This window comes from Balaenoptera borealis (genome assembly GCF_965194805.1).
Source record: "Balaenoptera borealis genome assembly, chromosome: 8".
Taxonomy (NCBI): Eukaryota; Metazoa; Chordata; class Mammalia; order Artiodactyla; family Balaenopteridae; genus Balaenoptera; species Balaenoptera borealis.
This window is the reverse complement of record NC_138865.1, coordinates 110,295,198-110,404,617: the sequence shown is the minus strand read 5'-3', so window position 1 is coordinate 110,404,617 and position 109,420 is coordinate 110,295,198. Positions and strand designations below refer to the sequence as shown.

The 109,420-nt window shown below is 39.5% G+C and overlaps 5 protein-coding genes and 1 pseudogene across 9 annotated transcripts; 2 read left to right on the top strand and 4 right to left on the bottom strand.

Moving 5' to 3' along the window:
• The first annotated feature begins 7,259 nt into the window (after positions 1-7,259).
• On the top strand, positions 7,260-98,563 carry LOC309633940 (olfactory receptor 1L3-like). The gene is given in 8 exon segments (XM_082403358.1): positions 7,260-10,231; positions 10,632-10,683; positions 20,647-20,716; positions 89,938-90,019; positions 93,133-93,205; positions 94,927-95,129; positions 95,132-95,395; positions 95,398-98,563. Coding segments are annotated over 3 exon segments (927 nt in total). The 5' UTR covers positions 7,260-10,231; positions 10,632-10,683; positions 20,647-20,716; positions 89,938-90,019; positions 93,133-93,205; positions 94,927-94,930; the 3' UTR covers positions 95,862-98,563.
• On the bottom strand, positions 25,985-26,620 carry LOC309633949 (large ribosomal subunit protein eL34 pseudogene; annotated as a pseudogene). The gene has a single exon. The product of its transcript is annotated as a large ribosomal subunit protein eL34 pseudogene (transcript).
• LOC309633939 (olfactory receptor 1J2-like) lies at positions 27,865-35,111 on the top strand. The gene is given in 2 exon segments (XM_082403357.1): positions 27,865-32,067; positions 32,069-35,111. Coding segments are annotated over 2 exon segments (936 nt in total). The 5' UTR covers positions 27,865-31,339; the 3' UTR covers positions 32,277-35,111.
• LOC309633935 (olfactory receptor 1J4-like) lies at positions 38,475-52,889 on the bottom strand (the record flags this gene model as incomplete). Of its 2 annotated transcripts, XR_014247778.1 has the most annotated exons (2): positions 38,475-43,644; positions 51,397-52,889. XR_014247778.1 is itself a non-coding variant. In XM_082403352.1 (1 exon), the coding sequence occupies one exon, from the start codon at positions 52,887-52,889 to the stop codon at positions 51,909-51,911; it is 981 nt and encodes a 326-aa protein (XP_082259478.1). In that variant the 3' UTR covers positions 48,811-51,908. The 2 variants fall into 2 exon arrangements, 1 of the variants encoding a protein (XP_082259478.1); XM_082403352.1 differs by lacking the exon at positions 38,475-43,644 and having other exon boundaries at positions 48,811-52,889.
• Positions 65,915-72,577, bottom strand: LOC309633933 (olfactory receptor 1J4-like). Its single transcript, XM_082403346.1, is given in 2 exon segments — positions 65,915-66,641; positions 66,644-72,577. Coding segments are annotated over 2 exon segments (1,032 nt in total). The 5' UTR covers positions 66,957-72,577; the 3' UTR covers positions 65,915-65,922.
• LOC309633937 (olfactory receptor 1J4-like) lies at positions 74,260-89,930 on the bottom strand. Of its 3 annotated transcripts, XM_082403355.1 has the most exons (3): positions 84,080-89,930; positions 83,633-83,758; positions 74,260-77,117 (listed from the first exon to the last, which is right to left on the bottom strand). In XM_082403355.1, the coding sequence occupies exon 3, from the start codon at positions 77,099-77,101 to the stop codon at positions 76,160-76,162; it is 942 nt and encodes a 313-aa protein (XP_082259481.1). In that variant the 5' UTR covers positions 77,102-77,117; positions 83,633-83,758; positions 84,080-89,930; the 3' UTR covers positions 74,260-76,159. The 3 variants fall into 3 exon arrangements, with proteins under 3 accessions (XP_082259481.1, XP_082259480.1, XP_082259482.1); XM_082403354.1 differs by having other exon boundaries at positions 83,633-89,930; XM_082403356.1 differs by having other exon boundaries at positions 74,260-77,114; positions 83,633-89,930.
• Positions 98,564-109,420: the final 10,857 nt, after the last annotated feature.

Below are 109,420 nucleotides of genomic sequence, written 5' to 3'. Positions count from 1 at the left end.
CCGTTCACTCTGTACTCTTTCTATCCTACATTTCCATTCTCTCATTCCCACCACTTTGTATTCTTTCTTTGTTTTCCCTTCCCATTTATTCTTTTCTCCACTGTGTCTTCATTTCTATGTCTCTGCTCACAGTGTTCCATTCAATCATCTCTTCATGGAAACCACACAATTAATTATTTTTAGAAATATGGAATGTCCGGAATGAAAGTTTAGAAGAAACTCCCATTTGAGAGTAAATTCTGCTTTCCAATAATTATTTTCTGAATTTTTGTCACATACATGCAGCTTATAATCAACATACACACATATGCACACACATGCACACACACATACACACACAGGCACACACAGAGTTATATCACATTCACTTCATTCAGAGTGCCAGCTGTTCTCTAAGTAAAATAGAGGGCAGTTTCGGTATCAGCTAGAAGAGTTTTTATGTGTTACACCCTGCTGTGATTTTGTTATCAACTAGAAATCTCTTCATGACCTCAGCCCATCCTTGACCTCACCTAAGGCTGAGATGGGACCTGCTCCAAATAAGTTCCACTAGCCCCTTTGCTTATATTTGTTGCATCACTTATCATGCTGCTTTTCATCCAATGTTGATCTTCCTTTCTTTCCATACTGTGGTTTCTTCATGGCAGAGTCTTTGTGTAGTTTGTCTTAATGTCCCATTATAGAAAAGAAATATTTGTAGAACAGATAAATTAATCAATAAGTGGATGATAAATAAACGATCTTCTGGATCATGTGATTACCTTCTGCCCTTGATCTAGCCAAAATTATTTCCTGGGAACCATAGGCAGATTCAGGTATTCAGACAAATTTTTTAAAACCTAACCCTTCTCTTCTCTCTCCTCTCATATATTTCCAGAGGTACAGATTACAGTTGCCCATCACTATTCAAAGTAACAATTGTGCTTTGTGAGAAAAATAGTCTTTGCAGTTGCTTTTATAAATTATCAAAAATCTCCAGTGTGACTGATTTGTAGTAATTAGATCTACATTTTCTTCCCTGCTCCATACTCCACCGCCTTTCCTGCTTTTCTTTTGATGGTCCTTGTGTCTCTTTTTCTCTTCCAATCCTCATTATTCTCTCTGGGTCCTTCGTCTATATTATTAATCCTCCCTATATACTCTGCTTCACTATGTACTTCATTTTTTACCGGAACTATAGCACGGATCCTTCAGCCCTTTATTGTAGCAGTGAGGTCAGCAAGGTTTGGAGATATGGATTTATGAATAATCAGTATTAAGTTGGTCAGTGAGGCTCTAGAACTAAATAGGTTTTTCAGGTTTGCTCTTGGGGACCTTGCAAGGTGAAGGAGAAGGGAGAAGAAGAGAAAAACTGTAGATAGAAAAGAGCTAACCACTGAGAGAAGGACGAAGAAATTCATAATTTTGCAGCATTAAGGAGATTAGAAAAAAAAAATGTCAAGAATGTGGGGGCTTCCCTGGTGGCGTAGTGGTTGAGAATCCGCCTGCCGATGCAGGGGACACGGGTTCGAGCCCTGGTCTGGGAGGATCCCACATGCCGCGGAGCAACTAGGCCCGTGAGCCACAGTTACTGAGCCTGCGCTTCTGGAACCTGTGCTCCGCAACAAGAGAGGCCGCGATAATGAGAGGCCCGCGCACCGCGATGAAGAGTGGCCCCCACTTGCCACAACTAGAGAAAGCCCTCGCACAGAGGCAAAGACCCAACACAGCCATAAAAAAAAAATTAATTAATTAATTAATTAAAAAAAAAAAAAAAGAATGTGGGAGATAGTGGTTAATAATGCCGTCATTAGAGAAGGAAAATTAAGAAGGGTTGAGAGAAACAGTCATAACAATGTCCAAGGCTCTGTGTTAGAATTCTAGCTCTGCCATTGGCTAGCTGCGCAGTATTAAAGCAAGTTTCTTAATTTCTCTGTGCCTCAGTTTCCTCATCTGTAAAATGAGAATAAAATAGTATCTAATAAAATACAGGTTTAATAAAATAACGCATGCAGAGTGCTCTGTACTGTGTTTGGCATATAGCAAGGGCTCCAAAAATATTACTTATTACTACTACTATTGCTACAACTACCAACATTGTTACATACCATTGCATATGGTGAAGACTGTTCGTTGATAACCTTGGAAGCAAAAATTTGAATTGATTATTTTATAAGTAAACTATATTTAATTATACGAAGTGTATGAAGTGGAGCAAATAGTTGATAGAGTATAAGATATGAATTATATTTTTTAAAACACTAATTGGCATTTTATTGTATTCTTCTAACAACATTGCAAAAGTAGTTTCTAAGTCCATTCTGTGGAGGAATCTGAGGCTCAGACAAGTCAAGACACTTGCCCATGTAAAAGAGTTAGTAACTTGGAGCACAGAAATATAAACTTATGTCAGTTTGGATCCATACTCTGTAGCAGACGTAAGTAGACAACCCAAAGACACATCACAGAGAATGGATAAATACATTGTGGTGTATCCACACAAAAGGCTATTATATAGCAATGAAAAATAAATGAACAACAGCTATCACCAATAATATCAGTGAATCTAAGTAATATAATATTGAGGCACAAAATCAGGTCACCACAAATTACTTAAAATTTGTTACCCTTTTATAAATTTCGTGTCATCTCCAACTTAATATTCTTCTTGGAATACCAATAGCAGATACATATCAAATATAAATATATATTAACAAAGGAAAGAGAATGATTACCCTGAGATTCAGAAGGTTGGTTATCTTAGGCAAGGAGTGACGGGGAGAGGTGATGGAGAATGTTCATAGAAGTAGATATGAATTATAATCAAAGTTCTAGTTTCTGTGTTGAACAGTAAGTTAATTGTTGTTTCTAATCATATTCAAAGCCAAGGGAGCAAGCAAGAAGGTGATGCTCAGACCAACGAAGAAAATGTAGCATAAGCCAAGGATTATGATTAATCCAGTCCTGGGCTCCTGAGGCTGGAGGAATACAGGCAATTATGAATCCTCCACCTTTGTCTTTTACAGTCTTGCTGAAGATTTCTCCCTCCTATTCCAGAATCCTGTCTAAAATATTTTTCTGGCTCTAGATCTCTAGAATCAGCCCCCAAAGAAAGAGCTTCATCAGAAACTCACTATAGAACTTACTAGAGTGAGAAAGAGAAATAGGAACGGTAATTGGAAACATGGGCTATACCTGAGATTAGGGAAAAACAATTTAGGGAAACTTCTTGGCTCATTGGTTTCTTGTAGGTCTGACGGTTATAGTGCACATGTATTGTGACATCTTTCTTTTTTTCCATAAGGTTTTGGAAAATTGTTTTTTTTTTTTAAACATCTTTATTGGAGTATAATTGCTTTACAATGGTGTGTTAGTTTCTGCTTTATAACGAAGTGAATCAGTTATACATATACATATGTTCCCATATCTCTTCCCTCTTGCATCTCCCTCCCTCCCACCATCCCTACCCCACCCCTCTAGGTGGTCACAACCACTGAGCTGATCTCCCTGTGCTATGCGGTTGCTTCCCACTAGCTATCTATTTTACATTTGGTAGTGTATATATGTCCATGCCACTCTCTCCCCCTGTCACATCTTACCCCTCCCCCTCCCCATATCCTCAAGTCCATTCTCTAGTAGGTCTGTGTCTTTATTCCCATCTTGCCACTAGGTTCTTCATGACCTTTTTTTTCCCCCTTAGATTCCATATATATGTGTTAGCATATGGTATTTGTTTTTCTCTTTCTGACTTACTTGAGTATGTATGACAGACTCTAACTCCATCCACCTCACTACAAATACCTCCATTTCATTTCTTTTTATGGCTGAGTAATATTCCATTGTATATATGTGCCACATCTTCTTTATCCATTCATCCGATGATGGACACTTAGGTTGCTTCCATGTCCTGGCTATTGTAAATAGAGCTGCAATGAACATTTTGATACATGACTCTTTTTGAATTATGGTTTTCTCAGGGTATATGCCCAGTAGTGCAATTGCTGGGTCGTATGGTAGTTCTATTTTTAGTTTTTGAAGGAACCTCCCTACTGTTCTCCATAGTGGCTGTATCAACTTACATTCCCACCAAAAGTGCAAGAGGGTTCCATTTTCTCCACACCCTCTCCAGCATTTATTGTTTCTAGATTTTTTGATGATGGCCATTCTGACCGGTGTGAGATGATATTTCATTGTAGTTTTGATGTGCATTTTTCTAATGATTAATGATGTTGAGCATTCTTTCATGTGTCTGTTGGCAATCAGTATATCTTCTTTGGAGAAATGTCTATTTAGGTCTTCTGCCCATTTTTGGATTGGGTTGTTTGTTTTTTTGTTATTGAGCTGCATGAGCTGCTTGTAAATCTTGGAGATTAATCCTTTGTCAGTTGCTTCATTTGCAAATATTTTCTCCCATTCTGAGGGTTGTCTTTTCGTCTTGTTTATGGTTTCCTTTGCTGTGCAAAAGCTTTTAAGTTTCATTAGGTCCCATTTATTTATTTTGGTTTTTATTTCCATTTCTCTAGGAGCTGGGTCAAAAAGGATCTTGCTGTGATTTATGTCATAGAGTGTTCTGCCTATGTTTTCCTCTAAGAGTTTGATAGTGTCTGGCCTTACACTTAGGTCTTTAATCCATTTTGAGTTTATTTTTGTGTATGGTGTCAGGGAGTGTTCTAATTTCATACTTTTACATGTACCTGTCCAGTTTTCCCAGCACCACTTATTGAAGAGGCTGTCTTTTCTCCACTGTATATGCTCGTCTCCTTTATCAAAGATAAGGTGACCATATGTGCATGGGTTTATCTCTGGGCTTTCTATCCTGTTCCATTGATCTATGTTTCTGTTTTTGTGCCAGTACCAAACTGTCTTGATTACCGTAGCTTTGTAATATAGTCTGAAGTCAGGGAGCCTGATTCCTCCAGCTCCATTTTTCGTTTTCAAGATTGTTTTGGCTATTCGGGGTCTTTTGTGTTTCCATACAAATTGTGAAATTTTTTGTTCTAGTTCTGTGAAAAATGCCAGTGGTAGTTTGATAGGGATTGCATTGAATCTGTAGATTGCTTTGGGTAGTAGAGTCATTTTCACAATGTTGATTCTTCCAATCCAAGAACATGGTATGTCTCTCCATCTATTTGTATCATCTTTAATTTCTTTCATCGGTGTCTTATAATTTTCTGCATACAGGTCTTTTGTCTCCTTAGGTAGGTTTATTCCTAGATATTTTATTCTTTTTGTTGCAGTGGTAAACAGGAGTGTTTTCTTAATTTCACTTTCAGATTTTTCATTTTTAGTGTATAGGAATGCAAGAGATTTCTGGGCATTAATTTTGTATCCTGTTACTTTACCAAATTCATTGATTAGCTCTAGTAGTTTTCTGGTAGCATCTTTAGGATTCTCTATGTATAGTATCATGTCACCTGCAAACAGTGACAGCTTTACTTCTTCTTTTCTGATTTGGATTCCTGTTATTTCTTTTTCTTCTCTGACTGCTGTGGCTGAAACTTCCAAAACTATGTTGAATAATAGTGGTGAGAGTGGGCAACCTTGTCTTGTTCCTGATCTTAGTGGAAACGGTTTCAATTTTTCACCATTGAGGACGATGTTGGCTGTGTGTTTGTCATATATGGCCTTTATTATGTTGAGGAAAGTTCCCTCTATGTCTACTTTCTGCAGGGCTTTTATCATAAATGGGTGTTGAATTTTGTCGAAAGCTTTCTCTGCATCTATTGAGATCATCATATGGTTTTTCTCCTTCAGTTTGTTAATATGATGTATCACGTTGATTGATTTGCGTATATTGAAGAATCCTTGCATTCCTGGAATAAACCCCACTTGATCATGCTGTATGATCCTTTTAATGTGCTGTTGGATTCTGTTTGCTAGTATTTTGTTGAGGATTTTTGCATCTATGTTCCTCAGTGATATTGGCCTGTAGTTTTCTTTCTTTGTGACATCTTTGTCTGGTTTTGGTATCAGGGTGATGGTGGCCTCGTAGAATGAGTTGGGGAGTGTTCCTCCCTCTGCGATATTTTGGAAGAGTTTGAGAAGGATAGGTGTTAGCTCTTCTCTAAATGTCTGATAGAATTTGCCTGTGAAGCCATCTGTCCTGGGCTTTTGTTTGTTGGAAGATTTTTAATCATAGTTTCAATTTCAGTGCTTGTGATTGGTCTGTTCATATTTTCTATTTCTTCCTGGTTCAGTCTCGGCAGGTTGTGCATTTCTAAGAATCTGTCCATTTCTTCCAGGTTGTCCATTTTATTGGCATAGAGTTGCTTGTAGTAATCTCTCATGATCGTTTGTATTTCTGCAGTGTCAGTGGTTACTTCTTTTTCATTTCTAATTCTATTGATTTGAGTCTTCTCCCTTTTTCTCTTGATGAGTCTGGCTAATGGTTTATCAATTTTGTTTATCTTCTCAAAGAACCAGCTTTTAGTTTTATTGATCCTTGCTATTGTCTCCTTCATTTCTTTTTCATTTATTTCAGATCTGATCTTTATGATTTCTTTCCTTCTGCTAGCTTTGGGGGTTTTTTGTTCTTCTTTCTCTAATTGCTTTAGGTGCAAGGTTAGGTTGTTTATTAGAGATGTTTCCTGTTTCTTGCTGTAGGCTTGTATTGCTATAAACTTCCCTCTTAGAACTGATTTTGCTGCATCCCATAGGTTTTGGGTCATCGTGTCTCCATTGTCATTTGTTTCTAGGTATTTTTTGATTTCCCCATTGATTTCTTCAGTGATCACTTCTTTATTAAGTAGTGTATTGTGTAGCCTCCATGTGTTTGTATTTTTTACAGACTTTTTCCAGTAATTGACATCTAGTCTCATAGCGTTGTGGTCGGAAAAGATACTTGATACGATTTCAATTTTCTTAAATTTACCAAGGCTTGATTTGTGACCCAAGATATGATCTATCCTGGAGAATGTTCCATGAACACTTGAGAAAAATGTGTATTCTGTTGTTTTGGGGTGGAATGTCCTATAAATATCAATTAAGTCCATCTTGTTTAATGTATCATTTAAAGCTTGTGTTTCCTTATTTATTTTCATTTTGGATGATCTGTCCGTTGGTGAAAGTGGGGGGTTAAAGTCTCCTACTATGATTGTGTTACTGTCGATTTCCCCTTTTATGGCTGTTAGTATTTGCCTTATGTATTGAGGTGCTCCTATGTTGGATGCATAAATATTTACAATTGTTATACCTTCCTCTTGGATCAATCCCTTGATCATTATATAGTGTCCTTCTTTGTCTCTTGTAATATTCTTTATTTTAAAGTCTATTTTGTCTTATATGAGAATTGCTACTCCAACTTTCTTTTGATTTCCATTTGCATGGAATATCTTTTTCCATCCCCTCACTTTCAGTCTGTATGTGTCTCTAGGTCTGAAGTGGGTCTCTTGTAGCATATATATGGGTCTTGTTTTTGTATCCATTCAGCCAGTCTGTGTCTTTTGGTGGGAGCATTTAATCCATTTACATTTAAGGTAATTATCGATATGTATGTTCCTATTACCATTTTCTTAATTGTTTTGGGTTTGTTATTGTAGGTGTTTTCCTTCTCTTGTGTTTCTTGCCTAGAGAAGTTCCTTTAGCATTTGTTGTAAAGCTGGTTTGGTGGTGCTGAACTCTCTCAGCTTTTGCTTCTCTGTAAAGGTTTTAATTTCTCCATCAAATCTGAATGAGATCCTTGCTGGGTAGAGTAATCTTGGTTGTAGGTTTTTCTCCTTCATCACTTTAAGTATATCCTGCCCCTCCCTTCTGGCTTGCAGAGTTTCTGCTGAAAGATCAGCTGTTAACCTTATGGGGATTCCCTTGTGTGTTATTTGTTGTTTTTCCCTTGCTGCTTTTAATATGTTTTCTTTATATTTAATTTTTGATAGTTTGATTAATATGTGTCTTGGCGTGTTTCTCCTTGGATTTATCCTGTATGGGACTCTCTGTGCTTCCAGGACTTGGTTAACTATTTCCTTTCCCATATTAGGGAAGTTTTCAACTATAATCTCTTCAAATATTTTCTCAGTCCCTTTCTTTTCCTCTTCTTCTTCTGGGACCCCTATAATTCGAATGTTGGTGCATTTAATGTTGTCCCAGAGGTCTCTGAGACTGTCCTCAGTTCTTTTCATTCTTTTTTCTTTATTCTGTTCCGCAGCAGTGAATTCCACCATTCTGTCTTCCAGGTCACTTATCCGTTCTTCTGCCTCAGTTATTCTGCTATTGATACCGTCTAGAGTATTTTTAATTTCATTTATTGTGTTTTTCATCGTTGCTTGGTTCCTCTTTAGTTCTTCTACATCCTTGTTAAATGTTTCTTGCATTTTGTCTATTCTATTTCCAAGATTTGGATCATCTTTACTATCATTATTCTGAATTATTTTTCAGGTAGACTGCCTATTTCCTCTTCATTTGTTAGGTCTGGTGTGTTTTGACCCTGCTCCTTCACCTGCTGTTTGGTTTTTTGTCTTCTCATTTTGCTTATCTTACTGTGTTTGGGGTCTCCTTTTCACAGGCTGCAGGTTCATAGTTCCCGTTGTTTTTGGTATCTGTCCCCAGTGGCTAAGGTTGGTTCAGTGGGTTGTGTAGGCTTCCTGGTGGAGGGGACTAGTGCCTGTGTTCTGGTGGATGAGGTTGGATCTTGTCTTTCTGGTGGGCACGTCCACGTCTGGTGGTGTGTTTTGGGGTGTCTGTGGCCTTATTATGATTTTAGGCAGCCTCTCTGCTAATGGATGGGGCTGTGTTCCTGTCTTGCTAGTTGTTTGGCATACGGTGTCCAGCACTGTAGCTTGCTGGTCGTTGAGTGAAGCTGGGTCTTGATGTTGAGATGGAGATCTCTGAGAGATTTTCGCTGTTTGGTATTACGTGGAACTGGGAGGTCTCTTGTGGACTAGTGTCCTGAAGTTGGCTCTCCCACCTCAGAGGCACAGCCCTGATGCCTGGCCGGAGCACCAAGTGCCTTTCATCCACACGGCTCAGAATAAAAGGGAGAAAAAATAGAAAGAAAGAAAGAAAGAGGATAAAATAAAATAAAGCTATTATAATAAAAAATAAGAAAAAAATTATTAAGAAAAAATTTATTAAGAAAAAAACTTTTTAAAAATTTTTTATAATAAATTTATCAATTTTGTATAATAAAAAATAAGAAAAAATTATTAAGAAAAAATTTATTAAGAAAAAAATTTTAATTTTTTAAAATAAAAAATATTAGAAAACTTATTAAGAAAAAAATATTTTGAATTTTTAAAAATAGACAATAAGGAAAAAATTATTAAGAAAACACTTATTAAGAAAAACAATTTTTTTAAGTAAAACAAACAAACAAACAAAAAAAAACGGACGGACCGAACCCTAGGACAAATGGTGAAAGCAAAGCTATACAGACAAAATCTCACCCAGAAGCATACACATATACACTCACAAAAAAAGGAAAAGGGGAAAAATTAATATATCCTGATCCCAAAGTCCACCTCCTGAATTTGGGATGGTTCGTTGTCTATTCAGGTATTCAACAGATGCAGGCACATCAAGTTGTTTGTGGAGTTTTAATCCGCTGCTTCTGAGGCTGCTGGGAGAAATTTCCCTTTCTCTTCTTTGCTCGCACAGCTCCCAGGGTTCAGCTTTGGATTTGGACCGGCCTCTGCTTGTAGGTCACCTGAGGGCGTCTGTTCCCCGCCCAGACAGGACGGGGTTAAAGGAGCAGCTGCTTCGGGGGCTCTGGCTCACTCAGGCCGCGGGGAGGGAGCGGTACGGAGGAGGCGGGGCGAGCCTGCGGCGGCAGAGGCCGGCGTGACGTTGTACCAGCCCGAGGCGCGCTGTGCGTTCTCCCGGGGAAGTTGTCGCGGGATCACGGGAGCCTGGTCGTGGCTGGCTGCACTGGCTCCCGGGGTGGGGGGGCGGTGTGGAGAGTGACCTATGCTCGCACACAGGCTTCTGGGTGGAGGCCGCAGCAGTCTTAGCGTCTCATGCCCGTCTCTGGGGTCCGCGTTGATTGCCGCGGCTCGCGCCCGCCTCTGGAGCTTGTTTAGGCGGCGCTTTGAATCCCCTCTCCTTGCGCGCCGCGAAACAAAGAGGCAAGAAAAAGTCTCTTGCCTCTTCGGCAGCTGCAGACTTATTCCGGGACTCCCTCCCGGCTAGCTGTGGTGCGCTAACCCCTTCAGGCTGTATTCACGCCGCCAACCCCAGTCCTCTCCTCTTCGGACCGAAGCCCGAGCCTCAGCTCCCAGCCCCCGCCCGCCCCGGCGGGTGAGCAGACAAGCCTCTCAGGCCGGTGAGTGCTGCTTGGCGCCAAGCCTCTGTGCGGGAATCTCTCCGCTTGGCCCTCCGCACCCCTGCGGCTGTGCTCTCCTCCGCGGCTCCGAAGCTTCCCCCCTCCGCCACCCGCAGTCTCCGCCCACGAAGGGCCTTCCTAGTGTGTGGAAACCTTTCCTCCTTCACAGTTCCCTCCCACTGGTGCAAGGCCCGTCCCTATTCTTTTGCCTCTGTTATTTTTGTTTTCTTTTGCCCTACCCAAGTACGTGGGGAGTTTCTTGCCTTTTGGGAGGTCTGACGTCTTCTGCCAGCGTTCAGTGGGTGTTCTGTAGGAGCAGTTCCACGTGTAGATGTATTTCTAATGTATCTGTGGGAAGGAAGGTGATCTCCGCGTCTTACTCTTCCGCCATCTTGCCTAGACACCGCGGAAAATTGTTTTGAAGCTAAATCTCTGGTTCTCCCCGTTCTAAGGTAAATGTGACCTAATTTTGGATTCTCCATGGTATAATGACTTGAATGTCCTGATGCTGAGTGTTATTGACTTAACTGTGGTGGATGTTATTTTGAGCTAGAAAGGTGTGCTTAACCTTATGAAAGAATAAAGAAAATATAAGAGGGGCTTCCCTGGTGGCGCAGTGGTTAAGAATCTGCCTGCCAATGCAGGGGACACGGGTTTGAGCCCTGGTCTGGGAAGATCCCACATGCCGCGGAGCAACTAGGCCCGTGAGCCACAACTACTGAGCCTGCGCGTCTGGAGCCTGTGCTCTGCCACGATAGTGAGAGGCCCGCGCACCGCGATGAAGAGTGGCCCCCGCTTGCCGCAACTGGAGAAAGCCCTCGCACAGAAACGAAGACCCAACACAGCCAAAAATAAACATAAATAAATAAATAAATTTATAAAAAAAAAAAAAGAAAATATAAGAAAATGCTCTTATATTTCAGTAGTTATCCTTACCTTTACTGTTTATGTTTTTTTTTTTTTGAAGTAGAAAAGAATAGCTTTGTTGCTTTGCCAGGCAAAGGGGGACACAGTAGGCTCCTGCCCTCGAGAAAAAAAGTGTTTATGTTTTTAATAGGAAATTTTCATAATGTAGATATAGAGACCAAGACAACGAAACACATATACATAATAGTCAACTTTAACAAAACTTAACATTTGCCCTTTTTGTTTCAATTCTTATTTTGGAAAAATAAACTGCTACTGATACAATTAAAATCCAAACTACTTCTCTATCCTATTCTTTATCCTTCCTCCTTCCCCAAAGAAGGTACCCACTGTCCTAAATAAAGTAGTCATAATATATATTATATCTGCTTTACAAAAATAATACAGTATTTTCATGTCTTAAAATTTCATATCTGTCATACTTTTCTAACATCCTGAACTGGCAGTTTTCAGTTAACATGATATCTTGAAGACTTAAGCTTATTGATGCATGGGGTTCTGCTTTCAAATACTGTGTAATATGAGTATATCACAAGTTAAAATATGTGTATATAGTTATGGTACAATATTTAAGTGAATAATCCATCCTCATTCACCAAGAATGCCATCTCAATTCTAAAAATTGTGAGTTTGCTTTGGGGCTGTCATTTTCTGTATTCCACAGGTCCATTTAGCCACATGTTAGGCCACAATGTGAGTCTCAAAAAGCTTCAGAGAACTAATCTCATAGAGATTTAATTATTTGGCTACAATGTTATTACATTAGAAATCAATAATGAAAAGATAGTTTAAGAAAACAAGTTTGGAAACGAAAATGCATCTAAAAACATTATTTAAGGCCTTAATGAACATTTGAGGAGGGTCCAGGTGCAATTCCCGCGAGTGCATGGAGAACAGTTTGAGAAGGCTGTATTTCCAGAATTTGTTGGAATAAGATGTATGGGTTTTTCCTTGGGCTAACTGGATCCAAGGAGGGTGCATGAGCTGTGTCATCTTGAAAGGCATCCCACCCAAGAAGGCTTCTTGTTAAGGTGAGGCAATCTTAGAAGATGAAGTCTAGAGGGGTACAGTCAGATGCCAGTCCTGAAGGAGGGATCTAAAAGATCAGCCAGTGTCTGAATTAGTCTTGTCTGGGAATCTGGGAAGAATGCAGCAATCATAACCTGTGGGTGCTCTCTAGTAGGCTCATGTGTTGCTCCGAGAGAAAGATTCTGTATTTGCAATCTGTACCAATGGCACCACTCAATGAGACCTTACCTTTCCTTTCCTTTTTTCTTTGACACTGCAATAGCCAGAGACAACTTAGAGGTAGGATGGATAACATGCTGCAGTAATGAAGTCAGCCACATCCCTCCTTCCCTAATACAGGTTTCTGAATAAGAGTATTCGTCTTGGGAAAGGAAGAAAAATTTAAATTACTTGAGATGTAAAGTTTTGATATTCATTTGAATTGGGGTTTTTAGTACTTAATACAGATTTTTCAAAAGCAGTGATATGAAAAAAGTTGCTTCCTGCTTTGCTTCCACAAGGTTCAGTTTCTTCCAAAATCACTGTTTTAGCAGGGGATTTTTCTCCTTAAATCTTCACTACCTTTTGAGGTAGATACCATTATATTACTATTTGACAGATGAGAAAACATAACTTGTCTAATATCACATAGCTAATAAGTGGCAGAAATGGAGTTACATTCCATGTAAGTCTGACTCCAAAAGCTTTGCTATTAACTTAAAGGCCTATTGCCCTTTAATAGAAAACCTGTTTCATTTATTTAACAAATATTTAATATCTACTCACTAACTGCCAGGCTCTATGCTAGGTATAAAGGTACATACGTGTGTATGGATATATACATCTGTGTGTGTATACATGTAAACATACATATTCAAGTGTCCTAACAGTCTACTTTGGGAGACAGGTAAAAACAGCAGTTACAAAGTGAATTGAAGAGTGAAAAGTTGTCTAGTGATAAACTGTGCAGGGATTCAATGAAAACTTGAAACGGAAATGAAACTTGACTGAGCCCTCAAGATGAGTAGCCTTTCACCAATTAGCTTGTGGGGTTGAATTTGGGCCCTGAGGTGATGAGATGACATTCCATGGAAGAGAGAATTGCCTACGTCAAAACGTTTTTATTTTTGGATAGTTTAAAGGGATATAAAATTTGGGTTCAGTATTCTCTCTCAGTGCTTAGAAGATATTTTCTTATTTTCTAGAGTCTTTTGTTGCTGAGAAATCGTCTGTCAGAGAGCCTAATTATCTTCCCTTTGTTGGTAATCTTTCCTTTCTCTCTGGTTGATTTTAATCTTTTCTCTGTATTTGCTGTTTGTCAGCTTCCCTAACATAGTGTCTATGAATGGATTTTTAAAAATTTGCCTTGTTTGGGAGTTAGTGTGATTCTTCAATCTAAGGATTCATTTCTTTCATTTAGTCTGGAAAATTCTCTAGTTTATCTCTCCAATATTGCCTTTCCTCTGTTTTCTCAATATTCTTCTTCTTGGACTTACTGGATGTGTACTGGATCTCCTCATTTTTTTCTTCCACAAGTCCTAACTATTCTTTGCACATCTTGGTCACTTTGTACTGTCTTCAGGGTATTTTTCTCAGAACTAGTTTCTCTCTTCAGCCACTGTCCAACCCATCCATTGAGTTTTTAATTTGAATGTCAATATTTTAATTTTCTAGTCATTATTTTTAGGTCTTTTCCAAATTTGTCATATTTTATTTTATTTTATTTTTTATTTATTTGTTTTTTGTTAATGTGTCTTTTTAAAGTACTATGTACAATGTTTATCCTTTCTTTTTTTTGGAATTTTGAATTTTATTTTATTTATTTTTTTATACAGCAGGTTCTTATTAATCATCCATTTTATACACATCAGTGTATACATGTCAATCCCAATCGCCCAATTCATCACACCCCCACCCCCTGGGTCTTTCCCCCCTTGGTGTCCATACGTTTGCTCTCTACATCTGTGTCTCAATTTCTGCCCTGCAAACCGGTTCATCTGTACCATTTTTCTAGGTTCCACATATATGCGTTAATATACGATATTTGTTTTTCTCTTTCTGACAACTTCACTCTGTATGACAGTCTCTAGATCCATCCACGTCTCTACAAATGACCCAATTTCGTTCCCTTTTATGGCTGAGTAATATTCCATTGTATATATGTACCACATCTTCTTTATCCATTCATCTGTCAATGGGCATTTAGGTTGCTACCATGACCTGGCTATTGTAAATAGTGCTGCAATGAACATTGGGGTGCATGTGTCTTTTTGAATTATGGTTTTCTCTGGGTATATGCCCAGTAGTGGGATTGCTGGGTCATATGGTAATTCTATTTTTAGTCTTTTAAGGAACCTCCATACTGTTCTCCATAGTGGCTGTATCAATTTACAGTCCCACCAACAGTGCAAGAGGGTTCCCTTTTCTCCACACCCTCTCCAGCATTTGTTGTTTGTAGATTTCCTGATGATGCCCATTCTAACTGGTGTGAGGTGATACCTCATTGTAGTTTTGATTTGCATTTCTCTAATAATCAGTGATGTTGAGCAGCTTTTCACGTGCTTCTGGCCGTCTGTATGTCTTCTTTGGAGAAATGTCTATTTAGGTCTCTGCCCATTTTTGGATCGGGGTTTTTTTTTTTTTTAATATTGAGCTGCATGAGCTGTTTATATATTTTGGAGATTAATCCTTTGTCCACTGATTCATTTGCAAATATTTTCTCCCATTCTGAGGGTTGTCTTTTCGTCTTGTTTATGGTTTCCTTTGCTGTGCAAAAGCTTTGAAGTTTCATTAGGTCCCATTTGTTTATTTTTGTTTTTATTTACATTACTCTAAGAGGTGGGTCAAAAAAGATCTTGCTGTGATTTATGTCAAAGAGTGTTCTTCCTATGTTTTCCTCTAAGAGTTTTATAGTGTCTGGTCTTACATTTAGGTCTCTAATCCATTTTGAGTTTATTTTTGTGTATGGTGTTAGGGAGTGTTCTAATTTCATTCTTTTACATGTAGCTGTCCAGTTTTCCCAGCACCACTTAATGAAGAGACTGTCTTTTCTCCATTGTATATCCTTGCCTCCTTTGTCATAGATTAGTTGACCGTAGGTGTGTGGGCTTATCTCTGGGGTTTCTATCTTGTTCCATTGATCTATATTTCTGTTTTTGTGCCAGTACCATATTGTCTTGATTACTGTAGCTTTGTAGTATGGTCTGAAGTCAGGGAGTCTGATTCTTCCAGATCTGTTATTTCCCTCAAGACTGCTTTGGCTATTCGGGGTCTTCTGTGTCTCCATACAAATTTTAAGACTTTTTGTTCTAGTTCCATAAAAAATCCCATTGGTAATTTGATAGGGATTGTATTGAATCTGCAGATTGCTTTGGGTAGTAGAGTCATTTTCACAATATTGATTCTTCCAATCCAAGAACATGGTATATCTCTCCATCTGTTGGTATCATCTTTAATTTCTTTCATCAGCATCTTATAGTTTTCTGCATACAGGACTTTTGTCTCCCTAGGTAGGTTTATTCCTAGGTATTTTATTCTTTTTGTTGCAATGGTAAATGGGAGAGTTTCCTTAATTTCTCTTTCAGATTTTTCATCATTAGTGTATAGGAATGCAAGAGATTTCTGTGCATTAATTTTGTATCCTGCAACTTTACCAAATTCATTGATTAGCTCTAGTAGTTTTCTGGTGGCATCTTTAGGATTCTCTATGTATGGTATCATGCCATCTGCAAACAGTGAAAGTTTTACTTCTTCTTTTCCAATTTGTATTCCTTTTATTTCTTTTTCTTCTCTGATTGCTGTGGCTAAGACTTCCAAAACTCTGTTGAATCATAGTGGTGAGAGTGGACATCCTTGTCTTGTTTCTGATCTTACAGGAAATGCTTTCAGTTTTTCACCATTGAGAATGATGTTTGCTGTGGATTTGTTGTATATGGCCTTTATTATGTTGAGGTAGGTTCCCTCTATGCCCACTTTCTGGAGAGTTTTTATCATAAATCAGTGCTCAATTTTGTCAAAAGCTTTTTCTGCATCTATTGAGATGATCATATGGTGTTTATTCTTCAATTTGTTAATATGGTGTATCACATTGATTGATTTGCATATATTGAAGAATCCTTGCATCCCTGGCATAACTCCCACTTGATCATGGTGTATGATCCTTTTAATATGCTGTTGGATTCTGTTTACTAGTATTTTGTTGAGGATTTTTGCGTCTATGTTCATCAATCATATTGGTTTATAACTTTCTTTTTTTGTAGTACCTTTGTCTGGTTTTAGTATCAGGGTGATGGTTGTCTCATAGAATGAGTTTGGGAGTGTTCCTTCCTCTGCAATTTTTTGGAAGAGTTTGAGAAGGATGGGTGTTAGCTCTTCCTTAAATGTTTGATATAATTCACCTGTGAATCCATCTGGTCCTGGGCTTTTGTTTGTTGGAAGATTTTTAATCACAGTTTCAATTTCATTACTTGTGATTGGTCTGTTCATATTTTCTATTTCTTCCTGGTTCAGTCTTGGAAGGTTATACCTTTCTAAGAATTTGTCCATTTTTTCCAGGTTGTCCATTTTATTGGCATAGAGTTGCTTGTAGTAGTCTCTTAGGATGCTTTGTATTTCTGCGGTGTCTGTTGTAACTTCTCCTTTTTCATTTCTAATTTTATTGATTTGAGTCCTCTCCCTCTTTTTCTTGATGGCTCTGGCTAACGGTTTATCACTTTTGTTTTTCTTCTCAAAGAACCAGCTTTTAGTTTTATTGATCTTTGGTATTGTTTTCTTTGTTTCTATTTCATTTATTTCTGATCTGATCTTTATGATTTCTTTCCTTCTGCTAACTTTGGGCTTTGTTTGTTCTTCTTTCTCTAGTTCCTTTAGGTGTAAGGTTAGATTGTTTATTTGCGATTTTTCTTGTTTCTTGAGGTAGGCTTGTATAGCTATAAACTTCCCTCTTAGAAATGCTTTTGCTGCATTCCATAGGTTTTGGATCATCATGTTTTCATTGTCCTTTGTCTCTAGGTATTTTTTGATTTCCTGTTTGATTTCTTCAGTGATCTCTTGGTTATTTAGTAACGTATTGTTTAGCCTCCATGTGTTTGTGTTTTTTACGTCTTTTTCCCTGTAATTGATTTCTAATCTCATAGCATGGTGGTCAGAAAATATGCTTGATATGATTTCAATTTTCTTAAATTTACTGAGGCTTTATTTGTGACCCAAGATGTGATCTATACTGGAGAATGTTCCATGCCCACTTGAGAAGAAAGTGTAATCTGCTGTTTTTGGATGGAATGTCCCATAAATATCAATTAAATCTATCTGGTCTATTATGTCATTTAAAGCTTGTGTTTCCTTATTAATTTTCTGTTTGGATGATCTGTCCATTGGTGTAAGTGAGGTGTTAAAGTCCCCCACTTTTACTGTGTTATTGTCGATTTCCTCTTTTATAGGTGTTAGCAGTTGCCTTATGTATTGAGGTGCTCCTATGTTGGGTGCATATATATTTATAATTGTTATATCTTCTTCTTGGATTGATCCCTTGATCATTATGTAGTGTCCTTCCTTGTCTCTTGTAACATTCTTTATTTTAAAGTCTATTTTATCTGATATGAGTATTGCTACTCCAGCTTTCTTTTGATTTCCATTTGCATGGAATATCTTTTTCCATCCTCTCACTTTCAGTCTGTATGTGTCCCTAGGTCTGAAGTGGGTCTCTTGTAGCAGCATATAGATGGATCTTGTTTTTGTATCCATTCAGCAAGCCTGTGTCTTTTGGTTGGAGCATTTAATCCTTTCACGTTTAAGGTAATTATCGATATGTTTGTTCCTATTACCATTTTCTTAATTGTTTTGGATTTGTTTTTGTAGGTCCTTTTTTTGTGCTGTGTTTCCCACTTAGAGAAGTTCCTTTAGCATTTGTTGTAGAGCTGGTTTGGTGGTGCCGAATTCTCTTAGCTTTTGCTTGTCTGTAACGCTTTTGATTTCTCCACTGAATCTGAATGAGATCCTTGCCGGGTAGAGTAATCTTGGTTGTAGGTTCTTCCGTTTCATCACTTTAAGTATATCATGCCACTCCCTTCTGGCTTGTAGAGTTTCTGCTGAGAAATCAGCTGTTAACCTTATGGGAGTTCCCTTGTGTATTATTTGTCATTTTTCCCTTGCTGCTTTCAATAATTTTTCTTTGTCTTTAATTTTTGCCAATTTGATTACTATGTGTCTTGGCGTGTTTCTCCTTGGGTTTATCCTGTACAAGACTCTCTATGCTACGTGGACTTGGGTGGCTATTTCCTTTCCCATGTTAGGGAAATTTTCGACTATAATCTCTTCAAATATTTTCTTGGGTCCTTTCTCTCTCTCTTCTCCTTCTGGGACCCCTATAATGTGAATGTTGTTGTGTTTAATGTTGTCCCAGAGGTCTCTTAGGCTGTCTTCATTTCTTTTCATTCTTTTTTCTTTTCTGTTCCACAGCAGTGAATTCCACCATTCTGTCTTCCAGGTCACTTCTCCGTTCTTCTGCCTCAGTTATTCTGCTATTGATTCCTTCTAGTGTAGCTTTCATTTCAGTTATCATATTGTTCATCTCTGTTTGTTTGTTCTTTAATTCTTCTAGGTCTCTGTTAAACATTTCTTGCATCTTCTCGATCTTTGCCTCCATTCTTTTTCCAAGGTCCTGGATCATCTTCACTATCATTATTTTGAATTCTTTTTCTGGAAGTTTGCCTATCTCCACTTAATTTAGTTGTTTTTCTGGGGTTTTATCTTGTTCCTTCATTTGGTACGTAGCCCTCTGCTTTCATCTTGTCTATCTTTCTGTGAATGTGTTTTTTGTTCCACAGGCTGCAGGAATGTAGTTCTTGCTTCTGCTGTCTTCTTGCTTCTGTAGTTCTTCTTGCTTCTGCTGTCTTCCCTCTGATGGATGAGGCTATCTTTATATTTTATTTTTATAATATCTTGTTTCTTATAGTCTTTATTTACTCTTTTAGATGCAAAGTATTTTAAACATAACATAATTCCTAACAGATTTGTTAATTTATGATGTTTAGAGGGAGATAATCCTATTATTTGTTGATTGCTGATTGTCTTCATAATGAATTTTTTTTGTGTTTTTGTAATTTTGAATTGTGAGCTCATCTTTTTGGTTGGTTTTTATTTGTGGGATTCCTGTACAGTGTGACATCTGCAATTCCTTGAGGAGAAGTTTTGTGTTTGCTTCTATAATATACCCCAAAGCTTTTACCAGTCTGAGAATGATTTTTATGTTAGTCTGTCAGTTTGCAGGTTTTAGGATCATTTGTGTTTTGTACATCAACTTTATCCATTTCATGTGCTATACAGACCCATAATGCAGTCCCATGGAAGACATTTTCACCTCCATGTATTGCAGGTTGAGAGATATGAGTTTTCTTTAAACTATAGCCAGTGGTGTGTATATTCAGTCACTGAAAGTTTAATCTTTTGAATGTTCTGAATTTAGGCCTAAGCACCCATGTCCTATTCCCCATGGCAGGTTAATACTTTAGCCTCTGGCCTCCAAAGACTGGTACTATGCCACCTTCCCCCTACCTGTTACCACTACCATCTACATCATCATAGATAGTTTAGATATTAGTTTTTCATAATTCCACTTTGATTATCAACCCTTGCATTTCCCTAACATTCTTTTTCCTAATTGAAGTATAGTTGATTTACAATGTTGTGTTTTACACAACAAAATATTGAGTATAGTTCCCTATGCTTTATGGTAGGTCCTCATTTGTTACCTATTTTATCCCTAACATTCTTGAAAGCTCAGTTATGCATTTAAAAGGAGGATTATTATATTTTTTCTAAATTCCTATCTGTGTTGAATGGGAAAGTGTTATTTAGACCTCCTATCTCAGGAAGCTGAGGTTCTCAAAGTAGCATGTGAAGAGTGACAGGAACGTGAGAGCTTAGCATTTTCAGAAAACTAAGAAAAAACTGGCTAGTTTTAAAAATACTGGGTAGGTGACTCAGCATGAGACTGGTTAGATAGGTTAAGTACTAACAACAAAAGTTGCTTTCAAGTCAGTTCAAGCTATTTGGATTTTATTCTGAAGGTGCTGACTCTTTAAATGGGGAAATACATGTTGGAAATTTTATTCTGGCATAAGTATAGTAGATCTATCAGGTCAGATAAGTAAGGAAACTAGTAATTAGGCTATGAAATGAGAACTGGTCAGAGATGCTGAAGCTTAAATAGTGTTAGAGGACTGAGAGCAAAGGATGGATATAAGGGAAAAGAAGTCAAGGAGTGATTGAATATGGGGAGATAAAGGAGAGCTTCCCCAAGTTTTCGGTTTTGTCAATCAAACGGATGAAAATGATGGTGCTGTTAACCAACAAAAACAAACAAAGAGGGAAAACAAATTATTTCATGACAACCAGAAGCAGTTTCACTACAAAAACCAGCTACTTATAAAGAGCCATTTCTTTATGTGTTAGTATTAAATGATACATTATGTTTCTTACAGGTTCAGATGGAATAACTCATGAGGACCACAGTGGGATGAAGTGTGAATAGAAGATGAGGAGCTAGAGACAGTGAGTATAGGAATTTTTTCATGACGTTTGCCACTGGAAGAAGATAAACAGTGGTTAGATGAAAACAAAATATTAAATGAAGGGTTTATATCTGTACGAGGGGCTTTATCAGGGTATATGGATTACATAAAAGAACCCATTAAGGTGGATGGAAAGGAAGAAATTCATACCAAATGGTAGTGCAGAGGGTCACAGATGGCCACATAGCGATCCAGAGCCATGAAAGAAATAACAGAAAGGAGAAAATGCTGACAAATTCAGGAAGTGAAGTCATAGACTTAGAGGAAGGGCCATAGTGCTCAGTGGAATTTAAGTCTTCAAGGAGCTTGAAGAAAATAAATAAACTAACTAGAATTGTTATGAGTCCTAACCTAGGACCCATGACTTGCTTTTTGATTCAAACTCTCTTTCAGGAGGCTCATTGTCACTCAACAAGGGCTGTGCCCCTAATGCTTCACATTCTCTCATCTTGTTGCTTCTGGGTTCTCAAGAGCTAGAGTGTCCCCCAGTGTCCTCTTTCTCCTGTTCCTGGCTATTTACCTGACCACCATGATGGGAAACGTTACTCCTGTGCTGCTCATCTCCCAGGACTCCAGGCTCCACTCACCTACGTACTATCTGCTCCGTGGTGTCTCCGTGATAGACATGAGGCTGTCCACAGTCACTCTGCCCCAGTTGCTGGCCCATCTGGTCACTCATGACCCAGCCATTCCTGCTGCCCGCTGCCTGGCCCAGTTCTTCTTCTTCTATGCATTTGGAGTTACAGACACCCTTGTTATTTCTGTCATGGCTCTGGATCACTACGTGGCCATCTGTGACCCTCTGCACTACCATTTGGTGATGAATCGCCAACTCTATACTTCCAGCCTCCTTCCCAGAACTCTTGGGATCAGGACATGGTGGCTGCTGTGATGTACACGGCCATTACGCCTTTGGCCCACTCTTTTGTGTACAGCATCCACAACAAGGGTGTCAAGAGCGCACTCCATAGGCTGCTTAGAGGAGGGAGGGTGGGCTCCTGATTATCCTGTCTAAAAACCATGTTGGTTAGATGAAGAAAGAAGTGGGCAGATTTGAGCAGGCCTGGTTTTGGAGTTGAGGGGGAGGGATGGCCTGGACAGTTTATGGAACTCCAGTTTTAGCTCTTTTTGATGTGGTGCTCTGACAGCTGTGACAGCTTTCTACTTTCATGCCACACGTGCTCAGGGTTTCCTCATCAGAAAGCCCCTAGAATCTTCCCTCTGGCCATTAATCTTCAGAGGATAGAAATGAGTCACTAGGCCTGGGTTGTTTGATTCCAGTTGAAGAAATATGGGAATACAATTGTGAAATTCTGAACTAAAGTGGAGACAGTGAAGTTAATTATAATCACATTTAACTTGGTGAGCTGGCTTGTGGGGAGTGTATTGGTGTATTTGAGAAAGTTAGTGGAAGAGAACTTTAGGTAAATAGAGATGGCAATTTCCTACCTTTTTCATTAAGTGAGCAAATATATGCCCAGAAGTGAGTGTGAAATGGGGGCCATGATTCTGCTATTCCACATGTGAGCCCCTTTTTCCATGGACCTCCCATAGTGTGAGCATATTATTCTGATGCATGTGAATTCTATTTTATATATTTTCAGTTAATTTTAATTTATATTTTTTCAAGTAAAACATATGCAGAAAATGCAAGCTAAATACTTTGCTGCATAAAACAAGGAACAGTGAACTATTTCAACAATAGAGAAAACAATTTGGTTGTGCTTAGTTTTTGGGAACCTGGACATTGGCCTCTATTTTGTTATCTCTTAAGAGATATACAAAAATAATTAAAACATTTTTAATTGACATATAATTGACATATAATATATAAGTTTAAGGTGTACAATGTGTTGATTTGATACATTTTTATATTGCAATTTGATTATCAGCATAGCATTAGCTAACCCCTCTATCACATCATATAATCATCATTTCTTTTTTGTGGTGGGAACAATTAAGATCTAGTCTCTTAGAAAATTTGAAATTTATAATACAGTATTGTTGTCTATAATTACTCTGCTGTGCATTATATCCAAGACTGATTTATCTATTAGCTGTAGGTTTGTACCCTTAAACAACATCTCCCCAATTCCACCCCTGCCCCCAGTCCCTGGTAACCACCATTTTACTTTCTGCTTTTTTGAGTTTACCTTCTTTAGATTCCACATATAAGTGGTATCATACATATCTTTCTCTGTCTGATTTATCTCATGTAGCATAATGCCTTCAAGTTTCATCCATGTTGTCGCAAATGGCAGGATTTCCTTCTTTCACATGGCTGAATAATATTCCATTGCATATATGTACCACATTTTCTCTATCTATTCACCCATTGATTGACACTTAGGTTGTTTCCATATCTTGGCTATTGTGAATAACGCTGTAATAAACATGGGAGTGCAGATATCTTTTGGGCATCCTATTTCTATTTCCTTTGGCTATATACCCAGAAGTGGGATTGTGGGATTACAAGGTAGTTGTATTTTTAATTTTTTGTTTTCTGTAGTGGCTATACCAATTTACATTTCCACCATCAGTGCCCAAGTGTTCCCTTTTCTCCACATCTTTGCCAAAGCTTGTCTTTTTGATGATAGCCATTCAAACATGTGTGCAGTGCTATTTCATTGTGGTTTTGGTTTGCATTTACCTGATGACTAGTGATGTTGAGCACCTTTTCATGTACTTGTTGGCCATTTGGATGTCTTATTTAAAAAGCATCTACTCAAATCTTCTGCTCATTTTTTAATCAGATTTTTTGGGTTTTGTTGTTATTGAATTGTGCCAGTTCTTTATATATTTTGGATATTAACCCCTTTCAGATATATGGTTTGCAAATATTTTCTCCCATTCCGTAGGTTGCCTTTCCATTGTCTCTTTTGCTGTGCCGAAGTTTTTTAGTTCAATGCAGTCACACTTGATTTTTGCTTTTGTTGTTTGTGCTTTTGGTGTCATATACAGAAAATCATTGCCCAGATCGATATGAAGGACCATCTTCCCTGTTTTCTTCTAGGAGTTTTATGGCATCAGGTCTTATGTTTAAGTCTTTAATCCATTTCAAGCTAATTTTTGTGAATAGTGTAAGATAGGGGTGCAGTTTTATTGTTCTATAAGTGTTTATTCAGTTTCCCCAGCAGCATTTGTTGAAGAGTTATACTTTCCCCACTGAGTGTTCTTCATTCCCTTGTCAAAAATTGATTGACAAAGATAAATGGGTTTTTTCTGGCCTCTCAATTATATTCCATTGACTGATATGTCTATCCTTTTGCACGTACCATATTCTTTTATTTTTAAGGTATTTTTCACAATGTCTTTTTTTTTTTTTTTTGGCCACGCTACGTGTCTTGTTTGGATCTTAGTTCCCTGACCAGGGATCAAACCTGGGCCCTCAGCAGTAAAAGTGCCTAGTCCTAACCACTGGACCACCAGAGAATTCCCAAGTACCATATTCTTTTGATTGCTGTAGTTTTGTAATACGTTTTGAAATAGAGACATGTGAGTCCTCTGACTTTGTTCTTCTGTTTTTCAAGATTGTTTTGGGTACTCATGGTTCCTTGCAAGTCCATATGAATATTAGGTTTGCTTTTTTCCATTTCTACAAAATAGTCCATTGAGATTTTGATCATTGAATCTATAGGCCAGTTTGTGAAGACTTGAATAAAGGTACATAACTCAGTGAGGGGTAGGTCAGTTTGCAGTGAAGGACAAGCATTGCAAGCCAGGAGACTTTGAATGCCAACAGAGCCACTTGGAGCAAAAAAATGGAAGAGGAAGTATCTCCAGGGGCAGTTCCTCCTTTGAAACACCAAAAAACTGGCAAACACCATTGGAATCAACCTCATCAGAACTCTAAAAGATAGGTAAAGGTTTACATCAACAAGAACATATCGCCAGGAGAAAAATCACTGAAACAGGTTAGAAGATCTTTGTGGAATTTTACATTTCCCAGCCCAACCCCTCGTTGGTCTTGGTCACAGCAGTCTGCATTCCCAAGAATTTCTCCAATATTCGTATAATCTCAGATTTTTCAATGTGGTGCTCTACCTCCTGCTGTTTATTTTATACTCAAAGACTTGTTTAAATCAAGTATTCTGAGGATGAGAGTTCTAAAATAGAGAAGCAAAAAGGCTAAATGAAATCCATCAGAAGGTTGCAATTGGATGAGGGCAGGAAATGAGAGTCTTTGGCGAGCAGAATGGAAACATAACAGCAGTCAGAGCCGTCCCATTGTTATATCATAAAGCCTCACACCATGCAATTAATTCAGCTGAGTTTAGATGTTTGAATTAATAACAAACACTCAATAATTATAGAAAGGATAGTTTAGGAGAGATGGCTTCTTGACATGCTGAAATGGGAATTGAGTTCCCCTTAAGGTTTTTTTCTTGCCTGTTGACGTCATGCAAGGCTACCATGTGCCCCAAAGGGTAGATCTTCCCCACAGACACAGTTATTTTCAAATGCTTTACGGTTTTTGCCTCAGTGAGATTGAGATACAAGGAAAGGGAAGGAGCAGACTCCTGCACTACAATCCCAATTGATAAAAGAAGGTAGAAGGGTTCAGCCCATTCTAATTAATATTTCATCTGAACAAAATTGGAGCCTCCTGGGGTTGGTAGAATCCCAGAGTGATTACATGTAAGTGAGGCTGCCTCATTGGGATGAGCTCTTCTATAGAAAAGCTTTTATGAAAAATGACAAAAAGGGAATCCCTAATTTTGTGGGAATGTGGAGAAGAAGGAACACAGCTCTCCCCAGATTTTCTAACTTGAGTGTGTGAAGTTAGATACAGAGAAAAGGTGAGACTAAGGTTACCCTGTACCCTAATAGTAACTAGATAGGGAATAGAAAATAAGGAATTGTAATCCTCTTGTAGAAAATAGTGTGATACTGGTACCAAAAATACCAAAGAATAGAGTGAGGTACAAATATTATAGTCAAAGAAAGCAATGAGATGGAGTAAATGTCCATTATGACATGGAAAGTTATGTTTTTGAGTGAAAATATGAAGGCTTAGATGGAGAATATGGTCATGCAATCAGAGAGGGTATGGAGAGACATTTCAGTACCCAGGTGCAAGAAATGTGGGACAGAGGACCTAATTTATTTTGTGAGAACGTTGAAGATATATTCTTGAGACAGAAAAAGGGGTTCAGATTTATACATCTCAGATTCAACCTTTGTGGTTCATCAACACGGGGAACAGACTAGAAATAGAATTTAGATCAAGAAGGCATTATAGAGAGCATATTGCTCAAAGAAGCTTTATTTTTTAAATTTAGCTTTCTGATTCTGTGCTTGTGTTTTCAACACTTTCACAACGATTTTCTTCTCCTCAATGAGGAAAGCGCGCTTGATCCTGTCATAGACACATTTAACACACATGGAACCACTATAGGCCCGGCTAACATGTTTTTTCGTTTTACACAACCTCATAAGAACTTCAGGTCTCACAGCATGAACTCCTCGAAGTCGACCTGGGCACACGCCACGTGCAGATTTTGGTGCTTTCCCAGCTTTCTTGGTGTAAAGGGAAACAATCCTATTGCCAGGGGTTCTGGACAGCCTGGTTTTGTTAGAGGCCGTACTGTAGGACAGCCTACGATGGTATGGCAAACGCTGAACCATCCTGATAGATACCGTCCCTGGCAGAGCATATATTCTCTCTTTTAAAATCATTTTGTCTTTAAGATGTCACCTCATGCATTATCCTGTCTCACACTTAACAAATGAAACTTACTTTCATCCGTCTTAAATCTTACTAGATGTATTGGCTCAGGACATAAAAACGTCAAAGGAGTCAAATGAAGGGAGAATCAGATATATTAAGAAAATGAATGACTTTTCAGACCAGATAACAAATCCATTTTGAGATCAGGGAGTTTCCAGTTCTTTGCTCTCAAAAAAAAAGAAAAGAAAAGAAAGAAAGAAATTGAAGGAAACCAAATCTACTTGGTACACCATTAAAAATAATTTTTGTTAGTATGTGACACTAATTTCTGTCATATTACTTGGACAGCATTTAGTCCTCTGGAATCTCACAGGACAGAGACAAAAAGTCCTTAAGAAATCTAAACATCAATTAACAAAGGAAGCACTGCACAGTGGTTTAAAGCCCAGACACTGGGTTAGAACCCTGGCTCCTTCATTTAATAGTTGTATGACCTTGAGGAAGTCACTTACCCTCTATGAGCCTAGCTTTTCTTATCTGTAAAATGGGGGAATATTAATAGCACGTTACTCATAAAGTTGTTATAAGGATTAAATGGTATTTCCTGGTCCTTGGCAAGTGTTCAGTAAACGCTGGCAATTATTCTGATCAATTTTTCACACTTGCTCTGCACAGAGTCAATAGATTTTTCTAGGAGGACAGTGTTTCTGCCAACCAGGTCTCTCTACTGTAAACCTGCTCCACTTTGTCATTGTCTTTAAAACGTGGATTCCAGAACTAAGCAAAGCTCTATGAGTCTGGTCTTTCATCACAGGGTAATCATAATGATCTGGTCTGGTCATCATTCATAGCCTTCTGGGGGGATATCAGAGTTAGCAGTCCACAAGCCAGCTGTGTCCATGGCTAGCCCAAGAATGCTTAAACTTCAAAATTCAGTTGTTGGGAGAAAAAGTGCAAATAATTAAGAGCTGCCTCATGTAAGACACTTTCACGTGCTTTATCTCATATAACCTGTACAGCAATCCTGACATACTTTTAGCCGCATCAATCATTTATTATCCTCATTTCACAGATGAGTAAACCAAGGCTTAGGGTGGTGAATTGATTTGCTCAGCATAACTCAGTGTTAAGGGGTCCGGCTAGACTTCACACTTGTGTCTGGACACCTTGAGTATTCATACATGTCAGGCTACACACCACACTGCTCTTTCACTACTTAGCTTCTGCCCCGTGGAAATGGATTTTTTCATCACTCCTGGTCTATCTGTTTTCATATCCCAAATTAAAAGATGTCACCATGGAAGCACTCAAGAGAGTAAACATTAGATTTTTCAATGACAAAAATGTGGAAATTCATAATACACTATTGAACTACCCTGAATTGATTTCAATATGATATGATGAATGAGAGCTGCAAGTTGTAGCCACATTTACTGAGCACTAACTATAAACCAGGAATTGTTCTGAGAGATTTATATGTGTTTTTCATTTGGTGATCACAGCAAGTCTATGATATAGGTATTATTATCTCCATTTTATAGATGAGAAAATTGAAACTCAGAGGGGTTCTGTGACATGCTCAAAGACACAGAGTTAGTAAGCAATAGAACTGCTAATTGAATTCAGTTCCATCTGCCCTCAACATCCATGCACTTAACATTGGGCTGTGCCATCCCTTAAGCGTCCCCTGACCATTCCGGTTCCTACTTTCCTCTTTGTTTCTTCCCTTTCTGCTGTTCTGTCTTGTGCACTTGGCCAGTGATAAATGTCTATCATATTTTTTTCTAGTTTAATCCTCATTATTGAACTTGAGAGTAGATATTACTGTTCCCATTTTCAGGTCATGAAGTTAAGGGCTGGAGGGTGAATTAACTTTCCCAGGGACACAGGGCATAGAGTTGGAGTCAGGTTGATCATAGATCCGTCTCACTCAGAAGCAATACTCTCTCTACCCCACTTCACCCATTTACACCTGTGTTTCTTTCTCTTGCTGCACTTGGGTCCCCTTTGTTAGTCTGTCATTGTAATTGAACTCTCCAAATTGAATCAGGTGGTCTTGAGTTATGGTTTAGGAAAAATGGGAAAGCCTGGGAAGGGACTGAGCTGTGCTTGACCGTCAGCAGGCTATGTCTGCTACCTGGGGCAATGTCCCTATAGCTCCTGTGACAGCTGCTCAGAAGCTAGAGAGAGCCCCAGAGGTGGGGGGAGGGTGGGCTTTCTGGAACTTGGAGTCCTTGTCTTCCTCTAGCTGGCAGAGATCATCCTGCCTGACCCACAGTGCAGCATGTCAGCTCCTTATGGAAGGAAGAGAATAATGTGGTGTGGGGCAAGGGGCTGGGAAGCCAAGAATGGGGAACTGCTAGAGAAGAGTCTTGCTATATATAAAGATGTAGATAAAGAAAAAGCAGGTGGTGTGCAGGAATGGGTCTTGTGCCAGGAATTGGAAGATTTGGGCTTTAGCCCCAGGTCTGCCATGAACACTTCCTCTGAGATCTTGGGAAAATCACTTCACTCTTGGGGGCCTCAGTTTCTTCATCTGGGAAATGGGAAGAATAATAGTTGCTTTCCACCCAGAGACTTTGTTAAAAAAAAAAAAAAACAGAGGAAACTATGGGCATAAAAGTCCTTTAACAAGTCTTATGAAACAGTAGAAGTTTTTTGTTTTAAATTTCTGTTGGAACTTGGGTTTCTATGTAGAATAGGTCCCCATAATTTCTGACAGTCTGATCTATACACTTTCCTGATAATAGAGTTTCCTCTCATTCTAAAGAGACCTAGGCACTTGGATAACATGACTTAGTCTATTCTCTGAGTTTCTCTGTTTGAACATTAATTTCCAGACGTGGAAAAAAAAGTCTGGGTCAATTGTTAAACAAGACAAAGTAGACAACCATGTCCAAGGGCTGATTTTTGGATCATTCAAACCTAATTACCCACAATACCTCCGTAACTGATTGAGCTCTCTGGAATTCCATTCGATAGTTTCTTTTTTGACTCAGGAAAATTTCCCTGAGTGGGAACACTTTTGACTATGCAAATCATTCATTCTTTTTTCGTGGCTCCGTTTTAATTAGGGGAGGGGAGAGAGTCCACAAAGACACAGAAAGTCTGAGGATGGCATAGGGAAGAGACACAATGAAGGGAAAGAAAAAGACAAAGATGACGCGGGGAGTCAAAGACAAACTTCACAAAACACACAATATTGTGCAAAGGATCAAATTTGAGAAAGATGGTCCTCCTTCCAGAAATTACGGGGTGCCTGTGTAGGAATTGTCTGCGGTGGGGCCCTGAGCAGATACTAACCTTCCTGTGGATCCCCGCTGGGCTGGCATGGGCTGGACTTGGCAATTCCATTGTCCCTCAGGCAGCACGTGCCATCCTGTTCTGACAGCAGCTCAGAGCGGTCCACTCAGGGAAGACAGAGGAAGTTTCCCAGCACAGAAGGAAGGGAGGCATCAGGGAAGGGCTGGAGGGGTAGAGCAGCCAGACTCCTGAGGTGTTTCTGCTTGTCAGGGGCAGGAAGGCACATCTGGGAAGGACACTGGGAAGTTTTTTGTTTTTGTTTTTTGGGAAGTTTTTTATTACACGCTTCTGCATGAATCTCATATTAAAGAAAGATGATTAGCAGCCTTAATTCCACCTGTACCTTAATTCCCCCCCTTGCCATGGACAACACCATATCCACAGATTCTGGGTATTAGGACATGGACCTCTTTGGGGGTTATTATTTCTACTTATCACAACTAACTAGCATACATTTTGGTTTTTGGGGATGGTGACAGATGAAACAACTAACTAGTTGTGTTAAATGGCAAGACCACCCGATAGAGAGATGGAAACGTGGGATACAGCTAAAAATCTCACTTATTTTGGCATCGTTTGATAATAGTCCTTATTTTTTGTTATGGGGTGTAATTGTGTTGCATAAGGAGGAAAGGAAATGTATTAAAATTATATACTTTGTATATATAATTTAAGATGTTGCATCCTCACTTAACCTTTTGTGTGTTGACAGTAGAAAATAAACCATAAATAAATTTGCATGAAATATTTGCTGGGAGTCAGATTGGTCTTTGTTTTCTCAACACCACATGGGATCACAGGGAACCCACAACCACCAAAGGGGAAGGAGCCTAAATGACATCTATTGGAAATGTGTCTTTCCAGGAAAGTTGGAACAGAGAAGTCAGTGAGGCTGAAGATGGTGAGGGTAAGGAAGAAGAAATTGGAAAAGTAGACACACCGATTTCTTAGGGTCTTTAAGCCATATTAAGGTTGTTACACTTCATCTTAAAATCAGTGGGAATCCTTTGAGAGTTTTTAAACAAGGCAAGTCATTTAGGTTTTAAAAAATAAATAGGTTTTTTTTTTTTTTTTTTAATTCTCTCTTTGACTGCAGTAGGGAGAATGGATTAACATAATCCAGAGTTCCTTAAGGACCCTCTCGGAATTGAAAAAAAACCCAAATGCATGTATATTGATGAGTGTTCTTTAATAAATGCAACTCTATTTTTTGCACCCTTTTGTTTGAAAAGTCTGCCTCTCATCCGAAATTTAACAGTGGTTGTTGAGGTCAAATCTTCTAGAGATTGCTGTGCAATTGTTGATGATCTGGAATACTCACCACAGAGCATTCATGGGGCAGTAACACAGATCAGTCATCATTTTCCATGGGCTCATCCTCAGTGACACAGGTACACAAATGCTATTTTGCCACTGAACCTGGAAAAGGTGGTTCTCTTTAACAATCCCTCATTGATAATTTTTCTACTTCCCTTATTTGTGAACTTATAAGGAATATGTGAAAAGCAGGTTAAGTTTCCCACTTTTCAAAATAAAACATATATATTCTTATATGACTGCTAAAATGGATTATTTCAGAGACTGTAATATTCTCAGCCATCCTTCATCTCCAGCAAAGGGAAGTGGAGCATGAGGCCTGAGAACCAGAGCAGAGTGTCCAAGTTCCTCCTCCTGGGGCTCCCCATCCGGCCAGAGCAGCAGGGCGTGTCCTTTGCCCTGTTCCTGGGCGTGTACCTGACCACGGTGCTGGGGAACCTGCTAATCTTCCTGCTCATCAGGCTGGACTCTCGTCTCCATACCCCCATGTACTTCTTCCTCAAACACTTGGCCCTCACTGACGTCTCCTTTTCATCTGTCAGCATCCCTAAGATGCTGATGGACGCGCACACTGAGTATGAATCCATCCCCTATGCAGGGTGCATAGCACAGATGTATTTTTTCATATTTTTTACTGACCTGGACAGCTTCCTTATTACATCAGTGGCATATGACCACTATGTTGCTGTATGTCACCCCCTTCACTACACCACCATCATGAGGGAGCAGCTGTGTGCCTTCCTACTGGCTGTGTCCTGGATCCTCTCTGGTGCTAGCTCTCTTTCCCACACCCTCCTCCTGACCCAGTTATCCTTCTGTGCTAACACCGTCCCCCATTTCTTCTGTGACCTTAGTGCTCTACTCAAGTTGTCCTGCTCAGACATCTTCCTCAATGAGTTGGTCATGTTCACAGTAGGGGTGGTGGTCATTACTCTGCCTTTCGTATGTATCCTAGTATCTTATGTGTACATTGGGGCCACCATCCTGAGGGTCCCTTCAACCAAGGGGATCTGCAAAACATTGTCCACGTGTGGCTCCCATCTCTGTAGTGTCTCTGTATTGTGGGTCAATATTTGGGCAGTACCTCTTCTCGACGTTAAGCAATTTCATTGACAGGGGCATCACTGTGGCTCTCATGTACACGGTGGTCACACCCATGTTGAACCCCTTTATCTACAGCCTTAGGAACAGGGACATAAAAGGGGCCCTTGGGAAACTCTTCAGTAGAGCAACATTTTTCTCACAATGACACTCAACTTTCATTTAAATCAGAACCTCATTTTGGTTTGTCTCTTGTATTTGATTTTCCATTTGAATATATCTCAAGATTTTAATATCTCCAAGCCCTAAGACAAATGGTGGCATGTTGGATGTACTTGGTAAATGTTTGTTGACCAGAATTTCATTCCCTTATTAACAGTGCTCTCCTGGTATGGAGAAAAGGGAACCCTCCTACACTGTTGCTGGGAAGGTAAGTTGGTAAGTCACTATCGAAAACAGGATGGAGGTTCCTCAGAAAACTAAAAATAGAATTCCCATATGATCCAGCAATCCACTCCTGGGCATATATCCAGACAAAACTATAATTCAAAAAGATATATGCCCCCCTGTGTTCGTAAGCAGCACCACTCACAATAGCCAAGACATGGAAACAACCTAAGTGTCCATCGACAGATGAATGGATAAAGAAGATGTGGTACATATATGCAATGGAATACTACTCAGCCATAAAAAAGAATGAAATAATGCCATTTGCATCCATCTGACATACTAAGTGAAGTACGTCAGAAAGAAAAAGACAAATACCATATGATATCACTATATATGGAATCTCAAATATGGCACAAATGAACTTATTTATGAAAGAGAAACAGACTCACGGACATAGAGAACACACTTGTGGTTGCCAAGGGGGAGGGGAATGGGAGAGGCATGCAGTGGGAGGTTGGGGTTAGCATTCGTAAGCTATTATATATAGAATGGATAAACAATAAGGTCCTACTGTATAGCACAGAGAACTATATTCAGTATCCTATGATAAACCATAATGGAAAAGAATATTTAAAAAAGAATGTATATATATGTATATACGTTCTCTGCTTTGCTGTAGAGCAGAAATTAACACAACATTGTAAATCAACTATACTTCAATAAAAAATTAAAGAAAAACAGTGCTCACCTTCATAAATAACTTTTTTTTTTTTTTAAAGAAGCCATCCGTGCTTGACTTTTTTTTTTTTTTTAATTTTTATTTATTTATTTATTTATTTTTGGCTGTGTTGGGTCTTCGTTTCTGTGCGAGGGCTCTCTCCAGTTGTGGCAAGCGGGGGCTACTCTTCATCGCGGTGCGCGGGCCTCCCACTATCGCGGCCTCCCCCGTTGCGGAGCACAGGCTCCAGACGCGCAGGCTCAGCAGCCGTGGCTCACAGGCCCAGCCGCTCCGCAGCATGCGGGATCCTCCCAGACCAGGGCTCGAACCCGCGTCCCCTGCATCGGCAGGCAGACCCTCAACCACTGCGCCACCAGGGAAGCCCCCATAAATAACTTTTTAAAAAATATTTTCTAGTTTAGAAAGCTTATTATTTTTGAAAAACCTCAGCTATGGTTTTTTTTTTTAACATCTTTATTGGAGTATAATTTCTTTACAATGGTGTGTTAGTTTCTACTTTATAACAAAGTGAATCAGTTATACATATACATATGTTCCCATATCTCTTCCCTCTTGGGTCTCCCTCCCTCCCACCCTCCCTATCCCACCCCTCTAGGTGGTCACAAAGCACCGAGCTGATCTCCCTGTGCTATGCGGCTGTTCCCACTAGCTATCTATTTTATGTTTGGTAGTGTATATATGTCCATGCCACTCTCTGACTTTGTCACAGCTTACCCTTCCCCCTCCCCATATCGTCAAGTCCGTTCTCTAGTAGGTCTGTGTCTTTATTCCCATCCTGCTCCTAGGTTCTTCATGACCTTTTTTGTTTTTTCTTTCCTAGATTCCATATATATGTGTTAGCATACGGTATTTGTTTTTCTCTTTCTGAATTACTTCACTCTGTATGACAGACTCTAGGTCCATCCACCTCACTACAAATACCTCAATTTCATTTCTTTTTATGGCTGAGTAATATTCCATTGTATATATGTGCCAGATCCATTCATCTGTTGATGGACACTTAGGTTGCCACCATGTCCTGGCTATTGTAAATAGAGCTGCAATGAACATTTTGGTACATGACTCTTTTTGAATAATGGTTTTCTCAGGGTATATGCCCAGTAGTGGGATTGCTGGGTCGTATGGTAGTTTTATTTTTAGTTTTTTAAGGAACCTCCATACTGTTCTCCATAGTGGCTGTATCAATTTACATTCCCACCAAAAGTGCAAGAGGGTTCCATTTTCTCCACACCCTCTCCAGCATTTATTGTTTCTAGATTATTTGATGATGGCCATTCTGACCGGTATGAGATGATATCTCATTGTAGTTTTGATTTGCATTTCTCTAATGATTAATGATGTTGAGCATTTTTACATGTGTATGTTGGCAATCTGTATATCTTCTTTGGAGAAATGTCTATTTAGGTCCTCTGCTCATTTTTGGATTGGGTTGTTTGTTTTTTTGTTATTGAGCTGCATGAGCTGCTTGTAAATTTTGGAGATTAACCCTTTGTCAGTTGCTTCATTTGCAAATATTTTCTCCCATTCTGAGGGTTGTCTTTTGGTCTTGTTTATGGTTTCCTTTGCTGTGCAAAAGCTTTTAAGTTTCATTAGGTCCCATTTGTTTATTTGTGTTTTTATTTCCATTTCTCTAGGAGCTGGGTCAAAAAGGATCTTGCTGTGATGTATGTCATAGAGTGTTCTGCCTATGTTTTCCTCTAAGAGTTTGATAGTGTCTGGCCTTACATTTAGGTCTTTAATCCATTTTGAGTTTATTTTTGTGTATGGTGTTAGGGAGTGTTCTAATTTCATTCTTTTACATGTAGCTGTCCAGTTTTCCCAGCACCACTTATTGAAGAGGCTGTCTTTTCTCCACTGTATATTCTTACCTCCTTTATCAAAGATAAGGTGACCATATGTGCATGGGTTTATCTCTGGGCTTTCTATCTTGTTCCATTGATCTATGTTTCTGTTTTTGTGCCAGTACCAAACTGTCTTGATTACTGTAGCTTTGTAGTATAGTCTGAAGTCAGGGAGCCTGATTCCTCCAGCTCCATTTTTCGTTCTCAAGATTGCTTTGGCTATTCGGGGTCTTTTGTATTTCCATACAAATTGTGAAATATATTGTTCTAGTTCTGTGAAAAATGCCAGTGGTAGTTTGATAGGAATTGCATTGAATCTGTAGATTGCTTTGGGTAGTAGAGTCATTTTCACAATGTTGATTCTTCCAATCCAAGAACATGGTATATCTCTCCATCTATTTGTATCGTCTTTAATTTCTTTCATCAGTGTCTTATAATTTTCTGCATACAGGTCTTTTGTCTCCTTAGGTAGGTTTATTCCTAGATATTTTATTCTTTTTGTTGCAATGGTAAACGGGAGTGTTTTCTTAATTTCACTTTCAGATTTTTCATCATTAGTGTATAGGAATGCAAGAGATTTCTGTGCATTAATTTTGTATCCTGCTACTTTACCAAATTCATTGATTAGCTCTAGTAGTTTTCTGGTGACATCTTTAGGATTCTCCATGTATAGTATCATGTCACCTGCAAACAGTGACAGCTTTACTTCTTCTTTTCCGATTTGGATTCCTTTTATTTCTTTTTCTTCTCTGATTGCTGTGGCTAAAACTTCCAAAACTCTGTTGAATAATAGTGGTGAGAGTGTGCAACCTTGTCTTGTTCCTGATCTGAGTGGAAATGGTTTCAGTTTTTCACCATTGAGGACGATGTTGACTGTGTGTTTGTCATATATGGCCTTTATTATGTTGAGGAAAGTTCCCTCTATGCCTACTTTCTGCAGGGCTTTTATCATAAATGGGTGTTGAATTTTGTCAAAAGCTTTCTCTGCATCTATTGAGATGATCATATGGTTTTTATTCTTCAATTTGTTAATATGGTGTATCACGTTGATTGGTTTGCGTATATTGAAGAATCCTTGCATTCCTGGAATAAACCCCACTTGATCATGGTGTATGATCCTTTTAATGTGCTGTTGGATTCTGTTTGCTAGTATTTTGTTGAGGCTTTTTGCATCTATGTTCATCAGTGATATTGACCTCTAGTTTTCTTTCTTTGTGACATCTTTGTCTGGTTTTGGTATCAGGGTGATGGTGGCCTCGTAGAATGAGTTGGGGAGTGTTCCTCCGTCTGCTATATTTTGGAAGAGTTTGAGAAGGATAGGCGTTAGCTCTTCTCTAAATGTTTGATAGAATTCGCCTGTGAAGCCATCTGGTCCTGGGCTTTTGTTTGTTGGAAGATTTTTAATCATAGTTTCAATTTCAGTGCTTATGATTGGTCTGTTCATATTTTCTGTTTCTTCCTGGTTCAGTCTCGGAAGGTTGTACATTTCTAAGAATCTGTCCATTTCTTCCAGGTTGTCCATTTTATTGGCATATATAGTTGGTTGTAGTAAGCTCTCATGATCCTTTGTATTTCTGCAGTGTCAGTTGTTACTTCTCCTTTTGCACTTCTAATTCTATTGATTTGAGTCTTCTCCCTTTTTTTCTTGATGAGCCTGGCTAATGGTTTATCAAGTTTGTTTATCTTCTCAAAGAACCAGCTTTTAGTTTTATTGATCTTTGCTATTGTTTCCTTCATTTCTTTTTCATTTATTTCAGATATGATCTTTATGATTTCTTTCCTTCTGCTAATTTTGGGGTTATTTTGTTCTTCTTTCTCTAATTGCTTTAGGTGTAAGGTTAGGTTGTTTATTTGAGGTGTTTCTTGTTCCTAAAGGTAGGATTGTATTGTTATAAACTTTCCTCTTAGAACTGATTTTGCTGCATCCCATATGTTTTGGGTCATCGTGTTTTCATTGTCATTTGTTTCTAGGTATTTTTTGATTTCCTCTTTGATTTCTTCAGTGATCTCTTGGTTATTAAGTAGTGTATTGTTTAGCTTCCATGTGTTTGTATTTTTTACAGACTTTTTCCAGTAATTGACATCTAGTCTCATAGCGCTGTGGTCGGAAAAGATACTTGATACGATTTCAATTTTCTTAAATTTACCAAGGCTTGATTTGTGACCCAAGATATGATCTATCCTGGAGAATGTTTCATGAGCACTTGAGAAAAATGTGTATTCTGTTGTTTTTGGGTCGAATGTCCTATAAATATCAATTAAGTCCATCTTGTTTAATGTATCATTTAACGCTTGTGTTTCCTTATTTATTTTCATTTTGGATGATCTGTCCATTGGTGAAAGTGGAGTGTTAAAGTCCCCTACTCTGATTGTGTTACTGTCGATTTCCCCTTTTATGGCTGTTAGTATTTGCCTTATGTATTGAGGTGCTCCTATGTTGGGTGCATAAATATTTACAATTGATATATCTTCTTCTTGAATCGATCCCTTGATCATTATATAGTGTCCTTCTTTGTCTCTTGTAATAGTCTTTATTTTAAAGTCTATTTTGTCTGATATGAGAATTGCTACTCCAGCTTTCTTTTGATTTCCATTTGCATGGAATATCTTTTTCCATCCCATCACTTTCAGTCTGTGTCCCTAGGTCTGAAGTGGGTCTCTTGTAGACAGCATATATACGGGTCTTGCTTTTGTATCCATTCAGCCAGTCTATTTCTTTTGGTTGGAGCATTTAATCCATTTACATTTAAGGTAATTATCAATATATATGTTCCTATTACCATTTTCTTAATTGTGTTGGGTTTGTTATCATAGGTCTTTTCCTTCTCTTGTGTTTCCTGCCTAGAGCAGTTCCTTTAGCATTTGTTGTAAAGCTGGTTTGGTGGTGCTGAACTCTCTCAGCTTTTGCTTGTCTGTAAAGATTTTAATTTCTCCACCAAATCTGAATGAGATCCTTGCTGGGTAGAGTAATCTTGATTGTAGGTTTTTCTCCTTCATCACTTTAAATATGTCTTGCCGAATTTCTGCTGAAAGATCAGCTGTTAACCTTATGGGGATTCCCTTGTGTGTTATTTGTTGTTTTTCCCTTGCTGCTTTTAATATTTTTTCTTTGTATTTAATTTTTAATAGTTTGATTAATATGTGTCTTGGCATGTTGCTCCTTGGATTTATCCTTTATGCGACTCTCTGTGCTTCCTGGACTTGATTAACTATTTCCTTTCCCATATTAAGGAAGTTTTCAACTATAATCTCTTCAAGTATTTTCTCAGTCCCTTTCTTTTTCTCTTCTTCTTCTGGGACCCCTATAATTTGAATGTTGGTGCATTTAATGTTGTCCCAGAGGTCACTGAGACTGTCCTCAGTTCTTTTCATTCTTTTTATTTTGCTCTGCAGTAGTTATTTCCACTATTTTGTCTTCCAGGTCACTTACCCGTTCTTCTGCCCCAGTTATTCTGCTATTGATTCCTTCTAGAGAATTTTAAATTTCATTTATTGTGTTGTTCATCATTGTTTGTGTGCTCTTTAGTTCGTCTAGGTCCTTGTTAAACATTTCTTGTATTTTCTCTATTCTATTTCCAAGATTTTGGATCATCTTTACCATCATTATTCTGAATTCTTTTTCAGGTAGACTGCCTATTTCCTCTTCATTTGTTAGGTCTGGTGGGTTTTTGCCTTGCTCGTTCATCTGCTGTGTGTTTTTCTGTCTTCTCATTTTGCTTAACTTCCTGTGTTTGGGGTCTCCTTTTCACAGGCTGCAGGTTCGTAGTTCCCGTTGTTTTTGGTGTCTTTCCCAGTGGCTAAGGTTGGTTCAGTGGGCTGTGTAGGCTTCCTGGTAGAGGGGACTAGTGCCTGTGTTCTGGTGGATGAGGCTGGATCTTGTCTTTCTGGTGGGCAGGACCACGTCCTGTGGTGTGTATTCGGGTGTCTGTGACCTTATTATGATTTTAGGCAGCCTCTCTGCTAATGGGTGGGGTTGTGTTCCTGTCTTGCTAGTTGTTTGGCATAGTGTGTCCAGCAATGTAGCTTGCTGGTCGTTGAGTGGAGCTGGGTCTTAGCGTTGAGATGGAGATCTCTGGGAGATTTTCGCCATTTGATATTACGTGGAGCTGGGAGGTCTCTGGTGGACCAATGTCTTGAACTTGGCTCTGCCACCTCAGAGGCACAGCCCTGATGCCTGGGTGGGGCACCAAAAGCCTGTCATCCACACAGCTCAGAATAAAAGGGAGAAAAAAAAGAAAGAAAGAATGAAAAAGATATAGTAAAATAAAATAAAATGAAATAAAATAAAGTTATTAAAATAAAAAAGAATTATTAAAAAAGTTTTTTTAAATAATAAAAAAGAAGAAATACAGAAAGAAGAGAGCAACCAAACCAAAAAACAAATCCACCATTGAAAACAAGCTCTAAAAACTACACTAAAAAAAACCAAAAAACAAACAAAAAAACGGACAGTTAAAACCCTAGGACAAATGGTAAAAGCAAAGCTATACAGACAAAATCACACACAGAAGCATACACATACTCACTCACAAAAAGAGAAAAAGGGAAAATATATATATATATCATTGCTCCCAAAGTCCACCTCCTCAATTTGGGATGATTTGTTGTCTATTCAGGTATTCCACAGATGCAGGACACATCAGGTTGATTGTGGAGATTTAATCCGCTGCTCCTGAGGCTGCTGGGAGAGATTTCTCTTTCTCTTCTTTGTTTGCACAGCTCCTGGGGTTCAGCTTTGGATTTGGACCTGCCTCTGCATGTAGGTCGCCTGAAGGCGTCTGTTCTTCACTCAGACAGGAAGGGGTTAAAGGAGCAGCTGATTGGGGGCTCTGGCTCACTCAGGCTGGGGGAAGGGAAGGGTACGGATGCGGGGCGAGCCTGCGGCGGCAGAGGCCAGAGTGACGTTGCAACAGCCTGATGTGTGCCGTGCGTTCTCCCGGGGAAGTTGTCCCTGGATCACGGGACCCTGGCAGTGGCGGGCTGCACAGGCTCCCAGGAGGGGCGGTGTGGATATTGACCTGTGCTCACACACAGGCTTCTTGGTGGCGGCAGCAGCAGTCTTAGCATCTCATGCCCGTTTTGGGGTCTGCGCTGATAGCCGCAGCTCATGCTCGTCTCTGGAGCTCGTTTAGGCGGTGCTCTGAGTCCCGTCTCCTCACGCACCAGGAAACAAAGAGGCACGAAAAAGTCTCTTGCCTGTTCGGCAGCTGCAGACCTTTTCCCGGACTCCCTCCCAGCTAGCTGTGGCGCACTAACCCCTTCAGGCTGTGTTCACGCCGCCAACCCCAGTCCTCTCCCTGCGATCCGACCGAAGCCCGAGCCTCAGCTCCCAGCCCCGCCCACCCCAGCAGGGGAGCAGACAAGCCTCTCGGGCTGGTGAGTGCTGGTCAGCACCCATCCTCTGTGCGGGAATCTCTCCACTTTGCCCTCCGCACCCCTATTGCTGCGCTCTCTTCCGTGGCTCTGAAGCTTCCCCCCTCTGCCACCCCCAGTCTCTGCCCGTGAAGGGGCTTCCTAGTGTGTGGAAACCTTTCCTCCTTCACAGCTCCCTCCCACCGGTGCAGGTCCCGTCCCTATTCTTTTGTCTCTGTTTTTTCTCTTTTCTTTTGCCCTACCCAGGTATGTGGGGAGTATCTTGCCTTTTGGGAAGTCTGAGGTCTTCTGCCAGCATTCAGTAGGTGTTCTGCAGGAGTTGTTCCACATGTAGATGTAGTTTTTATGTATTTGTGGGGAGGAAGGTGATCTCCATGTCTTACTCCTCCGCCATCTTGAAGATCCTCTTGAGTCTTGCTATCTTAACAGCATTGTTTCTCGAGTCACGAACATAGGATGTATTTACAGCTTTAATTTCTTTCTACAATATTTTGTTGTTTTCAGAGCATGAATTTTGCACTGATTTTGATAAATTTATTCCTAAACATGTTATTCTTTTGGTGCTATTGTAAGTAGAATTGTTTCCTTAATTTCATTGTTCCTTGCTAATGTGTAGAAATACCATTGATTTTTTGTGTATTGTACTTTGCCATCTTTTGAACTTATTTATTAGTTCTCATAGTTTGTTTTTGGATTCCTTAGTATCTTATATATATAAAATCATCTGAAAATAAATACAGTTTTGCTCCTTTCTTTCCAATCTGTATACATTTTATTTTACTTTCTTGTCTAATTGCCCTGGTAGAACCTTCAGTAAATATTGAATAGAAGCAATATTGTTCCTGAACTTACAGGGGAAAGCCTAGGTAGAGGTGATGGTTGTACAACATTGTGAATATACTTAATGCCACTGAATTGTGCACTTTCAAATGGTTAAAATGGTAAATTTTATGATATTATATTTTACCACAATAAAAAATAAAACAGTACAATTTATTCCATAAGCAAAATAAAAGAAGGATTAATGAAAAAATGTAATATGAATCCCAGAAGAACAAAAAATAAAATTGGAGGGAAAGATTTAGAAAAATAATGGAGACGAATTTTTTCAGAATTTGATATTAATGACTTCAGATTTCAAAGGTCTATAGAGTAACAAAAAGGAGAGGAAATAAAACCTCCAGAGGTTTAATAGATTTTAAGAATTTCTATGTCAAAGAGAAAATTCTGGAATAAAGGGAAGTTTTCCTACAAAGGAACAGTAATCATATTCACATCAGACTTCTTAATAGCTACACTGGGTGTAAAAAGACAATGAAATGTTTTTAATGTATAGGGAAAATACAGCTTTGAACCCAAAGTTTTATATCCAACAAAGTTGCTATTCAAATGTAAAGATGTATTACAAATATTTTTAGGTAAATAAAGCCTCAGAAATTTTGCCACACAAAGAGAGTTGTGGAGGAAACACTCAAATAAAAAGAAAAACATTTTTAGGAAATGCTGAAAGATGTATGGAAATCAAGACATGGAAGCAACCTAAATGTCCATTGACAGAGGAATATATAAAGAAGATGTGGTACATATATACAATGGAATATTACTCAACCATAAAAAAGAATGAAATAGTGTCATCTGCAGCAACATGGATGGATCTAGAGATTGTCATTCTGAGTGAAGTAAGTCAGACAGAGAAAGACAAATATCACATGATATCACTCATATGTGGAATCTAATTTTAAAAAGATACAAATGAACTTATTTACAAAACAGAAACAGACTTATAGATACAGAAAACAAACTTATGGTTACCAAAGGGGAAACCTGGTGTGGGGGGGAGGGATTAATCAGGAGCTTGGGATGAACATACACACGCTACTATATATAAGATAAATAACCAACAAGGACCTACTGTATAGTACAGGGAACTCTGCTCAATATTCTGTGATAACCTATATAAGAAAAGAATCTTGAAAAAAGAATGAATATATGTATATGTATAACTGAATCACTTTGCTGTACACCTGAAACTAACACAATATTGTAAATCAACTATACTCCAATAAAATTAAAATATTAAAAAATAATAAACACTCAAAAAATAAAATATCCTCTTTATAGCAAAAAAAAAAAAAAAAAGGTCAAATATCTTGATAAAATTTGGGGTTTTTTTTAAAAAGGCTTAAACTAAAGGAAAAATTATAAAGTATACCCCTTGTTAATCAGAATTAAAATCTCTACATATCATTATCAAAAGATAACCAAGCCAATAAAAAGAAGATATAAGAATGACTAATAGGAAAATGTGTTCAACATTATTAAGAATTGGAAAAATGAGAATTAAAACCACAATGAGGTACCACTTCATATACCCTAGATGGCAAAAAAGTATTTCTATTGCGGGAGAATATTTTGTTTTCTGATTTATTTACCTGAAAACGAAAGTTCAGAGAGGATAAGTGAATTTCATATCACAGAGCAGTTCATTTAGGACTGGGGCTGGACAATGAACCAAGATTTTTCCCATGATGGATACTTTAGAGATCAGTATTCCCAGATGTCTCTGCTAAATCCAGCAGGGAGCTCTGGGGATTGTACCAGAAACTACAGGTAGATAACTTCTCTTTTCCTGGGATTCTATTCGGTCTTGCTGACCCAGGACCTGGGATGGCCTGCCCTTGTTTCTCCTTCATTGGAGCAGGTGAGGGTTCCCTGTCCCTGTCTTAAACGTAGGAGAAGATTCTGTCTTTTTATCTGGCTGTCAAATATGACTTCTCCACTCTTAACAAGTGAGAACTGAGAGCACAAGAGTCAAACTCTGCCTTAACATGAAGAAATGATGACCCTTCCTGGCCAAGCTCAGGACTGGCAGGCAGTAAGTCATTGGCCATACTTCCCCCTTCTCGGTCAGTCAAGAGAAGCAGAATGGTCCACTGGAAATAGTTCCAGGAATCCTGCTTTTGGTCCTAGTTGTAGTGTGGGTCTTGGGCAGATTACAGCGACTATTTTATTTTATTTTATTTTATTTTATTTATTTTTGGCTGCACTGGGTCTTCGTTGCTGCACGTGGGCTTTCTCTAGTTGCAGTGATCAGGGGCTACTCTTCATTGCAGTGCACAGGCTTCTCATCGTGGTGGCTTCTCTTGCTGTGGAGCACAGGCTCTAGGCGCGTGGGCTTCAGTTGTTGTGGCTCTCAGGTTCTAGAGCACAGGCTAAAGGCTAAAGGGACTTCTCTAGGCAGGAAACACAAGAGAAGAAAAAGACCTACAATAACAAACCCAAAACAATTAAGAAAATGGTAATAGGAACATACATATAGATAATTACCTTAAATGTAAATGGATTAAATGCTCCAACCAAAAGACATAGACTGGCTGAATGGATACAAAAACAAGACCCATATATATGCTGTCTACAAGAGACCCACTTCAGACCTAGGGACACAGACTGAAAGTGACGGGATGGAAAAAGATATTCCATGCAAATGGAAATCAAAAGAAAGCTGGAGGGGCTTCCCTGGTGGCGCAGTGGTTGAGAGTCTGCCTACCAATGCAGGGGACACAGGTTCGAGCCCTGGTCTGGGAAGATCCCACATGCCGTGGAGCAACTGGGCCCATGAGCCACAATTACTGAGCCTGCGCGTGTGGAGCCTGTGCTCCGCAACAAGAGAGGCCGCGATAGTGAGAGGCCCGCGCACTGCGATGAAGAGTGGCCCCCACTTGCCGCAACTAGAGAAAGCCCTCGCACAGAAACGAAGACCCAACACAACCATAAATAAATAAATAAAATTAAAAAAAAAAAAAAAAAAGAGTCATTAAAAAAAAAAAAAAAAAAGAAAGCTGGAGTAGCAATTCTCATATCAGACAAAATAGACTTTAAAATAAAGACTATTACAAGAGACAAAGAAGGACACTATATAATGATCAAGGGATCGATTCAAGAAGAAGATATATCAATTGTAAATATTTATGCACCCAACATAGGAGCACCTCAATACATAAGGCAAATACTAACAGCCATAAAAGGGGAAATCGACAGTAACACAATCAGAGTAGGGGACTTTAACACTCCACTTTCACCAATGGACAGATCATCCAAAATGAAAATAAATAAGGAAACACAAGCGTTAAATGATACATTAAACAAGATGGACTTAATTGATATTTATAGGACATTCGACCCAAAAACAACAGAATACACATTTTTCTCAAGTGCTCATGAAACATTCTCCAGGATAGATCATATCTTGGGTCACAAATCAAGCCTTGGTAAATTTAAGAAAATTGAAATCGTATCAAGTATCTTTTCCGACCACAGCGCTATGAGACTAGATGTCAATTACTGGAAAAAGTCTGTAAAAAATACAAACACATGGAAGCTAAACAATACACTACTTAATAACCAAGAGATCACTGAAGAAATCAAAGAGGAAATCAAAAAATACCTAGAAACAAATGACAATGAAAACACGATGACCCAAAACCTATGGGATGCAGCAAAATCAGTTCTAAGAGGAAAGTTTATAGCAATACAATCCTACCTTTAGGAACAAGAAACACCTCAAATAAACAACTTAACCTTACACCTAAAGCAATTAGAGAAAGAAGAACAAAATAACCCCAAAATTAGCAGAAGGAAAGAAATCATAAAGATCATATCTGAAATAAATGAAAAAGAAATGAAGGAAACAATAGCAAAGATCAATAAAACTAAAAGCTGGTTCTTTGAGAAGATAAACAAACTTGATAAACCATTAGCCAGGCTCATCAAGAAAAAAAGGGAGAAGACTCAAATCAATAGAATTAGAAGTGCAAAAGGAGAAGTAACAACTGACACTGCAGAAATACAAAGGATCATGAGAGCTTACTACAACCAACTAAATGCCAATAAAATGGACAACCTGGAAGAAATGGACAGATTCTTAGAAATGTACAACCTTCCGAGACTGAACCAGGAAGAAACAGAAAATATGAACAGACCAATCACAAGCACTGAAATTGAAACTATGATTAAAAATCTTCCAACAAACAAAAGCCCAGGACAGATGGCTTCACAGGCGAATTCTATCAAACATTTAGAGAAGAGCTAACACCTATCCTTCTTAAACTCTTCCAAAATATAGCAGACGGAGGAACACTCCCAAACTCATTCTACGAGGCCACCATCACTCTGATACCAAAACCAGACCAAGATGTCACAAAGAAAGAAAACTACAGGCCAATATCACTGAGGAACATAGATGCAAAAAGCCTCAACAAAATACTAGCAAACAAATCCAACAGCACATTAAAAGGATCATACATTATGATCAAGTGGGGTTTATCTCAGGAATGCAAGGATCCTTCAATATATGCAAATCAATCAACATGATACACCATATTAACAAATTGAAGGAGAAAAACCATATGATCATCTCAATAGATGCAGAGAAATCTTTCGACAAAATTCAACACCCATTTATGATAAAAGCCCTGCAGAAAGTAGGCATAGAGGGAACTTTCCTCAACATAATAAAGGCCATATATGACAAACCCACAGCCAACATTGACCTCAATGGTGAAAAACTGAAACCATTTCCACTCAGATCAGGAACAAGACAAGGTTGCACACTCTCACCACTATTATTCAACAGAGTTTTGGAAGTTTTAGCCACAGCAATCAGAGAAGAAAAAGAAATAAAAGGAATCCAAATTGGAAAAGAAGAAGTAAAGCTGTCACTATTTGCAGATGACATGATACTATACATAGAGAATCCTAAAGATGCTACCAGAAAACTACTAGAGCTAATCAATGAATTTGGTAAAGTAGCAGGATACAAAATTATTGCACAGAAATCTCTTGCATTCCTATACACTAATGATGAAAAATCTGAAAGTGAAATTAAGAAAACACTTCCATTTACCATTGCAACAAAAAGAACAAAATATCTAGGAATATACCTACCTAAGGAGACAAAAGACCTGTATGCAGAAAATTATAAGACACTGGTGAAAGAAATTAAAGATGATACAAAAAAAAAAAAGATGATACAAATAGTTGGAGAGATATATACCATGTTCTTGGATTGGAAGAATCAACATTGTGAAAATGACTCTACTATCCAAAGCAATCTGCAGATTCAATGCAACCCCTATCAAACTACCACTGGCATTTTTCACAGAACTAGAACAAAAAATTTCACAATTTGTATGGAATCGCAAAAGACGCTGAATAGCCAAATCAATCTTGAGAAAAAAAAACGGAGGTGGAGGAATCAGGCTCCCTGACTTCAGACTATACTACACAGCTACAGTAATCAAGACAGTGTGGTATTGGCACAAAAACAGAAATATAGATCAATGGAACAGGATAGAAAGCCCAGAGGTAAACCCACACACATATGGTCACCTTATCTTTGATAAAGGAGGTAAGAATATACAGTGGAGAAAAGACAGCCTCTTCAATAAGTGGTGCTGGGAAAACTGGACAGCTACATGTAAAAGAATGAAATTAGAACATTCCCTAACACCATACACAAAAATAAACTCAAAATGGATTAAAGACCTAAATGTAAGGCCAGACACTATCAAACTCTTAGAGGAAAACATAAGCAGAACACTCTATGACATAAATCACAGCAAGATCCTTTTAGACCCAGCTCCTAGAGAAATGGAAATAAAAACCAAAATAAATAAATGGGACCTAATGAAACTTAAAAGCTTTTGCACAACAATGGAAACCATAAACAAGACGAAAAGACAACTCTCAGAATGGGAGAAAATATTTGCAAATGAAGCAACTGACGAAGGGTTAATCTCCAAAATTTACAAGCAGCTCATGCAGCTCAATATCAAAAAAACAAACAACCCAATCCAAAAATGAGCAGAAGACCTAAATAGACATCTCTCCAAAGAAGATATACAGATTGCCAACAAACACATGAAAGGTTGCTCAATACCACTAATCATTAGAGAAATGCAAATCAAAATTACAATGAGGGGGGCTTCCCTGGTGGCGCAGTGGTTGAGAGTCTGCCTGCCAATGCAGGGGACGTGGGTTCGAGCCCTGGTCTGGGAAGATCCCACATGCCGGGGAGCAACTAAGCCCGTGAGCCACAATTGCTGAGCCTGCGCATCTGGAGCCTGTGCTCCACAACAAGAGAGGCCGCGATAGTGAGAGGCCCGCGCACCGCGATGAAGGGTGGCCCCCACTTGCCGCAACTAGAGAGAGCCCTCGCACAGAAACGAAGACCCAACACAGCCATAAATAAATAAATAAATAAAATTACAATGAGGTATCACCTCACACCAGTCAGAATGGCCATCATTAAAAAATCTTCAAAGAATAAATGCTGGAGAGGGTGTGGAGAAAAGGGAACCCTCTTGCACTGTTGGTGGGAATGTAAATTGATACAGCCACTATGGAGAGCAGTATGGAGGTTCCTTAAAAAACTAAAAATAGAACTACCATATGACCCAGCAATCCCACTACTGGGTATATACCCTGAGAAAACCATAATTCAACAAGAGTCATGTACCACAATGTTCATTGCAGCACTATTTACAATAGCCAGGACATGGAAGCAACCTAAGTGTCCATCGAGAGATGAATGGATAAAGACGATGTGGCATATATATACAATGGAATATTACTCAGCCATAAAAAGAAAAAAAGTTGAGTTATTTGTAGTGAGGTGGATGGACCTAGAGCCTGTTATACAGAGTGAAGTAAATCGGAAAGAGAAAAATATCATATGCTAACACACATATATGGAATAAAAAAAAAATGGTTCTGAAGAACCTAGGGGCAGGACCAGAATAAAGATGCAGACATAGAGAATGGACTTAAGGACATGGGGAGGGGGAAGGGTAAGCTGGGAGGAAGTGAGAGAATGGCATTGACATATATACACTACCAAATGTTAAATAGATAGCTAGTGGGAAACCGCTGCATAACACATGGAGATCAGCTCGGTGCTTTGTGACCACCTAGAGGGGTGGGATAGGGAGTGTGGGAGGGAGACGCAAGAGGGAGGGGATATGGGGATGTATGTATACGTATAGCTGATTCACTTTGTTATACAGCAGAAACTAGCACAACAATATAAAGAAATTATACTCCAATAAAGATGTTAAAACAAATAAACAAACAGACCAAAATTAAAAAGATAGCAAGACTGTCAAAACTGATATATATATTTAATATAATTCCTCCCCAAATCCCTGCTCAAACTGATCTGTATATTCAATATAATTCCTGCCAAAAGCCCAGTTCAAACTGATCTATATATTCAATATAATTCCTGCCAAAATCCCAGCTGGCTTCTTTGCAGAAACTGACGAATTGATCTTAATCTACATATGGAAATTCAAGGAATCCAGACTAACAAAAACAATCTTGAAAAAGTAGAACAGCCAGGATTCACATGTTCTGATTTCGAAACTTAGTACAGAACTACAGTAATCAAGATAGTAGGATACAGGCATAAGATAGACATATAGATCATTGGAACAGAGCTGAGAACCCAGAAGTAATCCCTACAGTTACATCCAATTGAATTTTGGTAAGGTGTCAAGACAATTCAATGTGGAAAAGAAACATCTTCTTAACAAATGGTACTGGGAAAAGTGAATCTCTATATGCAAAAGAATGAAGTTGAGCTCCTTTTTCCCACATTGTACACAAAATTAACTCAAAATGGACTATAGACCTAAATGTAAGAACTAAACTATAAAACTCTTACAAAAAACATAGGACTGAACCTCTATGACCTTGAGTTTGGCAAAACCTTCTTAGATCTTACACAAGCACCAAAAAAAAAAAAAAAAAAAAAATTAGATTCCATCAAAATTAAAGCCTTTGCATTTAAAGTAGTACTATCAAGAAATGAAAAGTCAACCCACAGAAACAGCCACATAGCACAGGGAGAGCAGCTCGGTGTTTTGTCACCACCTAGAGGGGTGGGATAGGGAGGGTGGGAGGAAGATGCAAGAGGGAGGGGATATGGGGATATATGTATATGTATAGCTGATTCACTTTGTTATAAAACAGAAGCTAATACACATTGTAAAGCAATTATACTCCAATAAAGATGTTAAAAAAATAAAATAAAATAAAATTGGAAATGGGCCTAAATGGAAAAAAATAAAAAAGTCAACCCACAGAATGGGAAAATATTTGCAAATTACATATTTGATAAAGGACTTGCTTCTAAAGTATATAAATAACTCTTACAACTTGTTAGAAAAAAATCCAATTTAAAAGTGAGCAAAGGATCTGAATAGACATTTCTCTGAAGATATACAGATGGCCAATAAGCACATGTAAATATGCTCAGTATCTTTAGAGAACTAAGAGTCAAAACTACAATGAGATACCACTTCATACCCACTAGGATGATGAAAACCGAAAAGGAAAACAATTTCAAGTGTTGGTGAGGATGTGGAGAAGTTGAAACCCTCTTATATACATGGTGGGAATGTAAAATGGTGTGGCTACTTTGGAAAACAGTCTGGCAGTTCCTCAAAAGTTAAATATAGAGTTACCATATGACCCCTCAAAATCTAATCTTAGGTATATATCCAATAGAAGTGAAAACAGGCCTCACAAAAATTTGTACACAAATGTTCTGAGCAGCATTATTCAGAATAGCCAAAAAATTTTTTTAAATCCAATGTCTATCAGCTGAAAACTGGATAAATAAAACAGAGCTTATCCATACAATGAAATATTATTTGGCAATGAAAAGGAATATAATACTGATGTATGCTACAGTTTTTTTATTTTAAAGATGGCAGTCCTCCCTAAGCTGCTTTATATGTTCAATGACATCCCAAACAAAATAACAACAGTTTTCTTTTTGTCAAGCAGAATCTAAAATTTAAATGGAATTACAAAAGGAAAAAATAGTCAAGATAACATATTCAGTCATTTGATTTATGACAAAAACATTATTGCAGTTTAGTGGGGAAAGAATGTAATTTTCAGTGAATTCTTGTGTATCTATTGGATATCCGTATGGAAAAAAACTAATCTGAATCCATGTCTTAAAACATACATTAAAAAGTGAACCCAGATGGACTTTAAATACATATATTAAAAAATATTAAAGATGAACCAAGAAAATTCAAAGACAAAATCTTAGAGTAATATCTTTAAGAACTTTGGACAAAGATTTCTTAAACAGGACACAAATAGAATTAACCCCATTGGAAAAATATGCATTACATTAAGATTAGAACTTCTGTTCAACAAAAGATATTAATATAGAGAACAAGCAAGCTACATAATGAAAGAAAAAATTCTTCATACACATATCCAACAAAGGACTCATAACTAGAATATTTAAAGAACTCCTGGAAATTAATTTGTAAAAGCAGACTACCCAGTAAAACAGCAGCAAAGGACTGGGAACAGGTCCTTTGTAAGAGAGGATACCCAAATGATCAACAAGCATAGGCAAAGGTGATAAACTACAGGGCTTATCAGACAAATGCAAATTCAAACCATAACACAGTTCTTCTACAAACACATAAGAATGTATACAGTGGAAAATATGGGTGGTATAAGTGTCGGCGAGGAAGTGGACCATGCTTTTTCATATATTACAGGGATGATTGGTACAAACACTTTAACTTTCTTGTATTATCTATTAAGGCTGAAAATATGCATTCATTGTGAACCCCAAACTCCATTCTTAGGTGTATAGACAAGTCCCAAACTGGAAACAATCCAAATGCCAATCAAAACTAGAATGGATGAATACATTAAGGCATATAGACCCATTTGAAAACGATAAAGCCTTGAGACAGAGTTAACCGTAATGATACTGAACAAAAAAAGTGGAACACAAAAAGAGTACTTACTGTATGCTTTATATAAGGACAAAAACATCCAAACTGGTAAATAGTGTTAAAGATCAGGATAATGGCAATAAAGTAATCTGGTTAAACACACTGTTTTAAAGTCACACATATCTGAGATTAAGTCTTAGGGCGGCTACTTACCTGACCTCTCTGGGCTTTACTTTGCTTCTCTGCAAATTTGGAAAATGTTAGCACCCTTATAAGAGGCTTGTGCTGAGGATTAAATAAATTGTACATTAAAATGCATAATTAATGCCAGCTGTGTTCGATACCATTGCATAGGTAAAGCAGTTTGGTAACTTCTTCTGAATTCCTCACACATGAAATAAATGAAGGTTGGTGGTGTTAAGAAAATTCATATGACTACGTGTTGATATCAGTACCAGACAGAGAAGTCTATTGAGGAAAAAGATGGAGATAGAAAACTAAAAGCTCAGGGAAGTAGGTTCAAAAGTCTCACGGGCTTGTGAACATCATAGGAGGGTGTGGAATTCCACTGCAGAAACATTAATACACGGAATTCAGAGAGCAGGTGGGGAAAAAAAAAACATCAGGTGAAGAAAAAGATGAGAGGAAATGTAAAATGAGACTGAGAGAAAAATGGTGTCAGTGATAAGACTTGTCCAAGTTACAACTTTTAAAGGAGACATATTTCACAGCTCCATGAGTGTCCGTGAGAAGGAATGAATTATTGATACCAAGGGGGTGTCCTTGGTCCTGAAGATTTTCTGAAGAGCACATTTCATATCCTTATTCCTCAGGCTGTAGATGGAGGGGTTCAGCATGGGGGTGACCACCATGTACATCAAAGAAGCAATTATGTCCTTGTCTTTGGAGTTGCCTGATGAGGGGATATAGTAAACACCTGCAATTGTCCCATAATATAAAAACACTACAAACAGGTGAGAACCACATGTAGACAAGGCTTTGAAGATTCTCTTGAAGGAGGGGACCTTCAGGATGATGGCTGCCATGCTGATATAGGAGCCCAAAATACCACCCAATGGCAGGGTGAAGATAAATCCCCCTTCAGTGAGGATGAGCAACTCATTGAGGGAGGTATCAGAGCAGGAGGACTTGAGCACAGCAGCAAGATCACAAAAGAAGTGGGGGATGACAGTCCCTGCACAGAAGGACAACCGGTCCACGAGGAGGGTGTGCAACAGAGCTTGGGCACAAGAGGCGAACCAGCACCCAGCCACTAGGATGACACAAAGCTCATCCCTCATGATGGTGGTGTAGTGGAGGGGGTGGCACACGGCCACATACCTGTCATAGGACATCATTGCAAGAAGAAAGCTGTCAAGGCAACCAAAGAATATAAGGAAATACACCTGTGAAATGCACCCTGCATATGTGATAGATTGGCATTGAGTCTGCATGTTCATCAACATCTTTGGGATGGTGACCGATGAAAAGGAGAGGTCAGAGAAGGCCAAGTGGCTGAGGAAGAAGTACATGGGGGTGTGGAGGCGAGAGTCCAGCCTGATGAGCAGGAGGATTAGCAGGTTCCCCAGCACCGTGGTCAGGTACACGCCCAGGAACAGGGCGAAGAACACGCCCTGCTGCTCAGGCTGGATGGGGAGCCCCAGGAGGAGGAACTCAGACACGCTGCTCTGGTTCTCAGGCCTCATGCTGTGCTTTTATATGCTGGGGATAAAGGAGGGTTAGGAATATCAGAAAGAACAGTACGGATACAGTTCATACTGCAATTTTCTGAGAAATCAATGAATTTTAGACTACCTTCCTATTAATTTCTCACACCTATGGATGCATGCCTCTTTGCTCTATCCCAGTCTGGATCCAGGAAAACATCACATCCAAAAGTAGCCAACAAGACTTCATTGCACAGAGGCAAGAGGATGTTTACCCTTTCATTCAACCATTATTTATTGAACATTGAGTCTGAACCCAGCCCTCTACTCAGGACTGAGAATGCAGCTGTGAATAAGAAAGGCAAGGTCCCTCTCTTCTATGGCTATATATATATATATATATATATATATATATTTAAATATGAGTGCTTCTTTCTACTTATTTATTTATTTATTTATGGCTGTGTTGGGTCTTCGTTTCTGTGCAAGGGCTTTCTCTAGTTGTGGCAAGCGGGGGCCACTCTTCATCGCGGTGAGCGGGCCTCTCACTATCGCAGCCTCTCTTGTTGCGGAGCACAGGCTCCAGACGTGCAGGCTCAGTAGTTGTGGCTCACGGGCCAAGCTGCTCTGCGGCATGTGGGATCTTCCCAGACCAGGGCTCGAACCCGTGTCCCCTGCATTAGCAGGCAGATTCTCAACCACTGCGCCACCAGGGAAGCCCAATGGCTATATTTTTTATAAGCATGCTGGGATAGTTCATGACAATGAAACGGAGCCAAACCATAATACTTCACTGTGGCAGAAATAGTAGATGAACCTCTGCAAACTGGTCTCAGTTGTTTCCAGTGCTGAGGTGGTGTTGTTGGAACCGTGTCACACTCCTCCTGGGAACCTGGCCGGGTGCCATTGACCTACAGCTGTGAACTCATCAGTACTCTAGAAATGGGTGGTCACTTAAAACCACTTGGTGCCAGAATAGTCCACAGACTATCTTTTATAATAATGATGAACATCTGAGGGACTATACTATGTGACCAGAACTATGCTGAGGGTTTTACATACATTTACTAATTAAATCCACACATTAGCCTTACATAACCAGATAAAATCTTCGTTGTTGTAGTAAGAATTAGTGTTCTTTTCCCATTTAAGCTGTTGGGAAATGGAAATATACATGATATAAATTTCACAGGCATACAGCAAGCTGTCAGAGAGGATACATAGATATTCACATATATACAAGGTGATATATGTATATATACACATACATAGATGGAATATATATAAACATACATGGAACATGGGATATATATGTGTGTGTGTGTGTATATCCCATATATGTATATAGGGTGATTGAACAATAGCCATATAGATATACATATACACATATACATGTATGTATTGCATGTGCATATAAGAATATATAAATAGGAATATATAAAAAGGAATATACATAGGAATATTCATATATTATGTATATAAAATTGCCATTTTCTGTAGGTTAAAAATGATCAAACGTTGGTTACTTCATGGAGTTCAATATAATACTACTGTATGATCAGAAACCATGCCTTTAACATGGAACTCTCCCCTTTCATTGGTTATGAGTGCCAGACACTGTTATTTTAGGGCTGCAAGGAAACTGAAGTTGTCCAGAATTTTCTTAGTGCTCTGTCTAGATAATTCCTTTCATTCATATTTATATATTTTCCAATTGAGAAAACATTCTCACATACATTAACTTCTATTCAAGCCAAAGATATTTATTGAGGGCCTGTAAGCTTCCATTTTATAGATATATAAACTGAGGCCAAAGAATTAAGTGACTTCCCAAGGTCTTACTGCCGTTTGGTGGGGCTTCTGCACTCTAACTTCACTCAGCTGGGTGCCTAGTGTTTTTTGCTGGGACATTAAGTGAAAGCAAAGGAGGACAAAACTCTGAGCAACTCAGTCACACTCAGGTATATGAAAATGATAGCAGATCCTTTATAGGAAACAGTCACTTGGGGCATTGTTTATCTCAGTTGCTGTTACCCCAGAAGGAGGTCACATAAGGAAATATTTGAGGTCATGGGTGCAAATCAGAAGCATCAAACACATATACAAATCTCTTTCTCTCTCTCTCTTTCTCTCTCTCACACAAACACACACACACACACTGCTGATCTGAGGATTCCTGTCACCTGTGGCGAGTCCCATTCTAGGAGAAGGATAACCAGTATGTGGTTCAGTTCATAAATACTCATATATATCCAAGTCATAAATAACACACAAGGTAAGACATATACAATGCACAATAATGTATCACCCACCAATACACTCACAATGCACCATTGACACACAAGTATGACATACCTGGTAAAACGCACAACTCACATACCACATATACATAACTCATCACAATACATACACATCACCAAAAACACACAAGGCCATATACAATTCAAAAATCTCACAAGACACACACCAACAACACACATGCACACCTAGCCACACACTCACTGCAACAAGCAGCACACACACTCCCTTAACTGAGCGGCGTGCTTGGGCCCCAAACCCTTCCAGGGTGAAGGCAGTCAGCGTGGGGCAGCTAAGCCTATTCACCACCACCGGCCCGTACACGTGGTAACATACACACAGACAAAAGCAAACAGCACACATTCCTGCTCTCACACGAGTGTGTCACCCACAAACACAGCTCGCACACATACTAGCGCACACTGCTGAGGGGAGGTTGAGCCCTGTCTGACCTTGGTTCTTTGGTGAGGTCCCAGTCCTGATGCTGACCACTCATCCTCTCAGCTGTGGCACCCGCCGGACAGCGGAAATGCCCCCATCGTAACAGCAGGAGACGAATATTAAGATCACGGGCACAGGGCTTCCCTGGTGGCGCAGTGGTTGAGAATCTGCCTGCCAATGCAGGGGACACGGGTTCGAGCCCTGGTCTGGGAAGATCCCACATGCCGCAGAGCAACTAGGCCCGTGAGCCACAACTACTGAGCCTGCGTGTCTGGAGCCTGTGCTCCGCAACAAGAGAGGCCACGACAGTGAGAGGCCCGCTCACCGCGATGAAGAGTGGCCCCCGCTTGCCGCAACTAGAGAAAGCCCTCGCACAGAAACGAAGACCCAACACAGCCAAAAATAAATAAATAAATAAATAAAGTTTAAAAAAAAAAAAAGATCACGGGCACAACTCAGGAGTCCCTAATCGCATGTTAGGAAGCTGATAACTTGATTTACATGTGCTAAAAACAGGACCTGGATTGGGTCTAACTCAGGAAAAGAATCAGGCTCTGAGTCAGGTATATAGTACACAAACACACACAACTACCAAACAGCACGTACACAAGCATACACAATACACACAGACACACACACACTCATAACACAGAGATACTCATACACAGACCCACAAGCACACAAGCAGATCCATCGTCAAGTGCAGGTTTCTATCTCCTTCTGACCTATGCTTGCTGTTGATGAGTTCAGACACCTCTTCCAGACTGTCGCTCAAGTCCTCAGCTTCTCTTCGTAGTAAAGGAGGAGCCACCATGGATTACTTGGCCAATTTCTTACTGTCATTTTGGGAGCAGTGTGTCCAGGAGCCAGAGGGGACTGGAGTCACAGGGGACAGTGTCTCTAATGCCAGGAATGACTTGGACTCCTTCCTTCTTGGGCATGGTTCCAAGCTCAAACTTACCTTGGGCGTGGTTCCAGCTGGGACTCAGAATTGTTTTTTAATTTAATTTTTAAGTGATCTCAGACTTAGAAAAAAGTTGTAAATATGATAGAATGAATTCCTTTATGCCCTTCACCCGCATCCCAGAAAGGCTAACATTTTACCATGTTTTGCTTTATTGTGTGTGTGTGCGTGTGTGTTTATCGAAGATGCCGGCTGTACACAGTGCATATTACCAGAAGGCACATGATTTGGTTCAAATGTCAGAGGCTGATGGCACTTCACAGGAAGAGAATTTAAGAGAAAGTTTATTATTCACACAAAAGACTCCTGGGGAGAGCTGGGTGGGTACAAGCAGATTTGCTTGGGCAAAGTAGAGGAAATGGGTTTGGGAATCTGCAGTGGTTAAGGAGTGGGACTGGGGAAAAGTTTCTACTGGAGAAACAGACCATATGCTGTGCTATCTGAGCAACTTTGTGTTGTTTATTCACATATGGCAATAAGTATCCTTCAGGGAACAAATGCCCCCTTGGCTGACCAGCAGATAATCTAAGGCTTAGCGACTGTCAGCAACCATAGCTGCCAGGGAGCACTGCCTCTCACTCAGGGCTTCGAGGGCTGTGGCAGGCAAATAATATATTCAGATATTATTTTGGATATTTCCTGATTGGAAATATCAATTATTTTGTTGTATAATATTGTGACTTCCAAGGCAACACTGATGACCCCCTATGTGGTCAGCAGAATAAAGGCAGTTGGCAAGAATATAACATACTTGGTGGAGAGAATAAAGTTGGTGTGCTTTGTTTATGGGCAGGAGCCCAAAATGCAGATAGTGCAAGTCAAATCATAAGGAGAAGCCTGAGTTAGAGGCATAAATCAGTGCAGGAGTGAGGGATATTTGGGGAAATAAAAGAACCTTCATGGGCTAAAATCTTAGACTTAGCATTCAGCCTGGGCAACCAAGAACTAATATATTTCCAGTAAGCCTTTTGATCGGGAGATAATATGGGGTTATTCTGGATGGTTGGAGTTAGTATTTTTTTTTTTTTAGATTTGAATTTTGTTCTTCCATTCATTAACTATATAAAGTCAGGAAACTATCATTTTGAGAAGAATAATAAATAAGTATATTTGAAATGTCCAGTGTTTAATTTAAAAACTTATCTTAGTTGATTTTATTTTATTTTATTTTTTTAACATCTTTATTGGAGTATAATTGCTCTACAATATTGTGTTAGTTTCTGTATAGCAAAGTGACTCAGCTATATGCATACGTATATCCCCATATCCCCTCCCTCTTGTACCTCCCTCCCAACCTCCCTATCCCACCCTTTTAGGTGGTCACAAAACACTGAGCTGATCTCCATGTGCTATGCGGCTGCTTCCCACTAGCTATTTATTTTACATTTGGTAGCATATGTATGTCAATGCTACTTTCTCACTTCATCGCAGCTTCCCCTCCCCCGACCCCCGGGTCCTCAAGTCCATTCTCTCCGTCTGCGTCTTTATTCCTGTGCTGCCACTAGGTTCATCAAAACCTTTTTTTTCTTTTTTTAAAAACGCTTATAGAAAATATTCTAGTTTATTTCATGGTATCATGACTAACTTCTCCCATTCATTATGCCCTCAAGCAGAACATTCCATGACAATTTTGAGCTTACATTTTGCTCTCTGTTTCCTTAATGCATCTCTTCAACTCTCCTTTCAATCATGATCCCTCATGTTCACACACAGAAATGTAGAAAATAGAGTTCTAGAATAATAACCCTCAAAGGGGTATTAGAGATCATTTATTTCAACTGTCATCTAAATCATCAGGTATATAGATATATATTTTAAATCTTTACTGGAGTATAGTTGATTTACAATGTTGTGTTAGTTTCAGGTGTACAGCAAGGTGAATCTGTTATACATACTCATATAGCTGATTTACAATTTTGTGTTAATTTCTGCTGTACAGCAAAGTGATTCAGTTATACATACATATACATTCTTTTTCATATTCTTTTCCATTATGGTTTATCAAGAGATATTGAATATAGTTCCCTGTGCTATACAGTAGGACCTTGTTGTTTATCCATTCTGTATATAATAGTTTGCATCTGCTAATCCCAAACTCCCATGGATTTAGTATTTTAAAGGGAAGACCAGGAGAACAACCAAGGTTTAGGTTCAGAGATGTGGCCCATCAGGTATATAAATAGGCAATGGTTTGTGTTATATTGTGAAGGTTTCTTTAAGAGCCGTGGAGAGGCTACAACAGGACCAGGCAGTTGAGCGGGTGCCTTTTGGCTCCCCAACCACCCATATGCTTTAAAACACGGCTGTTCACTCAGTAAGCCTTCCACAAAAATTATTTTGTGATGCATCTGTGGGTTACAGTGGTGTATCAGAGTGAAGCTGTAGGTGCAGAGATGTGGGGAAGGAGCAGGAAGTGCAAGGATGGAAGGAGAGGGAAGAGTAGCTTGTGAAGGTTGGGGTTGGATTGGGAAAGAAGGGATAGGAAGAGCAGGAGGGGGTTTAGAGGGTGAAGGGACCACTGGATAGGAGATACAGAGAGGATTCAAAATTGTGGAAACTTCCACCTGGATGAGTCCAATGGGTGGAGCAAGGTCACCGTCACAGATGAGCCCAGCTCTGGGTCTGATGTCATCATCAGGGGTGGGTCCAGCTGTGGGTCTGGTGTCATCTGGTGACCCACCCGGCCATCATGGTGTTGGTCAAGCATGAGCTTATGAACCCAGCTGGGTTTATAACAATCTTGGGATGATTTTCAGACTTTGAGGCATAAAGCTTTGTTGGCCAGGGAGCGTCAGAAAAGTACAAATGTAGTTAGAAAATGAGGAACTCAATGATTCAGAAAAGATGCTGCTATAAGAGCATCACGTTGAAGATAAAATAACTCCAAAGGGGCTCATTGCATGCCTCTCCACATTAGGCTTCCCACTGAACTTTCAATAGTAGTCTAATATGTACTTTCAGAGGCAAGATCTGGGCATCTATGGGCATTAATTCAAGAGGCTTAACAGTGGGGCATGCAGCAACCATATGTGCTACCTCCTGTGTGATGTGACCCCCTTGTGGGTTTAGAATGGTCAACAGGGACTGATTTAAACACTATAGAAAAATTTGCCAGCAAAGTGGGACTGCGTTTATGACATCGTCTAATGATTGGCTATGGCAGTGATGTTGAAGAGCCCAGATAAGTATGGGCTGCAGCAGGCTGAAATATAGCCTAGAGGCTGTCATGTTGCCGGGTGGGGTCTACCCATCAGCCTGCAGTGTGCTGGGCCAAAGTTATTATCCAAAGTAGTAATATCCAGGCTATGAAAATCCAGAAGGCTAAGCAATAGCCTTTGTACCAGGTGGGTACTATGACCTGAGGCACTGGGGCTGGGGACACTGATTAATATGGGCATAGTTTTTTAAAACTTTTTGTTTTATATTGGAGTATGGTTGATTAACAATGTTGTGTTAGTTTCAGGGGTACAGCAAAGTGATTCAGTTATACATAATACATGTATCTGTTCTTTTTCAAATTCTTTTCCCATTTAGGATGTTACATAATACTGAGCAGAGTTCCCTGTGCTTTACAGTAGGTCCTTGTTGGTCATACAGCAGTGTGTACATGTCAATCCCAAACTCCCTAACTATCCCTCCCCGCCACCCTTCCCCCGTGGTAACCATAAGTTCACTCTCTAAGTCTGTGAGTCTGTTTCTGTTTTGTAAATAAGTTCATTTGTATCATTTTTTTTAAAGATTCTGCATATAAGTGATATCATACTATATTTCTCTTTCTCTGTCTGACTTACTTCACTCAGTATGACAATCTCTAGATCCATCCATGTTGTTGCAAATGGCATTATTTCATTCTTTTAAACGGCTGAGTAATATTCCACTGTATATATGTACCACATCTTCTTGTTCCCCAATTACAACCATCTTGTATTAGGTACTATGATTATCTCATTTTACAGATGGGGAAACGATCACTAGTAAGCCAGAAAGTGAAGGTTGAAATGTATTTCTTGTCTGACTCTGGAGTTCATAGCCTTACCAGCTTTAGTATCCTGCTTCTCAGTGCTAATGTTTGTACTGAGAGATGGATTCATATTAAGCTAATATGTTTATGCTGATGCCTACCATGTACCAGGCACTGTGCTATGCACTATTAGCAGAATGTAAAAATGAGTAAGATACTGTCCATGTCAACACATGGTGGAGACAGACACATGTTCAGTTTGGTGTTAATCAAGTCAGATGGTGATAGTTGCCATAATAAGTGTTAGAGGACAGAAAGAAGAAAAATCATCTACCTGAAGGTGGCCAGGTACAGTTTTACTCACACGGTGACATTTTATTGAGCCTTAAAATGTGAGCTCATTTGAACTCTTGAAGAAAAAAAGGTGACAATTCATAGGGACAGGTTATTTACTGTAGAGGTCATGCTAGTTCTTGGAGCCATTCCAACCCAGCCTTGGAAATGTTTTGTAGTGGTTTTGTCACTGAACATGGGTCTTGCTTTGTTTTTTCCCAGTCTCATTTCTGTAAAGTCTCTTGGCCAATTCTGTTCTTGGTGACTCTCTCTCCCTGTTTTTTTGTTATCAATGTCTTTGAATTCTGGCTGCAGATTAGTATTTCCTGGAGGTCCAGAACTCTCTAGAGAAGAGACACTTGTATTTTTCATAAAAACAAAACAGGTAATTCTAGCACAGCCAGGTTCATGAATACCATTGTGGGATTTCCTGCCTGGCAGCAAAAGGATAGAAGAAATAAGGTATGAAAAATATCTAGTTCATTCTTTACCCTATTAAGGTAAACATTGGTGGGTGTAGAATGGGTTAATAGCACCCAGAAGTTCCTGAATACTTAATCCTTGTTTAATCCATTTATCCTTAATTCAATTTTTAATTCTTTGTCTGCTGTAATTCTCTGCCTCTCCAAAAAGGTCCTTTGGGACCTGCTACACACCATGTATGGTTCTATCTCTGAATAACGTTTATTTCACTTTTATGTATTTTTAAAATTATACTGACCATATTATCAGAGTGAGGCATTCCTCACTTCCAAAGAGTCTATTTATATCCTTATCTTTGTGCTTCTATTCCCATTCAAAAAAGATAAGCAAGAGGACTGCTTAATGCTCTGCTCATTGGAGGATTTCTTCTTTCCATGGTTCTTTGGAGTCCTTCCTGAGTGGAGTTGTATATGGCAGTATACATCTTGGCAGTATATATACATCCATTTGTAGCTCATCACAAGGCATCGTGACGGTATCTATGAACCAGGTCCAAGTGTTTTCCTCTCTACAGGCCAGGGGTGTGAGTTGAGTGAAAGGAAACTGAAGCTCAGGTAGAAGACATGGGGCTCCAGACTGACCGTCCCTATTGCTTGTGCTCTCTGGATCTGCTTGAGCCTAATCCCAAATAGAGCATTTCCATTGTATGATGGCTTGCTGCTATGCCCTTTACCCTGGCTCAAGTCTTACAACTGGGTGAAAGATTATGCTTTTTTATTGCAAAAGCATCATCAACTTTCTATGTACTATTTTTGATGTCTTGGTTATAATAATTTCAGCAATACCATTGTTGGCTTCCCATCTGTCTCAGCCCTAAAAACACCATCGTGTATTAGCCATTTCAACAGATCCCTGGGAGATCTAGCCTTGCTGCACATTTTAGTATTTGATATTTTCATTCACGTTACTTTTGATGATTAAGTGCTTCTACCTGGGCCTCTGATACCCCAGAATAACTTTATTTCTGTTTACACCAGGGACCAAACTCCCTGTTAGCATTTCCTATCAGTTCAGTCCTAGGAAGGAGAGCACCCAGGCAAATTTTGGGTGATTCTGTTGTCTTCCTCACCAGTACATCCTTTGTTCCTTTAATGAAGGGAGTGTCTTCTGACCTTTCTTGGGGAATGTAGTTAGCTGGTGAGTTCTCTGGTCTCATATAATATATCCATTCTAACATGGTCAGATCCCTGAGATTCTGACCTCTTTCTCAATACTTTGCCAAGGTGTTCTGGCATGTGCATCCCATTTACTGTAGGTGACCATCATTTCCAAGCCTATCAATGGTCCCAGCAGTAAATGAGAATTCATTTTAGGTGCTCTTGTCTCCTAACCCACCCTTATGTTCCATAACTTCCTTGTCCAGCACCCTGAGAATCCACTTCCATTTGTATTCCCTCAGTTATTAGTGGTATGTATTAACCAACTCCTGCTCCCGTTTCGATGAATTGGGTAAATATCCACGTAGCTGGGGCTATGCTGAAATCTGTTCCAAGTTATTAGTCTATGCAAAATGAGGGAGGCAGGCATTTTAAAGGCAAACATCATCCTGTGAGTCATTTCACCCACCTCAGAGGAGCTCTGTATCAGTTATCAAATACTGCGTAACAAACCATCCTCAAACTTAGGGTTTAGAAAACAAGAGCAACCATTTATTTAGTTTACATGTCTGCTGTTAGCAGTTTAGACTCACTCAGCAGGGTAATTCTTTTAGTAGTTTTGGGTGGGCTCACTAACATATCTGCCATCTTGCCTCTTGGCCATCAGTATGTCTTCTTTGGAGAAATGTCTATTTAGATCTTCTGCCCATTTTTTGATTGGGTTGTTTGTTTTTTTTAATATTGAGCTGCATGGGCTGTTTGTAGATTTTGGAGATTAATCCCTTGTCGGTCGCATCGTCTGCAAATATTTTCTCCCATTCTGTGGGTTGTCTTTTCATTTTGTTTACGGTTTCCTTTGCTGTGCAGAAGCTTTTGAGTGTAATTAGGTCCTATTTTTTAATTTTTGTTTTAATTTCCATTACCTTAGGAGACGGATCAAAAAAGATATTGCTGTGATTTATGTCAAAGAGTGTTCTTCCTATGTTTTCCTCTCAGAGTTTTATAGTATCAGATCTTACATTTAGGTCTTTAATCCCTCTTGAGTTTATCTTTGTGTATGGTGTTAAAGAATGTTCTAGTTTCATTCTTTTACATGTAGCTGTCCAGTTTTCCCGGCACCATTTATTGAAGAGACTGTCTTTTCTCCATTGTATAGTCTTGCTTCTTTTGTTGTAGATTAAATGACCACAGATGTGTGGGTTTATTTCTGGGCTTTCTATCTTGTTTCATTGATCTATATTTGTTTTTGTGCCAGTACCGTACTGTTTTGATGACTTGATCTACCATAATTTTTGGTAGGGTCAAGGTAGAGGAACAGCAGTGCTAAGATATTTAGTACAGTCTGGATTTTTCAGGGCATATGTTTTGATGCTAAAGATCATTAAGTGCCAAGAGCACTCAAGGAAAATATATGGAAAAGAAGTTACCAGAAAGAGGGTAAAGTTTCCAATGGCAAAGATAATGGCCATGCTCTGAGTCGGCTGATAATAAGTACATGAAAAGATGCTCAACATCCGTTAGTCATTAGGGAAATGCAAATCAAATCCACAATGAGATACCACTCCACATCCACTAAGATGGCTAAAATAAAAAGGACAGACAATAACAATGGTTGGTGAGAATGTGGAGAGATTGAAACCTACATTGCCAGTGGGAACAGGAAATGTGCAGGCACATTTTTTTCAATAAAAATACATTAGATATTTTATAATTTTTCTGTGTACACGGAAGAGGAACTTGAGGTTCAGAGGAGATTAAGTAAATTGCCTGAGGCCACCCACCACAGCAGATAGAGCTTGCAACTGAGATCTGTCTTTCCCAAATACTCTTCCCTTACACCTACATGGTTCTGAGTCTCACAGGCAGTTTTTTGTTTGTTTGTGTGTTTTGTTTTATTTTTGGCTGCGTTGGGTCTTCTTTGCTGCATGCGGGCTTTCTCTAGTTGCAGCGAGTGGGGGCTGTTCTTTGTTGTGGTGCGCAGGCTTCTCATTGCAGTGGCTTCTCCTGTTGCGAGCATGGGCTCTAGGCACGCAGGCTTCAGTAGTTGTGGCTTGCGGGCTTCAGTAGTTGTGGCTCGTAGGCTCTAGAGCACGGGCTCAGTAGTTGTGGCGCAAGGGCTTAGTTGCTCCGCATCATGTGGGATCTTCCCAGACCAGGGCTCGGACCCGTGTCCCCTGCATTGTCAGGCAGATTCTTAACCACTGCACTCTCAGGGAAGTTCTCACAGGCAGTTTTGATCCTGTTTATCCTTAACTAAGTGCAGCCAGAAGAAAGAGAACTATATGGTCCTTCACTGATGCCAAAGAAGATAAATTAGTTAGGCTCATAACACAAACCTGTGGTCACTAAGCTGAGCAGAAATAATTTTGGGGAGACAGATAATGAAGAGATTGAAAGAGACAGGTGCCAAATTCAGTGGGGGAAACAGAAGACTCCAGACCATGGTTGCTTTCTTTGTTTTTCTCACTCCGAATCTGGACTGAGCAGGTGTCTTCTTGAAACTCACATATTCAGTCAGAAAACTTCATAGACAACTGGTCTGAGAGGGAACATCTGAGTGAAGGGCATTGTTGTCTATAAGAGGGATCAGCTTTCCTAAAATCAAGAAGAAGCCTCGAGTCCTTCTCTGTTAAGTGAAGCAGCTGAACTCAGTAACAGTGCAGAGTTTCCTGGAGCTATAAAGGCTACCATACAGCTTCTTCTCTGGACCTACCTTTGTTACTAATGACAACAAAAAAATAGGAGAAGAGAACTGAATGGGAAGTGGGGAATGGAAAGGAGATACTTTACAAATTCCCACTCTGCAAACCCTCTATGCCAAGGGAGTCTTGTTAGTCAAGATCTTCCAACGATTCATAAGAACAAATAAATTCCCAACATCACCCCACTTCCCCCTCCCACCAGCCCCTGGCAACCATCATCCTATTCTCTGCTTCTGTGATTTGACCATTTTAGATTCCACATGTAAGTGGGATCATGCAATATTTGTCTTTCTGAGTCTGACATTTCACCTAGCGTAATGTACAAAGTTTCAGTTATGCAAGATGAATGAGTTTTGAGATCTAATGTACAGCAAGATGGCTATAGTTAACCATATTGTATTGTGTATTTGGTATTTTCTACAAAGGTGGATCTTGAATTAAGTCTTCTCACCAAACACACAAAAATAAAGTGGTAACTATGTGGAGGTGATGAATACATTCATTAACTTGATTGTGCTGATCATTTCACAACGTATACGTATCAAAATATCAAACTGTACACTTCAAATATATGCAATGTTTATATGTCATCTATACCTCCATAAAGCTATTTTAAAAAGAACTAATAGATTCCCAGGAAATAAGACAGGAGACATAAGTTCTACTAATGATGTAATTTCTCAATTTAATAGACAAGAGCAATAATCAATAATATCACCGCAGAGTTCACAATTTCTACTAAGGAAATGGAAAGAAATGAGAGAATAACTGTAACAGAATGCAATTCAGGTTATCAAATATCTATTGGGCACTTATTCCATGCTGGATTCAAGATTAGGGTGTAGGATCTGGGGTTATGTGAATACATGTGTCTATTATAACGATGAGCAGCATCACTGAGAGAAGGTTTTGCCCTGTAGAAGAGTTTCTCCAGGGCCCCCTTCATCTCCCTGTTTCTTAGGCTATGAATGAAATGGTTCAGCAATGGTGTGACCACTGTGTACATTGCAGAGGCAATTATGTTCTTGTCACTGGAGGTGCTGGATGAGGGGAAAATATATAGTGCAATAATTGTTCCATAATACAGAGATACCACAGAGAGATGGGAGCCACATGTGGACAAGGTTTTGCAAATCCCCTTGGTGGATGGAACCTTCAGGATGGTGGCCCCGATGCAGCCATAAGAGATCAAGATGCCTATTAGTAGGAGGATAATGACAGCCACTCCTGCCATGAAAACGGCTAGCTCATTGAAGGATGTGTCTGAGCAGGAGAGCTTGAGCAGGACAGCAAGGTCACAGAAAAAATGGCGGATGGTGTTGTCAGCACAAAAGGGCAGCTGGGACAGGAGAAGGGTGTGACACAGGTCATTGGAACAGGAGAGAATCCAAGATACAGTTACCAGTAAGGTACACAGTCCCTGTCTCATGACGGTGATGTAGTGGAGAGGGTGACAGATGGCCACGCACTGATCATAGGTCATTGATGTGAGCAGGAAATCCTCCAGATCAGTAAAAAAAAATACATCTGTGCTATGCACCCTGCATAGGGGATGGATTGATCCTGGGTTTGCATGCTCATTGGCATCTTAGGGACAGTGACAGATGAAAAGGAGACGTCAGTGCGGGCCAAGTGGCTGAGGAAGAAGTACATGGGGGTGTGGAGGCGAGAGTCCAGCCTGATGAGCAGGAAGATTAGCAGGTTCCCCAGCACCGTGGTCAGGTACACGCCCAGGAACAGGGCAAAGAACACGCCCTGCTGCTCGGGCCGGATGGGGAGCCCCAGGAGGAGGAACTCGGACACGCTGCTCTGGTTCTCCCTCCTCATGCTCCTCTCCTGTCTGCTGAGGATGAAGGGGAGGCGAAAGTGTCAGAGGCTTTGAAACCGTGATTATGGCCACCACACTAGGGTCTCTTACTTTCTCGTGGAGAAAAAGAATAACTGCCCAAATTTCTTTCATCACCTAGAGCTGCCGAAGCAAGTGACACCCTTAATGCTCAACATGATTCCTTTCAATGGGAACTAGAGCAAATTCATTCTCCTGTTTTCTTTTTAATTAACCATGTTTCTGGCACTAAACTACTGATTGGAGACACAAGAATAAATAGGACAGGGACTTCCCTGGTAGCGCAGTGATTAAGAATCCGCCTGCCAATGCAGGGGACACGGGTTAGAGCCCTGGTCCAGGAAGATCCCACATGCTGTGGAGCAACTGAGCCTGTGTGCCACAACTACTGAGCCTGTGCTATAGAGCCCATGAGCCACAACTACTGAGCCTGCATGCCACAACTACTGAAACCCACACGCCTAGAGCCTGTGCTCCTCAACAAGTGAAGCCACCGACCGCAATGAGAAGCCCGCGCACTGCAAGACCCAACAAAGCCAAAAATAAATAAATTTATTTATTTATATTAAAAATAAAGAATAAATAGGACATACAGGACCTCTTCCCTCTGGATACTGACCCTCTAGGGAACACTGGACAAAGGACCAACTAAAGGTGTGGACCTGAAGCCAGATTCCTCATGTTACGATTCAGGCCCCACAGCTTTCTAGCTGTTTGACTTGGGATGCTAAATCTCTCTTGGCCCCGTGTTGTGCCTCTGTAATGTGAAGAGACCAATATCACATATTCATAGAGTTAATAAGAGGATTCTAATTCGATGCACATTAATATCTAAGAACAGTGTCCTGCATAAAATGCACACAAAATTTTATCAATTATTTTTATAACAGGATAAGTATCCAAAAAAAACCAGTATCAAATTCAGGAATTTAATAAAACAGTATTATGAGATGCTCAGCACAAAAGACCAAGAAACTGATCTAAAATTTGTGTCTATCTGAGCTCTCACATTCTTAAGGTGAGCTTCTGAGCTCAGATCCTATCACTGGGGTAACTTCCCTGGTGGAACTTGTGTTAATGTATGTTTATCTTCTTGCCAAGAAATAAACCTTAATTCTGTGCATGATCTCCATCTATCTCCATCCTTATCTGGTGTTCCATGCCTCAGATCTGGATATTCACAGATAGGAAGACACCTGAGATCTGAGATCTGGGGTCTGAGAGCTGGGAGATACTGAAGGATTGGAGGTGTCTATTTGAATTCAGTTACCTGATTGACCATCACTATTTCCCAATATTGATCTTCACACTGAAAATAACTGACATTTAATGAACACTATGTCAGACTAATATATTTTTGGATTATAGCCTCACTACATTTTTCAACAGTCCTAGGAGGTAGGTGTTATTAAAACTTCATTGTCACCATACTCAGAAGGAGTAGGAAACTAGCATGATCATACAGTTAGTAACTTCTATAGTCACAATTCTTTCCTGTGTTTTTAAAAAAATGTATTGGAATCTCTGCTCCTATGACTCCACTGTTTCTCCCTCTCTTTAACTAGATAAAATAGGCAGGACATTAAGAAATATTATTTCAGGATTTGAAGGGGTCTTCCTGCTCAGATAACTATCGACTTTCTTATTCCTGCGACCCTTTAGTTTGCGAATGGTTTTCATATGCCTTCGATTTCATTCAATCCATCAGTGTTTGTGTGTGAGAAGTAGAGATGACAGTGATTTTTTCCCCTTCATTTTACTAGCAGGAGTAGTGAAATCACTTAAACAATCTCACAGAGATATTGTATAGTGGAACCTGGTCTCAAAGGTTGATTTTCTGATAATCTTTTCACTAGAGAGAGAATCCACCCATTTCTTTTTATGGGGCGTAGAGAGGCCAAAGTTAAATAAGAAACGTGAAAAGTTAAAGTTAAAATATGCTTGGGAGAGGAACTTGACATTAACATTGTGTAAGACCCTGTCAGTAGATGCTTGTTCCAGACCAGAGCGTTGCTCAGGGTCATTAACTGACAGCTCATGGGACACAAGGAGGGACCAGGTACTTGACCCTTCTGCCAGGACTGGCTTCTCCCTGAAACTTGCTAGGTCAGACTTAAGCTAGGGTCTCAAAGATCTCCTACAGGAGAGCCAGAGCACGTAATGACACCAAGGAGCTGCAGTTCGAAGGGAAGGGAACAATATACAAATGGCACTTTGATTCCATCAGCACCATGTATGAAAGAGGTGGTGAAATTGCTCAGTAATGAAGAAAAGAAGTTGTGACCTGGGTGGTGGGAGAGGAGGGCTTGCTAGAGAGCCTATGGATGGGCCTAATTTTCCTGTCTTCATACCAAATTTTGTCTCCTGAGCAGTTGGGAAATGGCGAGTCAGGTGTCTTGGCCTCCATGAGGCTACAATTTACTAAGTGCTCAGGATGTGCCTAGAACTTGTGAAGCACCTTACAGACAAGATCTTTCAGCAATGATCATGATCCCATTAACAGTAGAGGACGCTGAGCATCACCAAGGCCAAACCCAAGGCCACAAAGCTATTAAGCAGGAAAAAGGCAAAGATTTGAGTGTCGATGTATGTGACACCAGAAGTGAGCATTTCATTTCTGAACTATATCACCAAAATTGAAGAAGCGTGTCAAAAATATTGAGCTTCCAGGGGACCTGCTGGAGTATTCAAATCAATGAAAAATGGATGCCAATAGTGCTTCAAAGTGGGCTTCCTTTGGAGCTGCCTGTGTGGATTCTGGTCTCAGGCAAGTGGAGAGTCAAAATGTGATAATGTTACACACACACACAAATATTTGTATCTTCTGTGTGAAGGAAGTCGAAGTGTGGATTTGTCTTACAAAAGCACTCACACACTATCACAGACACACACTTGCCAAATGGGGATTTATAGATTTCTCTAGCTTATACTCAAAGTAGGTGAATACAGTCAGGGTGTGAGTCAGCTTCACACAAATCTATGCAAAACTCACCAAAAAATACACATGTACAACACAGCTACACACAGAGAACTCTCAAGCATCCTCTACCACAGGCATTGTAGTCACAAGAAATCATACATATTCCAATCACAAGCAACGCACAAGGTCTTACATACAGTACACAAGCAACAAATGCAAGTAAAATAAGCACTCACTGAGAGGAAATTTCCAGCTTCTCTGACCGATATATATCTTAGTATGTTTGTCATTCAGTGTGTTTGTCAGTTACACATACATGCATAAAGCCATACAACACAATACACCTGCAAAAATACACATAACATTTCTGATGGTCACACATACACACATTTACACACAGACATACATGCACGACTATGGAGATGTCTGGGCTCCTTCCGAGTTATACCAGTGCTATGAGTTCTGATACCTTCTGCTTCGTTCTGTTACCTGAATCCTCACTTTCTGTCCAGAAGACCCAGGATCCAAAGAAAAAGAGCAAACCTCAGTGGCCTGAGGACCTTTACAAACTCGCATGTCTGTTCACAAGCTTCAAAACAGTGGGCAAGAAGATCTTCTTTTGCTCATCAGAAAGAGACCCCAGAGGGAAAGAGCCCCAAGTCCCTGACTAGAGGAACAGTCGACTGGGGCTAATTGCCCAACTTCCTCCCAGCCCCTCGGAAAGCAGTATGTTTAGGGTCCAAAGGGACTGAGTTGTAGCTGGAGTCACAGGAGAAAGTGTCCCTAACGTCAGTGGTACCTTGGGCTCTGGTTAAGTCTCCAGATGGGAAGTAGAAGTTACCCTACTGCCCGGGACCTCTACATCATGGTTCAGCTTCTCTGTACAGCAATGTATGGTACAGGCAGTGTAAGGGCCTCAGCAAGCTTCTGCAAGCTCCCCAACACCTACACAGGCTTCCATTAAAGCACAAAGCCCCTTAAAATGTACAGGTCTCTCTCACTTCGTCCCAGCTTACCCTTCCCCCTAGCACTGACATATATACACACTACCAAATGTAAAATAGATAGCTAGTGGGAAGCAGCCACATAGCACAGGGAGATCAGCTCAGTGCTCTGTGACCACCTAGAGGGGTGGGATAGGGAGGGTGGGAGGGAGATGCAAGAGGGAGGGGATATGGGGATGTATGTATACGTATAGCTGATTCACTTTGTTATACAGCAGAAACTAACACAACATTGTAAAAACTTATACTCCAATAAAGATGTTAAAAAAAAAATGTACATGTCTCCCCAGTCTTCTGTGAGGTACGGTCTGTGCTTTGTTCAGGAATAGGGGGATTGACTCTATCACTCTGGAAAAAAGACTCTGGGCTATCCCCCTACTAAGAGAGCATACCTGAGCAATTTATCAAAGATCTCTGAGATTCAGTTTCTTCATAGTGGAAGTAATAATAATAACTCTTTGTGTGAGTTTGAAGGATGGTTAAGTGAGCACATAATGAAAGCTTAATAAATGTTAAGGTTTATTGTCAATGTCTTTGTATCACTAGGGATCAGCTATGGCTTACAACAGACAATTGTGATTGGTAATTGTTGAATGAATTCATCTGTTCATTCATTCACTCATTCACTTAAATAATTATTAAGGCTCTCATAAAGGTAAACACTGATATGTACTCTGGAGACATAACAGGGAATAATATAAACAGAAATCCCTCTTGTGGAACACACACGCAAATTGGGGGAGGGGGGGCAGAAAAAAATTGTTAATGCAAAACAAATGGCAGGTAAACGGTGAAAAGTGCTCGGGTATGATAAAAACCAGGCACCGGAGCTAGGGAGAATCAGGAAGTTCAAAAAATACCCAGTGTTACAGGATTCTTTTTCACAGAAACCCAGACCCCCCTCCAATCAAGTGGCTCCAGGTCTGTAAACTGGTTTACACCACTACACTCCTATTAGAATGGCTAAAATTGAAAGGACCACTGCTATTGAGTGTTGTTGAGCTATGACAGAACTGGAACTCTCATACACTGCTAGTGGGAATATAAAACAGTTTGAAAATTTCTTTAAAAGTTGAACATATACCAAAATAGATAACTAATAGGAACCTACTGTATAGCACATGGAACTCTACTTAATACTCTGTAATGACCTATATAGGAAAAGAATCTAAAAAAAGAGTGGATATATGTATATGTATAATTGATTCACTTTGCTGTACAGCAGAAACTAACACCACATTGTAAATCAACTATACTCCAATAAAAATTAAAAAAAATAAAAGTAGTGAAATGGGAAAAAAGTTAAACATATACCTAGCATGTGACTAGAGAAAAAGAATGTATATATGTATACATTGACTTATACAAGAATGTTCATAGGGCTTCCCTGGTGGCGCAGTGGTTGAGAGTCTGCCTGCTAATGCGGGGGACACGGGTTCGAGCCCTGGTCTGGGAGGATCCCACATGCCACGGAGCAACTGGGCCCGTGAGCCACAACTACTGAGCCTGCGCGTCTGGAGCCTGTGCTCCGCAACAAGAGAGGCCGCAATAGTGAGAGGCCCGCGCACCGCGATGAAGAGTGGCCCCCGCTTGCCACAACTAGAGAAAGCCCACGCACAGAAATGAAGACCCAACACAGCCAAAAATAAATAAATAATTAATTAATTAAAAAAAAAAAAAAGAATGTTCATAACAGCTTTATTTAATAGACAGAAACTGGAAACAGCCCACATATCCATCAAAAAGCTGTGGTATATCTACACACCAATTTTAAAAAAAGAATTGATAAACAGCACAACATGAATGAATCTCAAAATGTTTACACTGAATGAAAGAAGGCAGCAAGAAAAGAATACACACTGTATGATTCCACTTAAACTTCTAGAAGATGCAAACTAATCCATGTGACAGAAACAGATTAGTGGTTCCCCTGAGGCCAGATGGGAGGAGTAAAGAGAGAGCAGTAGGGTAGGCATCAGGGAAATTCATGATCTTGATGGCTTGTGGTGATAGTTTCATGGGTGTATACAAATGTCAAAACTAGTCAAATTGTGTACCTTAGATATACAAAGTTTATTGTATGTCACTTACACCTCAAAAAATCTGGGTGTTTTTAAAGAAACAATAAAAAAATCAAGTATGGTCATGTTATTCCTCTATTGAATCTCTTCCAATAGGTTCCAAAATCACTCAGACTGAAAACCAAAAATTCTACTATAATGGTTAATTTTTTTTTAAATTTTATTTATTTATTTATTTATGGCTGTGTTGGGTCTTCGTTTCTGTGCGAGGGCTTTCTCTAGTTGCGGCAAGCGGGGGCCACTCTTCGTCGCGGTGCGCGGGCCTCTCACTATCGCGGCCTCTCTTGTTGCGGAGCACAGGCTCCAGACGCACAGGCTCAGTGGTTGTGGCACACGGGCCTAGTTGCTCCGCAGCACATGGGATCTTCCCAGACCCGGGCTTGAACCCGCGTCCCCTGCATTGGCAGGCAGACTCCCAACCACTGTGCCACCAGGGAAGCCCAATGGTTAATTTTATGTGTCAACTTGGCTAGGCTGCAGGACCCAGGTATTTGGTCAAACACAATTCTAGATGTTTCCACGAAGGTATTTTTTTGGATGAGATTAACATTGCAATCAACAGACGCTGAATAAAGCAGATTGTCCTCCATAATGTAGATGGGTCTCATCCAATCAGTTGAGGGCCTTAAGAGAAAGACTGACCTCCCCCAAAGAAGAGGCAATTCTGATAATTCAAAAAGATACATGCACCCCAGTGTTCATTGCAGCACTATTTACATGGAAATGTAAATGCCAGGACATGGAAGCAACCTAAATGTCCATCAACAGAGGAATGGATAAAGAAGATGTGGCAAATATATACAATGAAATATTACTCAGCCATAAAAAAGAACAAAATAATGCCATTTGCAACAAAATGGATGGACCTAGAGATTGTCATACTGAGTGAAGTAAGTCAGACACAGAAAGACAAATATCATATGATATCACTTATATATGGAATCTAAAAAAAAAAGTACAAATGAACTTATTTACAAAACAGAAGTAAAGTCATGGATGTAGAAAACAAACTTATGCTTACCAGGGGATAAGGGAGGGAGGGATAAATTGGGAGACTGGGACTGACATATGCACACTACTATATATAAAATAGATAATTAATAAGAAACTGCTGTATAGCACAGGGAACTCTACTCAATACTCTGTAATGACCTATATGGGAAAGGACTCTTAAAAAGAACAAAGAGTGGATTTATATATATGTATAACTGACTTACTTTGCTGTACACCTGAAACCAACACAACATTGTAAATCAACTATACTCCAAAAAAGTTTAAAAAAAAAAAAAAGAAGAGACAATTCTGTCAGCAGGCTGCCTCAGACTCAAACTGCAACTTTTCCCTGGGTTTCCAGCCTGCCAGCCTACCCTGCAGATTTTGGACTTGCTAGCCTCCACAATGACATGAGCCAATTCCAATAAATCTCTCTCTCTCTCTCTCTCCACACAAACACACCCCCTATTGGTTCTATTTCTCTGGAGAACCTAGACTAACACACCTACTATGACCTTAAGTGCCCTACAAATCTGGTCCTCTGATATCTCTAAACTTATTGCCTACCATCCTCCCCTACTTGGCCCTGTCCAACTACAGAGGCCCCTCAATGTCCCTGAAATAGGCCAGGCACCATGTCCCCTCAGAGTATTTCCAGGTGCTGATGCCCATGCTTGGAATGATTTTGTCCATATCCTCCCATGGCTCACTTACCTGTCCTCACTGACATCTTTGTTTGATTGTTATCTTTCCAATGAGCTCTACCTGGACCACACAATGTTAAACTATGTACCTCACCCCCAGCACCCTTGCTCCCCTTTTTTATGCCTCCTTTATTCATAGAAGTTTTTACCTACCAACAAAACTTACAACTTACTTATTTCAGCCAAAAACCCATCTTCCATAGAGCTCGCATTCCAGTAAAGAAACAATGAAAATTTTAAAAATAAGTAAAGCTTATGGTGTGTTAGAAGGTTCAAAACTGCCGTGGAAAAAAAGGAACACAATGAGCAGGGACAGGAGTGTGGAATGTAAACTCTACAAGGGGGTTAATTTTTTTAACTAGTATTCCCAGAATGGAGAAAACTACGTGGCACATAATAGTCAGCAGTAAATATTTTAGTTTTTTCCTGTTAGAAATGAGATCTCTGGGAAAAAGACAACACTCATTTTCCCAGACTAAAATTAATCAGACAGCTGTAGGCTGTTCTCCACACAAAAATCCATTTTAGAGGGAAAAACAATAGCCTTCCTAGAATGGGGAAATATGGTAGTTGGATTGACTACTCTGTGGTTCCCTACTGTCACAGGCATAATCAAATTAAAGTTTATTTCGGTTTTAGCAAACAATCAAAAGTACTTTATTAACTAGATACTGCATTGAGAGGGTAAGCATTCTGGACTTTACCAAAACTAAACATTAGAAACTTAACTGAATATTTGTAGCTCTGGAAAACACTAGACAAGATAGAGGAAATAAGGAGCTGGTTTATATCTCATTTATTTCAACAGATAGAAACTGTGAGTTATAATGAAAAGTTATATTACCTATTACTAAGGAGGGTTCTTTAACCTATCAAAAGAATATTCCACAAAACTTAAACTGGCTCTACTTGAGATTCCAAATGTTCATTTCATTACAGAAAAGTGAAGTGCCATAACACATTTGAGAATCTTGACCGTCTACCACCTGGGGATCAGAAACTCAGGATATGAGAAGATATAGCTTGGTCCAAAATATAATCGTATTTCATACCTCTAATCTTAGCTTAAAACAAACCGGATTTCTTCATTAAAAGGAAGCATAAAATGTCAGTGTCATGTTTTCCTTTTGAGAGAGGCGGTTCGTGTGTGTGTTGTTATCTTAGCAAGTCTTTCTCTCTTCAGGAAGATAAAACAGTAGTGCAACGTATTCAGAATGATCAATCACATATCTGACTAATAAGGAGTTTGGTGCTTTGAAGACCACAAGTCATATGTATGTTGTGGGCAATGCCATATTTAGGATTATGGAAGAATAAATGGGCAACAGATAAGACGAAAGTGAAAGGGATTGGTCCAATAACGTAGTGACTGTAAAGGACAGATGGGAAGGTGCTAGAGACATGGGTGGTCGGCACGCAACTTTTTAAGAGGACATTTCTGACAAGGTCAGTGGGTGAAATAAGAACATGGCTAGCTGATCCTCACTTGGCGAAAAGTTGATTGTTTCTGAAAAGAATCCCCAGAGCCAATTTAATGTCTCTGTTCCTTAGGCTATAGATGAAGGGGTTCAGCATGGGAGTCACCACTGTGTACATCAGTGAGACAATCATGTCTTTGTCGTTGGAGTTGCCCGATGAGGAGGAAAAGTACAGTGCCATAATGGTTCCATAGAACAGAGACACCACAGAGAGATGGGAGCCACAGGTGGACAGGGCCCTGCAGATCCCTTTGGTAGAAGGGACCCTCAGGATGGAGACCCCAATGCGGCCATAAGAGACCAGGATGCCAGTCAATGGAAGAATGACAACCGCAGCCCCTGCAGTGAATATAACCAACTCATTAAGAGAGGTGTCTGAGCAGGACAGCTTGAGTAGGATGGGGAGGCTACAGAAGAAGTGGGGAATAATGTTGTCATCACAGAAGGGCACCTGGGCCAGCAGGAGGGTGTGCAGAAGGGCACTGCCACAGGAGAGGATCCAGGAGCCAGCCACCAGGAGCACACACGCCCTCTCCATCATGATGGTGGTGTAGTGGAGAGGGTGACAGATGGCCACATACCTGTCATAGGACATCACCGCGAGGAGGAGGTTATCAACACAACCGAAAAGTATGTAAAAATACACCTGTGAAATGCACCCTGCGTATGTGATAGATTGGCACTGAACCTGCATGTTCATCAGCATCTTTGGGACAGTGACAGATGAAAAGGAGACATCAGTGAGGGCCAAGTGTTTGAGGAAGAAGTACATGGGGGTATGGAGACGAGGGTCCAGCCTGATGAGCAGGAAGATTAGCAGGTTCCCCAGCACTGTGGTCAGGTACACGCCAAGGAACAGGGCAAAGAACACGCCCTGCTGCTCGGGCCGGATGGGGAGCCCCAGGAGGAGGAACTCGGACACGCTGCTCTGGTTCTCCCTCCTCATGCTGTTCTTATCTCTGCTGGGAATGAATAGAAACTGGAAACGTCAGGAACTTAGACATACTGAGCAGAGCGACTACCATACGGTCACATATGTTCCTCCACGTGGCTGTGTCACTGTACAGACAAATCTCACTGCATTGAGCTCACACGTTGGTGCCTCATACAGTCTGGTGAGAACAGTGGAATGTGATTTGTCTGAACACTGACACAGTCACTTGGAGACATCATTCAAACATCAATCAAACTCTTCAACTGAAATCAGGAATACCTCATTCTTTTTTTAACATAATGAAGACACTACGATAGACATTAGGGGGAGAGTAATAAATAAGATACAGTCCCTTCCATGGCTTTATAGCCAGACAGCTTATGTGCGTGTGTCTGTCTTGCACACACACACACACACACACACACCACTTAAAGCATTATTGGGAAAGTAATGTACCATGTACAGAATAAGTGCTGAACACATAAACTTAGAATGACAAGAAAGAAGGAAGGAAGGAAGGAAAGAAGCAAAAAAGGAAGGAAGGAAAAAAGGGAACATAATGGCAGTTCCTCAAAAACTTAAACATAGAATTACCATATGATCCAGAAATTTCACTTCTGATAATATATCCAGAAGAACTGAAAGCAGGGGCCAAAGAGATATTTGTATACCCATGTTTAAAGCAGCATTATTCACAATAGCCGAACGATGGAAACAATCTGTGTCCACTGACAAATAAATGGATAAACAAAATGTGGTCTATACTTACAATGGAATATTATTCAGCCTTAAAAAGGAAAGAAATCCTGACACATGCTACAACATGGATGAACCTTGAAGACATTATGCTAAGTAAAGTCAGACAGTCACAAAAGTGTAAATACTGTATAATTCCACTTATATGAGATTCTTAGAATAGTCAAATTCATAGAGACAAAAAAATAGAATGGTGGTTGCCAGGGGCTTTGTGCGGGGGAGAGAAATGAGGCGTTATTGTTCAGTGGGTACAGTTTCCATCTGGGAAGATAAACAATTTCTGGAGGTGGATGGTGCTGATGTTTGTACAACAATGTGAATGTGTTTAATGCCACGGAACTGTACACTTAAAAATCATTGAAATGGTAAATTTTATCTTATACGTATTTTAGCACAATAAAAAATTGTTAATTTAGAAAATATGTCACAAGGGTTAATAAAGGATTGACTGAAAAGAAGCAATCAAAAGGAGGGTGACCAGGGCTTCCCTGGTGGCTCAGTGGTTGAGAATCTGCCTGCCAATGCAGGGGACACGGGTTCGAGCCCTGGTCTGGGAAGATCCCACATGCCGCAGAGCAGCTTGGCCCATGAGCCACAACTACTGAGCCTGCGCGTCTGGAGCCTGTGCTCTGCAACAAGAGAGGCCGCGACAGTGAGAGGCCCGTGCACCACGATGAAGAGTGGCCCCCGCTTGCTGCAACTGGAGAAAGCCCTCGCACAGCAACGAAGACCCAACACAGCCAAAATAAATAAATAAATAAATAAATAAATAAATAAAAATTTAAAAAGGAAAAAAAAAGAAATAGTAGTTTTAAAAAAGGAGAGTGACTGAAAAGATAAATAAATAAATAGATTATTTAGGCAGGATGAGTGTGACCAAGATCACACATCAGGAACTGAAGATAACAAAGATAGGAGGAGGCCATCAAGCAAGATCAAATACCTTCCTGAAAATGTGTGTTGGCTTCTGGGGTTTCACTCTCACATCCAGGGAAACAGTAAACACCCAGACAATGGCCCCTGAAGAAGAGCACATCCACAGCACTTGACTCACTGCATTTTTAATAAATTTGCCAATAAATAACTTCCTTCATATCTGCTATTGTCTCTCTCTCCCCTTCCATCTCCAGTGTTTTAAAATGGCTGAGTTCTGAGCATACACGCAAAGTGAGTGACATGAGTATTTGCCCAATCATGTGGCCAGAGAGCCAAGATATTACAGATGTTGTAGGACCAAGAAGTTGTATCAGAACTCACAGTCGTTGGATTAACTTGGTAAGGTTCCAAACTTGACCCCACTATGTTCTCCAAAGTGGAAATGTGGAAATCATTAAACATCAATGAAGAAAATTTGGGGCCCTGGAGAAGTTCAGTAGCCTTCAAACCACCTGGACGAATTGCCATCAACTTAGCAAATTGCCATCAACTTAGCATAGCATAATTGTTTAAAGCTGCCTGTTTATGTCTAGAGGTGAGACAAGAGGTCAGGCTGTGAGGCTGTCTCACCAGGTCAAATGCATACACGTATTTCCAAGTCACTCAGCACTCAGCACTCTCTGCTTTACACCCATTCAAGGAGAGGAAAATTAGACTGTGAGTGTGTTATACACAAAAACAGACACACAGAGTGGCACACAGAGTGACACCCAGTGACACAGAAACAAAACCCAAGGTGCTTCTTTTTGGCCCTCTCTGATTTATACCCCTAGTCAAAAGTGTAAAGGTTTGTATGGATTCAGACCAACTTATATACAACTTTTAAATGGAATATTTTGTCACACACAACTTTTTAAAAACATGCAAACAAAAACTTTGCTACACTGTTTGTGTGGATGTAAAATGGTGCAGCTGCTATGGAAAACAGCATGAAGTTTCCCAAAAAACATTAAAAACAAAACTACCATATGATCTGGCAATCCTACTTCTGGTCCCACTTCTGGGTATATACAAGAAAGAATTGAAATCAGGATCTCAAAGATACATCTACACTCCCATGTGTATTGCAGTATTATTTACAATAGTTAAGTTATGGAAACAACCCAAATATCCATTGACAGATAAATGGATAAAGAAAATATGGCACATACATACAGTGGAATATTATTTTGCCTTTTAAAAAAAGGGAAATCCTGCCATCTGTGACAACATAGATGAAACTGGAGTGAAAAAGCCAGTCTTAACAAGGACAAATAGTGCATGATTTCACTTTAAGAAATTCATAGAAGCAGAGAATAAATGGAGGTTACCAAGGGCTGGGGAGAGGGGGAAACGTAGTGTTACTCAAATGATATGAAATTTCAGTTATACAAGATGAATTAGTTCTAGAGACCTGTTATACAGCATAGAGTCAAAAATAATATATTGTGCACTTAAAAATTCATTAAAAGAGTAGAGTCCCTGTTAAGTTTTCTTACCACAAAAAATGGACACAAGGAAATTTTTGGAGAAGATAGACATTTCAATGACCTTGACTGTGATGATGGCTTCACATGTGTGTGCACATGTCCAAACTTCTCAAATTGTATACATTCAATATGTACAGTTTTGTATAACAATTACACCTCAAAAGCTGTTTTAAGAAAACATACCAAGACCACATCCAGTCACCCAGACAACTCACAAACCATACACACACACACACACACACACACACACAGAAACTCCACTACACACATTAAGAATCACATGTAGTCAAACCCAACACACAAATAGCATAAAAAGAAGCAACATACGTCAACACAAGCACACACACATGCACTGCAGGAGATTTCCAGCCCTCTATTATCAACCCTTTACAGGACTTTCTACAATGATGGAAATATTCTGTATCTTCTTTGTCCAATACAGTAGCACTAGCTTCATGTGACTACTGAAGACTTGAAATATAGCTAGTGCAACTGAGGAACCAAAATTTTAATTTTAGGTAATTTTAATTAATTTTATTTCTATGGCCACTTGTGGCTGGTAGCACCATGTGGGTCAGTGTGTGAATCAGTCACTAAAAACACATGGTTATACAAGCAACGTAAACACAACTTTTCTCTCTCTTTCTTCTAGTCCTCATATCAACGCACGTATCTAGGAAAAGTGATGGTTCCCCACCTTGCTCAGATCGATGTCAATTCTTGCTGGTCCAGGCAGCTACCTGAACACTCATCTCTTATGCCTCCATGGCCTGAGGATCTTTAGTACCTTCCACGCCTGTTTACAAGAACTAGAACAATGAGAGGGAAGGTCCACATTTACCAACAGGACTAAGACCCCAGGGAACACAGCCCCAAGATTCTGGTTAGAGAAGAAGCCAGCTGAGCTAACTGCCCAATATCTTGCCTTCCTCTTGAGATGGATCTTGTGCAGGGGACAAAGGGGCTGAACCACTCGAGTCCCAGGAGAAGGTGTCCCTAATGTCAGTGACACTTTGGCCGCCCCTCTGCTTGGTCATGAGGAGGAGAGGCCGTGAACACCCTTGACTTTTGAAGAAGCCAGCAGTGGAAACTGCCCCTCCATACACTGCAGTAAGGTCCAGACAGAGCAGTACTAACCCTTGAGATTCCCACACCACTGACCCCAAAATGTATTAGAACACACGTTCCACTGCCACCACTTATTCCATCCACATAGAACCACAAAAGACCAACAAAGCAATCTTGATAAAAATGAACAAAGCTGTAGGCATCACCTAATTTCAAACTATTCTACAAAACTTCAGTAATCAACACAAAATGTTAATGGTGTGAAAACAGGCATATAGAAAATGGAACAGAATACGGAGCCCAGAAATAAACCCACACATATACCATCACCTAATCTTTGACAAGGGAGCCAAGAACACACAATGGGGAAAGGATAGTCTCTTCAATAAACAGTGTTGGCAAACTGGATACCCACATGCAAAAGAATGAAAGTGGACTCCCAATAGTGAAAACTATCTGTGACATCCCACCCTGGGGGCTAAACATGTTTGCCACCTTCATTGGCAACAGTGTGGCCATCCAGGAGCTGTTCAAGTGCATCTCGAAGCAGTTCACAGCCGTGTTCCAAGGACATGGATGGATCTAGAGGGCACTATGCTATGTGAAATAAGTCGGACAGAGAACAATAAATACCATATTATCTCACTCATAGGTGGAGTCTAAAAAACAAAACAAACAAACAAAATAAAATGAAAACAGACTCACAGATACAGAGAAGAAACCAGTGGTTGACAGAGGGGAGGGCACTGCGGGGATGGGGGCTGAAATAGGTGAAGTGGATGAAGAGGTATAAATCTCCAGTTATCAATTAAACAAACCATGAGGATGTAATATACAACATAGGAATATGGTCAATGATATTATAATAACTTTGGGGACAGATAGTTACTAGACGCATTTGCGGTGATCATTTTGTAATATATGCAAATGTCAAATCACCATGTAATACACCTGAAACTAACATAATATTGTATGTGAACTATATTTCAGTAAAAAAATAAAGCTGCCTGATGCCAGAATAGCTCCCAAACCAGAACAGTCCACAAACTATTGTTCATAATAAGGGTGAACATTTTGGTGAACATTTGGGTACTAGGCTAAGCGCTTTACCCATGTTTCCTAATTAATACCACACATCAACCTTACATTCCCAGATTTTTAAAAAATTGCACAGCTTCATCAAGAATTTGTGTTCTTTCACCCATTTTAGCTTTTAAAAAATAGAAACATAAAGATACAAATTCCATAGGTACAAAACAGTACAGTAGAGGACAGAGATGGCACACACACATATGTGAGTATATATGTATCTATAATATACATGATATATAATATATAATATACAAAATATATAATATATATTACTTTATATATATGTATCACCATTTTCTCTAATTTAAAATTTATCAAGTAGTAGCTACTTAATGTGATTCAATCTAATATGACTGTGTCATCAGAGCCCATGCTCCTAATCATTACACATGAAAACTTCCCCTTTTATCTGTTAGGGGAGTCAAGCATTCTATAATATTTTAGAGATGCAGGGAAGCCACAGTTGTCCAAAATTTTCTTAGTTCCCTGCCTAAGTAATTTCATTCATTCATATTCATATACTTCACAACTGCCAAAAATTCTCACATACGTTAACTTCTATTTAAACAATAAATATTTACTGAAGCCCTTTACGTTTCACAAGAAGTCTAATTCTTTCCATTTTATAGATGTGGAAACTAAGGCCAAGGAGTTAAGTAATTTTCCCAAGATCTCACCACTATTTGATTGATGGGGATTCTGCACTGTAGCTTCACACAGCATGATGCCTGGAGTTTCTCTGTGTGGTACGTTTCATGAAAAAAGTAAAGGGTTACAAAATCTGAGTGACTCAGTTACACTCAGGTATATGAAAGTGATAGCAGATCCTTTTTAGGAAACAGGGACTCGCTTGGAGCTTGGTTATTTTAGCCAATGGTGCCCCAGAAGGAGATCACTTAAGGAAATATTTGAGGTCATGAATGTTAATCAGATGCCCACAAACGCACATGCACACCTAGCCACACACTCACTACAAGCAGCACACACACTCCCATTCCTGGGAGGCGTGCTTCAACCCCTTCTGACCCAAACCCTTCTGGGGTGAAGGCAGTCAGCGTGGGGCAGTTAAGCCTATTCAGTCAATGGCACAGACATTAAACCACCAACAACAACCCATGCACATGGTAACATACAAACAGACAAAAGCAAACAGCACAGGTTCCTGCTCTCACACACAACTGTGTCACCCACAAACACAGCTCGCACACATGCTAGCACTTACTGCTGAGCAGTGGTTGAGCCCTCTCTGACCTCGGTTCCTTGGTGAGGTCGGGCATCTGCTCCAGCAGCCCCGATGTGGAGAGTTCATCCTCTCAGCTGTGATGCCCAGCCGGTGGGGAACATCCTCCTGTCATAACAACAGGAGGCAAATGTTAGGATCACGGGCATGACTCAGGAGTCCCTAATCGCATGTTAGGAAGCTGATAACTTGATCTACATGTGCTAAAACAGGGCCTGGGTTGGGTCTAACTCAGGAAAAGAATCAGGCTCTGAGTCAGGTACATAGTACACACACACATACACACACACACACACACAACTACCAAACAACACGTACACAAGCATACACAATACACACAGACGCACACACTTATGAACAGAGATATTCATACACAAACCCACAAGCACACAGGCAGATCCACTGCCAAGTGCAGGTTTCCACTCTGACCTCTGCTCAGCACTGGGACCTCAGACACTTCTTCGAGACTGTTGCCAAAATCCTCAGCTTCTCCGCAGGAGACTTGGTATCCAGACAAATGGAAGAAATATCTGTGGCCTCAGGGTTTCTACAGACTTTCATGTTCCTTAACCAGCTCCAGATAAATGAATCAAAAGATAACGTTTTAATTACCAATGAGAGAGCTGAAACAAAGTCCCCAAGTTTCTGGCTAATTTCTTGCTGTCCTTTGAGGAGCCAGAGGGACTGGAGTCCCAGAAGATGGTATCCCAGATGCCAGGGGTGCCCTAGACTCCCCTCCTCTGGGACATTGTTACAGCTGAGACAAAGGATTTGTTAACTTTCTATTTTGAAATGATTTCAGACATACAGAAAAGTTGTAAGAATGATACAAGGAATTCCTGTATCCACTTCATCCAGATTGCCCAATGGTTAATATTTTACTATGTTTATTTTATGTATGTATATATGCATGTATGTATATTTCAGGCTTAGATTTTCAGCCAGTATGCCGCAGCACGTGTTATCAGAAGACTCATGATATCAATTTTTCCAATTACTAGTGATTTTAACCTTGATCAATTGGTTAAGGTGTTGTCTGCCAGCTTCTCTACAGCAAGCTACTATTTTAGCCTTTGTAGTTAAATAAGTATCATTTGGGTAGATACTTTGAGATTATATAATCACAACGCTTCTCTTATTACAATTTCACCCACTATATTTAAAATCCATTGGTGACTCTTATACAAGAAAACTATTGCAAATGTGGTGGCCAAATGGTGATTTTCTAATTCTGTCGTTTCCTCCTATGTTAGTTGTATTCTCCTACAAGAAGGAACTTCCCCTTGTTCCCCATTAATCTGTTTCTTCATTGATTTCATTATGGACTCATGAATTCTTACTTATTCTCTGAGTTGTAATCCATTACCAATGTTATTCATTTTGAAGCTCAAATTATTCCAGATATGGCCAATGGGAGCCCCTTCAAGCTGGCTCCTGTGTTCCTGTGATTCACCGAGCACGTTTTACTTTCCGGCTCAGCAAAATTTCTCTGGTCTGGCCTTGATTCATAGCCCCAGCCCTAGAATCAGCCATTTTTCTAAGTAACTTTGGCTCTTTTTAGAGAAGACTGATATTCAAAGAACAAATTTGGTGTTAGGTGTGTTTGTTGCTTACAAGGCATCTAAGTGATCTTAGAGGATGCAGCTAGGAAATATATATGAAAGAAACACAGGACATAGAAACTAGGAATGGTTACCCATAGGAGATGGGTCAGGAGTGGGACAGAAAGAATATGGGATGGGAACCAATATTGATACATAATATATAAGTTTCAATCTGTTTATACATATTAAAACCCATGAGTTCAAGTTGATATATATCCAATTCTAGTTTGACACCATAGAGTTCTTTCCAGCCTCTCATTTTCCATGCACATGCCACCTTTCCCCAAGTGAGGAGTCATTCTCTTTTCCAGAATAAGTTTATTATTTCCTAAATCTTTAAATACAAGTAATTTCAGAATCTTGAACTCAAACCACTGTTAATGAGAAACTAACTTCAGCTCAAACACTTTGCTTAGTTTTTCCATTACTGTGAGAGTAGTTTATAGACAAAACTCTGTGTTTGATAATTACTTAATTATTCTATTTTACCCTTTAGTCTGATTATGATATTAATTTGAAGTATAGTTAGGCTCATTTTTTGGTTTTATTCTACTTTGTTTTATTCTCCATCATCTTCTGTTTATTTTTTTTAGTAGGTAAAAGATAACATAGTCAAAACTATACAAATAAATATACTCATCCCCCCATCTTTTCTATCCCATTCCCACCCACCTCCTGCAGGTAAAGTCTCATTTGTTTCTGATTTATTCTTTGTGTGCTTCTTCTTGCTCAGTGGGAAGTTACATATATATACTATTTTCCCTTCCTTTTTACACAAGATACTATAGATGCTCTTTTACACATTTCTTTCTTCCATTTAATAATATAGCTTGGAAATCCCTCCACATTGATTCATAGATACCTTTGTCATTATTTTTTCATAGCTGTGAAGTACTCAATTGCATTGATGCTCCATAGAGTTTCCTTTTAAAGTCCTAGAATAAGATAGCAGTGATGGGTGTACCAAATGCCATCTAACTGTATATCTCAAATGGTTAAAATGGTAAATGTCATGTTGTATACATTATGCTTCAATAAAAATTTTTTTAAAGAAAAAGCAAGACATAATCTCTACGTAAAGCACAGAAAAAGAATTATAAAATAATAGTAATATATGATTAATAGGTTAATAGAGGGGGAAATGGAATAACAAAATATATATTTAATTAATCAAAAGGGAGAAAGAGAAGAGACAATAAATATGAAATCAGATGTCTCCATTAGAAAACATATAGAAATATAGAAAATATAAATTCAAATACATTCTGATTATGTTAGATGTAAAGAGATAAATTCTCCAGAAATATAATGATTGTCAATCTCCATAAAAAGAGCAAAACCCAACTTTACACTGTTAACAACTAATACTTTACAGATATAAGGATATAAAAAATTTAAAGTAAAGTGATGGAAAAAAAGTAACGTGTAAACACTAACCAAAAGAAAGCTGATATATCTATACTAACAACAGAAGAAGTAAATGAGGACTTCCCTGGTGGTGCAGTGGTTAAGAATCCACCTGCCAATGCAGGGGACATGGGTTTGAGCCCTGGTCCGGGAAGATCCCATGTGCCACGGAGCAACTAAGTCCGTCCACCACAACTACTGAGCCTGTGCTCTAGAGCCCGCAAGCCACAACCACTGAAGCCTGCGAGCCACAACTACTGAAGCCCGCATGCCACAACTACTGAAGCCCGCGAGCCACAACTACTGAAGCCCGCATGCCACAACTACTGAAGCCCGCGCACCTAGAGCCTGTGCTCTGCAACAAGAGAAGCCACCGCAATGAGAAGCCCGCGTGCTGCAATGAAGAGTAGCCTCCACTTGCCACAACTAGAAAAAGTCCACGCGCAGCAACAAAGACCCAACGCAGCCAAAAATAAATAAATTTATTTTAAAAAAAGAGTTTATTATGATTCAGTAATTGGCTCAAGATCTACCAAAATCATGACTTCCAGTTTTCATATATCTGCCTCTCTCTTCCCATCTTCCTCTTCTCCAGGAAACCACATCATTTTTATTCTCTCTAAGTGCTATTGAAACCTTTGTTTTCCCACAAAATTTCCTGGAACTAATTTATATTTGACTGGTGACTTTCGATTCCCTTGATATCCTTCTGATTTCAATGAAATTTCTGTGATGAACTGCCTTTTTGAAAGTCACTGCAATGATTTCGGAAAAGAGAAAAGCAGAGAGACAGAGACAGTGACAAGATGAGACACTTATAAAACTGAAACTTCCACCAAACAAGGAATGTGTCTGGTCCAACAGTTATGCGGGGATCATGCCTCTTCCTTCTTCCATATCTTTGACAGCAGAATGTTCCGGGCTCTGTAGTGAATAAAAGCCCAAGGCTTAGCCCTGCTTAGCCAAGTGACCTAGTAGCTCAGCACACAGCTGCCCCGATGATCAGGCCAGTGTGCATGGGGCTGAGCTGCCTCTGGGTCTCTACCCTGGTCATCTGGTATGTGTGCCTCACAGGCACTGGCTCCTCTTGTCCCCTCTCTTTTTTTTTTTTTTTGTCCCCTCTCTTAGCTTCAATTCCCCTTAGGGATTCCCCGGTTGTCACCATCACTACCATTCAGATCTGTCTGCTTCCCAGGGAAAGATCTATTGTATGTACTTAGAATTATTCTCAGTAGCTTTTGAGGAGAGAATTAAAACTCATATGTGAACATTGAAGGCAGATATAACTAGGAGCTTCCAGAACCGGACAGAGACATATTGGGCTGCTCTGGGAAGTAAAGAGTCATCCTGTGCTCCAGACAAGGACTTTATTCTGTTACTTTTGTTTCATCCTTTATTCTCTATTATTCACTCCGTGATTTTAAACTTTATTTTATATATTAATATTTTATCATTTACTATTCTCCTACATTATTTCTGGAGGTATTATTCAGTAGGTCTTATGTGAGGCCTGTGAATCTGCACTTTAATAAGCACCCCCTAGAGAAAACCAACCTGGTCTTTTTTTTTTTTTTTTTTTAATTTATTTATTTTTGGCTGTGTTGGGTCTTCGTTTCTGCGCGAGGGCTTTCTCTAGTTGCGGCAAGCGGGGGCCACTCTTCATCACGGTGCGTGGGCCTCTCACTACCGCAGCTTCTCCTGTTGCAGAGCACAAGCTCCAGACGTGCAGGCTCAGTAATTGTGGCTCACGGGCTCAGTACTTGTGGCTCACGTGCCCAGTCATTCCGTGGCATGTGGGATCTTCCCAGACCAGGGCTCGAACCAGTGTCCCCCGCATTGGCAGGCAGACTCTCAACCACTGCGCCACCAGGGAAGCTCCCAACCTGGTCTTTATGTGAGAAGGTGCATGATTGAAAATTTCTGATCACTCCTTATGTCCCATTGTTTGTATTTCTTGGATTCATGCCTATAGTAATACTATATGAGCTGTATAAAGCTACCTGTATACAGACACTCACTGATTGCAGCATTGTTTGTAATAGTAAAAAATTAGAAAAATTAGAAACAATCTAAATGTCCATCAATAGGGAATATAATAAATAATGGTGCAATTTTTCCATAGAAAGAAATAACATGTAATAGTTACAAATAATGAGGTATATCTCTATCACTGACCTGAAAACCATTACGAATAAAGGGCAAAATGTTTAAGAGTAAGCCTGTTAAGGTAAACATATATATATATGAATGTGTATATATACAAGTATATATGTTTGTGAATCTGGTGAGATTACATACCCAGAAAGAAAACCTCCCATTTAAAATAGTTAATTCTAGGAAAGAACAATGGACTGGAGAAGAAGGAAATAATGTATGCTTTTCAGTTTGTGCATATTTGTAATATCTGAATTTTTTAAAAGGGGACATACATTTTTGTATTATTAAAACACTAATCACTAAGAAAAGTGTAATAAAATCTATTGCTCTGGTGTTCATCAAAACTCACCATCACTGAGTTTTGTTTAAACAGCAATAATATCATGTCATGATAAGAAAGAGGTGATATAAAGGAGGTCAGATCAGCAAAGGGACCCTCCACTGAATGTCCTCATTCTCATTTTGGAGAGAAACTAGATAAAGAGGAAACACTCCCTGCATGAAGCAATCTCACCTCTACATAACGTAGAGTTGTCCTTTATCACTATCAACACTTTGGCTTGTTAGCCCACTTTATGGGTGGAGAAACTGTGTCCCCAGAGAGGTTAAGTAACTTGGCCTCGACCACTTCCCTGGTGAGGACAGGACCCCGTACCTAGAAAGTGGTCCAGAGACCATGTTCTCAGCCTCCGCAACAGGCAAGGCATAACCTCGCTTCAGGGAGGAGCCAAGATGCCTGGGTTCCAGTCTTGGCTCTAACAATAAAAATGTCATGATAATAAGGTCCTTCCACACACCAGGCCTCAATTTCCCCCTTCTTTAAGATGAGGGAATTTGACTACATGATCTCTAAGAATTTCTCCAGCTCAGAGCCCCTCTATGTCTGTTTTAAAGTTGAAGCAATGAGAAATCAAAAAGCACCTTCCAGGAGAGAAGGCTCGTGCTATTCCTGCGTGGACTCTGCCCCACCCACACGCGTTGAATGAAATGGAATGCTGCTCTTAAGACAGCGACTTGATGTCCACTGCAATTCTTCCTTACATCTGTTCAAAATCCTAAATGACCATCCAGGCATTCTTTCCTTTTTCAAATATTTATCAGGGGACTTTTATGTTCCAGGCACCGTGCCAGGTTGGGTGGTGTAGCAAAGATCCAGATGCAGTCCATGTCCTTGCACAGCTCAAGTGGGGAAGACAGCCTTGTAAGTACTGAGATTCAGTTCTGTGTTATGTGTGCCGAAGGGGTGTCTGATCCAGAACTGGTGGAGGAAGGACAGGCCAGGATTCTGAAAGGATGGTGTGTCTATTCTGAGTGACTGCCAACCACCAGAGCTAACAAACAGGGGGAATGAGCATTTCAAACAGATGGAACAGTAAGTCCCCAAGGCAAGAAGAAGGAAAAACTGCTGGCATGAAAGAGAACAGGGAGGGAGGCAAGAGATGAGATGCACAGTCCAGCAGGAGCCAAGCCATGGGATGCTCAGTAAGCTCAAGAAGGAGTTGCCCTTTAGTTTGTGGGTAACGGGGAGGCTTACGCAGCAGAAAGTGACTGTTATGGGTTGAACTGTGTCCCCCCCAAAAAAGATATATTGGAGTCCTAGTCCCCAGGCCTCAGAATGTGACCTTATTCGGAGATAGGGTCTTTACAGAGGTAATCAAGTTAAAATGAGGTCGGCAGGGTGGGTCCTAATCCAACATGACTGGCATCCTCATTAAAAGGGGGAAATTTGGACACAGAAACACACATGCAAAATGGAAGAGGATGGGAAGGGACACAGGGAGAAGACCAACATCTACAAGCCAAGTAGAGAGGCATGGAGCAGAACCTTCCCTCACAGCCCTCAGAAGGAACTAACCCTGCTGACACTTTGACTGCTAACTTCTAGCCTCCAGAACTGTGAGAAAATAAATTTCCATTGTTTATGCCACTCAAGGCGTGGTACTTTGTTACAGTAGCCCCAGCAAACTAATATAGCGACTTATCCAAATTTGCATTTTAGAATAATTGATCTGCTTACAGTGTTGAGAAGAAATTGAAAGGGGACAAGAATGGCTGCACGGAGGCTATTTTGGAGGCAGGAGATGATAAAGGTCTCCATTTGGGTAGTGATGGCAGAGACCCAGAGACGCTGACAGGCAACATCTCCAGGATGTGATAATAGGTTGGGTGTGGGAAATTAGAGGAAATGAGGAATCAAGGGCAGTGTCTGGTCCAGGTTTGTAGCTCAGGTAAACACATGGCCAGAGCCAAGTCTAGTCAACCACCCCATCAAGAATCACAGGCACAAGTTCTACACAGACAGGCAACTTGGGGATACATGTCATTGTCACCTCCATCATCTTAACACCCAATTCTGACTTTTATCTTGAGGTACCCCCAGCCTCATCAATGCCAGGAATGACTTCATTTCCTCCACAAATATTTCTTTTTTTCTTTTTGGCTGCGTTGGGTCTTCGTTGCTGCGCACGGGCTTTCTCTAGTTGCGGCGAGTGGGGGCTACTCTTTGTTGCGGTGAGCGGGCTTCTCATTGCGGTGGTTTCTCTTGTTGCGGAGCATGGGCTCTAGGCGCACAGGTCTCAGTAGGTGTGGCACACAGCCTCAGTAGTTGTGGCTCGAGGACTCTAGAGCGCAGGCTCAGTAGTTGTGGCGCACAGGCTTAGTTGCTCCGCGGCATGTGGGATCTTCCCGGACCAAGGCTCGAACCCGTGTTCCCTGTATTGGCAGGCGGATTCTTAACCACTGCGCCACCACGGAGGTCCCCACAAACATTTCTTGACCACTCACGATGTGCCAGACACTGCACTAAGCTCTGGGGATAGAATGGTGAGGGAAAGGAAACAGATTCCTGTGTATTAGGTCAAGAAGAAGACAAACATCAATCACATTAATAAATGAATAATTACAGACTGTGATAAATGCCATAAAGGAAGGGAAAGGAATGCCATGGGAGCATAGAACAGGGTGACTTGACCCAGAAAAAGTATTGGCTGAGCTGATATCCAAAGGAAGACAGAGAGGAAAAGCGTGCTGGGCAAGGGCCATAAAAGGCCAATGTCGGAAGGATCTTAACACACTTGAGGAATAGGATGCAGCCCTTGGGGAAGAGAGGCATGAGATGAGGCTGGAGGGAAATAGGAACTCAATACATATTAAATGAAGGGAGGCTTCGTGCTGGATTGAGTAGCCTCTCCCCAAAATTTATATTCACCCAAAACTTCAGAATATGACCTAATTTGACAGTAGGATCTTTGTAGAGGTAATCAAGTTAAGATGAGGTTATACTGGAGTCAGGCACCCAAAGGCTGGTATCTTTCTAAAAAGAGAGAAATTTGGACACAGACACAGAGAGGAGAAGGCTGTGTGAAGACACGGAGGAAAGATGGCCATACGAAGACAGAGGCAGAGATTGATGTGATGCATCTTCAAGCCAAGGAGCACCAAGGATTGCCCACAACCACCAGAAGCTAGGCAAGAGATCTGGAGCAAAATCTCCCTCAGAGTCTCCAGAAGGAACCAACCCTGCCAACAACTCAATTTTGAATTTCTAGCCTCCAGAACTGTGAGAAAATGCATTTTTATTGTTTTAAGCCACCGGTTTGTGGTACTTTGTTACATCAGCCCTAGGAGACAAACACAGACTTTAACCTAAAAAGTTAGGTGATCAAATTTTTATTGTTAAAAGATCATTGTGGCTGCAGGGCAGAGAATGATGGGGGGGGGGGCGGTGCATCAAGAGGAGACATGGGAACAACGTATATCATTTTGATGACACGGCAATAATCTAGGTGGGCAATGATGGCTTTCAACAGAGTGCTGGCGGGGGAGAGGAAAAGAATTGCAAGATTCAAGAGATATTTAGGAGGCAAACCCATGGAGATCCTTGAAGAAACAAAGCCCACATGATGGGTACTATATAGAATGCATAAAAATGGGAAAATCATTGATTCCAGCAACACCTACCCACCATGCTTCTAGCTTTAGTCTCCTCTGTTTTCATAGCCAAAGTCCTTTCCCTTCTCTGCATTTAGTCTAGCTCCGCCCCTCCTTCCCCTGCTGCTAGTTTCTTCTTTATCAAACATTTCCCAGTCATCCTGTTGACATATCGTGTTTGTGGTTTACAAACTGGTTTCACACCCATGTTCCTTGCTTTTCTCTTGAGAGCCGGTTTTATTTTGTCTTATGGATGTGGAAAGTGAAACTCAGAGCTGTGAAGGGATTTTGCCAAAGACACATTGTGAGTAGATAGTGGAGCCAAGATTTGAACCCACATCTTCTGTCTCTATATCCTGAATATTTCCCTCTGCCCTGCCACAGATACACAGCTCCACAGATACACATCTTCCAGCCCACACAAGGCTTGAGAGAGGTCCTGTGTCTAGCAATTATGGTAAGAGACTACATGTAACATTGATTTTGCAAGCCTGTCATCACTGGAATAAAGATGTTACGGTGGAAAATTCCACAGTGAAAAACAACACCCCTGCACATTTGTTTCTGGCATAAACTTTTGAAGCTTTATGAAAGCATTTTGTGTTTCAAACCATCCTGATTGGGATCCAGGCTCTGGCCTTTCTGGGCTGTGTGATCTTGAGGAAAGCACTTAACACATCTAACCTCAATTTTCTTTTTTTTTTTTTTTAACTGGGAATACTGTTTTATTAAGTTAGTTAGTGAAGGCCTATCCAATAACAGCATTTAATCAAATTATAAACAAAAGAAAGCTAATGTTGCAATAGTCATTTCACTCAAGATATTATATATGGCAACATAATAGGAGTAAAGAATAATTACACAAAAAGGTAAAAGGAACAATCTAAAAATAAGATACAACAACCATGAACTATCAACAGAGATCCTGTTATGGAAGTTGCATGATTAAGAACATGAAATTCCATAATTAACCTCAATTTTCTTATCTGTTAAAAGGGAATGTTGTTGAGAACCAGATCAGAGAGTTTTTTTGTGTAATATACATAAAGTATTTAGCTCACTGCCTAATACATAGTAAGGCTTAATAGGTCTTAGGCATAACTATTATTTCTCTTAATTGCATACTCATTTTCAAATCATACAAAGCACAAATAAATATTTCTCCTACCAAATCTCATAAACTCAGACGAAGGGTGGTCAAACAATGAAAAAATATGAAGGCTATTTTTGCAAAGAAATACAGAATAATTGTTTTCAAGAGCATCCAAGCACACCTGACAGAAGAGAGGATTTGAGCAGGAAATAAAGGAAGAAGTGAAGTGGGTGGCGGAGCAGGAGAAGTGGAGGCGGAGAAGGGAGGTATTTACTATCCCAGATTACAGACAAGGACACCAAGAATCAGAGATGTTAGGTAATCAGCCCGAGACCACACAGCCAGAAAGTGAAGGAGCTGATTTCAAAATGCATGCTCTTAGCAAAGACACCACGCGATGCTTGTTGCTTTCCAGTGCCTCTGTCACTACACCTGTAGCATTTTATTACACTTATTTGTTTAAAAGTTTCCTACCAGACTCTAATCACCCTACCAGACTCTAATCACCTTAAGAATAGGAACTGAGAATTACTCATCTTCATGATCTCAGTGTTGGGTTCCCAGTGAGTGTTTAATACAATGATGCTGAATAATTGTCAGAGCATTAAATCCTCAACATCTAAGAATGTTTTAATACATAGGTTCATATATAATATAGCTTTTTGACCAGGTTTGAATTAAAATATTGGCTCTGAAAGGGTGACTATAAACAGTGTGCCTATGTCAGCATTCATCTTATTTATGATTCACTGAGTTGTTTGGTTTTTTATTTATTTGTTTTGTTTTGTTTGCAAGGATGGTAGAAAGATGAGCTTCAACCTGACATATCTAATAAGTATTTGTGGGGAACTAGAGAAATATGCATCCCTGAAGTACACCTGGGATTCTTTCTGAAAGGAAATCCACTCTCTAATGTCCTTGCATTTAACACAGGTTAAACTTTATTGTTCAAGTTATTTTTGTGGACTGTGGAAAGGAAGACAGAATCATGGACCCTTTATAGGAATCCTAGGAGAGATAGGAATAAACTGAAACTTGTTGAATTGAAAAATCTAGGATATTTCTATATTCATTTGCATATGCAGGACCATGGAGAGAGCTAACCAAACCTGCAGTGTCTCTGAGTTCATCCTCCTGGGACTCTCCTCCCAGCCCGAGAACCAGAAGCCACTCTTTGCCCTATTCTTCGTCATGTACATGGTCACCATGGTGGGAAATTTTCTTATCATCCTGGCCATCCACTCTGACACTCAGCTCCAGACACCCATGTATTTTTTCCTTAGCATTTTATCTTTATTGATGTTTGCTACACAACAATCATCGTTCCCAAGATGCTGGTGAACTTGCTGTCAAAGAAGAAGTCCATCTCCTATGCTGAGTGTATGACCCAGATGTATTTCTTCTTGGCTTTTGCCAACACAGAAATTTACCTCCTGGCAGCCATGGCCTTTGACCGCTGTGTGGCCATCTGTGACCCCTTCCACTATGTCACTACCATGAGCTACTGCCCTTGTGTCCTACTGGTGGCCTTCTCCTGTTCCATGTCTCACCTCCATTCCTCTTACTGGTTCTCCTGATAAATAGTCTTCTCTTTCGTGACTCCAGTATTATCCACCACATCTTCTGCGACATCAACCCTCTGCTGAAATTGTCCTGCTCCTCTACATTTGTCAATGAAATTGTAATTAACACAGAAGGACTGATAACCTTAGTGACCCCCTTTATGTGCGTTATCATCTCTTACCTACGAATCTTCATTGCTATTCTTAAGATCCCCTCAGCTGCTGGGAAACATAAAGATTTCTCTACCTGTGGCTCCTACCTCGCCATGGTGACTCTCTTTTATGGAAGCATTATTTATGTTTATTTCCGACCCCTGTCCTCCTATACCATCAAGGACCAAGTGGCAATAGTCATCTACACAGTTCTGTTCTCCATGCTGAACCCTTTTTTCTACAGCCTGAAGAACAAAGACATGAAGAGGGGACTGAGGAAGCTGATGAGCAGGAGGGTGTCCTAGGCAGCACCCCCATGGGCATGCTCAGGGCACCCCTGCGGGACCTCATTTCTGATGATTCCTGGTGTGTACCTCAAGCTACTGGAGGTTAGCATACCTAAGCCAAGAGTCCATAAGAAGTGGTGTAAATGGCAAGACTAGAATATTACACCCAGTCTTATTTATTTATAGTAGAATTATATAAGTATATGATATATATTAATATATATCTTATATATATACCCACCAATCAAAGCCACCTTATTAGGGCCCCCTGATTGGCCCAGAGTCTTTGCACACATTCCTCATTCCCCCTCCCATTCTCTTTTCTCATTCACTCCTTACAAGTGCAGCTGAAAACTAATGTTTTTCTTTAATTTCTCTTGACTGAGTATCTCCTTATTCAATCAATCATGGGCACAGAATGGCAGATTACATGGGGATATATGAAACCTAGAGATAGGTAAGGGGAAAACTTTCTCCTTCCAGAGCTCTTGAGAGGCAACTGGGCTCTGACCATAAGCACGAAAAGGCCTCCATATTTAAGAACATGAAATGTCTTGGTCCATGTGGAGACAGGCTAGCAGCTGGCCTGATGAGTAGGAAAAGTTAGGGCCTGTGCTATACTTGGAAGTTAGTTTCTATGGTATAATTCTTCAATAAAATATTATTAACAGGTGTAGCCTTTTCTTTACTGTACTCTGGCCACCTGGGGAAGATTCTGTGCCCATTCATGACACAAAATGGAATAGGGTGCAGCAGTGTTTCCTTCCTTCTGGCCAGACTGGGAGGTCTGCAAAAGCTTCTGGCCACATCAGAGTCTAGCAGCAAAACTGCAAGGATCAGCTCATGATTCTCTGAGGCCAGGACTGGGGAAACACTTAGAAAAATCTGGAAAACAGGGAGATGCATCCTTCTAGGTCCCATCCTAGACTAGGTGAGTCAGAATCTCCAGAGAAGAGGCTCAGGGATTTTTAACAAGCATCTCAGATGATCTGAGGCAACTGGCTCTATACCATGTTGTGGAACTGCATTTAGGAATGACCACTCTACACCAGGATGTCTACAGCTACATGGACAAGGAGAGGGGCTCTGCAAGGCAGAGAAGACAGAAAGTATCAGAACTCAGTAGCTTGAACTCCACTTTAATTGCCCCTAACTGTCCCTTAATTGCTGTTACAGTATAAAAGTAGACCTGCCAGCACCCTAGTGGACATCTCTACTGTCCTTCTCCCATTTGCCTTCCCAACCCTGCTGCCTCCATCATGATTCCTTAGATCCACTTTTTACTTCTCTGACCAACCTCTACTGGGCCACTCGTTTTAAGTGCAAACTGCCCAAAGACCACACACTCTATTATGCCCTGAAGAAAGATGAGCATTTATAAAAACCATGACTCATCATAAAAGTCAAATTACATGCAATATATACTCTTTCAGAAGGAAGAAAAACTTATAATTCATTTAGAAAGATTGTTTACAAAAAGATGGTTTATGTTTATCCTCAGGAGTAATTAGGAAAATACAACTCAGAACCACGGTGAAATATTATTTCGCACACAACAGATGGACAAGAAAAACAATATTTCTGGCAATTCTGAGTGTTGGTGAGTGTAGGGAACAATGAAAGACTCTTGACAGTGTACAAAGGAGTATACAAAGGAGTATAACTTGATTTAGTCACTTTGGAGAGCAATTGCCCTTATTTTTCATACTAAAATTGAATATGTACATTCCTAGTGAGATGGCAGTTTGAGCTGTAGGTATAACAAGATAGTTTCACTGCTCTAAAAATGCCCTGTATTTCACCTATTCATCTCCTCCCACCAAAAAAAAAAAAGCCAAAAAACAAAAACAAAACCCCTCTGGCAACCACTGATATTTTTAACTGTCTCTACAAGTTTTGCCTTTTCCAGAATGTCATATAGTTGTAATCATAGAATATGTAGCCTTTTCAGACTGACTTCTTTTACCTAGCAATATGCACTTAATGTTCTTCTATCTCTTTTTGTGACTTGATAGCTAATTTCTTTTTATTGCTCAATAATATTTCATTGTATAGATGTACCACAGTTTGATTATCCTTTCACCTATTGGTTGTTTCCAGTTTGGGGCAATATTATGAATAAAGATGCTGTAAACATTCATGTGTAAGAACATTTGGTTTTTAATAGTGAAAAACTGGAAACAGCCCAACTGTCCATCAGCAGGCAGATGGACAAAAAATTGTAGTATAGCCATTTATATGAAATATACAGGATCTCACCTTATTGTGATTGTGAATGGGATCATTTCTTTAAATCCACACCCACTGTACAATGTGAAGCACCTTTCAAGTCCTTATAGAGCAAGTATCTTGAATTATATAGAAACCAAGATGGCTTTGCTTTATAGAGCTAGAAGTGAGCCATCAAGATATTATCTGAGGGGCTTCCCTGGTGGCGCAGTGGTTGAGAATCTGCCTGCCAATGCAAGGGACACGGGTTCGAGCCCTGGTCTGGGAAGATCCCACATGCCGCAGAGCAACTAGGCCCGTGAGCCACAACTACTGAGCCTGTGCGTCTGGAGCCTGTGCTCTGCAACGGGAGAGGCCGCGATGGTGAGAGGCCCACGCACCGCGATGAAGAGTGGCCCCCACTTGCCACAACTAGAGAAAGCCCTCGCACAGAAACGAAGACCCAACACAGCCAAAAATAAATAAATAAATAATTAATTAATAAAAAAAAATATTATCTGAGATCTGGGCCTCTATAAATTCTTGTATCAAGTTCATGCCTCAAATAATGCAATGGACTGCATGCTTATGTTCCCCCCAAATTCATATGTTGGAATCCTAACCCCCCCATGTGATGGTATTTGGAGGTGGGACCTTTGGGAGATAATTAGGTTATGAGGGTGAAGCCCTCATAAATGAGTTTAGTGTCCTTATAAAAGAGAGCCCAGAGATCTTCCTTCCTCCTTTTACCATATAAGAACACAACAAGAAGACAGCCACCTATGAACCAGGAAGACAGCCTTCACCAGACATCAATCCTGCTGGCACTTTCATCTTGGACTTTCCAGCCTCCAGAACTATGAGAAATAAATATTTGTTGTTTAAGCAATCCAGTCTATGGTATTTTTGCTATAGAAGCCCAAATAGACTAAGAAATGTAAGTATCTCTAGAATCTGTCCATATCCATGTTTCTGTCTAGGATGAAAAGAGGCTGAAAAGCTAAGGGAGAACCCACCACACACATTGCCCACTTCAACAGGCATAGGTGCACTGGGTCTGCTTGAAGGCTTAGGGAAGAGCAAAAGAGCTAAAGTAAACCCCACATTTAGTCATATCCTAAGCTGTTCTTGAGGGAGTTGTATTCATGCCCTCATATCATTTTAAGCCAATAGTAAACTGGATCTAACTAAAGCCACAACAAAGTCCAGACCTTGTTCAACTGTAGATTAGATTAACTCCATTTCCCACAAAAAACAGGTTGTCTTTTTTGAGACAGAAATATTATGTATTTATTCTCTACAGTCATTTTGCACATGTGAGAAAGTAAGGTGTGACCCATATTTCAGGAGAGAAAATAGTCAATGTAACAAGACCCATACGTTAAAGGGCCCTTATGTGAGAATTATCAGAGAGGGACTTTAATATGACTATAATAAAAATGTTAAATGATATAATGGAAAAGATAGGCAATATGCATGAACAGATGGAGTGTTTCAGAAGAGAAAATGAAATTTTTACAGTTTTTTTTAATAAAAGAGATATGTAAATGTTACAAGTAAAAAATACAATATTGGATATGAAGAATTCTTTTGATGTGCTTATCAGCAGACTGAAAACAGTTGAAAAAAACCAGTGAATTTGCAGACATGTCAATAGAAATTACACAAGCTGAAGATATTCTGTAGGGAAAAACAGAGCATCTGAGGTAAGTGGGACAATAGAAGAAGGTCTAACATATCAAAAATTGAAGTTCGAGGGACTTACCTGGCAGTCCAGTGGTTAAGACTTCACCTTCCAATGCAAGGGGTGCAGGTTCAATCCCTGGTTGGGGAGCTAAGATCTCACATACTTCAAGGCCAAAAAACATAAAACAGAAGCAATATTGTAGCAAATTCAATAAAGACTTTGAAAATGGTCCACATTTTTTTAAATCTTAAAACAAAACAAAACAAAACTGAAGTTCGAGGCAAGGAGAGAGAAAATGTGGGAGAAGAAATATTTGAAGAGATAATGGTTAAGAATTTTCCCACAGATCCAAAAAGTTCAATGAAATCCATCCAAGTAGAATAACCACAAAGAAAACCATATGTAGGCCTACTGTAGTCAAACTGCTGAAAACCAAATCTAAGGAGATAATCTCGAAATGATCAGAGGAAACAAGACATATTCCATGAAAGGGAAAAAAAGATAAGAAGATAAAAATAATCTCTGAGTTTTTATTAGAAACACAGAAAGTCAGAAGACAATGGAACATCAACTTAAAAGAAGCAAAAACAAAACAAAACAAACAAACAAAAAAACCTTGTCAGCCTAGAATTCTATATCCAGCAAAAATAGCCTTCATATCTGAAGACAAATAAAGATATTTTTATATAGACAAAAACAAAGATAATTTGTTTTCACCAGACCCAAGCAAGATAAACTAAAAGAAGTTATTAGGCTGAAAGTGTAAATAACATCAGATAGAAATCTGGAAATACAGGAAGGAAAGAAAAGCACTAGAGAGAACAAAAATGTAGGTAAATATAACAGAACTTTTAAATATATATAATTATATATTTACAATTATACAGAGATAAATTATAAATATGTTAATAATTATAAAGTCTTTAAATCTCTTTAGACAGCTGTTGACTCTTTTCTAGGCACAAGTCCTTGTTAAATCCTTCAGCTTTATAAAGGAATAATATACTAATAATAACATCATTTATTGAGTATTTACTATGCACTAGTATTTACTATGTGTCAAATACTTTATGTGTATTATCTTATTTAATTTCCACAAGAACCCTACAAGATAGGTACAAATATTATTCCTATTTTACATATAAGACCCCTGAGACTTGGTGAAATTTCATAACTTACTTATGTCCACACAGTTAGTAGAGTTATGGGGTTAGGATTTAAAACATCCATTTGGCCCAAAACCCTGCTCTCAATACTACAATGTGTTACTTGACTGTTACTCTAAATAAGACTTATCTGTATTCAACTAACAACAAAAACCAGTCATAGCTGAAGCACCAACCAGGGAATAATATTTAGAGCTCACTGACACTTAGTGTTTATCAAAAGTTTAACTAAAGGAAAAATTATTTAGAGAAGATTGCCCAAAGGACATGTATACCATCCATACTTTCTCACAAATCTAAAATCCAATATAGGGACTTCCCTGGTGGACCAGCAGTTAAGACTCTGTGCTTCCACTGCAAGGGGTGTGGGTTCGACCCCTGGTGGGGAACTAAGACCCCACATGTTGCGTGGTGCAGCCAAAAAAATATATAAAAAACTTAAAAGTAAATAAAATAGGGACTTTCCTGGTGGTGCAGTGGTTAAGAATCCGCCTGCCAATGCAGGGAACACGGGTTCGAACCCTGGTCTGGGAACATCCCACATGCCACAGAGCAACTAAGCCCGTGAGCCACAACTACTGAGCCCATGTGCTGCAACTACTGAAGCCTGCACTCCTAGACCCCGTGCTCCGCAACAAAAGAAGCCACTGCAATGAGAAGCTCACGCACTGCACTGAAGAGTAGCCCCCGCTTGCCGCAACTAGAGAAAGCCTGCACAGAAACAAAGACCCAACGCAGCCAAATAAATAAATAAATAAATCTTAAAAAAAAAAAAAATCCAATGTATCGTCAACCCAGATCACTGGAGACCTGAAGATCTAGACGGCATTATTTTTGCCTCCAAACTATTGTTTATGTGAATTTTTATGCGCCAATGTGATTTCCAAAAGCCTATATTGAAGCTGATTAAAAGAAAGCCCATGGATTGTGTCTGTTCTTAGAACACAGATATTAGTATTTCATCTAAGCAACTGTTTTTTTTAAATTAATTAATTAATTTATTTATTTATTTATTTATGGCTGTGTTGGGTCTTCGTTTCTGTGCAAAGGCTTTCTCTAGTTGTGGCAAGCGGGGGCCACTCTTCATCACGGTGCGTGGGCCTCTCACTATCGCGGCCTCTCTTGTTGCGGAGCACAGGCTCCAGACGCGCAGGCTCAGTAGTTGTGGCACACGGGCCTAGTCGCTCCGTGGCATGTGGGATCTTCCCAGACCAGGGCTCGAACCCGTGTCCCCTGCATAGGCAGGCAGACTCTCAACCACTGTGCCACCAGGGAAGCCCTAAGCAACTGGTTTATTTTTATCTTTGGTCACTCTGAACTCTGTGACTGACCAGAAAGATTGGAGCCAAATCTAAGTCTCGCCCGTAACAAGGGTCATTACCATCTGCATTTTCAGAGTCATTCCTGGCTCAATTTTATGTTCCCACCCTTGTTTATTCCTTCTTTTGCTCTTGTCTAATATTATTTTCAGTTTACCTTATCTTGTGTTTTATATGTCCTTCCAAGCTGCCTTAAACTCTTCAGAAATAAGATCTACTATAAACATAAATAATTTTAAGTCAGAGAAGAAAACACACCAAAATGGAAAAACAATCATTATCTCTGGGTAGTGGAAGTATAGATTTTTAAAATTTGGTTCTTCATAAAGGATACCAAACTCTGACCATAAACATCATTTCTTTTATAAATATAAAAACATTTTAAAATTACAGACAAACTGTAAAATTCCATTTTGTTTTTTAAATTTCACATATTGGTAAAAGTGTGGTCCACTAGTGGTGGTTAAAAGTGAAGATGGAGACATTTGGGGTGGGAGGTGGGGGGGAGAATGTGATAGTTAATTTTATGTGTCAACTAGGCTGAGTCACAGTGTTTGGTCAAACATTGTTCTGGATGTTTCTGTGAAGGTATTTGGGGGATGAGATTAACATTTAATCATTAAATCAGTGCACTGAGTAAAGGACATTATCCTCTATAATGTGGGTGGGCCTCATCCAATCAGTTGAAGATCTTAATAGAACAAAGCAAAGACCAACCTCCCCATAGCAAGAAGAAATTGTCAACCGACTCCTTTGACTAGAATTGCAACTGTTCCCTCAGTCTCCAGCCTGCCTGCCTAACCTAAAGATTTTGGATTTACCAAGCCTCCACAATAAATAAAATAATAAGTCCCTCTTAAATCACTGGATAGATAGATAGGTAGATATAGAGATATATCTTGTTGGTTCTGTTTCTCTAGAGAATTCTGACTAATACAGAGATATACCATGTTCATGGATCAGAAGACTCAATAGAGTTAATATTTCAATTATCCTCTAGTTTATCCATTGCAGGAGTCAGTAATTTTTTTTCTGTAAATAGCTATATAGTAAACACTTTAGGCTTTATAGGTCATATGGTTTCTGTTACAACTACTCATGTCTTCCACTGTAGCGCAAAAGCAGCCATAGACAATACAAAAACAAATGAGCATGACGGTGTCCCAATAAAATTTTATAGGCACTGAAATTTGAATTTCATATAATTTTCATGTATTACAAAATGTTAATCTCCTTTTGATTTTTTTCAACCTTTTAAAAACGCAAAAACCATTCTTAGCTGGCAGACTGTACAAAAATCAAAATGGGCCAGATTTAGGACATGAGTCATAGTTTGCCAACTTCTGATCTATTGGCTCAATGCAATCTCAATCAAAATTCTAGCATGCTTTACACCTTAAATATATACCATTTTTATTTGTCAAAAGTAAATAAATAAAAAATATTAAAGGCCAAAAGTTATTTTAATTCTACCAGTCTTTTTTTGTAGAAATTGAAAAACTTATTCTAAAATGTATATGGAAATGCCAAAGAAACTAGAAAAACCAAAATAAATTTGAGAAAAAATAAGGAGGAGGGGGGACTCACACAACCTACCTCACACTTCAAGTCTTACTAAACTATAATAACCAACACAGTGTGTTTTTGGTTTTATAGATCAATGAAACAGAAGAGTTAAGAAATAAATCCACACATATATGGGCAACTGATTTTTGGCAAAAGTGTCACAGCAATTCAATAGAGAAAGTGTGGGGTTTTTTTTTTTTAAAACAATTGGTGCTGGAACAATTGGATACCCATATGCCAAAAAAAAAAAAAAAAGCTAAAATCCTTACTCACACCATATACAAAAATTAATTCAACATGGCTTAAATTTAAGAGCTAAGTATATAAAGCTTCTAGAAGAAAACATAGAGAAGAGCTTTGTAACCTTGGATTAGGCAAAGCTTTTTTTCAATAAGAAACAAAGAGCACAAAACATAATAGAAAAAATTGATAAAATCAGTTTCATTAAATTTTAAAACATCTGCTATTTGAAGGATACTCTTTAGAGAATGTGAAGACAGCCACAGGCTGTGAGAAAATGTTTGTAAAAACACATATCTGATAAAAACATGTATCCAGAATAGATAAGGAGCTCTCAAAATTAAGACAACCTGATTAAACAATGGACAAGATATCTAGACAGTTAACCAAAGAAGACCTATAGATGGCGGATAAGCATATGAAAAGATGTTCAACCTCATTAGTCATTAGGGAAATGAAAATTAGAACCACAATGAGATATCACTACACATCCACTATGGCTAAAATTTTAAAGACTGACAATACCAAGTCCTGAGCATCTGGAAATCTCATTCATTACAAAATGGAATCGTTGCTTAAAATGGTTTGACAGTTTCTTAAAATGTTTAACATACCCCTACCATACAACCCAGAAATCCCACTCCTAGGTATTTAACCAAAAGAAATGAAAAATGTGCTTACACAAAGAAATGTATGCCAATGTTCTATAGCATCTTTATTTATAGTAGCCAAAAATTGAAGACAGTCTAGGAACTGATGAATGGATCAACAAATTATGGTATATCTATACAGGGAATAATACTCAGCAGTAAACAGGAATGAACTATGATCATGCAACAACTTGGATGAATCTCAAAAGCAGTATACAGAGTGAAAGAAGCTAAACAAACAAACAAACAAAGCTATATACTGTATGATCCTATTTATATGACATTCTGGGGAAAAAAACCCAGGAAATCATATTAGTGTTTGTCTGGAGCTGTGAGTGAGAGAAGAAAAATGACTACAAAGGGGTAAGAAAGAGGGCTTCCCTGGTGGCGCAGTGGTTGAGAATCTGCCTGCCAATGCAGGGGACACGGGTTCGAGCCCTGGTCTGGGAAGATCGCACATGCCGCGGAGCAACTAGGCCCGTGAGCCACAACTACTGAGCCTGAGCGTCTGGAGCCTGTGCTCCGCAGCAGGAGAGGCCGCGATAGTGAGAGGCCCGCGCATCGCGATGAAGAGTGGCCCCCGCTCTCTGCAACTAGAGGAAGCCCTCGCACAGAAACGAAGACCCAACACAGCCCAAAATAAATAATAAATAAATAATAAATAAATTCAAAAAAAAAAAAAGGGGGTAAGAAAGAAATGTCCAAGGTGATGAAAATGTTCTCTATCTTGATTGTGATTATAATATAACAGCATATATTTGTCAAAACTCATCAATAAAATACTTAACATGGATAAATTTTATGGTGCATAAATTATACTTTATGTACAATAAAACCTCACCTTAAAAAATAAAACACTGTAGAATATAAAGATAGTCATATTTTAGACCTTGGGTTAGAGAAATGTTTCTTAAGTAAGATCAAAATGCATTGACAACAAAACATTGATAAAGCCAGCTCACCACTAAAGCCAAAAGCTTTGCAATGGTCTACAAGGTCCTACATGAACTGGCCCTCTGACCACGCTGGTCTCATCTCCTGCCTCTTTCTGCTCATTCAGTCCAGTCCATTTGCCCTTTTATTATTCCTCAAACACATCAGGCACACTTCTGCCTCAGGGCTTTCACCAATCCCATCTTATAATTGCAGGTCTCCTTCAACACAAAGGAAATTAGAAGGGATGACTACAGCCATGCAAGACCCACCCTCCAACTTGGTGCCTCAATTCCAGATATAATTCCAGACCAGACCCAGATAGGCCCGACTTGTCCGATCTGGAAATGGGACAGATGAACCTGAGAAAGGATCTCTGTCCCTGCAGTACTTTGAGTTGGTGATGACCAAAGACTATGTTTCCACTGAGACACCATGCTTAATTCTTAATCACCCACTCATTTAGGAGAAGCCAAACTTTTAACTACAGATGTCACTTAATTAAACCACAAAGAATTTCCCTGAGTGGCTAATTAGTACAGAAGCAAGGTAGCCAGGGGATTTTCAAATGGAGTTTCTCTGGGGCCTTGTTAACAACGTCATAGGATAGACCAGGCCCCACAGAGGTAGTCCCAAGAGCACTGAAACTCTTCTGATATTTCACGTTCAAATCCTCTAGTCTTCCTCAAGAGATTATAATCACCAATGCCATCATCAAAAGCAACTTCCCAGCCTGGCTCCTGACTAACTCCCCAGCATCATTACTCTTCATGACTTATAATTCTCCCATTCCCAGAATAACAAATAGGTTTCATCTCTTATGTCACCACTATTTAATTAAGAGTAGTTGCCTAGTATGTTAATTTGTGAAAGGTTCAATGCCTCTGCTCAATCCCAGTGAGATATAACACTCTGCGATAGATTAGCTATGTCTGCTATGGATATGGAATGGAGGAGACTGCAATACGTGAGCTATGTATCCCCATCCATGCTCTATATCAAATTCTGAACAATGCTGCATTCCCCAAATGCTTAACACTTTTTTATACCTCCACGTTTTCATATGGGACTATAATATCTTTGCCTCTTTTTCCATTTAGTTAATGCCTATTTGCCGTCCTTCAAGGCCTGATTTCTCCTCTATAGCTTTCTCTGAGCATTCTTCCTTATCCTTGGGTCCAAGTGGGATTAATAACTCTCTCCACCATGCTTTTAATATTGGATTATCATTGCAAGTATCGCACTGATCTGGGTAATTGTGATGCTGTGCAAGAATAACTTCTAGAGAGAAGTTCTTGGTGGATGGGCTGAGAAGACAGACCACAAAAGAGACCGGTAGTGACACTCCGGTGGGAAAAGGAAAACAAAAAAAGAAGAGATGTTTGTGAGGGGAATAGGAGACAAAAAATAGAACATATAAGAATAGCTAAAACAAAAATTCGAGGGACCTTCCCCCTTATAGATACCAGTGAGGGTTTAGCTACAGAATATTCAGAGCAGAGTGAGTAATCAGTGAAAAGCATAATCATATATTGCTAGAAGTCCCACACTAAAAGGAAATACTGAAGGGTGAAGGAAAATGATCCCAGAGGGAAGCACAAAATGCAGGAAGAAATAAGACGCCACGTAAAGAGTGAAAATATACATAAATTGAAAGGGATATTGCCTGTTTAACTCAATAGTAAGGATGTCTTATGAAGTTTAAAATACATGTTGTATTAAAATACCTTACAACTAGAGCTTAAAAGGCAAGAGGAAAGGAAATGGAGTTCAAATATTCTAGGGTTCTTGCATTTACCAGGATATGGTAAAAAAAAAAATTTATATATGGGACTTTAATAAGTAAAGGATGTACATTTTAATGTCTAAGGTAAGCACTAAGGGAATAGTTTAAAATATAGAACTCATAAGCTAATAGACGGGCAAAATTAAATATTAAAAATAATTGAAATGAAGACAAGGAGAGAGAGAAAAAGGAACAAAGAACGGGCAGGACCACTCGAACATATATAGCAAAATGTCAGCATTCTTATCCCAGTAATGGCAAAGCAGCTTGTCTCAGACTGACCCTCCCATATTAATAATAATGTCATTATTATTAAAATACAATTATATATTATATTACTAATAGTTATAAATTACTCAGAAGGAAGCTCTGGGGAAAAAATCTTTGTTTGAAAGCTTTGGAATGTAAACAAAAGCAGATAGAAAATGGAGAGAAATTAATCTTGCAAACAAGGACACACTGGATGAGTTTCATTTTTTTATTTGAATTTTATTTATTTTTTTGTACAGCAGGTTCTTATTAGTTATCTGTTTTATACATGTTAGTGTCTATATGTCAATCCCAATCTCCCAATTCACCCCCCCCCCACCTCCCCACCCCCCTCTGGGTGAGATTCATATTTAATTAGCTCTTCTCTTAAGAACACCCTCCACATTACACAAGGCAAGGCGGCTAAAACTCAAGCAAAAACCCAATATGTCAACATCCAGAATAACAGAGGGGGACATCACTACATATCCCACAGATATTAAAAGTATAATAAAGGAATATTATGAACAACTTTATGCTGATGAATTCAACCTACATATGGACAAATCCCTTGAAAGACACAAATTACGAAAACAAACTCAAGAAAAAAGTGGAAAATCTAAATAACTTTGTATTTCTTTTAAATGTACATCATGTAAAGTTTCCCCAAAGCAAAACTTCCAAGCTTAGATGGCTTCTTTGGTAAACTCTATGAAACACTTAAAGAATAAATAATGCTTACTTTACATAAAATTTTTCAGAAAATAAAGATGTGACCACTTCCCAATCCATTTTTGTGAGACCAGTATTATTACCCTGATTTTAAAAACCAAAAATATTACAAGAAAAGAAATCTGCAGACCAATATCTATTATGAATATAGACACAAAATCCATTTAAAATATTATCAAATGGAATCCAACACTATATAAAAAGAATATGACCTCATGACCAAGGGTGGTTTACCCTAGGAATGCAAAGTTGATATAGCATTCAAAAAATCAACCAATGTAATTCACCATATCAACAGAGTAAACAAACAAACAAAAACATAATCATCTCAATAGATGCAGAAAAAGCATTTGACAAAAAAAAAAAAACAATAAAAACGAATTCTCAGTGAGCACAGAATAGAAGGGAAATTCCTCAAACTGATGACAGTCATTCCACAAAATACTGCTAACATCACACTAAATGGTAAAAGACTAAATGCCATCACTCTAAGATGGGAACAAGGGAAGGATGCCATCATTTGCCAACTCTATTAAATATTGTACTAGAAGTTCTAGTAATGCAACATGGCAAGAAAAAGAAGTAAAAGGCAAATATATTGAAAAGGAAGAAGTAAAATTGTTTTTATGTGAGGATAACACTATTAGCCACATGGAAAGGACTAAGGAATCTGCAAAAATATCTCCTAAAACCAATATGTGAATTTAGCAAGATTATAGGATCCAAAAATCAATTGTATTGTTATATACTAGAAAAAAAAATCAAGCCATACCTTTTCATTCTCTTAATGGTGTCATTTGACAGACAGAAATTCTGAATTTTAATGCAGTCCAATTCATCAATCCTTGTTTTGTGTTAATGTTTTTTTAAAATCTTTATTTATTTATTTATTATACAGCAGTTCTTATTAGTTATCTATTTTATACATATTAGTGTGTACATGTCAATCCCAATCTCCCAATTCATCTCACCACCATCACCCCTACCACCCCGCTTTCCCCCTTTGGTGTCCATACGTCTGTTCTCTACATCTGTGTCTCT

What these genes read in the sequence shown, in the direction of transcription:
- LOC309633937 (XM_082403354.1), bottom strand. Translation starts at nt 77,101, where the DNA reads ATGAGGAGGGAGAACCAGAGCAGCGTGTCCGAGTTCCTCCTCCTGGGG.